Source organism: Pipistrellus hanaki (assembly GCF_964339955.1).
Source record: "Pipistrellus hanaki genome assembly, chromosome: 2".
Lineage (NCBI taxonomy): Eukaryota > Metazoa > Chordata > Mammalia > Chiroptera > Vespertilionidae > Pipistrellus > Pipistrellus hanaki.
The window spans coordinates 35,287,493-35,431,671 of NC_140504.1; the positions used below are offsets into that span (position 1 = coordinate 35,287,493).

General features: G+C 39.8%; 3 protein-coding genes, 1 long non-coding RNA gene and 1 pseudogene across 14 annotated transcripts; 2 read left to right on the plus strand and 3 right to left on the minus strand.

Moving 5' to 3' along the window:
• The first annotated feature begins 440 nt into the window (after positions 1 to 440).
• On the plus strand, positions 441 to 12,339 carry ZNF639 (zinc finger protein 639). 7 transcript variants are annotated; one of them, XM_084874332.1, is made up of 7 exons: positions 442 to 667; positions 1,613 to 1,765; positions 4,583 to 4,653; positions 5,307 to 5,375; positions 6,634 to 6,744; positions 8,907 to 9,041; positions 9,180 to 12,339. In XM_084874332.1, exons 4-7 carry the CDS (start codon positions 5,318 to 5,320, stop codon positions 10,331 to 10,333), a joined length of 1,458 nt encoding a protein of 485 aa, XP_084730458.1. In that variant the 5' UTR covers positions 442 to 667; positions 1,613 to 1,765; positions 4,583 to 4,653; positions 5,307 to 5,317; the 3' UTR covers positions 10,334 to 12,339. The 7 variants fall into 7 exon arrangements, with proteins under 7 accessions (XP_084730462.1, XP_084730464.1, XP_084730458.1 ...); XM_084874333.1 differs by lacking the exon at positions 1,613 to 1,765 and adding an exon at positions 2,059 to 2,176; XM_084874336.1 differs by lacking the exon at positions 5,307 to 5,375 and having other exon boundaries at positions 441 to 667.
• Positions 12,340 to 14,349: 2,010 nt separating this feature from the next.
• On the plus strand, positions 14,350 to 49,491 carry MFN1 (mitofusin 1). Of its 3 annotated transcripts, none has more exons than XM_084875548.1 (18): positions 14,350 to 14,416; positions 15,474 to 15,595; positions 18,514 to 18,649; positions 20,569 to 20,731; positions 22,146 to 22,270; positions 23,892 to 24,000; positions 25,366 to 25,473; positions 28,590 to 28,743; positions 28,856 to 28,923; positions 35,992 to 36,113; positions 38,092 to 38,218; positions 38,404 to 38,508; positions 38,797 to 38,899; positions 39,028 to 39,257; positions 40,793 to 40,936; positions 41,742 to 41,938; positions 43,882 to 44,016; positions 45,822 to 49,491. In XM_084875548.1, the coding sequence occupies exons 2-18, from the start codon at positions 15,481 to 15,483 to the stop codon at positions 45,901 to 45,903; spliced, it is 2,223 nt and encodes a 740-aa protein (XP_084731674.1). In that variant the 5' UTR covers positions 14,350 to 14,416; positions 15,474 to 15,480; the 3' UTR covers positions 45,904 to 49,491. The 3 variants fall into 3 exon arrangements, with proteins under 3 accessions (XP_084731674.1, XP_084731675.1, XP_084731676.1); XM_084875549.1 differs by having other exon boundaries at positions 14,351 to 14,416; positions 15,477 to 15,595; XM_084875550.1 differs by lacking the exon at positions 14,350 to 14,416 and adding an exon at positions 14,499 to 14,718 and having other exon boundaries at positions 15,477 to 15,595.
• Positions 48,587 to 90,383, minus strand: GNB4 (G protein subunit beta 4). The gene is made up of 10 exons (XM_084875566.1): positions 90,112 to 90,383; positions 72,582 to 72,679; positions 64,200 to 64,238; positions 59,963 to 60,069; positions 58,834 to 58,897; positions 57,043 to 57,205; positions 56,235 to 56,301; positions 55,929 to 56,130; positions 54,766 to 54,982; positions 48,587 to 53,789 (listed from the first exon to the last, which is right to left on the minus strand). Exons 2-10 carry the CDS (start codon positions 72,636 to 72,638, stop codon positions 53,683 to 53,685), a joined length of 1,023 nt encoding a protein of 340 aa, XP_084731692.1. The 5' UTR covers positions 72,639 to 72,679; positions 90,112 to 90,383; the 3' UTR covers positions 48,587 to 53,682.
• LOC311618213 lies at positions 49,860 to 81,523 on the minus strand. Of its 2 annotated transcripts, none has more exons than XR_014794275.1 (2): positions 81,503 to 81,523; positions 49,860 to 50,014 (listed from the first exon to the last, which is right to left on the minus strand). It is a non-coding gene; the product is annotated as an uncharacterized lncRNA (long non-coding RNA). The 2 variants fall into 2 exon arrangements; XR_014794276.1 differs by lacking the exon at positions 81,503 to 81,523 and adding an exon at positions 76,875 to 76,893.
• Positions 90,384 to 129,034: 38,651 nt separating the features above from the next.
• Positions 129,035 to 129,935, minus strand: LOC311617354 (small ribosomal subunit protein uS5-like; annotated as a pseudogene). The gene has a single exon. The product of its transcript is annotated as a small ribosomal subunit protein uS5-like (transcript).
• Positions 129,936 to 144,179: the final 14,244 nt, after the last annotated feature.

Sequence of the window (144,179 nt, forward strand, 5' to 3'; positions counted from 1 at the left end):
AACTCACGGAAAAGGAATCAAATAGTCTGATCCAATCCCTATCATTTCATTATTTATTCCCACCAAGATTTCGGAAGGAGCCAAGGGATCCGGCTGCAGCCTATGAATAATAAAAACTCACGGATCTTCCAAGAGTTTCCCCCAGGGCCCCGGGACAGCACTGCAGCCCCGTGAGGCTCCTGGACCAACGTCAGTAAAACCATGACGCGGGGGGTGCCCTTTCCGTTGTGCCCTGCAGGCAGCTGCCACTCGCAGGGGGTTGCCAGGCCACGTGCCCAGCTAACCCGTGCAAGAGCCTTCCCGCGCGTCCCCTGGAGGAGGCGGTGGGAAAAGGCTGCTGCCAGCGCCAGGCGCTTCTTCCACTTTTTCCGGGGCGGGAGGGCGGGCTGGGGGCAGGTGGGGGCAACCCCCCCCCTCCCCCCATCGCCCCGCCAGGAGCCTTCCTGGGGATGGATCGCTCGCCCCGATAGGGAAGGGGCGGTCCCCCGCGCCCAAGGGGCCTGCGGCGGTGCAGAGGCGCCGGCAGGGGGCGCGGTGGCCCGGCCACCCCCGGGGCTGGAGGCCGGTGGTCCCTCCCAGGCCGGTGCGCGAAGCCGCGCGGCCCGCTCCCTTGTCCCCACCGTCCCCCCGTCCCCTCCCGGCCTCCGGCGCAGGCGCGGAGCGGGCGGTGAGTGCGGCCGCGGAGCCGGCCCGGGGCCTGGCGGGCGGGCGTGGGCGCGCGGGAGGGAGCGGGGCCGGCCCGGCGGAGCGGAGCGCCGGGGCCTGAGCGGCGCGGCCCGCAGCCTCCCTGTGCCCGCGGGCGGGCTGCGCGGCCCCTCCGGCCATCCCCTCCGGCCACCCCGCCGCCGGCCGGGAGCCACGGCGCGGCTGACCCGCGGGCCCGGGCCGGGTGAGTGCGGGAGGGGCTGCTGCGGGCACCGCGTGCGGGCGCGGCTCCAGCCCGAGGAGGCGGGGAAGGCCGGGTGGCGGCCGGGAAGCCTAGCGGCTGCCTTCGTTCCCCGGCGGGATGGCGGCCCCCTCCCCCATCGCGGAGCGGTTCCACCCCCGGTGACGCCGCCACCCGGCGCCCCGGGCCCCTAGTGGCGGCGCTTAGGAGTCCCCGCTCTCCGGCGGGGCCGCGCGGGTCCTGGCTTCGGGCCGGCGCCGGGGGTGCCACGCTGGCCGCGGGCCCCGCAGGGCGGCGGGCGCCCCTCCCTCCCTCCGGCCGCGCAGCCCCGAGCTCCCCGCCTGGAGCTATCTGCAGCCGGTGGAATAAGCCACTCCCGAAACGAAATCGGGACTTTTTAAAAAACGCCTTGGGACACGGGGAAAAATTGTTGGAAATCGGAACTGTCCCGCCCAAAGCGGGACGATCTGGTACACCTTTCTGGATTTTGGGGTGTGTGTGTGTGTGTGTGTGTGTGTGTGTGTGTTTCAGTGCAAGGATGCGAGTCATTTGAAGCAGTTTCTCTCTTTGCAGAGGCAAAGACGGACACACAGGTTGGACATAGACGTGGGTTCTGATTCAAGCTCTCCTGCAACGTTTTTTTTTTGTGTGTTTAAATTCATTTAAAAACCTGGAAAACATCTACTTGTTTTTAAGATGTTCTCATTGATGTTTTTTTTTTTTTAGAAAGAATGAGAGGAAGGGAGAGGGATCTAGAGAGAATCCTCGTGGAGGGAAAACATCCTGACCAGCTGCCTCCTGCACTCCTCCTGCTGGGGACCAAACCCTCAATCCGGACTCGTGCCCCGACCCAGAATCCTAGGACCTCCTGGTTCCTAGGTAGGCGCTCAAACACTGAGCCATTCGGGCTGGGCCATTTAATTATTTTTAAATGAATGCGGAAAAGAACGGTGGTTTTAAAACTTTAGTATAAAAATGTAGCATGTTTTGTACATGCTTGTTTTATTTTTATACTAATTAGGAACAGGATATTTACATTGCCTGAAAGGCCTTTAAAAAAGGTGGTGCCTATTTAGATGTGTAGCCTGTTTTGTGGGTAAATATTCTTATTGTTGAAAAAGTGAGAGTGGAGGGAAGGGGAGAGCAAGACATTGATTGGTTGCATCCCGCAGGTACCAGACCTGCAACCCAGGTACATGCCACTGACTGGGAATCGAACCCAAGACCCTTCGTCTGCTAGCCGAGAGTCTGAACACTGAGCAAAGCTGGCCACGGCCTGACATGTGTTTTGTAAGTTGCTTTTTAAAATCGTTTGTTGTGACATCTCATTTTTGTACGTGTAAATTAATGTATGCCTTAGAAAAGAAAAATGTCTAGAAGTCTATACGCCAAAATGTTAATATTGTTTTTCCTGGGTGTATATATTCTAGGTCAGTGTTTTTCAACCTTTTTTGGGCAAAGGCACACTTGTTTCATGAAAAAAATCACGAGGCACACCACCATTAGAAAATGTTAAAAAATTTAACTCTGTGCCTATATTGACTATATATATATAAAGTAATTCTCTTGAATAGGAATCGAATAAACACAAAGAAAGTATTTTATAATTACTTTATTATGAAATATTAAGTAAACAAAATAGTGAAAAATTATAAAATTCTTGTCTTGTCTGCACCTACGGCACACCAGGCAACATCTGGTTGAAAAACGCTGTTCTAGGTGACTTGATTAACTTAAAAATGTTTTTCTAATTTTCCTGCAGTGACATGTATCTATAGTTTGATTCAGAATCTTCCCCATGAGGTGAGGACTACGTACCTAAGTAAAAGCTAAGCTTCATCTGGGCAGTTGTGCATACAAAAAGCACATGAAAACTTTTGCTGAAATAAAAGATGGTTAAAAATGTTTGGTCTTGCCGAAACCGGTTTGGCTCAGTGGATAGAGAGTCAGCCTGTAGACTGAAAGGTCCCAGGTTTGATTCCGGTCAAGGGCATGTACATTGGTTGTGGGCACATCCCTGGTGTAGGGTGTGCAGAAGGCAGCTGATCGATGTCTCTCTCATCGGTGTTTCTAGCTTTCTATCTTTCTCCTCTCCATACCTCTCTGTGAAAAATCAATAAAATATATATATTTTTTAAAATGTTTGATCTTGAGTGGGCATTTTACCACCTCCCTGAAAGGAGGTCTGATAAGCGTTTAGATACTCTTCAGCATTAAGTAGGAATCAAATCTTTTTCTGATCAAGGTGATCCTATTTCACCTAATAGTCAGAATCCAGACCAGCTTGCAACATTAATTTTAATGCCATCCTCGGTTTCCTTTTCTTTTTTATTCTTCATTCAAAAGAATTTGAAGTGTATTGTGAAGTAAAAAGAGGCTACTTGAACATGTTTGGCTGCCAATTTTCAGTGTTTTCTCAGCTACCTGTAGAGCATTTAGAACATGAAGTGTAAAGCTTTTAGCTTTTTAAATTTTGGAAGTGTAAAAAAGACATAGTAAGTCTTGAAATGTTGGTTTATTACATAAAAATGAAAACAGTGTTTCTTTTACTTTTGAATGCACTTGATTGGGATGGGCTCAAGAAATGCTATTTGTGCCGAAACTGGTTTGGCGCAGTGGATAGAGCATTGGCCTTTGGACTGAAGGGTCCCAGGTTTGATTCCTGTTGAGGGCATGTACCTTGGTTGCAGGCACACCCCCATTGGGGCTTGTGCAGGAGGCAGCTGACCAGTGTTTCTAACTCTCTATCCCTCTCTCTTCCTCTGAAAAAAATCAATAAAATATATTTTTTTAAAAATGCTATTTGTTAGGTGAGGCATTATATATATTGATATCATTTCTATATATCCCATGATTGTCAGTTTTTTTGGGTGGTTCCCTTCCCCCTTCTCTGAATTGGTGGCTAAGAACTGGAAGCAAGATGTAACTTGCTGGTAGCAGAGATTGACAGTGAAGATTTACTCACACAGTTAGCTGTTCAAAACCCATGTTTGTGGTGTGTTTTTTTAAATCTCTGGTTCTGCCACTTAGTTGACCTTTACTGAGTCTGTTTGATCATCAGTAATATTGAGTTGGTTTAGTAGTAGCTTCTCTGTGTACCTCACAGCATTGTTGTGAAGATTAAATAAAATAAGTGTTAGGAAAATTCTCAATAAACTAAAAGGCACTACTTATTACTATATGATAACATCCCTTGTGGTGCTTATATACCCAGGACTTGGTGAAAGCAGCAAAAATAATGTGTGCCTCTATTACCACTAATGATTTTGAGGTAGTGTAGTAGATTTTGCATATCACAGGATTAAATAAGATAAGGCATAGCCTGGTACATAATTGGTGCTCAATAAGTGATCATTATTCTTTTATTGGTAAGTAAACTATAAGGACTTAAATAGTAAAAGTCTCTGATTTGGTATTTGCTTTTTTATTATGGCTGAATAAATTTGTGCAAAATTGCATTCCTATTTTGGTGTTAAGATTTAGCTTTAGAAGGTAAATTCATTCAAAGAAATAGGACACATTTACACATACATATTTAGTAGTATATACAGTTTTGAGTACTTAATACAGCATATTCAAAAGAATATTATTCTTGAATTAATTCTGTATAAGTTTCCAATTGATTAAAGATCTTGGTATCATTGTATTCTTGAGTCTCAGAAATGAACTACATTGTTACTTATATTTTTCCTACAGGTACTTTTTACCATCTGTGAAAACTTGGCTGTAAATCAGTTTTCTTCACTTCCTTATTAAGAACTATATCAGTAAGTAGAATGTGGCAAAACGAATGAGTCAATTTTATAACAGTCCATGAGAATTTAATTATACATTAGATTATTGCCATATATGTCTTGTTCTCAGTAGATTGTTAAAGGTGCCTCATTAAGTAAGAAAATGTTTTTTTTTTGTTAAAAATTACATTTTGAGCTTCAATGTGATGGATATTTTTCCTGGGAGCCAGGGAATCAATACGGATTTGTGAAAATATATTTTTTTAAGCAACCATATTCACCTTTTGCTTAAAAACTATAAAATTTTTCCCAGCTTTAAAAAATGCACCTGTTTTGTTCTTAATATGGTATCATAGGCACAGTTTATTTTTTATTAAAAAAAAAAGTAATTTAAGCATAAGGCTTGTTGTAATTATCTAATTCTCACAATTACATCAAGACTTGAAAAAGAGATCTCAAACTCAAGAAGAGGAAAAAACACAGAAATTTGAGTCTTTCCTTTAAACTTGATTAGGAAAATAAATTTAAAATATAAACAGAAGCATTTTTTAACCTTTCTCTTATGAAGAGTAGATTTTCAGGTGGCACACATTTCTTATTGCTGATCATTCTTTGGTTAGAAGGAATTTTTATAATAGTAACAGATAGTTACTTGTGACATATTTGTTAAATTTTTTCATTTTTAGATTGAAAAGATATGAATGACTACCCTAAAAAAAGAAAAAGGAAGACTTTACACCCTTCTCGTTATTCAGGTTAGTGAATTATTTTATAGTTGAGCCATGGATTAATTTCCATGAATTGTATTCCAATCTATTTTCTCATAAATGATCTGATAAAAGTTATATATCTGAATCAATTTTTAAATAAGAGAAAATTTTAAATAATTCTGAGTATAAATTCTTCTTTGTCTAGCACGTGTTAGGTACACATCAGAACTCATAGACATTTAATCCTCACAACTTCAGGGTTTATAGATATTTAAAGTTAAATATCAAAGTTTGGATACTTATACAGCATAATTGAAATTTGTCTGTGTGCTTCCCAACCTTGTGCTTAAGCACAACAATAACCTTGTTAGAAGATATTTTGTGCATTGCAAAAAAAATTTTTATTCTATATGTTACTTTCAGAAATGTGAACTTTTATTTTGATTTTGTAATGTTAGATCCTTTGTTGATGTTAATTCTGTTATCTTGGCAGTATTTAAAAGAAGTCTTGCCTGGCCAGCATGGCTCAGTGGTTGAGCATCGACCTATGAACCAGGAGGTCATGGTTCGATTCCCTATCAAGGCCCATGCCTGGGTAGTGGGCTTGATCCCCAGTGTAGGGCATGTAAAAGGCAGTCGATCAATGTTTCTCTCTCATCATTGATGTTTTTATCTCTTTCCCTTTCTCTTCCTCTCTGAAATCAATAAAAGTATTTTTATTTTTTTTTAAAGGAAAAGAGATCTTTGTGATCATCTGTAATATACCTCACATGTATAGTACTTGGAACAATCTCAGGCATACATGTTAGCCCACCCAATCTACACATTCTTCATATCTAAAGAAATTAAATCTGGTAATTTACTACTTACTGACCACTCCCAGACAAAACTTGAAATGGCTATAGTCAGAAGCCCTAACTGGTCCTCCCACTATTTTTCCTATTCATGAATGCTTTTTTTGTACTTCAGAGAATGTCTTCTTGGAATTATTTTATGTTTAGGTGTATTGCTTTATTTTTTGCAATTAACACATTAATTACATATTTTTATTTTTTGGATTTAGACAGTAAAGTATCTTTATACCTATGCTTCAAAGTATTATATTTTTATATTATATAATTTGTGGTTCTTTCAAAACTCAATGTTAATATCAGGTCTGAAATATAAAAGCTATCAGAATTAAGGGAACTGTTACTGTATTACAAATACTATAAAAATTTATGTATGTTGGATAAAGGGGTGGCTGTCATAAATGTATATGTTTACTGTGCTTGAAATTTTTAAAATTTTGTTTTATGTTCAGATTCCTCTGGAATAAGCAGAATTGCAGATGGATTCAGTGGAATCTTTTCTGATCATTGTTACAGTGTCTGTTCTATGAGGCAACCAGACTTAAAATATTTTGACAACAAAGGTATGTCTAATATTTTCCAAAATATTTTTCTTTAAATTACTTTTATAATTATTTCTTACTTACTTGAAAATAAATGTGGGTGAGTTATGATTTCAAAATGGGTGTTTAAATTTGTTTAAATGCAAGAAAACTATCTTTTTGTAATAAAGCAAGTAAGTGAATTTTAATTTTTAACATTATTTCAGATATATTAAAAAAAATACATTTTTCCTAAATTTATTTTAGCTGGCTAGGAATTGGTGGCAAAGCAGGAGTGATGCAGAGTTGAGAGTATTATGGTTAAAAGTTAAGAATAGTGTTATAGATGGTTCTTTCACTCAACTATACCTTCCAGTCTGAAGGGCTAATGGAAGGAAAGAACAGAGTAAAGGTTTGGTCGTCTTAAATCTTTCATCTTCTGTTGGCTACTCTTTTCTAGAGCATTTGTTTCTCTCTCCTCTGTAACCATCAAAATTCTCAGTCTTCTTGAGTTCCTGTTACAGACACAGAAACATAAATTATTAAAGATAATATGGAATCAGAGACATCAGTATGAACTCATGTTTGGCTTGATATAGACACAGATGTAACATACAGAAATATTTATAGGTATACAAATGTGGTGGTATACACAAACATATATTTTTGTTTCATTGTCTGAGAGGGCAAAAAAGAAATGACACCCAATAGCAGTGAGCACATCTAGTGTTGGGATCTTGGTGTCTAGTATCATTCTCCAATGAAAGGAACTAGGGCTTCTTGGAGAAATGCCTACTGCTTACTGACCCCTTCCAGACAAGACTTGGGAAGAAACAAATTTCTTGTACAGAAAAATTCCAAATTATTTATGTAGATACTGCTCTCTCAAGGAGGTGGAATATAAATCCTTATTTCTGAAATGTGGACCGTCCAATGTCCCCCTTCCAAAGCACAGAGTAAATGAAAGTAAAAGAATGACTTCACAGAGGAGAAATCTGATAAACACTACCTCAACCAGGTGGTCAAAGTCAACATCGGCAATATTAAATCATGTTAATCAAATGTACCTTTGATAAGTTGTGATAAAATGGCAGTTTGCCTCTGTGGTCTGCTCTCAGTAACCCATAATCACAGTTGAATCATGCAAACACAACAGATGCATTTTAATAGTGGGGCATCCTACAAAATACCTGATCTGTTCTTGATATTGTCATGGTCATCAAAACCAAGGAAAGTCTGAGAAGCTGCCACAGCTAACAGTAGCCTAGAGAAACTTGACAGCTAAATGCCATATGGGATCCTGGAACAGAAAAAGGACATTAGCTAAACACTAAGGAAATCTGGAGGAAGTATGGATTTATTGGCAATGGCCATGAATTGTAACAAATGTACATTATAATATGTTAATAGTGGAGAAACTGCAGGATATATGGGAATTCTCTGTACTCAAAATTTTTCAATAAATCTTAAACATCAAAAAATAAAGTATATTAAAATAGGCTCCATGACTAGTATGGGATGTGCAGGAGGCATTTGATCAAATGTTTCTCTCTCATTGATGTTTCTATCTCATTCTCCCTCTCCCTTCCTCTCTGAAAAATCAGTAACATTAAAAAATAACAATGATGTCAAGGTTGAAGCCCAGTGTTCTCTACTGACCTGTATTTCAGTTTATCCATGCTAACTTTATTTTTTTTTTAATATATTTTATTGATTTTGTACTGAGAGGAAGGGAGAGAGATAGAGAGTTAGAAACATCGATGAGAGAGAGCCATTGATCAGCCGCCTCTTGCACACCCCCTACTGGGGATATGCTCTCAACCAAGGTACATGCCCCTGACCGGAATCGAACCCGGGATCCTTCAGTTCCCAAGCTGACGCTCTATCCATTGAGCCAAAGCGATCTCGGCTATCCATGCTAACTTTAAAACATTGGGGCTGGGCTGAGGGGATAAAGGCTTATTCAAATTTAGTAACATTAAAAAGTGTGTTCTAGTCCAGATGGGGCATGGAAGCAAAAGCATTTACTTGTTTGGACAGATTTTTTGTGTGTGTCTGTGATATGCATAACATCTTCAAATCAAAGTTGTTATTCCTGTTGGAATTCAAAATTATATTTAAAATATTTGGTGCTTTTAACATTTAATTTTTAACATTTAATACTGTGATATAAACAATAAGTGTTTCCAAATTTCTCTTTACAGATGATGATTCTGATACAGAGACATCGAATGATTTGCCAAAATTTACAGACGGAATCAAGGCCAGAAACAGAAATCAGAACTATCTGGTTCCCAGTCCCGTACTTAGAATTATAGACCACACTGCCTTTTCTACAGGTTAGGGAAACTAACTAATAGCATTTGCATATTCTTATACATCATTGAAGAGATAATACATAAAATAAATTTTTGCCAGTTATTTATTTAGTAGGTTTTATTTAGTAATAGTAATAATAGACTTGTTTTATTTTTCAGAAAAATCTGTCGATGTTGAAATTTGTGATGAGGAGTGTGACTCACCAGAATCACTCACCCAACAAACTCAAGAGGAGAGTCCTATAGAAGTTCACACTGCTGAAGACGTTCCAATTGCTGCAGAAGTGCATGCAATTTCCGAAGATTATGACTTAGAGGCAGAAAACAATTCCTCTGAGAGTCTTCAAGACCAAACTGATGAAGAGCCACCAGCTAAAATTTGCAAAGTTCTTGATAAGAGCCAAGCTCTCAATGTGACCGCCCAGCAGAAATGGCCTTTGCTGAGAGCTAATAGCAGCGGCCTCTATAAATGTGAACTTTGCGAGTTCAACAGCAAGTATTTTTCTGATTTAAAGCAGCATATGATCCTGAAGCATAAGCGTACTGATTCAAATGTGTGTCGAGTGTGCAAGGAAAGTTTCTCTACCAACATGCTTCTGATCGAACATGCCAAACTTCATGAAGAGGATCCCTACATTTGTAAATACTGTGATTATAAGACAGTGATTTTTGAGAACCTCAGCCAGCACATTGCCGACACCCATTTTAGTGATCACCTTTATTGGTGTGAGCAGTGCGATGTACAGTTCTCCTCAAGCAGTGAGCTCTACCTGCATTTCCAGGAGCACAGCTGTGATGAGCAGTACTTGTGTCAGTTCTGTGAACATGAAACAAATGATCCAGAAGACTTGCATAGCCATGTGGTAAATGAACATGCATGTAAATTAATAGAGTTAAGTGACAAATATAACACTGGAGAGCATGGACAGTACAGCCTCCTGAGCAAAATTACTTTTGACAAATGTAAAAACTTCTTTGTATGTCAAGTTTGTGGTTTTCGGAGTAGACTTCATACAAATGTTAACAGGCATGTTGCTATTGAACATACTAAAATTTTTCCTCATGTTTGTGATGACTGTGGCAAAGGCTTTTCAAGTATGCTAGAATATTGCAAACATTTAAATTCACATTTATCCGAAGGGATTTATTTATGTCAATACTGTGAATATTCAACAGGACAAATTGAAGATCTTAAAATTCACCTAGACTTCAAGCATTCGTCTGACTTACCTCATAAATGTAGTGACTGCTTGATGAGGTTTGGAAATGAAAGGGAATTATTAAGTCACATTCCAGTCCATGAGACAACTTGATTATTCTCTTTAACTTCCATAATGTTAATGTAAAATAATAAATATAACATTTTTGGAGATGCTAAGGATGATTTTAAACAATTAACAAGCAAGATTTTTAATAGTTCAATACTTTTGGCATGGCTACATTTTTCAGTATATGAATGTATCCAAAATATATTTTCAGTGCATGGTAGCTCATAGTTTTAACCACTCCTGGGGTTTATTATCCTGTACATGTGCTCTGATTTCATGAATGGATAAGAACCAGATGTACTAAAAATACTAGACTTGTTTTCCTTCCATAACCATTGGTGCTGTTAACTTTTTAAAACTCAAGACAAGCTTAGTTTTTCATGAATGAAGACAGTAAAATACTGCAGTACCAAAACTAAAATGTAACATAATATACAATTAAGTCTACCAGTACTCCCATTAATAAGTTCCAGATCCTCCTTTTGCATTGCCCATCAGTAATTATCCTCAGGGCTCTCCACCTGAGTGGTTCTTTTAATATGACTAGAAGGCCAGTGTTTTTGGCAGTCTTCCCCCCCCCCCCATTTTATTTTAGTTTTTATATACATTAAATGGTGTATATATGTTCAAGAATTTAAGGTGGGGATGGGGAGGAACTGGTAAGGGATTAGACAATGAAAAAGTAACATTTCATAATGCTTAACCTGTTCACATTTCACTTTCAGTTATACAACTGCAAAGTCCAAATTTTTGATTTCCACTTATTTGTTAACTACGAAATTCCACAGAAGTATTAACAGGAAGATCTAGGCAATAATAATGTACACATTACTTTTGATAAAGGTAAAATAATGTTAGCTCTATATTAGTTTCCTGTGGCTGCCATAACAAATTATCACAAACTGTGTGGCTTAAACAGTAATGCATTGTCTGTTTTAGAGCTTAGAATTTGAAAATTGAAATGTTGGCATAGTTTGTTCCTTCTGAGACTGGTGAGGGAAGGATCTGTTTTGAGCCCCTCTCCTTGGCTTGTAGATGGACATTCTCGTTCACATGGTGTACTCCCTATATGCAAGTCTGTCTCCAAATGTCCCCTTTTTACAAAGACATCAGTTCTGTTGGATATGGTAAAGACCAATATCCCCAAATTTTGAGGTACTGGGTCCTACAACTTCAACATATGAATTCTGAGGAAGGAGGGAGACACAATCACAATTCAAAAGCAGCTTCTTAAATACTATAAAGAAGATAAAATTTTGCATATCATTGGCTTCAAATTTAATAAAAACTGCAGCTAACAATATTGTTCAGGAATATAGATACAGTTGAAGAAACCAATTTATGACCTATGATTTTTCCACTTCAGAAACAATGGGCATTTAATCTATTTTGAAAATGTTGGAAGCAAAAAGTACTTTTAGAACCAATCATTTGTTTCTCTACTGTTTTGTCATATATGTGTATCTGTATTCTTACAAACTGCCATCCCATCTGATTTTAACTTTCCAGGCAGGGCTGTCTCATACAAATGTTTAAATAGTTTGAATTAGAAACCATCTCTAAACCCTCTGGTTTTCTAAGTTTCTTGTATAAATAGAAACTTAGGTTGTTGTTGGGTCAAGGACACAAAACCATTAGAGCCGACAGGATGGAATCCAAGTTATTTGGCTTCTGGTGTAATGTTTCCATTACACTATGTTACATAAAAATGTAAACTTTGTCCTTGGGGTATTTTTCATGGCTACTTAATCTAGCCATTCAGCTGCCTTCTTGGTAATTCTGTTTTTACATTTTTTTTTGGTATACATCAAGCTCCAGGAATTTAATTTTCAGGAAACAAATCTTAAGTAATGCCTTATTGGTTTTGTAAAATTCTGTAATCTATTGCTTTATTTTGATCAGGTATTAGTAATCAAATTTAAAAAGACTGTTATGAAACTAAACATATTAAATTCAAGTTTTAAAAACAAACATTTTGTATTTTTGATGAATCTGCAGCTTGAAGTGACATCCACCTGACTGCTTGTCCCAATAAAAACTTTTGGCTTTGATTCAGCTTTCAAATAAGTCTGTGACTGACTATAAATTGCTGAGGTAGCTGGTTTATATTTTTACTTCAAGGACTGCTTTGGAAAATCATATCTAAAAAGAAAATTTTCTAACTACTTTTGAGTTTTTTCCTCCCCAAATGTTATTTCCACTGTACTCTGACTTGAACCACAATTAAAGTATGAATGTTTTTTATTAGTACTACAATAGAATTCAGTGATTAGTAATGATAGGTCTTTTTTTTTTTTTTTTTTTTTTTTTTCTTGCTCTTTTTATCTCCACCTTGCAATGAGTTACTATTGAAATCCTAAAGCATTTCTCTTGTACTCCAAAATTTTGAGGTCATTGTGCACTACTCAAGACTCCCTATTGTAAATTTGCCAGTTTTACTATTTTAAATCACCTTTCTTAGGTTTCTTTAAATGTATGTCATCACATAATAGTTCCTCAAGTTCCACTGGGCCTGTAGCAGGTTATTAGGAATTTGCTGAATTGTTGGCAGGAGTAGTACATACAGGCTTTTCTTTTTCAACAGATTAATACTATCCTAATTTTTAAATCTGATTTACAAAGAATTGAATTATTCCTTAACATTTAAAATTAATGAAGGGATGTAAGAAAGATTGGAGAATGCAAAGGGGGGATAAGTGTGTTAACTTAGATACACAAGAAAGGCACAAGCAGGGCTGGTTTAAAACCTTTCACTAAAGAGTATAGGTCTGGGGCATGACTACCCACATGATCTGCCCAGTTAGGACTCTATGATCAGACCTGGGATGCTGCTTTCCACAGGACCCCCCTCTTTTTTTGTCCACAAGAAGGAAAATATGTATTTATCCAGCTCTTACTATACGCCCAACACTGTTCTAAGCACTTTACATGGTAGGTGTCATTAGTACTCCAATTTTATTGATAAAGAACCTCAGGTTCAGGAAGATGAAGCGGCTTCACTTCAAAACGCCTATCAGCATAACCAATGGACACAGACAATAGGAAGGTGGAAGGCCTGTGCTGGTGGGTGGGGGTGGGCCGGGAGAAGTCAATGGGGGTTGGGAGGGAAGAAGACATATGTAATACTTTCAACCATAAAGAATTAAAAAACAAAACTGCACCTTACTTGCCAGCTCTAAAGAAAGACCCTCAAGAACTGTGTTGAGCCCTACAGACCACCATCAGCCTCTCCCTAAGGATGTTAACCCAATGACTCAGAATCTGCAATTTAACAAAATCCCCAGCTCTGATCGGTTTGGCTCAATGAATAGAGCATGGGCCTGGCCTGCGGACTGGAAGGTCATGGGTTCGATACCGATCAAGGGCATGTACCTTGGTTGTGGGCACATCCCCAGTGGGGGGTGTGCAAGAAGCAGCTGATCGATGTTTCTCTCTCATTGATGTTTCTAACTCTGTCCCTCTCTCTTCCTCTCTATATAAAAAATCAATATATATTTTTAAAAACAAGATCCCAAGGTGATTCCTAATTACAAAATCTGAGAAGCAATAGACAAGGATGCATCCATTTCCTATTTCTCAAAGTAATTCAACACACACACACACACACACACACACACACACACACAGCTGTGCTCCAAGCCCAGAAACCCCGTTCAGGGCAGAGGGCAGTGAAATGGCCAAAAGGCTTTCCTTCCTTTATTTCAGCAGGCGGGAATCCCTCGTGTCTGGTTGCTCCAACCCCACCTCACCCAACCTCCTCTTAGCTCTCCCTCCCTCAACTGGCCGCTGGCAGTTAGCTAAGACGGGGCTGTGCGTGGCAACTCGAAAGGGAGAATCCGGAGGAGGCTGGAGCGGGAGGAGAGGGAAGGGAGTTTCAACGTCAAGTCATTCCTCTGGGAGCATGCTTCACCCACCACAAACCTTGCCTTCTGCCCGTAACAAAGATGGCGTCCTACGTGGGGGCACTTCCGGCCAGGCGGCAGCCAATCACATTCCTTCAGAGCGAGAGGCCGGAAGTTACCGCCCCCTTGGCACTCCTCCGGCCTCCCGGCCTGCCAGACCGGGATGAGGTGGAGTGGGGGCTGCTGCCTGGAGTGCCGGGGCCGGTGACGAGTGGGAGCCAGGACGGTGTGAGTGTCATCTGCCTTGGCCGCCGGCCGGTTCCTTCGCCCGGGGTGACCTTCGTGCGGCCGGGGACGGGGCGGGGAGTCGTGCGCGGGGTGCTCTGTGACGAGTCGCCGCCGCCGCGGTCCTGCGGGACGGGAGCGAGCGAGTGAAGCGGCGGGCGGGTCTGGCCCGAGGAGCCCGCGAGGCCGAAGCCCTGGGAGCGGGAGCCGGTCCGGACGGCGCGCGGGGCGGGGTGGGCCTGCCGCCAGCCCTGCCGGCGGGGCCCGCGGCCGCGGTGCCCGGCGTGGAAGGCCTTCCCCAAGGTAGGCGCTGCCCCGGGAGGAAGCGGGCGCTGCCGTCGCCCTGCCGGCCCCACGCGGCTCCTCCGCCCGGTCCACTCCCGATCCTCAGCTTCCCTTAGGCCCACTCTGCCCCATCACACACACACACGATGGGTGTTTCTTCTTGGCGTGTGTGTGTGTGTGTGTGTGTGTGTGTGTGTGTGTGTGTTTAGTGTCTTTTTCATGAGAGGCTGTCAGGGGAAATTTTGTTCCCTTTAAACTTCTGTTCCTTGAAGTTCGTGGACCCTGGGCTGGAAATGTCACTGCTCAAGCCTTGCCCTTCTTACTCGTTGTGAGAACTCCTCCTCTCTAAACCTCAGGACGGAAGAATGGCCTTGGCATTTTATGTCTTCACTCTGCATAGCCGCCTCCACCCACCTAGAGCTCCGGGCTGAGGCATCACTTACTGTAGGTGAACTTGGCTTCTCGCTAACCCTGTTCCTGATGCACTTTTAAGAGCCCCAGGTAGTCGCAGTTTAGCCACAGTTAAGTAAAGTAGAAATTGCAGCCAAAATGTTGGCACTTATTTTGGGGGCAAGACTCCTCCTCAAAAGCATCTCCTGTTGTCTGACCAAAACCCTTCTCTCCGGCGATTATGAAAACAGTGTCTGCGGTTGGTTTTATTTCCTGGGGTAAGTTCACCGGTGTCGCCGGGGACGTGCCGTTGACCTGCAGGTGTTTGCGATCCAGTTTAATTTGTGCTATTTTATTCTTCTAACTCTTTTATTTTCTCCCAGTAGCACAATGGCGGAGGATACTGCTTCCCCCCTGAAACGCTTTGTGCTGGCTAAGAAGGCAATTACTGCAATTTTTGACCAGTTACTGGAATTTGTTACTCAAGGTTCACATTTTATTGAAGGTTAGTTTCTCTTATAAGTTTTTCAAATAAAGGCTGTTGAGAATATACAGAGGGTGCATTCTTCTTTCAGCCTTAGTTCCTGAACACAAATATAGGGGCATTGTGGTATAGGCCATAACAAATAAAACCCATCTTTGCCCTCCAGAGGAGGAAGATTAAATGGAATTAATAACAACTAAGAAATAAGTGCTTGTAGGTGAGGTAATATCCTAGCACTTTATTATATTTAACAACACATTAAAAACTTTAATGACTCATTTTATATTTATTATATAAAATAAATTTTAACTATAATTATTAACTCAAATCAGTAACTAATAGCTTATTTAGTCCTCATATCAACATTGAGGCACAATTTTAATCACACTCGTTTTACAGATAAAAAAAAAAAAAAGCCCAAGACCCCCTGGCCACGTGGGTCAGTTGGTTAGAGTGTCCTCCTATACACCAGCAGGTTGCGGGGTTGATTCCCAGTCAGGGCACATGCCTAGATTTTGGGTTCAATCCCTAGTCGGGGCACATACAGGAGGCAGCCTGTCAATGGTTTTCTCTCACATCAATGTTTGTCTCTTTCTTCCTCTTTCCACAAAGCTAGTAAATGCCCAGACTAAAAATTAGGCAACCCACAGTTAGCCATTATACTTATCTTTCTCTTCTCCCCCCAACTCAGTAGTTAAGCCAACATCTCAGGCCTATTTTATTCTCTCAAATGAGGCTGGGAGTCAGTGGGAAAGGACAAAAAAAAGTCTTTCTAAAATGAATATAACTATTCCAACAAAGGTGGATAGGAGTGGCTTGCTAGGGATTACTTGCCTTGAAGATAACTGGTGAAAGCTTTTCTGGTTCTAAGAGTACACGACCTTCAAGGGTACATTGATAAGGGAGGAATTCCAGAAATCTCTCGGTGACAATTGGGACACATTCAATAGATTAGTAGAATCAAACTTTGCTTTTTCCTCCTTACCCTCCCTCACCAGATTTTGAACTCCTTGAGGGTAGAGATTCTGCCTTATTGTGTATCTATCACCAAACCATAACACAATTCCAGTTTTTTTGGAGTGAGAAAAAAAGTACTGGTGTAGAACATTTATATTTACAGTTTGGGAAAAATTTGAACTGGGACAGTGACTTTGAATTGTATTTTATTCTAAAACAGTTGATAGGAAGTGAAGATAAAAATTAAATATATTTTGTGTTATGAGCTAGTTATAGATTGAGCGTCCTGCTAGGAGCTAGTGAATAGCAGCTTTAAAATCTATTTTACTGGTTTTAGAACCTCAGGGGGAAAAAGTTATGAAAAGAGACAAAGCAAATAAACCAGGAAGAATATACAAGAACAAGAATAAAATGAAAACAAAGGTGAATGTAATTGTATTTATTCATTTACTTAACTTTATTCACCAGACCTCATGTATTTTATTATTGTGCTTAAAAAGTATGAAGATATAGATGAGTACTGGGTAAACTATATCATTGTTTTGTAACCAGAGAACCAATGAGGCCAGGCTGCCTGTCACTACTTGAGCCAATTAAGCAGAGACAAGATTGAATTACATATGAGTGTTTATGCCGGCCGTTTTGGAGAGCCACAGGTCATCCACAAAAATCTGCTCTGCAGCCCCCATAAGACAGCTGCTTATATTGGGTAGGACAAAGATTACATGGGGAAGCAGGAATCATAGACATGGGGAAGTAGGCAAGGTAGGCTGGGGGGTGCTGAGAGAGGGCGGGGAGTGGAACTCCATTTGTTTGGACAACAAGGTTGTAATCTTTCCTAGATGTTAATCAGTTCTTGAGTAAGGATGGGACCACATTCCAAGGTTGACTCCTAGGTGCCAGAGGTGTACAGCTCCCAGTCAGGTTAAAATGTGCTTTCTTTAATCAGATAAAACAATCAGGGTTAAGAGAGCAGGATTAATATATTTTTTTTATTTCTCAGCTAGTCCCCAGTATTCTGTTTCTACCCCTTAACAGTTTGTCTCCAGTTTGCCAAATGAATCTCCATGTTTTTGCCTGCAAAATAACTGTAAACATTTATAATCTTAAATAAAAACAAAACTGAAAGGCTTTTCTACTTTTCAAACCCAGGCTTATCCTTGGGAAAGAGGAGGTAGAGCTGGGGTGGGATTCAATCTATAGTTCTCTTTCTTGTGAAATGAGTTGTTTTGGTCATCCCTGTGGGTAGCAGATAAGAAGTGATAAGGTGGCAAAGTCTTACCTAGCTTGGAGATCTTAAACCATGTCTTTATTTCTTGGGGGGTGTCCATTCAGATTTTACTCTTATTATAACATGGGTATCCCTCTTCTCAGCTCAAGATTTGAAGATTCGGTCAGGATGGGACAATGATAGGTGCATATTCTAGTTTCTTTGCTCAGAAATACATTTGTGTCTTAGTTGGCTGTTTTGTATTTTTGAAACCCAGATAAATAACAGATTTGCCCTTTTGACTGGGCCCCTGTATGTCTTAATAATTTTGACATTCTTTTGGGGAGGATTCTTTTTTTTTTTTTTTTAAATATATTTTATTGATTTTGTACAGAGAGAAAGGGAGAGAGATAGAGAGTTAGAAACATCGATGAGAGAGAGTCATCGATCAGCTGCCTCTTGCACACCCCCTACTGGGGATCTGCCCACAACCAAGGTACATGCCCTTGACGGGAATCTAACCCGGGACCCTTCAGTCCCCAAGTCGACACTCTATCCATTGAGCCAAACCTGTCCCGGCTGGGGAGGATTCTTATGACCCATTGCAAGAAGGCATTCATCTTTTACCAAATATTCAGATATGGGCATTTTTACTTTTCAAATGGCATGTTAATATAGAACAGAGCCAAAATACATTCATATCTTAGATTTTACATTATGTAATTCTTAATATTCCTTTATCAATCTTTCTAATACCTTTGCAATTTTGCAGCAACGTACAGGAATTCAGAACTTGATCGAATAGCTACTGAGGATGATCTAGTAGAAATACGGAGGTATAAAAACAAACTTTCCATCATTGGTGAGGTGCTGTCTCGGAGACAAATGAAAGTGGCCTTTTTTGGCAGGTAATCCTTCATTATTTCTTCTCAAAGGTAGTTTCCAGAAATCAGCTTTTTCTCATAGCCTCAGCTTTATTTCTGATATTCCAGCAAGTGATATTTCTCCCCCTTCTCTCACTATAGTTTCTGGCTGTGTTATGGTAAATCTGTTAGCATATAAGATAATTTATTTTAGTTCCTGATATAAAAAGAAGCTATGGAAGTCAATCATATTTTTATTTATTTTAAAGGATGCTCATATCTAAGAATTGGCCAGTTATAGGAATAGAAATACAGCACATCTGCTGTGGCTCAGTGGTTGAACATCAAACCATACACCAAGAGGTCTCTGGTTGGATTTCTGGTCAGGGCACATGCCTCGGTTTCAGGTTCAATCCCCAGCAGGGGGTATGCAGGAGGCAGCCAATCTTGTTGGTGTTTCTCTAGCATTGAAGTTTATACCTCTTCCTCTCCCCTCCTCTAAATTCAATAAAAACATTTTTTTAAAAGAATAGAAAAGCAGATAATAATATACATAATTGTTACTTACTCTTTTAAGCTTCTGTTGATTATCAGGTATGTCTTCTGAAAGGATCCTCAGCTCCATGATTCTCAGAGAGTAGGAAGTACCAGGTTTTTTCCTTTTGTTGTTGTTTTTTTGTTTAAGAATAATTTTAATACAAGGTATTATGCAGAGAATTAATGAAGCTTTTTTGTTGTTGTTAATCCTCACTTGAGTATATTTTTCCATTGATTTTTAGGGAGAGTAGAAGAGAGAGGGAAAGACAGAGAGAAACATAGACTGGTTGCCTCCTGCACCAGCCCCAACCAAGGCATGGGCTGGGGATGAGCCTGCAACCACTGTACATGCCTTTCACCGGAATCGAACCCAGGACCCTTTGGTCCACAGGCAACACTATCCACTGAGCCCAACAGGCTAGGGTGAAAGTGTCAGTACTTAATGTAACACGTTGGAGTGATAAAGGGATCTTTGCTGCAGTTTCTGCATTCATTCAAGGATCATTTGTTAACTACCTAAGTACCATGCATTCTGTTGGGCACCAGGGATGCAAAGATAAATGACTAGCTCATACCTGGTGATCAAATATGTGCAATGTACCAATAGAGCCATTTATGTACTCCCTATACCTCCTATGCCTTCTAAGCTGTTTTCCATCTTAGGGCGTTAGCACTTGCAATTTCCTATTCATAGAATTCTCTTTATGTTGTTCTTTTTCTTCAGATCTCATCCTTAGTGTTACTACCTTAGAAACCTTTCCTCTTCACTGTTAAATATTCCTTCTTGGTTATTCTCTACTAAATCACCCTATTTATGTCCTTTAAAACAGTGTTGATAGCACTTTGTTACTTTTGTTTTATGTTTTTATTGTCTGCTTCTCCCACTTAATCATATATTCTCAAGGCCTTTGAGAGTCTAGGATGAGGTAGGTCTATATGAGAGGCCCTACCTCAGGCTAAGGTGGAGTAAGAGTGGGAAGGAAAAGGCCTCCTAGAGTCGCCAACCTTTCGGACCTCACGGACCATCGGTTGGTGACCACTATCCTAGAGGGTGATGCCTCAGTTGTCCTACTTGAGAAGGAGAAATAGGTGTTCGCTGTGGATTTAAGGACATGGGACATTAGACCACATTTTGGGCTGGGTATGTCACAGAATTTGGGGCTATGATTTCAAATTGCCCCAAAAAGCAAGAAATAGAAGGCAAGGATAGCTTTATGGGAAAGGTAGGATTTGTTTTCCTCTACTTTGTCTTTCTGAAATGTACATTGCTAATATTTGAATAAATTATCAACTCTTTCATGAAAAATGCCATCTGATGAAATTTAACAAAATTTCAATTCTAAAAAAGTCAGTCTTAGACCCAGTAAAAGAACAAAGTTTTTACTGTTATGTTTTGTTTTTCATAATTTTGCATATTCATTCTTCAGGACAAGCAGTGGGAAGAGCTCTGTTATCAATGCAATGTTGTGGGATAAGGTCCTCCCCAGTGGGATTGGCCATACAACCAATTGCTTACTGAGTGTTGAAGGAACCGATGGAGATAGAGCCTATCTTATGACAGAAGGATCAGATGAAAAAAAGAGTGTGAAGGTATTACATTTGACCTTAGCAACATAATGTATCTTAAACCATGCCCTAGTTCTTTAAAAAGAATTATCAGATGCCTGCATTGCTGGAGATGGAAGAAGCCTTACTTAATGTCTGTGTCATCAGTAATATTTTAAATTCTTTTGCTTCAGAGTTAAATTACTGGGATAAGAAACCCTATCCTTAACTTAAAATGTAAGTTAATAAAAGATAAAAGCTTATTAAGTTTTTCCCTGACTGAAGTGGCTTAGTTGGTTGAGTGGCCTCCTGTGCACTCAAAGGTTGCTGGTTCGATCCCTCTAGGCATATACTGACCTACAGTAGGCAATCAATTGATTTTTCTGTCTTTCTCCCATTCCCCCTGTCTCCCTTCCTTTCTCTAAGCATGTCCTTAGGTGAGGATTTGTTTGTTTATTTGTTTGTTTGTTTGTTTAAAAGCTAACTAAGTTTTAAAAATAATGTCCCAATGAAAAGTTGAAGTCTTTTTTAAAGAAAATTTTCTTTCATAAATTTCTTTTTTTTTTTTTTTTTTTTTTTTTTTTTTTTTTAAATATATATATTTTATTGATTTTATACAGAGAGGAAGGGAGAGAGATAGAGAGTTAGAAACATCGATGAGAGAGAGTCATCGATCAGCTGCCTCCTGCACACCCCCTACCGGGGACATGCCCGCAACCAAGGTACATGCCCTTGACCGGAATCGAACCCGGGACCCTTCAGTCCCCAAGCCGACGCTCTATCCATTGAGCCAAACCGGTCCTGGCCATAAATTTCTTAATGGATTCAGTACCACTAGATCCCTTCAGCTAAAAACAATAATATAAAAAATTGGATATAAGAGTTGGCTGGAATGAGAACTATTGGTTTAAAGGCATTGTTTCTCACTTCGGTCACTTTTTCTTAAGTTTTTTTTTTATTAATGTATTTTTATTGATTTCACAGAGGAAGGGAGAGGGGCAGAGTGATAGAAACAGAGAGAGAGAATCATTGATCAGCTGCCTCCTGCATGCCCCACACTGGCTATCAAGCCTGCAACCCGCCTGAGAATCAAACCATGACCTCCTGGTTTACAGGCTGATACTCAACCACTTTGCCACTCCTGTTGGGCTAAGTCTCAATTTCTATCCCACAAATGCAGAAGTTCAATGTTTGAACATCCATACCATTTTAGTTTTTGGTAAATTGTAGGTGAATTCATGGGTCTGGTGTTTGCTATTTATCAGATAACTTTTTTTTTTCTTATTTGGTAATTCTAAAACTCGGGTTTTTCAAGATTCTCAAATGGTTTTATTTCAAATTATTTAAAGTTCTGATTTTTATGCATATTTACAAAAGTAAATGTTATACCAAATTATACTATTTTTATTACAATTTATTACAAGTGAATGTTTTGTTTTTTCTTTTCCTCCCACTTTAGACAGTTAATCAGCTGGCCCATGCCCTGCATATGGACAAAGACTTAAAAGCTGGCTCTCTTGTGCATGTGTTTTGGCCAAAGGCAAAATGTGCCCTCTTGAGAGATGACCTGGTTTTAGTAGACAGGTAAAATTACATGTGAATTGCATTTTCTTTTTATAAAGGTGTATTTATAAAATAATGCTGCTTGCTTTAGCATGTAGTACATAAAAATTTAAAATGTTCAGTTGCTGCTTTGTTCTTATTTTCTAGACTATTAAAGAACAAATAAGGTGTTTGTTTTTGTATCTTAATTATATCATAAAAGTGCCAATTTATCAGTCTATTTCTATTATAAGAAATTTCAAGAATAGTTACTTTTGTCTTATTTCTTTGTTCCTCCAGATTGACTCCATAGTTTGTGTAAATGGCTGGGCCTTAGAGATTGTTTAATTCTAGGTACCTAGGTAGAGAATTATAAATGGTTAATTTTTAAAACTGGTAATGAATTTATTCTTGAGACCAAATTTCCCAAAATAACTTTGCTGGACAATTCTTGTAGCTTTTTATTGGTTAAGAATTAATCAAGTACTTTTGGAATTTTTTTCCAACTCTTCTCATTAATTTGCATTTATATGTGTTTTTAAATTACCTTACTACACCAGTGCTTAATAAATGATAATTCATGTCTGTTAAGCAATATCATTTACAAAAAAAGGTGCTTAAATTATTTTTTATGTGTTCTTTTTGTTTTCTTCAGTTAAAATTTCAGTGTTCTGTGGAACCCATTTCGTTTTTTGAGGATAGGCATTCCTTTTAATTGAAAAAGTTTTTCAATTAATAGAAATAGCTCAGATGAGAGCAAGGATGCTTGTGAAATAAAAATATTGGTTTAAATAGAGTAATATTAGCTAATTAATTTTGCTTTTATTTCATGATCAGAATGTATCCTTGACACTTTCCTGTCAACTCACCAACTTGTTTCAGGACACATCAAGCCAACTTGATAGATAGCTGCACTATAAATTTTACAGTATAGATTGTATACTATATTTACATCTAGTAGAGGTTGTTTTATTTTTCATTATTTATGCTTATAAGCACCTAGTCTTTTCTGAGCTGTACTGAATGTAGCTGCTATAACCTTATTTTTAAATTCCTTCTTTTCTTTTTTTAAATATTTTTATTGATTTCACAGAGGAAGTGAGAGGGAAAAATAGAAACATCAATGATGAGAGAGAATCATTGATCAGCTGCCTCATGAATGCTCCTTTCTGAGGATCGAGCCTGCAACTTGGGCATGTTCCCTTGACTGGATTCAAACCCTGGACCCATTGGTCTGAAGGTTAATGCTCTATCCACTGAGCCAAACTGGCTAGAGCAGCACCTTTATTTTTTATTATACATTAGCCTTGTTTGTTTTTAGTACTTATTTTTTAGTCTTTCAAAGCATAAACATTTAAGAGATTAAACTATTGCCCTGGCTGGGGGCTCTTTTTTTTCTTTCTATTTATTTATATATTTTTTAAACATTTGTTCTCAATTGGATAGGCTCTTGAAGTTCCTTGTCAGCAGAATAAATATGGAGAATTATTTAAAGCACAGGCTCTCACCTTGCCACAAGTACTTTCTTATAGGTGAGAAAATAATGTAAATCTCTGGGGTTTCATACTGATGACTGAGAAATTCTGTCCTTTAGACTTTAAACTATAAAATTTTTAAAAATTGTTTTTAAGAAATGTATAATTTTTTATTTTATTTCCATTAGTCCAGGTACAGATGTCACTACAGAGCTGGATAGCTGGATTGATAAGTTTTGCTTAGATGCTGATGTCTTCGTTTTGGTTGCCAACTCTGAATCAACATTAATGAACACGGTAGGATTTAATCATATAAAATTAGTGGAAGGAAGTGAAATGGTGTCTGTTTTAATTCTGAAAAGTGAGGGAAATCCAAATCTTGGATTAGAAGGAACTTCTAAATCAAGGATGAACGAAGGGGTTTGTGTCTCCATGGGACTGAAAGGGTTCATTCTGATCTTGAGTGTTCCCAGGGTTTGATGGCACTAGCTTCTACTGAATCTTTGTGTGTTGTTGACCTTCACTGTGGTTATTTGCCAGTTTTAGAAGGAATGGGCACCAGCATTGTTAGGATACTGACTCAAGTCTCTTGAATCAAGTATAATACCACCACCACACACACACACACACACACACACACACACACACACACACACACACACCCTATCTGGTGGGCAAGGCTTTTCTATTTTGAGGTTTTGTCAACCCTTTCCTAGCTTAACTTGTGTATATATACTAAACTGTCAAACTTAGAAGATTATTTATGCCTAGTTTCTAGAGCCAAATTAATCCCAAATAAACTTTCCAGATTTTTAGATAGTATAATACTGTATCTAAAAGTATACTACAATTTTTAAAAGTTGTTATTCATCAAAAGCATTTAAATGCCCAAACACTATTATAACCTAGGTATAGCCAGCAAGATCTTTGTTTTGTCACAGTATTATTAGTGTTTGAGTGGCCAATAGCCAAATCTATGTCACATAAACCAGGCTGTTGTGACAACACTGACAGTCGTTCATAACCTGATGGTATAAAAAATAGATAAATCTTTAAAATCTGTTAGAATAATTCTATTATTGGGTAGTTGGATAAACAAACTTTGATAAGCATCCTGACTTTGATGTCTTTGTTTATACTGTTCTTTGCCCATATTCTTCCCCCTTCCAACTTCATTTCAGAAAGCCCTATCACCAGTACTTTCAAGCCCATCTTATCACCTCTTCCTTCTTTATAGAGCTTTTCATAATTTCAGCTAGACAGGGTGTCTCCTTCCTTTGAAAAGTACCAGCATTTATTTATAATATTTTTGGCATATACCTCTGTTGCTTATTATGATGTGTTGTAAACGGGTCTTAATCTTTAAAAAGATTTACTGTAGCTTTTTGAAAATTTGGACTGTCATATCAAGCAATACCTTTTATGTATTTATTTAATTGTATTTCAAAAGATTAATGGCCGGATCAGGAAAATCTTCACTTTTCCCTTTCTAATATTTTAGTTTTTCCTCATCTTTTAAAAGTTTAATGCTTATAGTGCTTTGGAATCCTTTACCGATGGCTGTTGATCACTGTTGTCTTAAGTTTTAGATTAAAAGAAAGTAAATTATAAATAAAAAGTTTTTAAAAGTGAATATATTGTTGGCCATTTGATGTTTTTTAGGAAAAACAGTTTTTTCACAAGGTAAATGAGCGACTTTCCAAACCTAACGTTTTCATTCTGAATAATCGTTGGGACGCCTCTGCATCAGAGCCAGAATATATGGAAGATGTAAGTTTTTCCCCCCTTAATACTTGAAATATACTTATGTACATTTTTATGGGAGGGAACTGTATACCTATAGTAGAGCACATCATAAGCAGCTATTCCCTCACTTAAAAGAATACAATTACAGGAAATCTGAAGTCAGTGTTTAAAACAGATGTTATTAAGCTACTTGGAAGGAAAATTGTGTTATAAAAATACTATGTAATCATTTCAGATCTTGAAACTTTTTTCCTTTTAATTTTTTACTGAGTTATAACATAATAGAGAAATGTACAAATATTCCAGCTCAGTTAAATTTTACAAATTTAGCACAACTTTGTCAGGATCCAGATCAAGAAACAGAACATTCCTAGCATCCCAGTATTCTCTCCCTTTCACCCTCTGTTCTCCCTCCAAAGGATAATTACCTTGGACTTTTAACACCCTAGACCCGTAGTCAGCAAACTGCGGCTCGAGAGCCACATGCAGCTCTTTGGCCCCTTGAGTGTGGCTCTTCCACACAAAATACCACGGCCTGGGCGAGTCTCTTTTGAAGAAGTGGTGTTCGAAGCAGTTTAAGTTTAAAAAATTTGGCTCTCAAAAGAAGTTTCAATCGTTGTACTGTTGATAGTTGGATCTGTTGACTAATGAGTTTGCCGACCACTGTGCCTACGTAGACTAATTTTTCCAGGTGTTCAAATTTATGTAATAGTCATGTCATTTCTACTTTTGTGTGTCAGGTATTTTTTGTTCAACATTGTGATGTGCAGTCACAAAGTTGTGCATAGTTGTGGAATATTTCATTGCTGTATAATATTTCAACCTGTGATTAACTACACTTGATTTATTCATTCTGTTAGTGATAGGTATATGGGTAAATTACCTGTATTTAGTTACTATGGATAATGGTACTGTGCATATTCTTTTATGTTTATATTTCTTTTGGATATATATCAGTGATTATCAATGTGAGAGGTTGGGCAGTTTTGACCCCTGGGAATATTTGTCTATGTCTGAAGATATTTTTGTCACAATTGGGTAAATGTGCTACTGGGAAACATAGTCCAAGAGTTTTTCTAAAGTGCTTATACCAGTTTATGCTCCCACCAGGTAACTGAGGGTTTTAGGTGATTTATATCCCCATCAACACTTGGTATTTTAGTCATGTTGGTGATTTTAGAAACTTCTTTCTAGAAAGAAGTGGCCAGTATGGCTCAGTTGGTTGGAGAATTGTCTTGTACACTGAAAGGTTGTGGGTTCAGTTCCCAGTCAAGGCACATACTTAGATGTGGGTTCAGTCCCCAGTCAGGGCATATATAAGAATCAAACAATGAATGCATAAATAAGTAAAACAACAAATTGATGTTTCTCTCTTTCCTATTCCCCTCCCCTCTCTCCCCCTCTCTTATTCCCTCCCTCCCTTCCTTCTTCCCTTCTTCTCTCTCTCAAAATCAATAAACATGTCCTTGGTGAGGATTAAAAAAATAAAAAGAATAGACTATCTGGCATTTTGTCTGAAAATAATGTTTATTTAATTTGCTTGACACAATTTCTGAAAATATATAAAATGCATAAAAAATTAAAATTTACACTATTCCATTACAGTTCACATGTTAAAATTATTTGCTTTTATTGTTCTTCCCACACAACAAATTAGAATTTTACTCAATATGAAGTTTTATATCCTGGTATTAAATTTTTTGTTGTTGTTAATCTTCACCCGAGGATATTTTTTCCATTGGTTATCGGAGAGAGTGGAAGGGAGGGGAAGAGACAGAGAAACATCAATGTTAGACACATCAACTGGTTCCCTCCCGCACGTGGTGATCAAGCCCACAACCAAGGTACATGCCCTTCACTGGAATCGAATCTTCAACCCTTCATCCCAAGGGCTGATGCTCAACCACTGAGCCAAACTGGCCAGGGCATTAATTCTTGTTTTATAATCACACACTTTCAAATTGAGGTCTCATTTAATCATCAGAGAATTAGGAAGTATCATCCACAGGTGGTTTTTCTCTATTCTTATATAGCTTAAATTTTTTGCCTTTTTTTTTTTTTAATTGAATGGTTTATTTATTTATTTTTTACTTAAATTTATTGGGTTGACATTGGTCAACATGAACATAAAGATTTCAAGTATGGGTTTCTATGAGCTTAGTTTTATTAAGTATTAAAATAGATTTTTTTTTTTTAAAAATCATAGTCATAATGCTAAAGGCTGGTACCAAGCCCTAATTATAACCCTTAGTCCTAACTTTAATACCCAGTTGCTAATCTTAAACCTAATTTGCACTCTAATTCTAAAGCTAATACATTCTCCCCAATTTTGTTTGCCAGTGTTTTTAAAAAGAGGAATATATTGTATATGTTCTGACTTCAAAATAAAAATAGATTCATTGTAGCAAATTTATTGTACCTCTTATTTCCTGGTTTCAAAGATATTACTAGCATCATTGTGGAAAATAAAAGTATAAGGAAGAAGTAAAAATGGCCGAAACCAGTTTAGCTCAGCCTGTGGACTGAAAGGTCCAGGGTTCAATTCCGTTCAAGGGCACGTACCTTCGTTGCGAGCACATCCCCAGTAAGGGGTGTGCAAGAGGCAGCTGGTCGATGATTCTCTCTCATTGATGTTTCTAACTCTTTATCCCTCTCTCTTCCTCTCTGTAAAAAATCAATAAAATATATATTTTTTTTAAAGAAAAAGAAAAATGCCACTCACTTTTGTAGGTGTTGGCCTGCATGTCACTTATTAATTTATATAAATATATATGTGTACACTTCATTTTGTTGTTGTATAATCATGTATATATTTAATACAGAATTAGGAATGTCTTTCTATTCCATTAAGTACTAATATTGGTCTACAGTATATTTTATAATGACTATGTAGTATTGGATGATCCATCAGAATTTTAAATGAAATACTCCATAGAAGAATCATTACTTTAAGTTAAGAGACAGAAATTTCCTGTCAGCAAGTATCCAACTTTAATTATTACAAGTATAATTAGGATTTGTTAAGTATATGGGAACTGTAACTATGATATCACTATAGATGAAGTTTAAGTCTAGAGCTACCCATTGTAATTATATTTGTTTAGTTATTAGAATTCTTTTAATACCATGTTTTGCTCTAGGTACGCAGACAGCACACAGAAAGATGCCTACATTTTTTGGTGGAAGAACTCAAAGTTGTGGATCCTTCAGAAGCAAGGAATCATATTTTCTTTGTTTCTGCAAAGGAAGTTCTTAGTGCTAGAATGCACAAAGCGCAGGGGATGCCAGAAGGAGGTATGTACTCATTATAGACTTACTTTTGAAATACAAGTATTTGTTATAAAAATGGCATGCCAGAAATCCTACCTTACTATATGGTTTTAAAATCTTCACCTAACTGTTATAGGTGGGGCACTTGCTGAAGGATTTCAGGCAAGATTACAAGAGTTTCAGAATTTTGAACGAATCTTTGAGGTAGGAATTTTGTGAATGTACTGGCTAATATAAAACCCTATCGTTGAATGGAGAGTGATTATATTTTCACTGTTTATCTTTGTTGCTAATTTTACTGTTATTTAGTAGAGTTACACAGCAAGTGAAACAAGGAAAATTTGAAGAATGCAAGTCCCTGCAAAATGGATGATTTGTAAGAATTGAGAATGAAAGATTCTTATTTCTTTTACATTCTTAAGTATTTACATTTAAATGAGAAAATGTTTTCTAATATTTCTTTTGTGAATTGAGGGAAGTTCTTTATATTGAATTTAGTTTCTAATTTGGGTTAAGACTAAACAAATGCAGTTGCTGTTGGGATGGATAATAGAGCAAGGTGAAGATCATCTTTTTTTCTTTTGTACCTCTGTATTTATAGAGATAGAACATAGTTGATGCCATGTGATGAAAATGTGTTATATTTCTAAACTGTCTTGTCACCTGTTAATTCTCCACATTTTATGCCAAATGCCTTAAACACGTGAATAAATACCAAAATAATTATGATCTGTACTTTAGAAATCTGTTAGGAATCGCTAAAGCTCTAAGATAGCTGGCTGGTGTGTATGTAACATTGAGGAGGGAGAATACTTCTTTATGTCTTGGTGTAGATGTTTTATTCAGAGACATTAAAACTTATCCTGCATTTGGCTGAATAGTCTAGATATTAAAAGACATAGAAGTTAAAAGAAATCTAATTTCTGCTGAAACCGGTTTGGCTCAATGGATAGAGCGTCAGCCTGCCGACTGAAAGGTCCCGAGTTCAATTCCTGTCTAGGGCTTGTACCTTGGTCGCAGGCACATCCCCAGTAGGGAGTGTGCAAGAGGCAGCTGATCGATGATTCTCTCTCATCGATGTTTCTAACTCTCTGTCTCTCTTCCTCTGTAAAAAATCAATAAAACATATATATTTTTTAAATTTATTTAAAGACATAGATGTTAAAAGACATCTATACTCCTATTTAGCCCTATTTAATCTGTCTTTGCCTAAATTGCATATTGTCACCCATGAATGATCTGCTGTAATTATTCTTCCTTATAAGCAGTAGCTGCCTTAATGGTAAGGACATGAATGTTGAAAGTACTAGGCAGAATTAAATATTTGCTCACTCTCCCGTTTTTAATTTGGTGAGAAGGAGAAAGATGATTAGGTAGATGAAGAAAAAGTTTTAAAGAAAGAACACCCAATACCAGCTTTCTTGGTAAGATCTCTAATTGTTCAGAGACCCCTGGGATATCAGCACATGTTTTCTCAAACAGGCCATAGGATGTATGAAATCTCAGTTACTGAAAGACCATTGCTATCTATTTTCTTTCCCTTTGCTTTCATAAGAGATTTAATGCTCTTCTCACTCTTTTATCCATAGGGAAAATATTGGGGAGAGGATCTATTGTTGTTTCCCTTGTCTTTCCTTATTTATTAACTTTTTCCTTCTTTTATCCCTTTCCGTTCCCTGTTTGTCATTGATTTCTTCTACCAAATAATTTACATTTATACCTCTTTTTTTTTTTTTTTTTTTAAATATATTTTTTATTGATTTTGTACAGAGAGGAAGGGAAAGAGAGATAGAGAGCCAGAAACATCGATGAGAGAGAGTCATCGATCAGCTGCCTCTTGCACACCCCCTACTGGGGATATGCCCGCAACCAAGGTACATGCCCTTGACCGGAATCGAACCCGGGACCCTTCAGTCCCCAAGCCGACGCTCTATCCATTGAGCCAAACCGGTCCCGGCACATTTATACCTCTTTTATACTGGTTTCTGGTACAGAAGAGGTGGAGATGAAAAGAGTAACAGATGTACTATAGAGCATTGGTTCCCAAACATGGCTGATCTTGAGAATAACATGAGGTGCTTTAGAGATCTGCAGATTCCTGACCTATTCCAGGGACTGACCCAGTGGAGCTAAGATGGACCTAGGAATCTGTATGTATCCAGAGCTTTCCAGCTGATTGCAATAATCAGGCAGACTTGGGAACTGTTCTTTTTAATATTTGTAGGAGGAAATTGGCACTTTATTTTTTGTTTGAAAATCTAAAAATTTTATGCAGAAAATGCATATGAACAAGAGCTTTTAAATAAACTTGTGGAAATGTCAGGATTTAGAATTTGAAACTTTTGTTTAGTTAAAACTATTATAGATCTAAAATGAGAATCCAATAGAAATTGTTTGAATTTATCTACAGAAATAACCCGATGGGCCAAAAATTTTGTTTGGGTGTCCAAAGCATTTTAAGTGGCATTGTTTTTTGCTTTTTGTTCTTCTTTTGAAAAAGGAAACCATATTTACTGCAAACAGCTCAATGTAAATACAGCATGGTTGTGAAGTCAGCACTGCTGTGGAACCGAGGGTTGTGAGGCTGCCCAGGGCAGGTCCCGGAGGCCAGGACCGTCTTCTGCTAGGCAGCTCCACCAGAGTCTGAACCAGCCTGCGCTGGTCTCCCCCGCTGTTCTGCTCCCAGAGATGTCTTTTGGTGTTTCAGCTCCAGTTGGGGAAAGTGTGTTCTGCTTTTTGCTCATTAAGAAAGAATTCAGGACTATGAATTTCTCTGTGAGTGTAACTTTGGACGTATTCCATGGGTTTTAGCATCTAGTTTATTCTTCATTATTTATTTGTAATTAATAGTTTTTGGAATATCCTATTTAATACAAGAGTTAAAATCCAGATTTTTAAATTCTTTTTATCCAACTTTTGTTTATTAATTTATTGGTTTCTTTGCATTTTTAAAATTTCCCTTTTGTAGTTTTATGATTTTTGTGAAAAGAAAAACAGTGCAAAATTCATCATTTTTATCAAAGTCCAATCTTATCAAAGTCCAATCTTTGTCATGGACTTCTTTGAGATTAATTTGATTCAAACGAGCTAAATATTAATGAACATAGAGTACCAAGTTAAAGCTTAGAAATTAAATCAAGAAAATAAATATTAATTCTAATATAATATGTTTTGTTTTTAAAAAATTATATTATTGACTTCAGAGAGGAAAAGAGAGGGAGAGATAGAAATATCAATGATGAGAGAGAATCATTGATGGATGCCTCCTGCATGCCCCCTACTTGAGATCGAGCCCACAACCCAGGCTTGTGCCTTTGACCAGAATTTAACCTAGGACCCTTCAGTCTGCAGGCCAACATTTTATCCATTGAGCCAGATCGGCTAGGGCTTTCTTGCTGTTTTCAACCTGTATTTGGACAGTTGTATATTCTAAGCCTTTGATAAATCTAAATATCTTTGTTCAGTTATTTGGCCATTAACTTTTTAATAATTTTGGTTGTATGGTAGAAAAATATATATAAAATAACTTCAGCAAAATGTCAGTGAATTTGGTGTAAAGAACATTCCTAGGATAACTGGTAAAATTTGAAAATGGACTCTGTGTTAGGTTAGTAGTATTGTCCCAGTGATAAATGTTCTGAATACAATAATTGTTTTCATGGATCTGTAGGAGATACATGTTCATATATTTAATAGTAAGGTGATGGCTGCAGTGAACTGTCAAATTATTCAGGAATATGTGTGTCTGTGTGAGTGTGAGTGTGCGCGCGCGCGTAAGTATATGTATATCTCTATATAGAGGCATAACTATATATCTGTATGAAGAGTCAGAGAAGGAAGCCTAAAAAAATGAGGTTGAATGTTAATAGTTTGTACATTTACTTAAAAGGTATATTATATTGATGTTCATTCTTACACTTTCTTGTCATTTAAAAATATTTCAAAATAATCATTTGAGAGTGGTAAATAGGACTATATGTTATTGAGTGTTTGGGATCTGTTATCAAGGAGGTATTGAGTTTGTTTTATGGTTTTAATTGCACATAAATATTAATATTGTGTAGTTGTAAATGATTACTTACAGCAGGCTTCTTTAGATGTTTTTCAAAAATCAGAAAACTATCTTGAGATGCTTATTGTTTTAGTTCTAAATATTTAATAAGTTGTAAAACAGCTTAATGATACCTTGACTAGATGGTACTTAAGTTGGTTTGATATAGTACTTTAAACTTTTTGGAAAATTAGAGTTCCTGATAAATATATTTCTCATGAAATTAAAAAACATTAGTCTATTAAGAGTTCTGCGAAATAATTAAGTAAAATAGAGTATTTCTTTTGTAGATTGACTCTTGATATTTTTCTGATCAGTGAGAATACCATTGTGTGATATTTTTTATTTCAAGAAGATTTCCTATGTTTTTCTTTATATTGTACTTATTCATCATTATATATTTTTAAAATCAAGAAGTAATTTTTATATTGTCTAATAACTTTTGGAGATCTTTTCTTTCCTGTCTAGACTAGCTCTAATACTGTGCTGTTAACTACAAATTGAAATCTTCATTGCTGATATCTAGATCTGCTTCATCGAGGAACATAGAGTTTCTTTTAACCATTTTTCCTTTTTAAAATATTTTAATGTTTTTATTATCATTTTTGTGGAGTTTAATTTGGCAATTTATGAGACAGTAATTTAAAGTAAAACATGAGTTTTGGTTGTTAAAAATAAACAGTTTACACTTTAAATGTTTAATATTGTATAGTTCTTGGTGGTTTTTGCTTTGGCACTTACTGAACAGGAATGCTGAAACTTTCTACCACCAATATCCTCTGGATTAGTGATCTGGAGTGAGCTTAACCACCAGCAAAAGTGAGGTTTGCAATGGAAGAGAGTAACATTTCTGAGTTAAAGCTGTATGAACTGTTACCTAAATTAATTACCCTTGTGGGCTTACAGCTAACGAAATGTTTTTTTTCACACACACTGTAGACCAATGACAATAGGAAGATTAAAATATTACTTATTGTTAGAGTATTTTTCAGATTGTGCAAGTTTTCATCTGTTCCTTACCTCAAAAAAATACTGAAGAGGGCAACTAAAGTGGCAAAAGAGATTTTACGTCTTTTCTACATTAAGTGAACAGAAACCATTTTAGAGATCTGAAGGCTAAGCATAGGTTATAAATAGTACATTAAATAAATATGTTAACAAACTGATTTCAAGTTAATAATCTACAGGGTGGGGCAAAATAGGTATACAGTTGTTTGTATGAAAAATAATATAATAATTAATAAATAATACAAGAATAAATTCTGTGTTTTGTGTGCTCACGGCTATATACCTACTTTTGCCCCAGATAGTATATAGAACTCTAGAGTTTTAAGTGGATACCCTTTAAATCCTGAAAGCTTTTTTTTTTTGTTTTTAATTCATTTTAGAGATTGGCTGCCTCCTGCACACCCCATACTGGGGATCAAGCCTACAACTCAGGCGTGTGCCCTAACCAGGAAATAAACTAGCAATCTTTGGTGCATGGGACAATACTCAGCCAACTGAGCCACACCTGCCAGGGCTAAATCCTGAAAGCTAATTATTTTAACAAAGGATAGTAATAACTTTATGAAGTAATGACCACAATTTTGTACTAGTTATATATATACAAAAAGGTTCAAAAGATGAATTCAAAGAAATATAGGAGTTGGGGGGGTGGGGTGGGGAAGAAATATTGAAGTTGGGTATATGCCTAATTTTTAAAAATTCATCATATAGCCGAAACCGGTTTGGCTCAGTGGTAGAGCGTCGGTCTGCGGACTGAAAGGTCCCAGGTTCGATTCCCGTCAAGGGCATGTACAGTAGTTGCGGGCACATCCCCAATAGGGGTTGTGCAAGAGGCAGCTGGTCGATGTTTCTCTATCATCGACGTTTCTAGCTCTCTTTCTCTCTCTCCCTTCCTCCTCTCTGTAAAATATCAATAAAATATATTTTTAAAAAAATTCATCATATAAAATAAATATGGCCTCCTCCAAAACATCTATTGTGGTTATTAATGTTGTGACCCAGATTTTTTTTTTTTTTTTTTTAATACTTACAGAAGGATGTGTTAATTGACCTTAGAGAGGAAGGGAAAGAGAGAAACATCAATTGGCTGTCTCCTATACATGCCCTGACGAGATCAAACTCACAACCTAATTGTATGCTCTGACCTGGAGTCGAACCTGCCGTCTTTTGGTGTATGGGATGATGCTCCAACCAAGCCACCCAGTCAGGGCAGATGGACATCTCTTGATTGTTCAAAGCCCATATACTATTCTGTAAATACTTGAAGTTGTTTTCAAGTGTTATGTTCTGTGAAATAAACATGAAAGGCTGATTTTAATTTAATGATTTTGCAAACATTTGATGAAGAATCACTATAAATATTTTAAATAATAAGTAGTATGCACATATATTAAAATTGAAATGAAAACTTCACAGACATCCATTACTATATGTGATACATTCTGATATATATTCTCCTATTTAAATAAACACTGGTAATGAAACTCTGATTTGTACAACTATTAACAGGTTGTGAGCTGTATTTAGCTTGAAAGTAAAACAAATGAGAGGGCAGTGGTCTCACAAACCACAGTTTGCCGTTCTGATGACTAATGAGTTTGCTATCCACTGAGATAGGACATTATTGGGACCTGTATGCACACACTGTAGACCAATGACAATAGGAAGATTAAAATATTACTTGTTGTTAAAGAGTATTTTTCAGATTGTGCAAGTTTTCATCTGCAAAAGTCCTTTATAAGGACTTTATGTGAATCAGCATTCAACTAATTTTTTTTTTAATACAGTAGAATTCTTATTTATAACTCAATAACTTTATTAGGACATCTATTGCAAGTATGAGAAAAATCTAGAAGTAGATTAAAGGCAATACAAATAAAATCAGTAATTATAAAAGAAAATATTTTTTAACACTGAAAATTTTTATTTTGACCATGTTATTTATTTTGAAAAATAATATAGTAACAACCATTGCACATTACTGTGTAAAGTTAACACAAAGATTTGAACTTGCTGTTTCAAAACACTTTTTACTTTTGCATCTTTGTAATTTTTTTTAATCTTTGTAATTTTAAGTTGTGTTTATCATGTATTTATTTTCTATCCTAATTTCTGTTTTGGTTAAAGATATAAACAGCAAGTTTTTGTGTTTCAATTCCTAAAAATGTTGGGATGGAATTACAGTAATGTGTTATGGCTTGGGCCCCTCGCAGGAGTGTATCTCGCAGTCAGCAGTGAAAACAAAGTTTGAACAGCACACTATCAGAGCTAAACAGATATTAGATACTGTGCAAGACATAATGGATTCAATAAACGTGGCAGCAGCAGAGAAAAGGTATGAATGCATTTATTGCAAAATGTGTGTTTTTGTATCGAGATGAATTCCTTAAACTAGGATTTGAAATTGTTACATTATAAATTTCCTACTAAAATCAACCTTGTGAGTTTAACTAGTGTCCACTTGCATGTTTTTAAATGAATATTAAATGTAAATATTATGTTTATTTGTTGTACACATCATTTGCATTCCCTGGATCTCAGCATTGTGTAGGGCTTGTATTTTTAAAATGTTTAGTGGCTTTAAAATATCTGTAAAGCAGTGGAAGAAGCATTTCTTCAACCTAAATTCTTAAAACAAGTGCAAAGCATGTAACCTTCTTTTTTATCTTCAACCCATGATCCATCTTTTGTATATTCATACATTGATTCCTTGAAATCACTTCTTTTGTGCCAGTGGTTGTCTTTTTATCAGCTGGCAAACAAACAAGGTAATATTATCTGACAAGCAGAAAGTCAGTTTGGTAAACACTACTCTCTATGTCACACTGTACTGCACGATTTTATTCCATTTATTACTTTATAAAAATGAAAATGAATGCATGAAAATGGCAGAAATATAAAAGAAAAAGGTAGTTGTCACAACCTTGGTACACTTGAAACAATGATCAGGATGTTATTAGATGTGACAAATATAACGATGGTAAGTCTCAATTGAACCTTTAGTGAGTTTAAGCCAATCAAAAGGAAGATATAAAGCATTAAAGGTTAAGTCCAAGATGACATATAATTGGGAATTTTAAATGTATTTGATGTTGCTAGGAACAATTCCTCTCATGTCTAAATCTATTGTGTAATTTTGACAGGTTTGCAGGAATGTATTATCTAAAAAATTAGAGAATTTCCAACATATAAAACAAAGGGGTGAGACCCCAGAATCTGATCTCAGGCTCTGGGCACTTTTCTGTATAATGATATTATATTCCCATTTATGTTCCTTTCAGCTCAGTAGCTTTTATTGTAATTGCCAAAGTAGTCAATCCGCTCGATTGACCTTACTAATTTTTTAACAATATAGGACATTGAACTAAACATGACACAAAGAATATGTGATTTGAGGATGGTTTGTATAATCATAATGTCTTAAAAACTTATTAAAGATTATCTTAAAAGGATCTCGGGTCTTTTTTCCCTACATCATCTACAGGTTAACAAATTTTGTATAAAGGCCAGAGAGAAAATATTCTAGGCTTTGTGGGCTATTCCATCTCTTACAACTACTCAGTTCTGCAGTTTTAGAGCAAAAGCAGGCATTTAGGTAATAGGTACAGACAGTCCTTGGGTTACTTCGGACTTGAGGTACATCGTTTCATGGTTACATCTCCATTATTTAAAAAAAAAAAAAAAAAAAAAAGTTCTGTCATTTCTACGTATGTACATATTGTGCTTTATGTTTTTTATTATTTATTTGCCACAAGTAAAGATCAGGAATTACCTTTTAAAATTTCTTTACTGTTTTGCTTCATTACTGCTGTGTATGTACTCCATGTGATGCTTATGTGGGTTCTGACTTACAGCGAAAATTGGGTTACCTCATGCTGTAGGAACAGATCTCTGATGTAACCCGAGGACCTACTGTACATGAATGAGCATAACTATATTCCAGGAAAACTTTAAAGAACTAAGCAGCTGCTGGATTTGGCTTACAGGATGCCGTTAGATAGCCCTTATTTGTTATATAAAGATAGTATTGAGTTCTGTTCATATATATGAAGTGTTTGCAGGCTTAGAATTCTTACTAATCCTTTGGTGGGACTTAGGTGACACATGGGCAGAGAGACAAAGTAAAATTATATCCAGTCATTTATAAAATATTTTATAAGTGAAATATAGTTTGAATCCTTTTCAATGTTAGAATATGAGATTTTTTCTTTTATCATGCTAACAGATGATTCATTACATAACTGAGTGCCCTTGCTGAATTGCTTTGAGACTTTAATATTCCCTGATTATTAATTACTCTTCATACCATATAGAGTTTATTCGATGGAAGAGAGGGAAGACCACATTGATAGACTGGACTTTATCCGAAATCAGATGAACCTCTTAACACTGGATGTTAAGAAGAAAATCAGGGAGGTTACAGAGGAGGTGGCAAACAAGGTGGGTAACAGTAATTTTATGACTGAAATATTTTTGATGATGCTAAAAATGTTATCCCTGTTGCCTTAAAGGAATATTTTGTGTTGCGTTTTTTTGTTTGTTTGTTTTTTCAGTTTGGGTTTTTGAATGGTTGATGATCTTGTTCAATTTTTTTACTCTGATTTTTTTTTTCTCCATATTTTCAGGTTTCATGTGCAATGACAGATGAAATTTGTCGACTTTCTGTTTTGGTTGATGAATTTTGTTCTGAGTTTCATCCTACTCCAAGTGTATTGAAAGTATATAAAAATGTAAGTTAAATTGTAGTTAATACATATAGTTCCCTCACTGTATTCTACACTCTTATGTAGTGGTTTGTCTATATTGGTGTCTTTATGGCAGTCAGTACTCAACTAACCTGTTAACATCTACTGTTAACTCTTGTAACAAATGTAAACTACCTTGTATATAAAGTATACAGAAAAGTTATTCTCTTAGAATAAGATTTTTTTAGTGCTAAGTAATAAATTTCTTATGTTTTTATAAAACTGCTTATATTCTAGAGAAAAGATAATGTGGACATTTACTGTTTTTAACAGGAGTTAAATAAGCACATAGAAGATGGGATGGGAAGAAATTTGGCTGATAGGTGCACCAGTGAAGTCAACGCTTCAATGCTTCAATCCCAGCAAGAAATTATTGGTAATATTTGTCAACAAGTTCTTTATTTTGTTGGTAAAGGATTTATTTTCCTTTAGATATTTTACAAAATGTAAAACATTATTTACTGTTGTTTTTTAAAGTAAATGTCCTACTTTTGTTCTTTCTAGAAAATTTGAAACCGTTACTTCCTTCTGATATACAGAATAAACTACATACACTGGTTCCTTGCAAGAAATTTGATCTCAGCTATGATCTAAATTGCCACATGTTGTGTTCAGACTTTCAAGAGGATATTGTATTTCGTTTTTCCTTGGGCTGGTCTTCCCTTGTCCATCGTTTCTTGGGTCCTACGAATGCACAGAGGGTGCTTCTAGGATTATCCGAGCCTGTCTTTCAGGTACAGAATTTTGCTTTGTTTTTATTGTTTGAAGTAGTCTTTTTATCAGGTGTTTATTGCTGTACTGCTACACAGATATGTGGCTTTGATTCTACTAGTTGAGATTCACCTTTTTTGTGTGTTTCGTTTTTGTGGAGGTTTTTATTTTAGTTAATCCCTGAGGATATTTCTTCCATTGATTTTTAGAGAGAGTGGAAAGGAGTTAGGGAAGGATGGGGGGAGAGAGATCTATTGGTTGCCTCCCATACTTGCCCAACCCAGACCAGGGATCAAACCTGCAACCAGATACTTGTCCTGGACTAGGAATCCAACCCTCGACCCTTGAGTGAGCAGGCTGATGCTCTAATCCCACTGGCCAGTGCACTCTTGTTCTTTCTATACGTAGACATCTGTTTTCACTTCTCGAATATATATCTGGTGGTGAAATTGCTATACCAAAGGCAAATATGTTTAACTTTCTGAAGAACTGCCAGAATGGCTGGATTTTATATTCCCATCAACAACATGTTAAGGTTCTGTTTCTCAACATTCTCACCCAGATTTGTTATTATCTGTCTTTTTTATTCCTAGAGTATGTGAAGTGGTATCTCATTGTAGTTTTGATTATATTGATTTTGAACATCTTTTCATGTGCTTTTTTTCCCATGTGTTTTTAGCCATTCACGTATCTTGCTTTATAAAATGTCTATTCAAATCACTTACCTAATTTTTAATTAGGTTATTGGCTTCTAATTGACTTGTAGGAGATCTTTATTTATTCTAGATACAGGTCCTTTATCAGATATACAGTTTCTAAATATACTCTTCCAATTTGTGGCTTATCTTTGAACTTTCTTATAATGTATTTTTGTTTATTTTCTTAATCCTCACCTGACATATATTTATTTTAGAGAGAGAAAGGGAGTGAGGGTGGGGAGAGAGAGAACATCAATGTGATTAGTTGTCTCCTGTAAGCACCCAGACCAGGAATCAAACCCTTAATTTTTTGGTGTATAGGACAATACTCCAACCAACTGAGCCACTTGTGATTATTTTATTTATTTTTTAGTTTTGTTAACCTCACCGAGGATATTCCATTGATTTTTAGAGACGGTGGGAGCAGGAGACAGAGAGATAGAAGCATTGATGTGAGAGAGAGAGACATCAATTGGCTGCCTCCTATATGTACCCCAATTGGAATCAAACCCTGCATCAGAGGTTTGTGCTTTGACCGGAATTGAACCTGGGACCCTTCAGTCTGCAGGCCAACACTCTAACCACTTTGGCAAACTGGGCAGGGTTTAATTTGAAGGACTATTGTTACAGATAAACTCATTGTATATTATGAAAATTCATTATTCTTTACAATATCTAAGTCATAGAAAATTATGTCATCAAAATAAGTTTCAGATCACTTATTTTCTTCGTGTATTTATGGTAAACTCATTCTTTTCATTGATTTACTACTATAATTTTAAAAGAAATACAGTATAATATAGTAAACTTTATTCCATTTAGAGTTGTTTAATTATAATCCTTTTACCCAATGTTATTAGCTCCCTAGGTCTTTAGCTTCTACTCCCAGCAATCCAGCAACACCAGATAATGCATCACAGGAAGAAATCATGGTTACCTTAATAACAACATTAGCTTCCCTTACTTCCAGAACATCTATGGGCATTATTGTCGTCGGCGGAGTGGTAAGAAACAGTACTTTTTATTATAATGAAAATTGAAAATTTACAAAGCTTTCTGCTCTATCGCAAAGAGAGAGGTATATTCTGTTTTCAGGACCTATAAAATGACATCAAAAGGTGTAGTTAAAGTTAGTGAATTAAGAAGAGTTTCATAAGCCTCTTCTTACATTTTTAAATTGAAATATATTGACACTAGCATTGTGTTAGTGTTGGGTGTATAACAATGATTTGACATACATGTATAGTGAAATTATTAACACTATATACATTTTTTTTTAATGCATCTTTAGGAAAGAAATACCACCAACTAGTTTGTCCTTCAACATTGCTTTCCAACTATTTTTCCACCACAGCACACAAAGAAATGGTTTATATATGAAGTAACAAGAATGATCCAGTTCCCATATCTAATCTTATCTAAATACCAAAAGGATATGCCTTAAAGTAGTAACATTTACTTCTTAGTAAGTTCTTACATGTTAAAAAATAAAATTCATATCATTAACAGTATCAGTTTACAAGTTTTGGTTTTTGAAACCTAACCTATAAGAAATGACCTCCTTTTTCAAGATGTATTAAATCATTTCACCAAATATCTAGCAGGTTATCAAACTTCTTGCCTGATATTTACATGCTACTCCTTTTTCAGCTTGTTTGGTTTTTGATAACTTTAGGTTCTCTTAGAGAATGAATATAAATTTCTTAAACATGGATCTGACTCATAAAATCTATAGCTCAATCTCCTTTGAGTACAATCTCCCCAGCGGTGTTTTTCTTTGTCAAAGTGAGCTGTAAATTTATCTTTCAGATTTGGAAAACTGTAGGCTGGAAACTCATATCTCTTTCATTAAGTATGTATGGAGCTTTATATCTTTATGAAAGGCTGGCCTGGACCACCCGAGCCAAAGAGAGAGCTTTTAAGCAGCAGTTTGTGAACTATGCAACTGAGAAACTGCAGATGATTGTTAGCTTCACAAGTGCAAACTGCAGCCATCAAGTACAACAGTAAGTTGAGAAATTCATCTCCATGAGAAAAAAGAAAAATTCATCTTCAGCTTTATTAAAATATGCCATGCATGCAGAAATAACAGTATAGTGCAAAGATTACAATGTGAACCCATTTGTTGTTAACATAAATAATGTGGGTCCATTGAATATCTTCTTTTATGAATCATAAATATTTCATTGATTTAGTAAAAATATGTAGAATTCCAGTTAAGTCAGTGCATAATAATCTGTATTTAGATACTACTGAGAGATGAATTAAAAAGTTCATGATTACAACTTAATGGAAGACATAATTTACATCATTATGATAACAGTAAAAAGTGATAATTTAAGAGCTTTTTAATATGAGGCACTAGAATCTGAAATCATGAAAGTGGATCAGTATAGATTTCCTAGAGGATGGGTAGAATGTACAAAATGGGGAGATACAGGCAGAGAAAACAGCCCAAACCAAAGGCAGGAGGGTAGAGGAAAAGGAATGTTTTCAGAAACAGAGTTTCAGTGAGAAATGTATATATGGGGGTGGGGAGTACATTCAAGAATGAACCTAACAGTAGGATAGGAGCCTGGGTACTTAGGAATCCTGGAAGTGATATCATTAATATTTAGCCCTAGGACAGGACAGATAGCTTTGCAGTGGTGTGGTGTATATAGAATGGTTTAGATTAAGGAGATAAGAATTTGCAGGGAGATTGTATTGTTTCAGACACAAGATGAAAACCTAATAGAGCTATAGAGAATGAAGACTATGAGGACATAGATTTGAGACCACTAAATTAGTTCATTCATTTACCAAATAGTTATTGAACTCCTGTTTTATATAATAGGTTTTTTTTAATTTGTTCTTTGTTTTTGTTTTTTTATTCCTCACCTGAGGATATTTTTTTCCTTTGATTTTTAGACAGAGTGGAAGGGAGGAGGAGAGAGAAACATTGATGTGAGAGAGACACATCCATTGGTTGCCTCCCGAATAGGAGGGGATCTAGACTGCAACCACTGAGCAAAACCAACAAGGGCATATATAATAGTTCTAATTTTATATTAAGGAAGATCTTTCTCCTATTGAATATAGGTGGACCTCCGAACAGAAATCAGCTGGGGTTCACATAAAAACAAAGTTAATAAAGCTTTCCATACAACTGATGATCAAACATTTATTTTCTACCATGTGACAATAACTGCTAGATGTTATAGGAAATAAAAAGTTAAAGATAACTTGATCCTTATCCTAGATGATATCATACTCTAATGGAGATAACTTTAACTAATTACTCAGTCAAAGTAATACTAGCTGTATATTAATTTAATAAAACATTAAAATAATGAAAGATGCTTCATTTGTTCAGTATTGGTAATTAAAGATCATGGAATGGGAAAGATGTACAGGAGAATAATTGGCAGAGAAAAATGAGTGCCGTAAGCCACTTAATGATATTATAGAAATATATACCTGCTAGGCATGTTCCCAGTTACAAAATATAACATGAACTAGCACGCCAAAGAAGTAATGCCCTTTGATTCTATAATAGAAACATGATTAAATGTTAAGATTTAAAGTATTTTTTTGTATAAGTTAATAGGATTAATGAAATTTTCTTTTCTGTTCTCAGTAATTTATGGCAGGAGGTGAGTAAGGTTTACTGTGCTTCTGAAGAAATATACCCATCTTTTGCCTTTTTATAGCTTGTTCATGTTTACAACCATATGGCAGTGGAAATAGTGCCTATTGAACATTGATCTTGAAGCCAGATGGAATTAGGCCCACAGTCATATTAAACTTACAAGTTCCATGCCTCCCTCATCCCATTCTTAGCACTTTGTTCTTTAAAACCTTATGTTTTTAAGAGTATTTTAAACTTGTGATCTTTTATATAATCTTTTGAAAGCCCATGCATTTTAAGACATTTGTGAGAGCTGATAAAATTGTTTTTTATTTTAAGGGAAATGGCAACCACTTTTGCTCGCCTTTGCCAACAAGTTGATATTACACAAAAACACCTGGAAGAAGAAATTGCTAGATTTTCCAAAGAGATAGATCAATTGGAGGACATACAAAACAATTCAAAGCTTTTAAGGTACTTAAAGCATTTTTTTCTCCATAATATGAACATTTATTGGTCTCATTACCAAAATATAATTATGTAAATCACAAATGATTATATTAAAACTATCTTTCTGATGGCTTAAATTATAATATTCCATATTTAATTCCATAGTTTTGAAATTTCAATGAATGCTAATTTCAACAAGAAACATCTGATGTAAATGGATGCTTTTAGATGTCAACTTCGAACTCTCTGTTAAACTATATTAGTCCCTTTTGAGAGCATAAGTTCTGTAATTAAAAGTATCACTTTTTAGACCTGTATTTCCAAGACCCATAACTTCCATTTTCATGTGGAATATTCAAGGCTATAAAAAACAAGTAGTATAATGTGGAATTCTGGTTTAATGTGGTTTATCATGGATTCTCGGGGGTCTAAATTCTGTTTTAGGAAACAAGTTTCACCATGTGGTCTCTACTTCTTGGCAATTAACAACTTTCTACTTCATTACCCATTTGCTGGTTTACTTATGACTGAGGAAGTCATTAAGGATCAGTTAGTCCCTGCTGCTACTTACCAGGATAACTACTACATAAAGTTGCCCACATAAGAGCAGTTTGAAATGTCTGCAAATTGGAGAGGCTGTCCTTGTGTCCTGAATTTTGAGATTTAAAGCACGTGTGGTCATGTCTGTCCATGGTGTCCCAATCTGACAGCAGGCACACTCTCAGTGCACCTCAGCCTCAGACTCTATCAAGTGAGATCTTCCCAGAGACAACCTTTCAAAGTTGATAAAAATATATGCAGTAGAAGTTTTTTTGTTTTTTTCACTTAGGGAGGTTTTTAAATAGTGTTCCATCTTGTCATAGCAAAACATAAATGATAAAACAGATAATTGGCACTTATGTACTTTAATGATTTTGGCTGGACTGACTTGAATAAGTATGAATATTTTTTATCTCCTAATTCATCCTTTTTCTAAGAGGAAAATAAAATATATATATCACTAGAGGCCTGATGCACAAAATTCATGCAAGAGTAGGCCTTCCCTCTGCTACCAGCACTGGCTTCCCTCTGGCACCCAGGACCTGGGCTTCCCTCACAGTCCCATCTTCTTCAGAAGGACATCGTCTAATTAGCATATTACGCTTTTATTATAGATAATTGGAATCTCCATTGTTACTGGATCAGGCTCAGCCATTGAGATAGAACTTATCTATTATTTCAGAAGAGTGGTTCGAAGAAATATACAATCGAATTCATATGTACATTTAACTTATATGACCTCAAGTATGTGCACTCAGCAAAACAAGACCAAGATAAAAAGAAAGGGAGAAGCTCATTCAAGTATGTGTGTGTGCCCTGGCACAGCATAAGAATGAGAGACCAAATCTGTGTTCCTTAATCAGTTTTAGGTCCAGTTTTCCTCCTCGTATGGATAGTTGGCAATCAAATACAATTCTAATATTTAAAAAAAATTTTTTTTTTGTATACCATAGTCCATATATAAAACCACTTATTCTGTACTTGATGCTTAAAGAGAATTCAAAGACAGTTATAACATGACTTAGGCTTTGACTCCCATGAAAGGCAATAGGACTCCCATTTCCTGTGCTTTAAGTAATTCTTTTAAGTCCTGAGCATTGAACTCTGTTTATTGCAGAGCTGTAGTAGCACATAAAGTACTCTTAAAAGGGTATTTATAGTGTAGTCTGAGTTCAGATGAATGTAGCAGCAGTTGGCTAGTGTGTGTTTTTCTTTACTTTTTGAGATTCGATGGAATGCGTTTTTAAATTGACCTTAATGATTTTGGTGTTTTCATTTTTTTAAATTAGAAATAAAGCTGTTCGACTTAAAAACGAGCTGGAGAATTTTACTAAGCAGTTTCTACATTCAAGCAATGAAGAAGAATCTTAACAATAGAAATCGCTTTGGTGATCATCATAGAAGAAAAATGCAACATGGATGATTTGGGACAGTTATTTTTATGAAATGATTTTAAATATGAATTGTACTCACTATACCTAAGTAGCAAATTCTTGTGTAGATTCTGGTAATGATCTATCTCAGGGTGTTTGCATTTCTGAAGAGTGTTATTGTATCTCTTAATTTAATTCTGGGTAAAGAACAGGCTAAGTTGTTTGATGTGTTGAAGTGATGAATTAAGAACAGCAGAACCAATTATGTGACCCCTGAGGGGTGGGGCCTTACTCTTAATTAGGGCTCTCTTTGTTTTTGCTTCTGAAACACTCTTCTTCCTGGCATCCAGGAGTTAGAGAATGCTCTTTCTCAAAACTAATTTTTGATGTCACTTTAATGGGAATAGTCACTTTTGTTTTATACCTACTATGTTGTTTTAACCACCAAAAAGGAGTATGTAATGTTCTTGAGTGTATTATCTTGCAAGTTACAGTCATTTTTGCCTTTCTGGCAGGTATGTAAACCACTAATAAATAAGCTGTTGTTTACTCCTTATATTCCCATTAAAGCTAATGTAAAGCAGTATAAAGTTTGTTATTCTAAAAGTATCTGGGTCGAAATAGCTTCCTGATGTTTCTAGAGAAACATTTTCAGCTTCAACTATGAGTACAGTAAGGAAAGCTAAGTTTTAGAAGTTTGAAGTGATAAAAACAGCCAGAGATGGGAGGTCTGAAATTTGAGTGGTTATAGTCATGTACAAATTCTGTTCTTCAGAAGGTATTTGTTGAGGATACTGATGAATTGTCCCCCGGTGGTGGTTTTCCTTTTATTGTATGAATTTGCCAGGGCATGGTTAAAAATTATCACTGTATTTTTTAGTTTAATGAAATGTTTATGGTTTCAAGTACTGTGTGTGTGTGTTAAAAACTAATTGAAACTTACATGGAAACATTTTAAAAATGACATTCTAGGGCTTTGTTATGCAGAAGGGAGCCCGGAGGAACACTAGATCAGCATCAATCCCCTAGGTGCTTGTGAGAAAGCAAGGAGGACACTGTTTCTTCTCCATGGGAGGAATGACGTTCAGGCTCCTTTCTTCTCGTAATACTCAGTGCTTCCTTTTCTGTGCCTTTGAGGCTCCTGGATGCCATTCTCTCTTTTCACAGCTGGTGGTGCAACAACACTGTTTTTCAGAATATTTTAAGGAGAATATTATTTAGGTCATAAGCCTTTCAAAAATATATTTTTATGCAGGTCAGACACTAGAATGCCAAATGTGCAATAAATATTAATTTGTAGCTTTTGTTTTTGCTTTATAACCAAAATTGGTACAGGCCACCAACAAGTGTGGATCAGGTAACACCTGCAGCATGAAAACTTGATGTCTAAAGTTACAAGCTCTAGTTCTTAAATTTATACAAAGTACTTGAAATTTTGAAGCAGCATATTGGTTTGGTATAAACTCATTAGTATACTACTGTGGTTCTCAAAGTTTGGTCCTTGGATCAACAGTATCACTTGTCAGCTTGTAAGAGTTATACATTCTTGAGCCGTAGACCCAAGAATCAAACACTAGCTCTGGGGGTCAGCATTCTGTTAAAAGATGACATACAGGTCATCCTGATGCATGCTAACATTTGGGAAGTGCAGGAATTATGATTCTGGTATATAAGTTTGTAGTAAGTTCGAACGCATTCCAACTGGTCAAGTTTGAAAATATGTGAATGTTGGAAATGGACACTAAAATAATAAACCCAACCTTTATGCCTAGAGGTAAGTGCACCTGTGACTCAGCCCATGAATTCTATGAAATCATGTAAGTTACACCTGATGTAATTCAGAGTTCTTGTTCACTATGTGTTTGCATATTAATTTATAAACTTTGTATAACCTCAAACTTTTTACAAAATTACATGCAAACTTGCAAGGTGAGAATAAAACTTTTGTCTGACAGTTGATAAATGTAGCATTTATACTGGCATTTAATGAGTCTTGCTCTTAATTTTATGGTAGATATATAAACTATCTTGGGCAGACTGTCTCATCTAATTCTAGCCCTGACAGGTTTGGCTCAGTGGATGGCACTTCACTATGGGTACAGTTCCAGTCAAGGACACGTCCGGTTTGCCCGCTTGATCCACAGTAGGGGGCATGCTGAAGGCAGCCGATCAATGATTCTCTTTTATCATTGATATTTCTGTCTTTCCCATTCCCTTTCTCTCTGAAATCAATAAAAATATATTTTTTAAAAACAAAAACTTACCCTATAGGCAATGGAATTATTTATCCTAAGGGAGTTTCAGGGAAAGAAGGACTTAATTTTGCTTTTTAATAAAAATTTGCTGTCCTTTTAAGGGTAAGCTAATATAGTACTAATGTAGCACCACGATCTCTTGCTCTGGAAGCTCATTACAAATCTACTAGAGGCCTGGGGCATGAAATTCATGCCCGGGAGGAGGGGGAGGAGGTGTCCCTCAGCCTGACCCGCACCCTCTCCAACCCGGGACCCCACAGGGAATGTCTGACTGCATCTTGCAATCCAGGACCACTGGCTCCTAACCACTCACCTGCCTGATTGCCCCTAACTGCTCCCCTTCTTGCCTTTATGACATTGGCTTGGAGTTTAGTTCTGGAACTTAATATTAAAATCTAAATTTGACTTAAAATATGCCACATGAAATCTGGTTAAAGTACTTTATTGATTACAATATCAATTCACAGCCGACATTTCACAGAGCTACTGTACAAATAAAGGAATGAATCACTGTAAGAAAGACCCAAGAATACTGCTAAATCATGGAACAAATCCATCTTTTGTTTGGTTTAAAGCTCTTACAAGAACTTTAATCTAGTATGTTCACCTCTTCCATAGTTGTACTATTGACATTCCAAGTCAGTTGGCTACAAGTATGTAAAAACCGTTCTAAGTGAAAAAATTTTAATCAAACTTTAAAAACCCACTTAGATGTGAATGCTTTTGGTAAGAATGTGCAAATGCAGTGTTCAGATGCTTCTTTGTAAAGGAAAAAAAAAAAACAGGATAGAGCACCATTGTGTGACACATCAAAGGCTGGCAATACCAAGTATATACCTCCAAGGTTCTTTAAGAAATATTGTATGATTTTTCTTTTTTTCTTTTTTTTTTTTTTTTTTGGTCAGGCACATTGAACACAACCAGTTTTTTTCATAGTGCTGCATTATCTTATAGGGTAATTGGATTAAGAAAAAAATGACGAAATTTTATCAACATGCCAACAAATTTGCTAAATATAAGTTGTACCTTTACTCTAAAACGGTGCTAATACATTCAAATACAAACCATTTTCATGAGTACCTATGGTAACGAATATTTTTTTAAACCCTAAAATTAGGACAACTCAAAATGAACGAGGGTAAAACAGGTATAAAGTACTTTACATTCAACTTAATCAAATTTAGAATGCCATTTTTATCATTGTGCTACCTTTCCTCACAAGACAGACAGTTGAGCTTGTGGGTCTTAAAAATTCTAACAGGATGAGAGAAAGTTTAAAATTTTGCTTTCCACATGGCAAAAGGGGAACTAGAAGTTGAATATAGTAATTTTTTTAAAGAATTGTTTAGGCCTACACCCTAAAGACTAGAAAAATTGTAGAAAGGAAATTATTAAAATAAGCTTTTGGGAGGTTAATCAGTTTTCATATGTTTATATATAACAAATAAACCACGATTATTTTGTTAGGTTTTTTTGTTTTTTGTTTTAAATATATTTTATTGATTTTTCACAGAGAGGAAGAGAGAGGGATAGAGAGTTAGAAACATCGAGAGAGAATCATTGATCAGCTGCCTCTTGCACACCCCCCCACTGGGGATGTGCCCACAACCAAGGTTCATGCCCTTGACCAGAATCGAACCCGGGACCTCTCAGTCCGCAGGCCCATGCTCTATCCACTGAGCCAAACCGGTTTTGGCTATTTTGTTATTTTTTTTTTAAATGTATTTTATTGATTTCAGAGAGGGAGAAACATCAATGATGAGAGAAAAATAGATCCTGCCTCTTGCATGTCCCCTACTGAGTGTTGAGCCCACAACCCAGGCATATGCCTCTGACCAGGAATTGAACTGTGACCTCCTGGTTTAGGTCAATGTTCAATCACTGAACCTTGCTGGCGGGGCTTATGTGAGACATTCACAGTGTTCAAAGCATAAGCTTCCCTGAAGGTTTTCACTTTTAAAATTGTCAGTTGGTATTATTAAATCTAAGACCTCAAAAATGCTGGGTAAGGTCAATTATATAATATTTCACAGTATTTTTTAACAGTAATTGCATTTTCTCACCTGGAGAAGTCAACATCTGTTAGGTTAACTCTTAAATTGTTTACCCCATACTCCAGCTCTTACATCAATTATGTCTAACAGACTACACTTTTGTCATAAATCTACCTGAATCTAAATTAAAAGAACTACTTGTTAGTCTCTTATTGTTGAAATATTAATCCCAAATCTTTGCCTCTATGAACATGGATCTCAATATGGTGTGTGTAACCTTGGAGTCACAAGTATAGAGGGACTAGCTCATGGTTGCAAGAAGTCCTTTCTTGAGCAGGTTTTTGGATGATTTAGTTAACCACATGGCAGGCCACTATTTGTTTTAGAAAAGAATATATGTCTTTAAAATATTTTAAGAAAATTCTTGTCAGATCTCTAAAAACTTTGAGGTGATTAGAGAGTCTACAAATAAAACTTGTTTCTCATAAGGTTAAAAAAAAAAAAAGGGTTCAGTTAACTCCAATGTATTTTTTTTAATTCTCACCTGATTATGTTTTTCCCATTAATTTTTTAGAAAGAGGGGTATGGGAGAGAGACAAATAACGTGAGAGAGACACATTGATTGGTTGCCTCTTGCACATTCCCCAACAGGGGCCAAGACCCAACTGCAATCAACTTATGTGCCTTAGTCCAGGAATCAAACCTGTGACCCTTTGGTTGGCGGCTGATGCTCCAACCCCTAAGCCAAACCAGCCATATTTTTTTCTCTTTTTTAATATATTTTACTGATTTTTTAAGAGGGAGAGGGATAGAAACATCGATGAGAAACAATCAGCTGCCTCCTGCACACTACCTACTGGGTATGTGCCCGCAACTATTGTACATGCTTTTTTTTTTTAATTTCTTTATTAAGGTATCACATATTTGTCCTCAACCCCCCATTCCAATCCCCCACTTCTCCCCACTTATGCCCTCACCCCCCTGTTGTCCTTGACCATTGGTTAGGCTCATATGTATGCACACAAGTCCTTTGGTTGATTTCTCCCCTTTATTCCCACCCTCCCTTTGAGGTCCAACAATCTGACCCATAACTCCTTATCTCCGGGTCTGTTCTTGTCATCAGTCTAGGTACATGCTCTTGACCGGAATCAAACCTGGGATCCTTGAATCCGCAGGCTGATCCTCGATCCACTGAGCCAAACCAGCCAGGGCCATATTCTTGATGATACAAGTTCTCTAAAACTACATTTGGCCATATTTTTTAAGTCTTCAAAAACTAAAATTCAAGCTACAGTGTTTCTACCAATTATACATTGTTCTTTGGACATCAGGAAGTCTCATGAACAACAGAATTAATCAGCTGAACTTAAATTGCAAGTAAATATATTTACCAACTGGAACCCTTATTACTGGAAAGCAAAAATTTAATAAATGTGATAAGGAGGTTACCATCTGGTCATGTGTAATTAGCCATAATCTTAGTAGGTTTCAGTTACCTGGTACATATTTAATTATGGGAATTGCTTTTCAGCTATCCACATACACTAATCACAGTAAAAGAAATCATTTTGATCAACATCTTTAAGACCATAGAACTATAGTTTGTGTGCCTCTCACTAAAGTTCCTAGAATAACTTTACAGAGGGGATCGCTCTCTACACAAGGCTATTTTCACATGGCAGAAGTGCTTAAGATTTTGGAATGAATAGCTGAATTACATGGCATACCCTCACCCCCTTTTGTATTTTGCTTTACAATACTCTTGTCTATTCTCAAAGAGCTGCTCTTTATGAAGTGATATAGCCCACAAATATTATAGCAAAAAGTTCATAGAAATCTGTGTATAAATGAATATATGTTCATGCCTGCCACCTACAAGTATGTTTTTTGGACCCATATCTTAATCTTCCTTTATTCATTTTATTCTCTTTTCAATATCAACTGATGTTAAAACTGACTTCATTATAGTTGGTGCACTTACTAGCACATTCACGATATAAAAATGAGAATTGACATAAAAAATGGGAGTATTTAGGGTTCCAGGTGATCAAAAGTTAACAGAGACCTAACTCAACAGTGACAGTTTATTGATTTAACAGTACACTTCTATAATGTATCAGGATAACCCATCACTTCACCATCAAGCAGACTAACAATCTTCCCATGGCAATCATTCAGATAGATTTGTAGGAGAAAATCCAAGGGGGAGAGTATCTTTGTTTAAATCCATGATGGCTCTGTCTAGTAATAGACAACATTTTATTCCATTGACAAGCAGCAGGATGACTTGCTTCGTATTTTCTTCTGACCCCTTTAGTACTTACTCTTGGAATTTTCCTTTTGGCCTTAAAATGGAGCCACTTGGATCTAGCCATTCTTCAAAGCAGAGCCACACCACTTAGAAACCAGTATTTTGTGTGAAGGAAAGAAATTCAAAGAGCAGAGCTTAAATGTTTCCCTTTTAAAATGTGACAGTTTACATCAATTCAGATTTCATGTGTGTGAACATGAATTCATAAAGCCACCCCATCACAACTATAACTACTCAGATCTAGTGATTGGTTAGATTTTACACTTTTCAAAACAACGCTATCCTATTTCCTTAGGTTTAGATGCGTACTGACAGAACACTGGGGGAAGTTCTTCAAGTGCAAGGACAATCCAAGTGTTCATCCATGTCCTGGAATAATGAGTATACTCTACAAACTCAGTTCTGGAATATGAAACCAATAGGAAAGCTCAGCTATGTAGAGGATTACCCAGAGTGTTATTTGATCATAATCTGCTTTTTAAAATGCCAAGAATCATTTATATGAGATTATTGCTGTCCACCTATTAATAAAGTTCCTTACATATGTCTGAAGTTTCAGAGTGAAATCTCCATCCCCGACCCTTCAGATTATCTTCCCCTCAAAGGACTGAAATGAGCACTTATGTAAACTGATAAGATGGCAAAGGATGCACCAAGAAACTAATGAAACTCAAAAGGGCTCTCCTCAGGCACCTACCTGTCAGCATTCTTAACACAGAAAGCAACCAGGATCTTTTGAATTAAAAAGGGATGTCAGAATTCAAGGAGACTCTTCAAACCTGAGGACAGACACATGGTATTACCTCCACCTATTACTGTACCTGGTGTCCCCATTACAGAAAAAAAAAAGTGTATACAAAGTTTAAAATGAATTTCATCAATGAAAGCAAACATGACAGGTTGCTATAATGTGTACATTTTGTTCTACACAAATAAAACAATAAACAGTGAAAGCAAAACTTCAAGGTTAAATGAGCTCAATGCACTGGTCCTTTTGATCTTAGCAAGCACCTTTGCCTTTTTTTTTCTTTTTCTTTTTTCATCCTTTTCTGTTTTGTAGTTTACTGGAAGCTTCCTTTTGTATGTAGTAATCTCAATAGAAAAATTTTCAACCGCAAATATAAGACAGAATTTTTTTTTTTTTTTTTATCACAGCTATAGGCTGTAGCACTGATTTCTCCAGATAACAATAGAGAACAGCAAAATTGTATGCACGGTTAATTCCAGATTCTAAGAAAACTGTCCCAGGAGCCTGTTGCCACAGCCATGCCATCGTCAGTTACACCCAGACAGCTGACCCGGTTGTCATGACCAGCAAGAACACCTGAAAAACAAAGCCAGTAAATAGCGATGGCACGTTTTAAACTAAAGCATATGTTTAAAAATATAGGAAACAAACACATTTTTGTTTTGTTATGGGGGCTAATTTGATTCAACCCGGGCAAAACACCTAATACTTCCAAAAAGTAATTGGCTTTGGGCAACAGAAAGCACCAAAATGCAAACTGTGAACTTCTCTATAATGTCTTAAGAAAATTACTCCTGGGAATGTTCATGTACTTTTACTCCCTCAAAAACCTCAAGAACTGCTTAGGAATTTTAAAGGGTAAGGACAGAATCCCACAAAGACAATGAGGGCATGAAAGCAGGCAATGGCTACAAAGCTGGATGGTGGGGACTGTGTTAGTGCACCCTAAAATGCTCAGCTCACAGCAAATAGCCTGGTAAGCCCAGAAACAAAATTACGCTGAAGAACCTCCCCAAGGGGCAGGTCCTAGTGAGCCCGGGCATCTATCTGTGGAACCAGGTGGCGGCAGAGCTGGGGCAAACGCAGATGCTAGAAAGTGTTCAGGAATCAGCCTTCCCCAATGTCCTGCACTGCAGAGCCAGGTGACTCCAGCGTGCACCAAGACATGGGGCTGCAGAGACTTATTTGCTGGAGAGTAAAGAAGAATCTCTTAACCCAAAAAAAAAAAAAAAAAAAAAAAAAAAAAAAAAAAACCAGGCCCAGTTGAGATTGGTGGAACTGTGCTGAAAATGGGGCATAAAGAAAGCTGACTTGCTAATTGTTTTACCATCCAGCTTTCCTCCTGAAATCAGCCCTAAACTTGGCAGCCAGTGTATCCATTCCAGGGAGGAAAGTGGAAAATCCATCTCAGAGAACATGGGAACAACGACCATGTGTAAGAACAGCTGGGCTGCCAGTCCCTAGATCCAGGGTACCCAGAGCCTCCAACGACGGTCGGAACCTTTTATGTTCCCTGACAAAACCCACACGTAATGTGGACGTAGGTACTCGCCTGCACGATCTCCTTTTAGTGTGTCCCACACGTTACAATTAAAGTCGTCATAACCAGCTAACAGGAGGCGCCCGCTTTTTGAGAAGGCTACGGAGGTGATCCCACAGATAATGTTGTCATGAGAATACAATAGTAACTCTTGGTCTGCACGAAGGTCAAAGAGACGGCAAGTGGCATCATCGGAGCCGGTGGCAAAGGCATAGCCATTTGGAAAAAACTAGAAAGAAAAGCAATAAACATGTATTCCATGGACATGTACAGAAACCACATGAGACAGTGTAATAACAGGCTCTGGGGTAAAACAGACCTAGATTCAAATTCCAACCTGGCTTCTTACCAGTGAGTGCTGTTGGGCACTAAAGATTCTTCAACACTTTGGGCCTTAGTTTCAGTTTTAGAGTGTGGGTTAAGATTGAATGAAATAATATATGCTGAGTACACAGCCTGTTGTTTAACACATAGCAACTAATTCAGTAAATATTAGCTCTGGTCCTCCATATGTCTTATTAAAATATTTAAGTGTAAATATTACTATTTAAAGAACCTACATAAGTGTACTCTTTTATTTTTTAATATATTTTATTGATTTTTTTACTGAGAGGAAGGGAGAGGGAGAGATAGTTAGAAATATCAACCAACTGCCTCCTGCACACCCTACACTGGGGACGTGCCTGCAACCAATGTACATGCCCTGACCGTAACCGAATCTGGGACCCCTGAGTCCGCAGGCGGATGCTCTATCCACTGAGCCAAACCAGTTAGGGTGCTTTTTTATTTTTTTAATAAAATCACTTGAGGATGTGTTTTCACTGATTTTGAGAGAAAGGAAAAGGACAGGGAGCAAAATATCGATCAGCTGCCTCCTGCATGCTTCCTACCTAGCATCCAGCCCACAACCTGGGTTTATGCCTTGACTAGGAATCGAAGCCACAACCTCTTGGTACACAAGATGCACCCAACCAATTGAGCCATACTGGCCAGAGCTGGTTTTTTCTTTTTTTAAATCAAACCCTTACTATCTGGGAATTCAATGTCATAAGAGCAGATTATAAGAATTTATACATTGTAAGAATCCTTGAAGGCAATGAGTTAAAAAAAATCATGCTACAGAGTTCGTACTTTAAACGCACAATAAATGTCCCTTAGAAATGCTATTCACTTACACTGACAGCATTAATATCTGACACATGTCCAGAGAAAGACTGTCTACACATCCCATCTCGAATATCCCATAACTTGGCAGAGGCATCACAAGCACCAGACACGAAAGTCCTCATGTCGGGGCTCAGAGACAGACTCATCACATCTCCAGAATGCCCGGTGAACGTGGTGGTCTGCTGGGCAGTTTCAATATCCCATAGGGCACTGCAATGAAAAATGAATAAAAATAATGTCCGTTATGTCTTCTTACAGTAGTTCCTACTGTCAACCTCAACACCCAAATCAGTGTTCTTCTGAAATACACTTACCAATTTGTATCTCCTGAACTTGTAACGATTTGGCTGTCATCTAAAAAACGGCAGCAGGACAAGTAGCCTATAGCATAGAGAGTAACATTGTTTTCAGTTATAATTGATTAAATAACCCAATTAGCATATGAAATACTAATATACATATATAGTGAGAAAGAGGGGAACATCAATTTGTTGTTCCACTTATTTATGCATTCTTTGGTTGCTCCCTGCAAGTGCCTTGGTGTATCAGGACAATACTCTAACCAACTGAGCAGTTGGCCATTCAACCACTAGGGGGCAGACAGTTGAACAGTCGCTATGACATGCACTGACCACAAGGGGGCAGACGCTCTGACCAGGTTAGCTTACTGCTGAGGTCCAGCTGATCAGGACTGAACCAGATGGGTTGAACACACCCTGGAGCCCTCTGGCAGTCCCTCCCCAGCTGGCCAACCTCCCACATTTCTTCCAACTCTGTTCATGCCTCAGTGGGGTTCCTTGGCCTGGCCTGAGCCCTCTTGTAATCCGGGCCCCTTGGGGGATGTTGGAGAGCCGGTTTCAGCCCAATCCTGCAGGCCAGGCCAAGGGACCCCAGTGGTGCACAAATCCATGCACTGGGTCTCTAATCTTTATACTTTGTTACATAATCGAGTATATATGCCAAAATTCTATGGATTTATATCCTGCAGAGAATACAGAAAATAACATTTGCTTTCTTTTTATATTTTCATTACTGTGTAATTTTTTTTTTTCAATAAATTTATCATCTTCACAAAAATACCACCTTTTTAAGAAAAACAGAACAACATTCAGTGAAGCTCACCTATGTGGCCCGGTAACTCTCGGCTCACTCTCACATTCCCCTCTCTGGTCTTTAAGTTATAGATAGAGCAGATGTTGTCCAGTCCTCCACAAGCCACGTAATTACCAGAGGGGGCGTAAGCACAGGTCATCACCCAGGAAGACCTGAGAGGAATGGCATGCATCTGCAGAACAAATGGAATGCACAAAATCCATCACTAAGGAACGACAGTCATTCATCTTCCTGCCTATTTACAAAGAAGCAAATATTACGAAAAATTAAATGCATCTAAAAATTAAGGTAAAATAAAGAATGCAATGGATTGAGAAAGAGAACACTGAAAAATAAAATAGTAATACACACTGAAATACCTATTATTTTTTTCTGTATTACAAATAATTCAATTTAACTGCTCCTTTCAGAAATTATTCTTTTAACAGAACCAAGAACAAAGCTATTTTAAAATATATATATATTTTATTGATTTTTTTTACAGAGAGGAAGAGAGAGGGATAGAGTTAGAAACATTGATGAGAGAGAATCATCGATCAGCTGCCTCTTGCACACCACCCACTGGGGATGTGCCTGCAACCAAGGTACATGCCCTTGACCGGAATCAAACCTGGGACCCTTCAGTCTGCAGGCCGACGCTCTATCCACTGAGCCAAATCGGTTTCGGCAAGAACAAAGATATTTCAATGCAATATAACAACTTAAAATATTAAATGAAAATGTTAAAGATAAAAAATGTAATAAAATTCTTAAAATTTTTGCAATCCTGTGCAAAAGAGGAATTTCCTCCAACATAACATTGAGTAATATAAGTATCAGAGTTTATTAAAATGGTTCTTCGATGAAGAGATGGTTCCTCTAATCATAGGGCTCAAATTTAAACAATAGGAAGAGTTTCCACGACCTAGTCATACCACTGTCTGGTGCCTTCTCACCCAACACCAATCATCAGCATGCCAGGCAGTAAAATTTACGTGTATGGGACTTGAAAGGCTAAGTGGTCCGTACAGAGAATCAACACATTGTGTGTAATTGCTACTGTGCTCTCACTTAACTTAAAATATTTTCAATACACTTTTTTTGTTTGTTTGTTTTAGGAAAATATAATTGAAAGACTCATGTTTAATGTGACTTAATATAGAACTGTTATAATGCAAATCTGTCTTGGCTACTTTTAAGTTCTCAACAGGCTGAAGATACTGTTTACTTCACAAAGTAATACTTTTTAAACTTTAATAAAAGAGTACACAGAACCTAAAGGAATTTGACCTGTGAACGTTTCCTGAAGCTTTTCCACTCCCACTGAGCACCTGTGTGTCAGGCATTCCTCCCAGGGGACACACCAGGGGGACCTGCTGGCTTGCCCAGAGGAGCTCTAAGCAAGTTGTCCACTGTCTCCTCCAAGCCCCCAAACACACACCGATGCCTAGAGTGGACCAACGAAAAGCTTCCTCACCCACAGCTAGGAATAAGAATCTCAGGGTCATGTCACATGGGGGAATGGGAGTTTGTTTAGGAAATTATTTCTATGTAAAACTGACACACATTCTATTTTAATATTCAAATATGGAATATGAAAGTCTAGTAAAACACATTGAAAAATATCCCTGCAGTTGTTCTTGGGCATGAAAATAGGGCCAAATATTAAAATAAAGCCTAAGCTTCAAGAGAGGATCTAGATTAAATAGAATTAATTTATCTTAGAGAAAATTACAGTTGGAAGCAACAGAATAAAGGAAAGAACTGATGAACATCAAATCAAGTAATAGGTTATTTAAGAGAATAATTAAGAAATTCTACCTTATTTGTTGTATAGCTATCCCAAATAATTAATTTTCCATCTTGGGAAGCACTGACTAGTAGCCTAGAGGAACAAACAAAAATAATTGGACACTTAGAGGAAAAAAGTAGGTTAGATTAATTATAAATGGCATTAATGCAGAACAGTTCAGAAAAATATATATAATTTCTTGAATTAAAAACTTGATATCAGAAAACAGCCTTCCAAATTTAACAGAAATGTATTCGGCATGCCAAAATTTTCATTATAACATAAAAATTTAGCAAAATTTACACATTTTACTAAAAATGTCTGGTTATGATTCAAGTTTTTCATGGTGATAGCATTCTGGATTCTTATTCAAGATTCTGGTAGATGTCAGCTGACTGGTTTGTGTTTAGTGATATAAATTTAATGACAATAGAGTACATGTAAGCCTAAAAACCATATTTCATTCAACCGAAAAGTATCAATTGAAATGTGAAGGTAGTGTTATGGGTACACACGGAAAATACTTCCTACCTTTGAGGCCTCCACTACCTGGTAGATAAGATATTTACACATATAAGAAATCAAGTCAGTGAAAACTGTCAGAAGAGTAGCATAAAATAAAAGCCAAACCAAAGTAAAAGATGGAAACATAACTGCTATTTGAATGAACCAAGCAGTCTCACAAAAGAGAATGCATCTTGAAAAATGCAATTTGTAGAGCTAACGATACATATGTATGTCTATCCTTTGTGAATTTAGGCAATAATTACAGCAATATCCAGGAACTTGTACATAGCAATATTCAACAATATTTGCTTATTAACTGAAATTGCAAGGTCAATATACAATAGAACTGCTTTTGGCATAGTAAACAACAGTATGAAAACCCCACTGCAAAGAAAAGAAACCCTACACATTTTACCTGGATAATTTAATAATGGATATTTTTTGAGATATAAATTTATTTCCATAGTAAAGGTTTCTAAACTTTTGAAGTGTCACTGGTTATTTTTCATGAAAGCAAAGTCTCATATTGGATGCATTTTCATAAATATAGTTTGTTTGCCAACTGTAAAATTATTTATTTTAAAGGAAATGCAAATGGAGATTCTTAACGAATGTAATTCTGGGGATAGTCTGGAGATAGCATGTACAAACCTTGAGTCATAGCCCCAATGCATGGCATAGATTTTAGCGAGGTGCCCCCTCAGCGTACGTCTTGTTCGCATTTGTATCCGACCCACGGAATCCATGTTTGATGTGATCTTTAGAAAGTGATATGAATGTTATTCTTTACCTTAGACATAGCTCAGAAAATAAAGTAAAAACAATTATTAGGCAAGAAGTCAGGCATAAGAAGGGATAAACAATGGCGGCAGAATAGGAGGGTACTGCACGGACACGCTCCCAGGAACAAGCTAAAATTACAACTGAAATACAGAAAGGCTTCCTGAATAATCAACGGAAAATCACAGGAGAGAACCCTGATACCCAAGGACCGAAGGTGGAGACCACACAGAGACTGGTACGAGGGGCAGAGGCATGAAAGGGCTGGCCGGCCACTCACAGACAGCAAAGCCCAGAGAAATATCTCAGCTGTGAGGGGGGTGGAGGGGGGTGCCACTGAGAACTCTGGGATCTAATCTCCAAGCTGGGCTTCTCAGCACAGAGCACCAAACTGAAGAGGGTACCCACATAACTTCTAGCTATGAAAAGCAGTGGGGTGCTGTCTGCCAGGGAGGGGCAGCTAAAAGTTCGGTACCCCCTTAAAGGGACAATACACTAAGTTCCCTCTGGAGCAACCCATCTTGTGCTCCAGCAGAGGGAGAGTGAAGCAGACTGGAGCTGTGAGAGCAGAACCCAGGACTGGGGACTTGGGGGATAGAGCTCAGAAGGCAGACACCCCAAGTTTCCTGGGCTGAGTCATTCCCTCACACAGTGGAAGACATCTTTCCCACATAGACATCTGCCTCGCCTGGAGGGAAGACGGTCAATTGGAAAACATCTCGCCTTGAGGCCACGTAAGAGATGAAAAGTAATAATTAACCTCCAGGCAGAAGCAACTGCCCCACCCTGTTGAAAAAACTCTCACCACACCTGAGGATGAATGCCTGGGGGCAATTCAAGTTGGAATCCTATTAGTCTGTAAACAGAGATGGTCTCTGGAGGCTTTGAGTCTTTGCCTGATCCAATTAGCAAGAAACAGCCTTTAACACTGTCCTGCACTAGAGATTGAGAGTTGTAGAGGATCTATCTAAAACAAAACAGACAACCAACATGAGAAAACAAAGAAACAACCCCCAAATGAAAGAACTGGTGAATTCTTCAGAAGAGATAAATGAAGCAGAGAAAAGAAATTTATCTGAAAGAGTTCAGAGTAATGATGTTAAAAATGCTCAACAGTATGAAAAAAGATATAGTAACTATGAAAAAATAAAAGTTTGAGATCAAGAATGATATAACACAAGTAAAGAACACATTAGAAGGAATACACAGCAGATTAGGAGAAGATGAGGATCAAATCAGTGAATTTGAAGAAAGAAGTGAAAATATCACTCAATTAGAGAATCAAAAAGAAAAAAAAAAAACAATTAAAAAACAGGAGGACAGCCGAAACCGGTTTGGCTCAGTGGATAGAGCGTCCAGGTTTGATTCCGGTCAAGGGCATGTACCTTGGTTGTGGGCACATCCCCAGTGGGGGGTGAGCAAGAGGCAGCTGACTGATGATTCTCTCTCATCGATGTTTCTAACTTTCTATCCCTCTCTCTTCCTCTCTGTCAAAAAATCAATAAAATAGATTTAAAAAAACAAACAAAAAATAAACAAACAGGAGGACAGCTTAAGGGAGCTGTGGGACAATGAGAAACATAATAATATTAGAATAGAAGGTGTGCCAGAAGAGGCAGGAAAGGAGAAAGGAATAGAGAAAGTATTTGAAAATATAATGGTAGAAAACTTCCCTAACCTGATAAAGGAAAATGTCACACAAATTCACGAGGCACAGAGAACCCCAAACATGAAGAACCCAAACAGACGCATGCTCAAATACATCATAATTAAAATACCAAAAATTAAAGAAAAAGAGAGAAACTTAAGTTCACCAAGAAAAATGAAAACTGTTACCTACAAAGGAGTTCCCATAAGGCTGACATCTGATTTCTCATCAGAAATTCTGCAGGCCAGAAGGGAATGGCATGAAGTACTCAAGGTAATTGGAAAGCAAGTATCTAAGACCAAAATTACTATATCCAGCAGGGCTGTCATTCAAAATAGACGGTCAAATAAAGAGCTTCCCAGACAAAAAAAAAAAAAAAAAAAAAGGTTAAAGGAGTTTATCACCACCAAAGCCAGCATTACAAGAAATGCTAAAGGGATTGCTGAGAAGAAGAGAGAGAGAGAAACCTAGCCATACAGAATTAAAATGGCTATAAATAAGTACCTCTCAATAATAACCCTAAATGTAAATGAATTAATTGCTCCAATCAAAAGGTATAGGGAGCTGAATGGATACAAAAACATGACACAACTATATGCTGACTACAAGAGACCCACCTCAAAACAAAAGACACACTCAGGATAAAAGTGAAGGGGTGGCAAGAAACTAGAAACACCAATCAGAAAGGATATATGCACCCCTATGTTCATAGCAGCACAATCTACAATAGCCAGAATTTGGAAACAGCCTAGGTGCCTGTCAGCAGATGATTGGATCCAAAAACTATGGTACATCTACACAATGGAATACTATGCTGCCATAAAAAAGAAGGAATTCTCATCATTTGCAGCAACCTGGATGGAATTGGAGAACATCATGCTGAGTGAAATAAGACAATCAATGAAAGAGAAACACCACATGACCTCACTCATTTATGGATAATAAAGAACATTATAAACTGATGAACCAAAAGATATAGAGACAGTAAAGCAACAAGCAGACTGTCAAATTACAGCAGGTAGGGTAGGGAGATCTGGGGGAGATAATAGATCAACAGAAGGACTTGTATACATGCATATAAGTACAACAAATGGACACAAAACTCTGGGGAGGGAGAGGATGTATGGAAGGAGGGGGCAATGTTAAAATATGTACACAGATAATAATTTAATTTAATAAATAAATAAATAAATAAATAAATAAATAAATAAAAAGTGAAGGGGTGGGAAAAAAATTTTTTTCATGCAAATGGAAAAAAAAACAACGCTGGAAATAGCAATACTCATATCCAACAAAATAGACTTTAAAAACATCATGCTAAGCAAAATAACCCAGTTGGAGAAAGATAAATATCATATGATCTCACTCTCATTTGTGGAATATAATGAATAACACATAAACTGATGAACAAAGATAGAGCCAGAGGGGGAAACATATACTAGAATAGAAGTAACCTTGTTATTTGCAGATTTTTAATATTTCCTACAACTTTTGTGATATCGTACTATGTTAGTAGAGTTTTGGTAATATTATTATATTTAAAATCCTTTTATTCTTGAAATATTAATGTTTATTATATGTAATATTATATATAAGATAATTTTCTTGAATAATTTGTGTTTATTGCATGTAACATTATTATATTTAAAAGTTTTTCTTGAAATTAAAAAAAAAAACTAAAAAAAAGGAAATCAGGCATAAAATAAACGTAGAGGGATTGAAGGTAATTCAATATAAATAATTCCACTGAGTAATTACAGGATCAATATGTAGTTCAAGAAAAAGTATAACTGATTTAAAATTATGCTACATGCATGCCTTCTACCCTGTTTCCCCAAAAATAAGACAGTGTCTTATATTAATTTTTTCTCCCAAAGTTGCGCTAGGTCTTATTATCAGGAGATGTTTTATCTTTCCATGCGCTGGGTCTTATTTTTGGAGGATGTCTTATTTTCGGGGAAACACGGTAGTAAGAGTATCTTCTGTAGACTATTAACTGAAAAGAACAGACATACCTCCCAACTTTACGGAAAAAACAGCCCAAATAAAAATCTGATGGTAGATGATCGAAGAGTAAAACATTTATAATTTTAATTGCCTATAAGAAAGCCAGTTTTATGTTTGTAAAGCACATAAAACATTTCTTAATGAAAATTTCTAATGTTAATTAACCTAATAAAAAGCTTAATCAGAGTATATCTAAAAGAATCAAGAAGCTCCCTAAAAAGAAACAAAAGAATCTACATATTTTGTAGTATTTATTTTCCACAGCTTTCTATTTTAACAAATGTGCTTTTAAAAGCATTTGTACAGCATCTGACAAATAATGAAGTGTTTTTAGAGATCTCATTTTTTCAATTAAATACTAATAGGAAAGAATCTGAATGTCATTTGCGTTGGTGCAAAGCTGGCTCATGGAAATTAGGGGACTGGGAGCTGGGGTGGGGACGAAGACCTTACCTGAACAAGTGTTGCATCATTGCATGCTTTCCTGGCATCCTGAAGAAAAGAAAGGATGATAAAACGTTTAGACATGGAAATCACTAGGCACAACTTAACATTTTCATTGCAAATGTGTTCTTACTGTACCACATAATCTTTATTCAAAACAACTTTCATTGGGATAAGATTCACATAACACAAAGTTAACCATTTCAGTCATCTTGAAGGTGTATAATCGAGTGATCAGTATATTCACCATGACCCACTACCTAATTCCAGAACATTTTCACCACTTCAAACAGAGAAACCCTCTTCCCTCATTCCTTGGTAATCACTAATTTACTTTTCTACTTCTATGGATTTTCCCATTCTGGATATTTTATAAAAATGGAATTGTACAGCCCAAACTGGTTTGGCTCAGTGGATAGAGCATCAGCCTGCAGACTGAAAGGTGCCTGGTTTGATGCCGGTCAAAGGCATGTACCTTGGTTGCAGGCACATCCCCAATAGGGGGTGTGCAGGAGGTATCTGATCAATGTTTCTCTCTCATTGATGTTTCTAACGCTCTATCCCTCTCCCTTTCTCTCTGTAAAAAATCAATATAAGAGAAAAAAATAATGGAATCATAAAGTAGATGACCTTTTGTGTCTGGCTTCTTTCACTTAATATAATGTTTTCAAGGTTCCATAGGGTGGCACATATCAGTACTTCATTTCTTTTTATGCCCAAGTAATAGTCCATTATATGGAAACTAGAGGCCTGTTGCAAGAGATTCCTGCAAGAATAGGTCTTCCTGTGGCCTCGCTCTCTCCCGTCTCCACTGCCTTACCCCCTCCCATCTCCGCTGCCTCACTCCCTTCTGCAGCGCTTGGCTTCCTTCTGCGCTGTCTTCAGTCTTCAGTCCATGCCTGCTTATGCAAATTAACTGCCACATTTGTTTGGGTTAATTTGCACATTCACTCCTGATTGGCTGGTGGGCATAGCAGAGGAGCAGTCGATTTGCATGTTTTTCTTTTATTAGTGTAGATATGACATTTGTTCATCCATTAATTAATTGGTGGACATTTAAGTTATTTCAATTTTTTGGCTTTTATGCATAATAATGAACATTCACGTACAAGTTTTTGTTAACTTGAGAAACTGTCAAATTTGTTCATCATAGCAGCTGCACCATTATATAGTCCCAACAGGGAGGCTCCAATGTCCTCACATCCTCACCAACACTGTTGCTGTTTTCTTTTTTTAATTTGTATTGTTACAGCCATCTTAGTGGAGGTGAAGTTGTATCTAGAGGTTTTGATTTCACCCATGATTAGAGATATTGAGCATCTTTTCATGTGGAGAATTTTTACATGTGAATACCTGCCATTTGTGTATCTTATTTGGATAACTGTTTATTCAAATCCTTTGTCCATTTTTAATACAGGGGGGGTTGTTTATTGTTGAGTTGTAGGAGTTGTAGTATTCTGAATACTAGGCCCTTATCAGGTGTATGATTTACAAACTTTCTCACGTTCTGTAGGCTGACTTTCCATTTGCTTGATAGTGTCCTCTGACATACAAGTTTTTAACTTTTCATGAAGTCTATTTTTTTCTTTAGTTGCTTGTGCTTTTAGTGGCATATTAAACTGTTACCTAAGCTAAGGTCACAAAGATTAACAGCTATTTAACTTCTAAGAATTTTACACTTTTAGCTGTGATATTTGGGTACCATTTGAGTTCATTTTTTTACACGATGTGATGTAGGAGTCCAAATTCACTCTTGTGTGTGTGGATAACCTGTTGTACTAGCATCATTTTTAAAAGGGATTATTCTTTCCCTATTGAATGGTCTTGTTACCCTTCTTGAAAAACCATGTATCTTTGGCTAATTGACTTACTTATGGACTCCCTACTGTATTTCATTGTGCAAATGTATACTGAGTTTATGACTAAGAGATTTTTAATTGTATTCCCTGAGTAACAATGAACTAGGTTGATTTAATAAGGTCACAGTATACACAGTTATATTTGTTACTAAGCTGCAGCAAAAGCATGAGATCTGAGTTGCCCTCTGTTTATTCTGGCATCTAGAAGTTGAGGTGATAGGAATGATATTTATAGTATAACCCAGGTCATTTCAGAAATGTTTTTAAAACTACATAGCACTTCTATGGAAATGCTTTCCAATACACTGGATACAGATGCTATTAGAAATAAAATATTTTAGATTCAATATGAGAAAAAAGACATGGCATTTCAGGAAAAACAATGTTTATATAATCACCAAAGTTTACATTAAGTTGCACAACTATATATTTATATTAATAGCATTAATTAATAGCATTAATTAATGCTTATGCCTAAGCATTATAGGGTAGACTTTCAGAGATCTTAAACTTTTACACAAACTGAAGGGAATTATCAAAAGGAAGATAACGAAACAGAAATCAATATAACAAAATAAGGAAAGAACATATATAAGCAAAAAAATGTTTTAAATCAAGCATAATAATAAATTTAGAGACTTCATATACATGGGAAAATCAGAAGTGCAATTAATTCTTCCTACTAGACTTGAAACTATTCCCCCCCTCAAGTGTTAGGGTAGTGTCCTTTTCAACTCTGTTTTTCCCTACTGTGCTTAGCGTGCTCGTGTGAAGAGGAAGCACACAGTATTTGTTGAATAAATGTGCCAGGTGGACGTGTTCCACAGCCGAGGGGGAAAAGGCCTGCCTCCACTTGCAGCAAAGACTAGATGGAATGCATAATCTTTCTGGCTGCCCTTCCAACCTATTTATAAACCCTTAGAATATTTCCATGTCAGGGTGTTATAAGTAGTTATACAAACATACGATTTGATTCTCTCATTCTTAGTCAAATTGTGGGTTAAGAAAACCTCATTTGGCAAGGAATGACTTAGCCCACTTTCCTGCAATGAAAAGAATTTCCAGAAATGACAGTGATGGCCTGAACCATGTTCCAAAAATGGTGGACTTGCAGACTAAATTCTAAAAAAAGAGCTCCCTGATTTTAAGCTTTATGAAATGAACTATGTCATTTAGGTCATCTTCTTAATCCAGTCATTCAATTAAGAAATCAGTTGCCACCCTGGCAGGTTTGCTCAGTGGTTAGAGTGTCGGTCCACAAACCAAAAGGTTATGGGTTCATTCCCAGTCAAGGGCACAAAACTGGGTTGCAGGTTTGATCCCTAGCCCTAGTATTCCAGACAAGAATGGCATAAGAAAATTACAAGTCAATATCCATGGATGAACATAGATGCAAAAAATCTCAACAAAATATCAGCAAATGGAATTCAATAATACATTAAAAGGATCATACAGCATGATCAAGTGGGATTTATTCCAGAGATGCAAGTATGGTTCAATATCTACAAATCAATGTGATACACCACATTAACAAAATGAAAAATAAAAATCATATAATCATCTCAATAGACTCAGAAAAAGCATTTGACAAAACCCAACATCCATATATAGTAAAAAAAAAAAACCCTCTCAACAAAGTAGGCACAGAGGGAACATACCTCATAATATATATGACAAGCCCGCAGTTAACATCATACTCACTGATGAAAAGCTGAAAGCTTTTCCTCTACAATCAGAAACTAAACAAGAATGTTCATTCTCTCACCACTTTTATTCAACACAGTACTATAAGTCCTTGCAAAAGCAATGAGGCAAAAAAAAAAAGAGGGGTGGGGGGGTGGAGAAGGAGAAGAAGGAGGAGTAAAAGGCCTGGCCAGCATGGCTCATTGGTTGAGCGTCAACCTATGAACCAGGAGGTCACAATTTGATTCCCCATCAGGCCACATGCCTGGGTTGCAGGCTTGATCCCCAGTTGGAAGCCTGCAGGAGGCAACCGATTAATTATTCTCTTTCATCATTGATGTCTCTATCTCTCCCTCCCTCTCCCTTTCTATCTAAAATAAATGTGGGGCGGGGGAAGGGAGGAAGCAAAAAAGTCACTATTTGTAGATGACACAGTATGATATATAGAAAGTCCTAAAGACTCACACATAACACACAAAAAAAACAAAAAAAAAAACAACAACAACAAAAACTGTTAGAATAAATGGATTCAATAAAGTTACAGAATTCAAAATCAATATACAGAAATTTGTTGTATATCTATATACTAATAAAGAACTATCAAAAATAGAAATTAAGAAAACAATCCCATTTACAATTGCATCAAAAAATTAAAAAGCTAGGAATAAATTTAAACAAGGAGGTAAAAGATAAAACACTAAAAAATATAAAATATTGATAAGTGAAGATGCAATTAAATGAAAAGATATTTTATGCTCATGGGTTAGAAGACCTAATATTATTTAAATGTCCATATTACCCAAAGCAATCTACAGATTCAATGCAATCACCATAAAAGCCTATGGCATTTTTCAACAAAATGTATCTTTCAATTGTGTTCAAGATGGAGCTTGTATTTGTTTCTTATGCTCTTTAGGTTTTGAGTTGATTTCTAAGAGTAAAAGATGACACGTATTTATTATGCCACTAATAATTTAAAAATATATATTTTATTGATTTTTCACAGAGAGGAAGGGAGAGGGAGAGTTAGAAACATCAATGAGAGAGAAACATCGATCAGCTGCCTCCTGCACACCCCCAACTGGGGATATGCCCACAAACAAGGTACATGCCCTTGTCTGGAATCGAACCCAGACCATTGAGTCCACAGGCCAACGCTCTATCCACTGAGCCAAACCAGCTAGGGCCCATTAATAATTTTTAATGTTTTCTGCAATGTAATGTTTTACAGATGGATCATTTTTAGTATATTACAAGGTGATAATCTGCCTCATCATATTGCACCAAAAAAAAAAAAAAAAAAAAAAAAAAAAAAAAAAAATCAAACTATGACTCCAGGTTTGTGACTAAGAAGAGAATTGTGCTTGTCTTTCAGGAAGGATTACATATATTCACTTCTTTGGGACACAGAGGCCATTAGTCCAACATATGTATTTGTTAGGAATGATTTTTGGAGAGTTCTTTAGAGATATGATAAAAACAAACTGGCCGAAACCAGTTTTGCTCAGTGGATAGAGCATCGGCCTGCGGACTGAAAGGTCCCAGGTTCGATTCCGGTCAAGGGCATGTACCTTGGTTGCGGGCACGTCCCCAGTAGGGGGTGTGCAAGAGGCAACTGGTCAATGTTTCTCTCACATCGATGTTTCTGGCTTTCTATCCTTGTCTCTTCCTCTCTGTAAAAAACTCAATAAAATATATATTTTTTAAAAATTGACCATTTCGATTTTATTGAGAGGACTCAACAAGATGGCGGCATAGGGCAGATACCCGAATGCAGCCCACCACAACAAGTTTGAATTTAGAACTGAAAAACGGGGTAAACATCACCCTGAAGCGCCGGATGGCTGGCTGAAGGGAGGCTCTACCATCTGGGAAGGAGAGAGAAGGCACGCTGAACCTCAGGAACTGTGAAGGTACAGAAAACTGTGCGCGCGAAAAGGCGGCCGCAGTGGCTGCCAGGCTGGGAGTGGCCAGGCCTGGAGAAGCGGCTGCCAGGCTGGGAGCGGCCAGGCCCGGAGCAGCCGGGTCTGGTGCGGCCAGGCCAGGAGCAGCGGCGGCCAGGCTGGGAGCGGCCAGGCCCGGAGCAGCGGCTGACAGGCTGGGAGCGGCCAGGCCCGGAGCAGCCGGGACCGGAGCAACTGGTCCCAGAGCAGCCGGGTCGGGTGCGGCCAGGCCTGTAGCAGCAACAGCCAAGTCCAGAGCAACTAGGTCGGGAGCGGCAGTTGTGGAACGAACCAGAGCAGCAGACCCGGAGCAGCTGGTTGTGGAACGAACCAGAGCAACAGAGGCCAGGCCCGGAGCAGCCAGGCCCGAAACAGCTTGCTCCTCGCCTGTACCTGCCCACGGCTGCCTCTCAGACATGGCTGGAAACTTTTGCGGGAACTTGAGGGTCTGCTGAATCAAGTGATGAAGGCTTAGATCTGGATGTGTTGAGTTAGTATAGCGCTGGGGTGTTGATCTGTGAGTGCCTTGGGTGGGGCCTGGATGAGGCTGGTTGACCTATTTGAAAATGTCTTTTGTGTGAAGTGTATCATTGGGCATGTGGAGGTATTATTGATATGAGAAAATGCTAAGTAACAGATTTACTATCTGAAAAGGGATTTACTATCGGGGAAAGGGAGGGAGGAAGAGACTGAACATAAACTGTGCACCTATGGATGAGGACAATGGGGGATAGGGAGGGGGCAGAGGGTGGGGTGGGAACCTGGTGGAGGGAGGAAGAAATGAGGAACCTTTGTAATAATATGAACAATAAAGATTGATTTAAAAAAAAAAAAAAAAAAAGAAAAGAAAAGGCGGCCGCAGAGTTCGCTGCCGGCTGGCTAGCGGACAGGGCGGGCCGAGTTCGCTACCGGCTTACCCCCAGCGCGCGGAGAGGGCAGACAGCTAATGCGCAGCTGGCTTTCTTGTTCAGGAGGAAAACAGAACCACCCTATTGCGCTGATAGACGGCCCCAGATAGGGAGAGGCCAGACTGTTGGGCAGTGGGCGGAGATCTCTCGGAGGTGTGTGAAGCCAGCGGCCATTACTGCGGGACTCAGAAACCAGGCCCTCGTAGGGAGGGGCTGAATAAAGCTTGTCTGCACCACCCGAGACTACGCCCCATCCAAGCAGAGCATAGAGGCCCTTCCAGTGGCTAGCTTCCTCTGCCAATAGGACTCTCCTAGGGAGGGGCAGACTCCGCCTATCCAAGCAGAATATAGGAACCCTCCTAGCTGAGGCACCTCTGATCCTCATAGCCAATTGGCTTGGAGATCAACGCTTCCCAGCGATACCAACAACAAGCAAGGCTTAACAACAAGACTGCACACACAGCCCACAAAGGGCTACACCAAGACTGTCCACCTCAGGTAACTGGGAGGCTGACTCACTGAAACATATAGGACACCTTAGCACACAAAACCACCCTACCAACTCAGGGAAGCTGTGAAAATGCCAAGACAAGGAAATAGAGCACAAACAAAAGAAATGGAGGAAAAGAAGAGACTGGATATAGAGTTCAAAACCACGCTTATAAGGTTTTTCAAGAATTTCCTAGAAAAGGTCGACAAGACCAATGAGGAGATGAAAAGGGATCAACAAGAACTAATAAGGGATCAACAAGAACTAATAAGGAATCAACAAGAAATAAAGAATATATTGTCTGAAATAAAAAATATTATACAGAGTCCTAAAAACAGAATGGAAGATCGCAAGAATCAAGTCAAAGATTTGGAACATAAAGAGCCAGAAGACACTCCTCCGCAGAAGCAAGAAGGCAAGAGAATCCAGGAAGTTGAAGATAATGTAAGAAACCTCTGGGACAACTTCAAGCGAACCAACATCAGAATTATGGGGGTCCCAGAAGATGAGAGAGAGCAAGATATTGAAAACATACTGAAAGAAATAGTGACAGAAAACTTCCCCCACCTGGTGAAGGAATTAGTCTTACAAGTCCAGGAAGCACACAGAACTCCAAACAAAAGGAATCCAAAGAAGACCACACCAAGACACATCATAATTAAAATTCCAAGAGCAAAAGACAAAGAGAGAATATTAAAAGCAGCAAGAGCAAAGCAGGTAGCTACTTATAAAGGAGCACCCATACGATTGTCAGCTGATTCTCAACAGAAACCATGCAGGCCAGACGGGAATGGCAAGAAATATTCAAGGTGATGAATAGCAAGAACCTACAGCCAAAAATACTCTACCCAGCAAAGCTATCACTCAGAATCGAAGGCCAGATAAAGAGCTTCACTAATAAAAAAAAGCTAAAGGAGTTCATCACCACCAAACCAGAATTATATGAATTGCTGAAGGGGGTTCTTTCAGAAGAGAAAGTAAATAAAGATAAAAACTATGAACAACAAATACGTAACTATCAACAAGTGAATCTAAAAACCAAGGGAATTAAAAAAAAATCTGATGAACAATATTAACTGGTGAATATAATAGAATCAGAGGTATGGTAGGGGAGTGGACTGACGACGATTCTCAGGGGAAAAGGGGATAGGGGGGCGTGGGAAGAGACTAAACATAAACTGTGCACCTATGGATGAGGACAATAGGGGTGGGGAAAGGGCAGAGGGTGGGGTGGGAACCTTGTGGAGGAGAGCAATGGAGGGTGGGAAGGGGGGGAATGAGGAACATCTGTAATAATATGAACAATAAAGATTCATTTAAAGAAAAAAGAAAAAAATAAAATAAAATAAAATAAAAATAATGATTAGAAAAAAAAATTGACCATTTCTAGTCTCATAAATTATTTAACATCTCTAGACTGATGACCTAATGAACAAATCTGGTTCATTTCTGGTATGAGATAAAAATGTTAAAAATGTTTTTGAGAAAATGAAAACGATTGCTCTTACCTGGATCTGATTCCGTAGTTGTTCAGCTTCCTGCCTCAACTGTTCCAGTTCACTCATTTTTTGAAATTTTTTACTTCAAAATTAACAACACAAAGCAACTATAAAAAAATAGAGAGAGACGAATTCAGTTCTCCATTTACATGTTAATGTACTTCAAAAACATTGACATTTGGCTTCTTTTTATTCCTTCTGAAACACCAACGAGATAGTCAATTATTACCAGAGTGTAAAACTGCTTTAGTAAATATAGATCGAGATTATTTATAAAGGGTATTATGGTGGAACGTGATTAGAGGATGGAAGCGAAATCTTGAGTTGTAGTTTTCAAGGCTAAATTATAGAGAATTAGTACTAGAACGGAGTCTCGTGAGAAACACTTCACAATAGGGCACAAACTGACATACCCACTTAGATGTCTCACAGACACCTCAAACTTACTACTTCAAAACTAACCCACCCTACCCCCAAGTCTCCCCTATCTCAGTAGGTGGTAATCCCATCCTTCCAATTGTTCAAGCCAAAGACCTGGGAGTCATCCTTAACATCTGTTCCCTCACACCCTACACGTAAACCATCAGCAAAGCATGCCAGTCGGTCCTTCAAAAAAGTATCCAGGATTTGACGAACCCTGGTTATGTCCACTTGGAGCACCTTGGTCCACGCCATCATCCTCTCTCACCTGGTCTCCTTTCTACTGCTTTCAACCACTCTCCAACCGATTCTACATTTAGCAACTAGTGATCCTTCCAAAGCACAAGTCATCTTCTGCTTTAAATCCTGCCACAGTTTTCCACTCCACTCAGAAGAGAGACTTACTCATTATTTTGAATTAGAGTCCTACTCAACTCTTACACACCCCCCTCTGACCTCATCCATCACTTTCTCTCGCTCTGATCCAGCCACTCAAAAGCTTTCTTGATGCTCCTTGAACACGCTAAGCAGCTCTGGCCTCGGTGTCCTGACACTGGCTCTTCCCTCTGCCTGAAATGCTCTGACACTCCCCCTCCCCCCATCCCAGGTCCTTTACTTCCGCTTCCATATTTCCTCTGGGGTGGGGGGGGAGGGAGAGTGGGGGCATTTCCTGTTAGCACTTATGCACCCACCTAGCCCCCTCACTCTCTCTCAATCAGGTCACCAAAGACTCAACACCATTAGCATGTATCTGCTTATTTGTTGTCTGCTTCCTTCTAGCAGGATATAAGCTCCTTAATGCAGAGACTTCGTTTGCTTTGTTCTCGGCTGTATCACTACCACGTATGACACTTTCTTCTTCAGGAAATAAGCTAACCTGAAATCGCTTAAGAAATAAAGGGAACTTTGCCCTAAAGATTTAGGATGAATCACAGAATCAAAACGCGTGACTCTTGCCACCTCAGGAAGAGATGAGAGGCTAAAAAACTAGTAGTATTCATTTTCTAACTGTCCTGCCTTTCTCTTCAGATCTTTGTTTTTTCCTCTTTCTACAGAATAACTTCCTCTGCTTCTCTGAGCACAAGACTCAGACTCTATCTGCTCAGGGCATGATTAGCACCCAAATTCCCGTAAGAATTTTTTCCCCAGTATCCATCCTTCATTCACTTCAACTCTGAAGTGGTATTGAAATTGCTGAGTTAAACAATTTTAAACTAATAATGTAACAGAAACTAGTAACTGCTAGTTTAAAATGCTCTTTCAATTACCGTAACTTCTTGACTAAGTTCTTTTTTGACATAAATGTTTGATTCCTTTAACACAGTTTAGGTAACTATCGTATAGTGAGAGCATGTAAGTGGAGCAGAAAGCGGCATATTGGTTATATTTTAAAAGCCAGCTGTGCCAGTTACAAATATCAAAAACACCAATGAGCCACTGTGTCCAAGCCAATTTATTAAACAAAATGGGAAATACAGTTGCATAATTCAAACTGCCTTCTCCCTCCACTTCTTCAAATGTCCACAGAATTTTTAATAAAGCAAGGCATTATGTAGCTTGTACAATTATACTGCTGTGTTAGTGAACAGCTATTTTAATCATACAAGACAGAGAAATACAAGTAGCTTACCTACTAATAATTTTCATTCTGATCATGAAAGCATATAAAATGAAAATATAATTTCTACACTACCTAAAATTCAAAAAACCCTAACCCCATAATGAATTAGGTAAGATATTTGAAAAGCTTTTAAATTCCTATCAAGAAATTTAAATCCACTCTTGCCTACTCATCCCAAGTATTCTATATACCGATATTCCCATGTGGCTTTCTCTCTCAAGAAGTCAGCAAAAACTTACAGCGGCATGGGTGAATGGATGAGAGAGAAAAATATAAGTTAAAGATGCTTAACCTGTTAACCAAGCGGGACCTATAAATACGTCAAACGTAAACAATATCGGGAATGGGTATGACGTATGAATACGTCCTTGAAATATATGTTGCGCCCCGAGAGGGATGGTATATATTTTTTGTAATTTTTAAAAATATTTTATTGATTTTTTACAGAGAGGAAGGAAAGGGGAGGGATAGAGAGTTAGAAATATCGATGAGATGAGAGAGAAACATCAATCAGCTGCCTCCTGCACACCCCCCACTGGGGATGTGCCCGCAACCAAAGTACATGCTCTTGACCGGAATTGAACCTGGGACCTTTCAGTCCGCAGACCAACGCTCTACCACTGAGCCAAACCGGTTTCGGCTATTTTTTGTAATCTTTATCATTGTTTGTAAAATTTATAATTTTTTAATTCGATGTGTCCATTTTTTTTGTCGGTATTCTTATCTAATTTTTTTGTAATTTTTTATTTTCCTTTGTGCTTTATATATATAAATAAACGAATATATATATATATATATATATATACACATATATATTTCATTTATTTTCATTAAGTATAAATAAAAAATAACAATATGAAATTACGTCCTCAGGGCGTGACGTACTGACACGTCCTAGTGAAAGCGTACGTGCCCGTTACAGGTTGCGTCATTAAAAAGGGAACTCCCCGGTTAATAGGTTAAACTATAGCATAGGCATTAAGTTTTGGTTGTTTATTTTGCTACTGAATTTCTCATTACATTGAATTTTTTTTCTTGGGTAGGGTGTGGGATCTTTTTTTTTAATCCCCATCCAAGGGTATTTTTCCATTGATTTTTAGAGAGAGAGAAACAGAGACAGAAATATCGATGTGAAAGAAATGCCCCAACCAGGGTCTGGGCTGGGGAGGTGCCTGCAACCGAGGTATGTGTTCTTGACCAGAATCAAATCCGGGACCCTTTGGCCTGCAAGTCCAATGCTCTATCCACTGAGCCAAACCGGCTTCGGCTACTCCGAGTATTTTTAAGTGACCCAGAAATAAACCAATTCAGCGTCTTGTAAACCGAAGGCAACTTGTGCTGTCCGTGTTTCAGGAAACAAGGGCTGCTCTCAGGGTCAGGCTTGTTTCCCTTCACCTGACTGGTATTTTCTGGCAGAGTTCGTTCTTTCACCAAATGATGCCTGAATTTCTTTCTTTCTTTTTTTTTTTTTTTAATATATTTTATTGATTTTTCACAGAGAGGAAGAGAGAGGGATAGAGAGTTAGAAACATCGATGAGAGAGAATCACCGATCAGCTGCCTCTTGCACACTCCCTACTGGAGATGTGCTCGCAACCAAGGTACACGCCCTTGCCCGGAATCAAACCCGGGACCTTTCAGTCCGCAGGCCAACGTTCTATCCACTGAGCCAAACCGGTCCCGGCTGATGACTGAATTTCTATCATGCGCCAAGAATCGGGGCTACACGTGAATAAGACACAGTCCCCGCTCTCCAGCACTTGGCCGTCTAAGAGGAAAGGCAGATGTGTGAGCACACACTCTCACAGGTTCACAACCCATTCCCCTATGCCCTGGGGCCAGATGCATTTCAGAATTTGGAAGTTTCTAGATTTTTTTTAAAAAAGTGCATTCATTATATATCACATTTTACCCCAAAGAGACCTGGGGAAGGGTGTCACATAATCAGGAAGGAGTGCTCCTGCAGCAAAATGTGAGTACATTCATAATTGGGGGGGGGGGGGGGGGGGAGGAGATCAACTAGCAATTGTCCTATGAGATCAGGTCAGGCTGTGGCACCAAATAAATTCAAATCACATAAGCTTTTTTAAAAAATAGGTTTTTATTGATTATATTTTTAGAGAGAGAAGCAGGGAAAGGGATAGAGCAACAGGAACATCAATGATTTTAGAGAGTCCCTGACTGGCTGCCTCCTACACGCCCCCTACTGGAGATGTGCCCACAAACCAGGCATGTGCCCTGACCGGGAATTGAAACTGTGACCTCCTGGTTCATAGGTCAACACTCAACCACTGAGCCACAGCAGCTGGGCTACATGGAAGCTTTAAATGAATAGATCTAGCTTTTATCTAGGGTTTTTCCTGCGTTATTCCTGTTATTTTTATCTATAGGCCTAAAATGAGCACTATCCTGACCTACCGTCAGTCCAGGCCATCATGTGACCCACTCTTCCATCAACAAACATGTATTTAACACCTTCCCACCACAGGCACAGGAAGAGACCCGCTCCACTCAGAAAAGCAGCTGAGTAATAATCATTACATCAAGATGCAAGTGCTACAATGAGCACATGTTAAAGGCTTATGTCGCCAAAAACCAAATGTTTCATGAGAACGTAGCTGAACTCAATATACTGAATCAGGTTTCCCTAAAACTTCATGCAATACATTTTGAAACCACTGTCAGTGTATCTGCTGAAACCATTTTAGTATGCTTATATTTTTAGCTGTACTAGCTCAAAGTAACAAGTTCTATCAATTCACTCTCAGCTATGTCAAACAGCATAGTTGACAGTGAATTTATTTACCTTTTATTTTGCCATAAAACTACCTTCTCTAAGTCAAGACACCTCTAGTTTTAGGATTTCTAAGACTTTGTGAACTACACATTAGGAAAATAAATCATGATTATGTAAATTACAAGCCATAACCTTGACAGTCTATCTTTTCTCATATGACTACTCAAGTATTATCACCTTTTGGATTTTTTTTTTTGATAGGACCACATAAGGTTCATCTTGTATCACTAAGTCACACAGTCTTGTATTGCTTTAAAGTCACATAATTTGTTTTTGTTTAACCAGAAAAAAATCCTTAAATTTATCAGACTTGGTTACATATTACTCTGTTATATAATTTTTTTTAAATGAATCTCACTGCTAAAGAATGAAAATATGACAACCATGGGTGAGAATTCCATCTAGCAAATGTCTATGAGAGCCTAACAGGCATCATGGTCTAGTTTACTTGGTGACTTGGCCTCACTGGACAAAATGTGACTTGTGCAATTAATATATTCATGGAAAAGAAGCTACAATTCCATGTGTTCACAGCTTTAACGAAAGTAAAATATTTAAAGTTACCAATAACAGCCCTGGCCTATGTGGCTCAGTTGGTTGGAGCATCATCCATACACTGAAAGGTTTCAAGTTCCATTCCTGGTCAGGGCACATTCCCCTAGGTTGCAGGGGATCCCTGGTGGGGGCACCTGCAGAAGGCAACTGGTTAATGGTCAATCACACACTGATGTTTCTTCTCTTTTTCTCCCTCCTCTCTCTTTTCTTCTTCTTCTCCTCCTCTTCCTCCTCCTTCTTTCTCAATACCTCTCTCTCTCTCTCTCTCTCTCTCTCTCTCTCTCTCTCTCTCTCCCCCCTCCTCCTCCTCTTCCTCCTCCTCCTCCTCCTCCTCCTCCTCCTCCTCCTCCTCCTCCTCCTCCTCCTCCTTTCTCAATACCTCTCTCTCTCTCTCTCTCTCTCTCTCTCTCTCTCTCTCTCTCTCTCTGTCTCTCCCTCTCTCCCTTCCTCCCTCCCTCTCTCCTTTCCTCCCTCTTTCCTTCCCTTCCTCCCTCCCTCCTTCCTTTCCTCCCTCTCTCTCTCCCCCCCTTATTACCAATAAGTTGCTGATAATTAGCACTCTAGTGTTAATTAGTGTCTTTCTCCCAGTACAGATTTCATTCTCTCTAACAGAAAGCCATAATACCTAGGGACAAGATAAGACCTTGGAGGTTTTATTAATTAAAAAAAGCAAGAGTGCGACACTGGTCTGAGATGAACAGACATCCGCCAATGCTACTTCAGCATCACACTTTATTTGCCCAAATACCATACAGTTGCTGTCAGGGGTTTAGACCAACGGCTAATGAGTACCTCAGGCAAGCTATCTGGGATTCCACTCCATCCCCAACTCCCTACCCCTCACCACCAATGCTCTCAAAACCCATCAGTCAAAGGGGCCTTGAACAGTGAATTCAGTTAGTCACATTTAGTTTTAGTCTACTGCTCTGAGTCTCCTGATGTTTGCATCATGCCACACTTTAGCATCACATATGCCAGCAGCCTCAAAAAGGGAACACAGGTCACTCCTTATGCCTCCTACTCTCATTATCACCTCTAACTACTTCACAAAGACATTCCCTCACGGGGAGATTAGTTAGCACATACCCACGGGTGAGATTTACACACCACGTTTCTCCTCATCTTTATATCTTAAGACATGGAGGAGGCTCTGTGTGTGTTTTAAAGTTTGTTTTTCTCCCTCAAAAGTCTCTGTAATGGCACATTAACAATTAGTAAACAAAATAAAATCCCTTGCTAATAAATTTTAATCCCCGTTGATAAAGGTTAATACATAACCATGAAGTCTAACATCTGGGTTTAAAAGTCATCAAGTGCCAACTGCTTTTGCTTTTTTCACTGCAGGACAGGAGACTACATTTCCCGGAGCTGACACTTGCCCTCCCCACGGCCAACAGCTTCCCTGGAGGCCGTTTGTTTCATAAGGGATGCACCTCCTGACGAGCTCTTGACAAATTTCAGTTTCCCTAAGTAATCAGCTGTCTACCGTTTCCCATTTAAATAGATCATTTAATTTACAGAAGTCTAGAAAGTAAAAAGAAATAATTTTTAACTATTTCCTCTTAACAGCTGGTCACTACAAACCTTATTAACTATCATGGATAAAATGTACCAGGATATGTCACACGCTAATTAGACAGCAACGCCTCATTCAGCCTAAGCTGCATTCCTGGGCCTTAATTCCGCATGGCCACACAGTTAAAACCCAGTTTTTGTACTTAAAACAATTCCTGGGTAAAGGAGCTTAGGTGGGGAACTCATACAAATTGAAAGGTGGGGGGGGAAAGGGGACCGGAAATGGAGTCAAGCCATTGCTAAATGTTACCACAACATCCCTCTGGAAGAGCCCAGAGATGATGAGGTCTCTGGGCACCGGGACCACTGCTCTCACCTTTGTCTCTCCCAAGCTAGTGTTCTCACTTGATGGTTCAGAGCCCATCTAGTTCTCTAAGGCTAAAATTTATTACAAGTAAGATGATGAAGAAATAGCGAGGCTTTTAAAACAAGGTATTTTTGAATATATAAGAATGAATGCTTAAGGATAGATATTGCCAAATGCTTATATAACAAACAAACAAATCCTACATAATAAAAGGCTAACATACAAATTGACCAAATGGAGTAACGATAGGTTGCTATGATGCCCACTGACCACCTGGGGGCAGACGCTCAATGCAGGAGCTGCCCCCTGGTGGTCAGTGCGCTCCCACACGGGGAGCACCGCTCACCCAGAAGCCCTGAGCCAGGCTCCCAGCTGGCGAGCGCAGCCTCCAAGGCAGAGCTAAGGATGTCCAACTGCCACCTTCAACCATCAGGCGGACACTCCCTGAGGGCGCAGGCCGGGCTGAGGGACCCCCATGATCTTGTGTACCAGGCCTCTGGTTACAAATATAAATCAACAGAAGAGCTGATAGGAAATATTATGTGGCTATTAAAAAGAGAATGTTGCCGAAACCAGTTTGGTTCAATGGATAGAGCGTCGGCTTGGGGACTGAAGGGACCCGGGTTCGATTCTGGTCAGGGGCATGTACCTTGGTTGCGGGCATATCCCCAGTAGGGGGTGTACAAGAGGCAGCTGATCGATGACTCTCTCTCATCGATGTTTCTAGCTCTATCTCTCTCCCTTCCTCTCTGTACAAAATCAATAAAATATATTTTTTAAAAAAATAAAATAAAATAAAAAGAGAATGTTGCCCTAACTGTTTTTGGCTCATGGATAGAGCGTTGGCCTGCGGACTGGGGGGTCCCGGGTTTGATTCCGGTCAAGGGCATGTACCTTGGTTGCGGGCACATCCCGGGGGGGAGGTGTGCAGGAGGCAGCTGATCGATGTTTCTCTCTCATTGATGTTTCTAACTCACTATCCCTCTCTGTAAAAAAATCAATAAAAAATATATATTAAAAAAAAGAGAGAGAGAATGTTAGAGCTTTAAGTACTTGCAAAGATGCCAACACTAATAATGCCCTCTGAACAAATGCTCCCTTTTGGGGCTCCAACTGTAAGCAGATAAGCCTCCTGGTGGGAGGGGTTTGCCCTTACCCAGCAAAGTATATTCTGAGTTTCCTTGGTAATAACTGCTACACCAACATTGGGGAGGGGGGGATTTAAGCTGTATACTCCTGTTGGGGTCCTAATATACAGCGACAAAAGATATGACTTTGGGTAGTGGGCACATGGTGCAATAGAGACCCACACCTTTCCTTGTATCATGGAAACCCACACCTGAAACCTATATGATCATGTTGACCAATGTCACCCCAATAAATTTAATAAGTAAATAAATAAATAAATAAATAATGGGATATTAAGAGAAATTTTTAAATTATTTTAGGTCACTAGCACATTAGTATTGAAATCATGTCATACTTTTAAAAAAAAAAACATATTTTTGTTGATTTCAGAGAGGGAGGGAGAGGGAGAGAGAAATAGAAACATCAATGATGAGAGAGAATCATTGATTGGCTGCTTTCTGCATATCCCCCACTGGGGATCAAGCCCCCAACGCAGGCATGTGCCCTGACCAGGAATCAAACCATGACCTCCTGGTTCATAGGTCAATGCTCAACCACTGAGCCACATCAGCCAGTAGGGCTATGATAGCACAAAAGGGAGGCATGGAGGAGGCAGCCAATCTATTTTTCTCTTATCATTGCTATTTCTATCTCCTTCTCTCTCTCTGCAAGCAATGAAAATATATAAAACATAAATAAAATGAAGAGCAGAGTCTGAATTAGGAAAAAAAAAAAAGTGTTTCCCCTAGTACCCCAGGTTTGAACGCTGGCTTCTCCACTGGTGTATGTTAACTGACATGTAGAAAGGTCAACAAAGGTTAACCGAAATTCTTACTACAGTTGAGAAAAAGGTGCCTTTGAATTACATATGGAAAAATATTTAAAGTATTTTAATGGAAAGAATTCTTTTTAAGCAGACATCATAATAATAACAATTACTACTACTATTATTATTGAGAGAGAGAGAGAGAGAGTGAGAGAGAGAGAGGGAGGGAGGGAGAAATATCGATGTGAGACCAGAGATCAAACCTGCAGCCCAGGTATGTGCCCTTGACTGGGAACTGAACCTGAGACCCTTTGGTGCTCGGGCCTACACTCTAACTGCTGAGCCACACCCAACAGGGCAAGGTTCTCCCATTTTTGTTTCTCCCTACCAACCTAGTCTATTCATCCAGAGGGCAGACAAAAGAAAGTTGAAGCCATAGAAAACAAAGTTGGTAACTTGCTAGCTTCCAGAGAAGCTGTAGCAGTGTCACCAGAAAACTTTAAACAGCACTAACCTTATAAGATTCTCTGAGACAGTGTCACTTGAAAAATAGGATTAGGTAAAACACAGCAAAAATAAAATAAAATTTAAAAAAATCAGCGAGCATTAATTTATATATCTATTCATTTATTTAAATATCTGAGTTCCAAACACAGGCCGGGCCCATTCCAGGCTCTAGGGATTCAAAAGTCATCAAAACAAGCAAAAGTTCCCATTGTCATGGAGCCTTATCCTACGAGTATATCGGTCTAGGAGACAGATAATAAAGCACAGAAATAAGTAACAATTTCAAGTATAGATAAATACTACACGGGGGGAAACACTGCAAGGAATTAGAGGGTGACAAGAAAGGCTATTTTTAAATAAATTAATCCAAGTAAAGACCTGAATGAAATGACTGAATGAGTGATGCCCTGAATGGGGTAGACAGCCGTGCCAGAAGAAACGGTAAATGGAAAGGCCGAGCGGCAGAAACCAGGCTGGCGTGCTGCTCAGTCAACAGCAGAGAGGATAGAGAGGCTGGAGGGAAGTGAGCAGAGCAGAAGAGATTAGGGAGACCAGCGGAGGAACCCAACCATGTGATGGAGGAGGCCTCCTGACCATAGAGAAAACTTCAGATTTTATCTAACCAGAATGGGTTCAGATGACTGAGAGACATCTGACTCGTCTGACATTTTTTTAAAGTTCATGCTGGCTGCTGGGGGACGGAGCTTGGAAGTGGAAAGACCAGTTAGCTGCCGCAACAGTTCAGGCCCAGAAGGAGGGTGTCTTGACACAAAAGTAGTGGCATTAGAGATGACGGAATAATTTTTAAGTTAGAGCCCATAATACTTGCAATGGAAGAATAGATATCCCATGAGTGAAACAGGGGAATTGAGGGGAATTCTAACCACTGAGCAAAAACAGCCAAACCAGCCAGGGCTACTGCGTATCTTCTAAGAATAAGAATATTCTCTTACATCCCAGTACAATATAATCCCAGTACAATCAAATTCAGGATGCTTAACATTGATATACCACCATAATTTAATATGCAGTACATATTCAGATTTTATAATGATCTTGAGCAACTTCCTTCCTCCCTCCCTTCCCCTCCCCTCCTCTCCTCTCCCCTTCCCTTCCCTTTCCTTCCAACCTACCTACCTACAATTGAATTTTCAATCCAAGATTCAGCCCAGGATTATGCACTGCATTTCACTGCCAGGTATCATGAACTTCCTTTAATCTGCAATAGTTCCTTTTGCCTTTCTTTGTCTCTCAGGACATTAACATACTGGAAGACTACAACCAGTTACTTTGTAGAACAATCTTCAATTAAGGTTCCTCAGTTGTTTCCTCATGATTAGATTTTGGTTATGCATTTTAGAAACACTACAGAAGAGTAATGGTGTCCCTAGTTTAAACACATCAAGAAGAATATGTTTATCCCACTACCAGTGATATTAACTTTGACCACTTGGTTGAAGTGGTGTCTGCCAGACTTCTTCACTGTGAAGTTCTTTTTCCCTTGGTTGTTAACTTCTAGAGAGATCACTGGAAATTTTATTAATATCATTTTCCTTACCAAACTTTCTCCATTAGTAGCACTTGCCTGAATTACTATTACCATGATAATTGCAAACTGTTGACTTCTATCGTTTCTTCTACCCTTTTAAAAAATGTTTTTATTGATTTCAGAGAGGAAGAGAGAGAGAGAGAAACATCAATGATGAGAGAGAATCACTGATTGGCTGCCTCCTGCATACTCCCTACTGAAAATCAAGCCTGCAACTTGGGTATGTGCCCTGACTGGGGAGTCAAACCGTGACCTCCTAGTTTATAGAGTGATGATAAACCACTGAGCTACACTGACCAGGCTCTTATACATGTCTTATTGGCAATCTATCTAGAAGATCTTTCCCCCTTTTCCTTATTTTATTTATTTACTAGAAGCCTCGTGCATGAATTTGTGCACCTGTGGGGGACCCTCAGCCTGGCCTGTGGGATCGGGCTGAAACCGGCTCTCTGACCTGAAGGGTCCCGGATTGCAAGAGCGTGCAGGCTAGGCCGAGGGACCCCACCAATGCACCATCAGGGCTAGAGAAGGACTCAGGAGGTTGGTCAGCCTGGGAGAGACCTCAGGAGGGCTCCAGAGCGTGTCTGGCCTGAATGGATGACTGGATGACTGGACACTTAGCATCTTAGGCTTTTATTATATAAGATTATAGATTTGTGAACTCTTATTTTAGTCAATAGTTTATAATCCATTATTATCGTTGATTCATTTTTTAAAAATATATTTTATTGATTTTTTACAAAGAGGAAAAGGGTTAGAAACATTGATGAGAGAGAAACATTGATCAGCTGCCTCCTGCACACTTCCTACTGGGAATGTGCCCACAACCAAGCTTTATGCCATTGATCAGAATTGAACCTGGGATTCTATTTGCTGAGTCAAATCAGTCAAGGCTCCTTAATTCATTTTGATGCTCAAATTTTCCCAGAGTTGATCATTCAAGCTAGTTCCTACATTCTTTTCCCATGCCCCATCAGTTTTTTTTAACACTTCTTTACTGTGTGTTCTAGGCTCATCCTATCCTTCCCCTGCCCCAGCTCTGGAACCAGCTATCTAGATCTGGGCACTGGTTGTGCTCACTGCTGTAAGGATGTCATTGATTCTAGGCCCTTTTGTTAGACAGGAGGAGGAAATATATTTGTATAAACATATGGATCTATGTATATTTTAATCACAAGTTCATATTGATAAGTCTAATTCCAATCCAACACCAAGGAGTTCTTCATTGCCTTCTTCCGTTTCACTTTTTATTTCCTTTCTCCCATAGTTAAAACCCCAGATCCCCAAATATCAATAAATTTACTCAGGTGCCCAATCCTACTACAATATATACACAAATCTATTTCAGGACGGCTAATGTCTCATCTCTATCACTATAAATAATAGCCTACTATACAGGATTCAAGATGTTTCTGGCAGTTCTTTTTACCTTTATATTAAAGGTATATAGTCAAAATCCTATGTTCAAAACATAGTTGGGAGCCAAATATATGCTGATGGAAGAGTTGATGTTATTCATTGAAATACAATTGGTTCAGTTATTGCTGTTTGTATTCAATTTTGGAGGTTTTCCACCCAACCTCGTTAATTTTATTTTTGGACATATAAAACATTAACAAGCCGAAACCAGTTTGGCTCAGTGATAGAGCAGTCAGTCTGCGGACTGAAAGGTCCCGGGTTCGATTCCGGTCAAGGGCATGTACCTTGGTTGCGGGCACATCCCCTGTAGGGGGTGTGCAGGAGGCAGCTGGTCGATGTTTCTCTCTCATCTACTTTTCTAGCTCTCTATCTCTCTCCCTTCCTCTCTGTAAAAAATCAATAAAATATATTAAAAAAAAAAAAAACATTAACAAGTTTCCTAAACTCAAAAATATACAAAAAGGTATAATCAGAGCATTCCCTCCATTATCCCCTTTACTCAGTTCTTACTCACCACCCACCTCCTGTAGGTAACTAATTAACTTCTGGTTATCTCTCCAAATATTTGTTTTTGTTCTACCAAAAAATTATGCTTTCTACATTAGGAGCAGAGATGGGGCAGAATACTGGATTGAGAATTTTATTTAATACTACAGGCCCGGTGCACGACATTCGTGCACTCCCGGGGGGGGGGGGGGGGCAGAGTCCCTCAGCCCAACCTGTGCCCTCTCTCAGACCAGGGCCCCTCGGAGGATGCCTGCCTGCCAGCTTAGACCTGCTCCCTGCGGGCAGTCTAGGTGTCCTTAGCGCTGCCTAGGAGGTAAGAGAAGCTCCCACCACTGCTGCTGAGCTTGCCAGCATTAAGCATCTGCCCCCTGGTGGTCAGTGCTTGCCATAGGAACCAGTCATTCCGCCGTTCAGTCAATTTGCATATTAGGGTTTTATTATATAGGATGGCACACATAACAGAATGTTTGTATAATAATTAAATGTTCCACAGAAACTGAAATTGAAGCTGTAGGAGGGACAGGATAATTACAGGGGGGAATAGGTATCAAAAATGTCCTCTGGGTTCAATTCCCTGTCAAGGCACATACAGGAGGCAACCAATCTCTCTTCCTCTCTTTCTCTCTCTCTCCTACCTTCCTGTCTCTCTACAAATCAAGAAAAACTTATTCTTGGATGAGAATTGAAAATTATATATATATATATATATATCTTATTTGGGGGGAAACAGGGTGTGTGTGTGTGTGTGTGTGTGTGTATATATATATATATATATATATATATATATATATCTTCTAGTTTAATTCGAGGGATGTCAAAAGATTACCATATTTCAAAATAGGTTACCATCCTGTTTGTAACCTTCCAAATTAGTTAATATCTATGGCTTTAGAGAACCCACATTAAAAATGGGGTTATTATTTTGGAAGGACAACTAAGCTGTCACTACTTATTATTGTCAATAGGAGATATTCTGCCAAAGCAAGTGGTAGGTTTTGAACTCTGAGCTAGACATTTGATCAGGAATAGACAGGGGAGAAGAGAATGGCTCATGTGAGGAACTGTGTAATAACACAAACGAACAATAACAATCATACTGGAAAAACAGACCACGTCTCTAACATATTTTGGGAAAGTTACAAATATGCTAATAATGTATGCTAGTAATTGAGGATCATTCCTCATGCCCTGGCTCTAAGCCAACGTGGCACAGAGAATATGGACTTTAGAGACAAAGAGGTGTGACCTTGAATCCCAGCTGAGTTACTCAACTACATGATCACTCACACATCTCAGAGGCGGTCTCCTTAACTGTAGAGCTGGATAATGCCTCCTTTGCCAAGCTAATGTGAGATATAAATAGAATAATGTATAACACCGCCCCTGACCCAGAGCAGATGTTCAATAAACAGATGTCCCCATAATAAATGCAGATTAAACTAGCCAGCAAGGTAAAGAAACTAACCACACAGTGTACCTCAACAACATGCCTGAGAGAAATCAGAGAAATCACACCATCTCTGGCAGTATCTGGTAAGGGCAGAAAAATGTACAACACTTACTTGCAATTCTCAATCTTCAAAATGTCCCAGACTCTATTTTTAAAGTGTAAAAATATGTGCTGACATACTAAAGTGCCAATGATTTAAAAGAAACCATTCTGGAGAGATGTCAATCAAATGGTACAAACTTCTAGTTATAAGATGAGTAAGTCCTGGGATGCTTATGTACAGCATGGTGACTATGGATAACAATATTCCATTGCACACTTTAAAGTTGCTAAGAGAAATCTTAAATGCCCTCATACACCCCCACACACACACACACACACAAAAGTAATTATGTGAGGTAATCGGTGTGTTTCATTAACCTTATTGCACAATCATGTTGCAATATATGTATATCAAATCATCACATTGTACATCTGAACAATGTTATATGTCAATTTTATCTCAACAAAGCTGGAGAGACACTGAAAGAAGCAATTCTGTAAGTTATTCTGAGAAATGACTCAGAATAACCTAAATAATGCTCATGGCTCACAAACAGATAAACCTAAATATATCACAAGCCATACTAAACAACTTTATAATTTTATACATGTGTACACACAAGAGAATTAGCCATGCTCAGAAAACAACATTTTGGCCCTAGCTGGTTCGGCTCAGTGGATAGAACACCGGCCTGCGGACTGACGGGTCCTGGGTTCGATTCCCATCAAGGGCACATGCCCAGGTTGCAGGCTCAATCCCCATTAGGGGCATAGAGGAGGCAGCTGATCAATGATTCTCTCCCATCATTGATGTTTCTATCTCTCGCTATCTCACTTCCTCTCTCTGGAATCAATAAAAGTATTTTTAAAAGGCACAATTAAAAAAACATTTTATAAAAGTTTATATTTCAGTTTCAAATTTGTCTACAAACCAAAATGCAACAAGGAAAATCTTAAAGTGGACTTTAAGCAAATACTGAAATATGTGATAAACTTTCGGGGAGGGCGGGGGCACTGTAATAAATCTATCCAAAAGTAACCTCATGGAGTGATCTGGTCAGAAATCCCTAACTGGGCAGGTTACAGTGGGTAGTTACACCTCAGGCCTACAACTGCCCTAGTAAAAGGTTATCTTTATCTTACGTAAACCCCGTCCATTGTTTTCTGTGCATCTAGGTTAACACACACCTTTGAAATGTCCCTTTTTGAGACCCCCCGGAGAGAGCTTATAACCTTGTTACCTATCCTGCAATCCAGGCATTTTCAACCGGTGTGCTGAGCCAGGCCCACGGGTGTGTGCCACACGCATTTTTTAAAATGTGCAGTAGCTGACCTCTTCCTCTTAGATTGTCAAATTAAAAGGGACAACAGCCAACATAACAATAGCTGTCCATTGTGAATGAATGAATGGATCAAAATTATATTTTTAGATCAGATTGGCCAAAATTATATATATTTGGTGTGCTACAGATTTTTAGTAATTATGTGTGCCATGAGATGAAAAGGTGTTGTTTTTTTTTTTAAGTTTTTAATCGACCAGTGATTCCCTGCCTTGCCTTTTCCTATGAGTTCATACAATGTTCCTTATGTTTCTTCCTTAATTGCAGATGTGTTAAAAAAAAAAAAATCCAAAAAAAACCCCTGCAAAACTGTACTTCTCCAGGAGCATTTGACGTCTTGCATCCCCAAATGTAGTCAGTTTGGGCTCCAATAAACTCTTCTAACAATTCTCGACAGCTTTGGGAGGTTCTTATAACCCGAAAGCCCCACGCTTCAAGAGTCTTGAACTATGCCATGACAGACCCTCCGCGCATGCCATCTTGTGTCCACAGACCTTTGTTTTCCTCCTGAGCGGGAACGACTTCTCTTTCATCTTAAATAAGCAGTGTGCGCTCTATCTCTACTCCGCCAGAGGCACTTAGAGCTCCCCATCCCAGCTTACAAGGCTAAAATGGGCTGATGGCACAGCGATCTAATCAACAATTAGATGCCTGAGGAAAACTTCCCAGCAGGGCGCCCATCCACCAGCGGAGCTGTTTTGCCCGTGGCTGGCAGATGCATCCGAAGCCTTCACTAGGAGAGACATCGAAGGAGTGGAGGAAAAAGGGGAAGAGAGAGGATGCAAACTAACAACGCGCTGCTTCTAGACACAAATGAAAGTCTGTTTTCAAAGCTCTTGGAAAGTCCATCATCTTCCCTGAGCGAAGAGCAATAAGTATCAAAACACACGCGTCTAATCGGTTGCGTTTCGCACAGAAAAAAAAAAAAAAAAAGGATGTGGAGAGAGTAAAGGGAAACATGTCACCGTGTTTTCGAACACTGAACTCACAAAGTGAGCGACATCCATTAATTTCCCCCAACCCTGCCTCCAAAATGCGGGGCATCGTATCATCTCCGAAGTGAATTTAACACGAATCCGTTGGGCTCGGGGTTTTTTTTTTTAGCTTCTCGGGAGAAAACTTTCCTGATCTTCCCCAGCGCCCTCCACCCAGTCACCCTTCTGGGCATTTCCCCAAAACCGCTATTTTCAAGGTAAACACGAGCTCCCGCTCTGCCCCGGGCGGGCTCGGGGCGCGGAGAGGAACCGGGGGTCCCACAGACCGGGGACCCGGACAAGTCCTCCCGCTTCGCTTCCCAGGAAGCGCCCACGGCGGCGGCCGGGCGGCAGGTCTCCCCGCGCGGGAGCAGAGCGCGACCGAGACGCGCCCGCCCCGTCCCCGTCCCCATCCCGCGGGGTCCGCCGCCCGGCGTCCCCGGTCCCCGCGTCCGGAGGCACCACCCAGCCGGCCGGCCCGGCGCCGCCGACCCGGCCGGGTTCCGTCGGAGCGGCCCCTCGGCGCCTCGCGCCCCCTGCGGGAAGCCCCGGATCCCCCCGCGGGGCGCCCCGACGAGCCTACCTGGAGGAGCTCGGTCGGGCCCGCGTCCGCCGGGCGCCGCCTGGGTTGTCCGCGGGGTTCTCGGCAGCCCCACGCGCGGCGAGCCGGCCAGCAGAGCGCAGAGCACCGCCGAGCACCGCCGAGAGCCGTCGGCCACACCCAGGCCCGCGCCTCCCGTCGCCGCCGCCAACTCCCGCGACGCCGCGCCGGGCCGGGGCGTGGACGTGGCCGCAGGCGCGAGGCGCGAGGCGCGAGGCACGAGGCGCGCGGAGCCGGCGGGGGCGCGCCGCGGGCGGGCGGGCGCGCGCGCAGAACCTGGCTGGAGGGAGCGCGAGCGCGCGCGGCCCGGGGCGGGGGTGGGGGTGGGGGTGCCGCAGGGAGCGGGCAGCTTCTGCTTCCTATTTTCTGTCTCGTTTCCTGCCCGAAGAAGAAAAACATTCATTCCCGGGCAGTTTCGTTTTCTGGTCGGCGTGGCGCCTGGACGCCCGCCGGCCGGCGCGTCCTCCTGAGGAGCGCCCGGGTGCTGGGGCCCGTTTCCTTCCTGGCACCGCAGGAAGCCTCTCCGTGCGCTAGTTCGTGGGCAGGAGAGCGGGGGCCGGCTCGGGAGACCCCCAAGGCCCCGTTTAGGTGGAACATGATAATATGCTAAAGTTAGAAGTCAGCTGGAGCCAAAATTGCATCGCAATCCCAGCGCTACCATCGACTGTGCCGTCTCAGGGCCTTGTTTTTCCGTCTTTGGAAAATAGGGAGGAGGATACCTGCCCCAGAAAGGTGCTAACATGGGAAGTGAGATAATGTTCGCACAGAGCCTGCCTCTAAATAAATGATCAATACTTGGGAAGGTATCTTTACGACTGTCGCTAATGAAGGCCTTTCCAGATAACCCTGTAGGTCAAGTCGCTCTTCTCTGCAGGAGTTAAAGATCATTAGGCATCGCAAGCGACATTTTTTTTTCCTTTCATTCCTCTGGGTGTTTGATGTTGAAAATGTCATAAAGCGAATGCAACTACCCAATTTAGTTGCTCTGAAGTCAGTTACCCGCCCGGGAGCAGTTTTCCTCCCCCCGCCCCCCCAGCCCCCCCATCTTTCTTCTGAGTTAATTTCAGTTTGACAGACTGTTGCTATAGCATTCCTCCTCTGACGTCAAACAATTTAAAGAAATAGCCCTGGGTAAGGAAAACTGCAGAGGAGTGCCCTGTGGAGTGTCTGTGCCGGAGAAAGATTTCAACAGTATCATCGTGATCCTCACCTCCGCAGCCTGCCCTTCCTTCCTTCTTCTTCAGCAGCTTCCCATGATCATCTGGGGGGGAAAAAAATCTGTCGGTACCTTAGAAGCGGCGATGCCATGATAAGCACACCCTGATAGTGCCTGTGAGGAAGATGTGACCGTTTTGTGTAAAAGCCAGACCATGACAAAAGTGGAAAGATTCGCGGGGCGAAGGATGATGACATTAGAGGTGGTTTTAGCTCCAATTTTCATTTCCCCTAAGGTGGGGGTGCCCTTTCCCACTAAGGAGAAAGGGGAGAAATGCCAAACCCTCCACATATCAAAGTGTCAGGAAAGTTGATTCCGACCTGTGTGGTTTGCAACTGTAACTTTTTAAGTGTTTTCATGATTAAATCCTGAGCCTTGTTATCCTTTTCAGAAGGAAGTAAAGGAAAATTGTTATTTAAGGAGAGCCTATGAAGTACCAGGCTCTCTGCTTTTTCAAATCATACTTAATTCTCATAATGATCTTAACAATGTGTGTCTTATCCCCACTTCACAGATATGGAAACTGAGGCTCAGTGAGATTAAGTAATTTATCTGGAGTCTCACAGGGAGTGGCAGAGCTTTATGTGGACCCTAAGTTGGACTGACTCCAAAGTCCAACACCATTCTTTCTGTCTTATTCCTGGGTACTGACATTTAACAGGTTTTATAGGGTTTGGAGAGGTGATTAGGTTAAGATTATCAGTTGAAAAACATGTTGCTGGAATTTAGGGAAGTACTGAGATATTTTATTCCAGAAAAGATTAGGGGAAATACAAAAACAATAGCTTCTAAGCACAGAAACCTGAAAAGATTTTACTGATCTTTGAAGATTTTAGAACAAATTACACAAAATGATGAATTTAACCTTCTTGAAAATTTTACATGGGCAGAAAAATTACTAGAAGAATAAAGTCCAAGTACAAAAAAGGAAAGTTTAATTATTATCCAAATGAGACCACTTCCAAGAATATTCCATTTCTGTTTTGCCACATCTGCTGAATATTTTTTTCTGAAAAGAACACTTACTTGTTAAAGGACAAGCCTGTACTACAAATCTGAAAGTGGAGCTAATGAAAAGAATTTCATTACCACGAATAATTTCCTAAGAGCACAGTGATGCATCTAAGTGACCCAGCAATTAGTTATTTTTCAGATGATAATGTAATCAATTTAAGAAAAAAAGGGAGAGAGAGAAAGAAGGACATGCTATTAATATTTTCAAAGACTGCAAATTTGTGTAGACAATTGTGGTGATACATCCTGCTTCTAACGCTGAAACCCAAGGGTCTCGTGTTTGGGTGCCATTGGATGATATCTAGATTTCTTTTTTTTCTTTTTTTAATATTTTGTTGATTTTTTACAGAGAGGAAGGGAGAGGGATAGAGAATTAGAAACATTGATGAGAGAGAAACATCAATCAGCTGCCTCCTGCACACCCCCAACTGAGATGTGCCCTCTCAACCAAGGTACATGCCCTTGACAGAAATCGAACCTGGGACCCCTCAGTCTGCAGGCCGACCGACACTCTATCTACTGAGCCAAACCAGTCAGGGCGATATTTAGATTTCTAAGTCCTTAGGCCCATGTTCTCAAATCCTACTTTATTTTTTTTTAATTCATTTTTTTTAGAGAAAGGAAGAGGGTGAGAGAGAGGGAGAGAGAAAATTGCTGTGAGGGAAACATCAATGTGAGAGAGAAACATGGATTAATTGCCTCCTGCTGGGAATGGAACCCATAACCTGGGTATGTGCCCTGACAGGGAATCAAGCCTGTTATCTTTTGGCTTATGGGATGATGCTCCAACCAACTGAGCCATACTGGCCAGGACTCAAATCTTATTCTTTTTTTTCTTTTTTTTTTTTCTTTTTCTTTTTTTAAATATATTTTATTGATTTTTTTACAGAGAGGAACAAAGAGGGATAGAGAGTTAGAAACATCGATGAGAGAGAAACATCGACCAGCCGCCTCCTGCACATCCCCCACCAGGGATGTGCCCACAACCAAGGTACATGCCCTTGACCGGAATCGAACCTGGGACCTTTCAGTCCACAGGCCCACGCTCTACCACTGAGCCAAACCGGTTTCGGCTCAAATCTTATTCAATTAAGAGAGGATGGTGGCATTCCTGCTAGAGAACCCATGAAGACAAATCCCCTGCCTGTTATATCTTTGTATTTCCAGTAGGGAATTTTTTTGTTTTTTGTTTTTAAACAGGGACGTTCCAGAGCCTATAAGACAAACTTCACATTTTTATTTTATTTTATTTTATTTTATTGATTTTTTACAGAGAGGAGGGAGAGGGAGAGAGAGTTAGAAACGTCGATGAGAGCGAAACATCAACCAGCCGCCTCTTGCACACCCCCTACTAGGGATGTGCCCGCAGCCAATGTACATGCCCTTGACAGGAATCGAACCTGGGACCTTTCAGTCCGCAGACCGACGCTCTACCGCTGAGCCAAACCGGCTTTGGCTCCCAGTAGTTTTTAACAGAATACTTTGCACATACTAGCTACTCAGTGAATGAACAGATGAATGAATGGATGAATGAATGAATGAATGAATGAATGAATGAATGAATGAATGAATGTGGCTACTTATTTTACTCAAAGAGCCTTCAATACCTAACCCCCAAACCCTACTCAGAATCCTAGAAAGAGGAGAATAATCATTATTTAGTTACAGTTGCTACTGCAGAGTGTTTTGCTCTCCTATGAGTTCAGAGAAGTTCTGCTCTTGGTCCTGTATTAGATGAGTCACCCTAAAGTCCACGATTCCAAAGGTCTGTAAACTGTGCTTTTAAATCGTATTCCAGAAATGGTCTAATTTATTAGCCTACTTTGCTCTCAGACAACATCAAGTGCATTATAAAGACAGAACCATCAAAGTGTACAATTTTCCAGTGCTGTCCTATTGTATATATTGTATGCATTCCAATCCTATTGTATTTGGGATGAGGCCAGATTATATACATACAACATTAGAACTAAAGTTAAGGTTTTCTTCCACTACAAACACACACCCCCCCACACACACACACACACACACTTTAAAATATTAAACGGAACTTGTCTAATAGGATCTATGGCAGAGTTCCTCAAGGATATGGGAATGGATTCCTAAGTAGATTCTTGTAAGAAATAAGTTAATGAGGTTTTTTTCCAGACAACTTGATCCTGAGCAGCCATGTGTAAAGCCTCCCGTCTTGCTCAGGCACAATGCATTTTTATATTAAATCATTTTACAGCTTATATTTTGAGCTGTCCACCTTTGCTGTGTGCCTCTGACACTCCCGATGGCAAATCAGTGATAGCATCTTTCTTGCATTTCCCTATCAGGGTCTCTAATTGTAATTGGGACCTATGGTCTGTCTACAATCAGTGACCTTAGGAGAGTGCTGTATTTAACTAATGATGTATGTCACAGGCAACGGGGGTGGGGTGAGGAGTAGAAACACCCAGGTATATACTTGCTCTTCTAGGTCCTGTGATTCAGGTCTCTGGAATCTGTTATTGGGAAGGACAAGCAAAGTGAAAAGAATACTAAACTGCATGTCAGAAGGTCTGATTTAGAGCATTAGCTTTGGTTCCAAATATTTGCACGATCTTGAGCAGGTCACAACTCCCCTGAATTCTGTCTTAACAGTTAAAAGGAAAGTTCTGGGTTTTAACAGGATTGGCAAATATCACTCATCCCACCAGTCAGTCCTATGCCCAATGTGCAACTTCGCGTATCTTTCCCTCTAAGACTCATCCCGTCCCAGGAATTCTTCCGACCAGCACACACCAGGAAGGCACTCTGATTTGAACGTTGATAAGTGAATAAAAGCACCACGTGAGCTGTCCATCGCTGAGTGACACACCACCCCAAGTCTAATAGTAGATTAGAACAACAGCATCCATTTCCTTATTCATTTCCTTCGCTCCTAATAGCCGGCTTCGGCGGGGCTTGGCAGACACACTCTTTTCTGCTCCAGACAGTGTGGGCTAGTTGGACTCTAATTTCAAGATGGCTCGCTGAGATGGCAGCGAGGGGAACTGGATGTCGGTGGGAAGACCAGCCAGGGCTGTGGACAGAGACCTCCATGCCTCTTCACGCAGGCCTCTCCGTGGCTGTCTTGGAATGGCTCATACTTCAGTAGCTGGCTTCCAAAGCAAGCGTTCTAAGAGAACAAGGAGGAAGTGCATTGTGTTTTCATGATTTAGCCTCAGGAAGCTCATATTGTAGCTTGCACCATACTCTCTCCGTCAGTCACACATTCAAATAATAGGGACACTGACCTCTTGACGGAAGAATAATAGCAAGGTTCTAGAAGAGCATGGCCTGGCTGGTGTGGCTATGATCTAACAGGGGTCTTCAAACTTTTTAAAGTGGGGGCCAGATCACGGTCCCTCAGAGAGCTGGAGGGCTGGACTATATGAACTACTAATTCCTACTGTAACACCTCGGCTGCGCTCACTGCCCAAAAAACCTGGCGGGCCGGATCAGACTCCTCTGCGGGCCGCATGTGGCCCGAGGGCCGTAGTTTGAAGACCCCTGATAGGAGGTCACAGTTCCATTCCCAGTCAGGGCATATACCTGGGTTTTGGGCTTGATCCCCAGTATGGGGTGTGCCAGAGGTAGACGATCAATGATTCTCTCACATCATTGATGCTTCTATCTCTCTCTCCTTCCTCTCTGAAATCAATAAAACTATATTTTTTGGGGGGAAAGAGAGAATATTATGTAAATGGAATTATTCTGCATGAAGTCTTTTGAGACTGGACACCTTCTCATGAAGAAGGAATATGCCTGTTCTTTCTTATTGCTGAGTAATGCTCTATGGGTAATGCTTTATCCACTCACTCAAAAATTTTTGGGATGTTTTCCACTTGGGGATAATTATGAATAGAGTTCTATAAACACTCATGCATAGGTTTTTATGTTAACATATATTTTCCTTTCTCTGGGGTAGATAACTATCACTGGGATTTTTGGCATTCTATGGTCTGTGTATGTTTAACCTTATGAGAAACTGCCAAATAGTTTTCCAGAGTAGCTGGTGCATTTTTATTTTATTTTTTACAGAGAGAGTGGAATGGAGGGAGGGATGAGGGAAGAGAGACAGAGAGAGAGAAGAAGGGAGAGAGACACATCTATGGTTGCCTCTTGCAGGGTGACTCTAACCACCAAACCGGCCAACAACATATGGGAGTTTCAGTTGCTCTGAGTCCTCACCAGCACTTGATATTATCAGTATATATTTTCTAATTTTAGCCATTCAAATAGGTATGTAGTGGTGCTTAATTTTAAGTCTTTAGCATCACACATGCATGCTACCTCTTACCCTTCCCTTCCCTGAAACAGTCCATGCATTCCTGTTAAATGGATTTTCCTAAACTTATGAGATCCCTTTTGGCTTAAAAACCTGCATTGGTTTCCAATTTTTCACTGAATTGAGTACACCTGCCTCGCCCTGACATGCAAGACCTTACATAATCTGGCTCCAAACTACCTTTCCAGGTTCATCTTTTACTATTTTACTGTATTTTTCGCTCCACCTAGTTCTTGTGCTTCTCTGAGAGTAGGTTCTTTGCCTTCTCTGTCGGTGCTGTTCCAAAAACTGGCTCCTCTGTCCTTCCTTCTGTATCAAAAGCCAACAACTTGAGGGGACTGTCCTTGACCTTCTGTGCCTGGAATACCACCATGAAGTACTTACTGTGCAGCCTTTCCCAGACACTTCCCAGGCTCGGAGAGCACCTTGGACACATCAGCAAATCCAGGACCCGGCTGGCATCCATCTGGGGAGTGAGTCTCCTTTGCTTATAGAGACCAAGAACCTTCCAAGTGATTCTACGTCTGACCCCCTCCCTCCCCCCCCCCCCCCACACACACTTGGAAAAGAGATAGGAACTAAGATAAGGGATTAGCTTCTCTTCAGGGACACTGCACTCCCCCAGGGAACATTTCCTTCCCCAAGCCCCTTTCTCCTTTAACCAGCGTCTGGATGTTAAAAGGCAGAGTGCATATATAGCAGTAATATTATCTTACGTCTGTCTTAGAAGTTCTCTCAGAGGTTTTTGAAACATTTTTTTTTTTTTTTGACATTTGAGTTTAATGATATGGTAATTTTTCAAATGAGTTTCCAATAAAGCATGGAGAGGAGCTCTGATAGCTGTCAACAGTAAGTCACTTCCCTCAGCAGTGAAGGCTGAGAGAGAATGTTTGAATAACATTAGTAACTTCCTGATGGAAACTTTTGCTTTGATCTGATACCAAGCCAGTTAGCCTGGTCTTCAGACTCTACTTAGAAGGTTAAAGGGGGGAGGGGAGGGAGATATGGTAAACAACTATTATCCTAAACATTTTTACTTGGTGGTAGAAACACCATTCTCAGTATCATTAACAACAAACTTGTTCTTTAGTACAAACCTCTAAGAATAAGGGAATAATTGTTGTTGTTGTTAATCTTCACCCGAGGATATTTTTTCCATTGATTTTGGGAGAGAGTGGAAGGGAAGAGGAAAGACAAAGAGAAATATCAATGTGAGAGAGACACATTGATTGGTTGCCTCCCACATGCGCCCAAACCAGGACTGGAGATTGAGCCTGCAACTGAGGTATGTGCCCTTGACCAGAAATCAAACCTGGGACCCTTCAGTCTAGGGGGCCACTGAGCCAATCTGGGTAGGGCTAAGGGAATGATTTTAAATACCCATGTTTGCTCAAAGAAGTATTTAAGGGGGGGAAATGAGCTGAGCTCAGCCTTCCTTAGCCCCCTTCTCTAAGTGGGCCAGGATATTTTAGTCATGTTTCCAAAAGCCCATATAAATTCTAAGAAAGTCAAGTGACATTGTTAATAATAGCAAATTCAATTCCGGTCAAGTGTGTGATGTATTCAAGTTACATTCCAGATAGCTTTCTTCTTGTATAATTATGACCATAATAACAGTGTTTAAAACATATTATTTTGTGTAATCTAGAGGTTTACCATTGCATGACTATTTTATGCCAAAATCTCACTCCTCGTGGACTTAAATCTTATCACTTAATACCCACAGTCTCAGTGCAGAACCTATACATAATTGAGATCTATTAGTGTTTGTTTAATAAATGAATGAATGAATATAGAACTCTCAAGAAAGGTCACTAGTCACTCCATTTATTCAGTCATTCATTTCTATTTAATGAGTTCTCAGACAGAAAGGTATCTTTTCTAATTAATTTTTTTGTTTGTTTGTTTTCAAATGACAGCTGGCATAGCTTTTGTCAGATGGCTCAGTTGGTTGAAGCATTGCCCCATACACCAGGAGGTGGTGGGTTTGATTCCCAGGCTGGGCACACATGGGAGGCAACTGATCAATGTTTCTCTCTCTCTCTCTCTCTCTCTCTCTCTTTCTCTCTCTCTCTCTCATCAATGGGGGGGAACAGCTGGTATACAATTGTATATTAGTTTTAGTTGTACAACCCAGTGATTAGACTTTTATATAATTTATGAAGTGATCACCTCAATAAATTTAGTGCCCACCTGACACCATATTAAAATATTATTGACTATATTTCCTATTCTGTACTTTACTTCCCCGTGACTATTCTGTAATTACCCATTTGTACTTCTAAATCCCTTCACCTTTTCTATCTACACCCCAACCCCGCTGCCATCTTGAAACTGTCAAAATGTACTCTGTAACTATGAGTCTGCTTTGTGTTTGTTGAGATCCCACATGTAAGTGAAATCATCTGACATTTGTCTTTCTCTGTGACTTATTTCACTTAGCACAAAACCCTCCAGGTCTATGTTGTTGCAGATGGAAAGATTTCATTCCTTTTTATGGCTGAGTCATATTCCATTGTGTATGACTCCTATTCCATTGTGTATATATGCACCACTTCTTTATCTAAATTCATCTGTTGATGAACAACCAGACTGTTTCCATATCTTAGCCATTGTAAATATTGCCACAATAAACCTATAGATATATGTCTTTTCTATTTGGTGTTTTGGGCTTTTGTTTTGTTTTGTTTTTTAAATATATTTTATTGATTTTTTACAGAGAGGAAGGGAGAGAGATAGAGAGCTAGAAATGTCGATGAGAGAGAAACATCGACCAGTTGCCTCTTGCACACCCCCTACCAGGGATGTACCCGCAACCAAGGTACATGCCCTTGCCGGAATCGAACCTGGGACCTTTCAGTCCGCAGACCGACGCTCTACCACTGAGCCAAACCGGTTTCGGCTTCTTTTTTTGGGGGATAAATACCCATCAATAGAATTGCTAGGTCCTTCTTTGTCTCTTGCTATAGCTTTGGTTTAAAGTATATTTTATGTGGTATAAGTATTGCTTCCCCAGCCTTTTGTTTGTTTGTTTTGGTTCCATTTTCATGAAATACTTTTTCCATCCCTTTACTTTTAGTCTGTGTGTGTCTTTCAATCTGAAGTGAGTCTCTTGTAGACAGGATATGTAAGGATATTGTTTTGTTATTGATTCAATCACTGTATGTCTTTTGATTGGAATATTTTATCCATTTGCATTTAAAGTAATTGATGATAGATATGCATTTATTGCCATTTTATTACTGACATTTTTAATCTTTTTTTCCCCTTCTTCTTAAAGAAGATTCATATATATAGTCTGTGGACTTAATACCAGAAGGACCAAAGACCGGCATAGGTGGGTGTGGCTGCACAATTTCGCACGCTGGGCTTCTAATTTCTTATAATACTGGTTTGATGTTGATGAGCTCTAGTTTTTTTATTTTTGTCTAGGAAGCTCTTTATATGCCCTTTGATTCTAAATGATAGCTTTGCTGGGGAAGAGTAATTTTGGTTTTAGGTCCTTACTTTTCATCATTTTGATTATTTTTGGTGTCAATTCCTTCTATTCTACAAAGTTTCTGTTGAGAAATCAGTTGACAGTCTTTATGGGGGCTCCCTTGTAACTGTCTGTTGCTGCTTTTAAGAGTCTTTTTTGTCTTTAACATTTTACATTTTAACTATAATGTGTCTTGGTGTGGGCATTTTTGGGTTCATCTTGTTTGGTACTCTCTGCTCTTCCTGTAGTTGTATGTCTATTTTCTTCACCAAGTTAGGGAAGTTTTTTGTCATTATTTTTTCAGATAGGTTTTTAATTTCTTGCTCTCTCTTCTCTTTCTAGTATACCTATGATGTGAATGTTGGTATTCTTAATTTTGTCCCAGAGGCTCCTTACTTTATCCTCATTTTTTAAAATTCTTTTTTTCTTTTTGCTGTTCTGATAGGTGTTTTCTGCTTCCTTATTTTCCAAAACATTGATTTGATCCTCTACTTTGTCTAGTTTACTGTTGATTCCCTGTAATGTATTCTTTATTTTAATTAGTATATTCTTTATTTCTGACTGATTCTTTTTAAGGTTTTCATTTTTGTTTTTATGCTGTTGAAGTTCTCACTATGTTCCTTGAGCATCCTTATAACCAGTGTTTTGAACTCTGTATCTGGTAGTTTGCCTCCATTTCATTCAGTTTTTTTTCTGGAGATTTCTCTTGTTCTTTCATTTGTGACCTGTTCCTTTGTCTCCTCATTTTGGCTGCCAGCCTATGTTTGTTTCTATGTATTAGGTAGAGCTGCTATGTTCCCCTGTCTTGGGAAAGGGTCCTTATGTCATAGGTATCCTATGGGTTCCAATGGCACAGCCTCCCCACTCATCTGAGGTGGGCACTCCAGGTATGCCTACTGTATGGGTTGTGTGCACCCTCTTGTTGCAGCTAAGCCTTGATTGCTGTGAGTACATCACTGGGAGGGATTGACCCCCAGGCTGATTGGCTTTGAGAATGAGCTGTAAGTACAGCAGAGGAGCTGCTGTGCAGGAGCACACCCCTTGAAGCAGGACTTCAGAGGGGATTTGGTGCCTGCCAAAACTGCCCCTTGAGGATGTTGCTCATGGAGGCAATTGGTTGTAATCCAGCATGGTCTGAAGCTGTCCATCAGGTGCATTGTCTCTGGGGCCTCCCATAAAGTGCAGTCCAAGGTCAGCCCCTGTCTGTGCCCTGCCTGGGGCTACCACCTGACATGAGCTACAGAGCATTTGCAGACGGCTACTACTTGTACTGGGCTTGGAGGTGCCTAGGAAAGGACAAGCTGCAAACTAAGGCTGGATGCCACTTGTGCCAGGCCTGGGGCCACTTGGCAAAAGGTAGAGGATACACAGAGGCCTGGTGTTGCTTGTTTGAGAGATTTTAGGAAGGTCTAGATCTTTAGCTAAGAGAGGCCACTTGTATAAAAGCCATTGGAAATGGCTCAGATGGGCACAAAAGTTGGGTGGGCTGGAAGCTCAGGGCAGGGCAAACAGTGTAAGCCTGATTGATGGGGACACAGACATGGTACCTGCCTGCCTACTCTGTAGGGGAGGGCTTAGCGAAGGAACAATGTCCTTTGCCAGCACCTCTGTCTGAGAGAAAGTTCCCTCTCCAGTTCTGGTCCTGAAGCCAGAAACATCAGTTCCTCCCCAAATATCCCTGGTGCCTTTCAAGCTGCTGCCCAGCACTGGAACTCAGAAGGAGTGAGTCTGAGTAAGTCCTTGTGTGAGACTCCAGCGGCCCCTGTCTCAGCCACAATCTCCACTGGTATTTACAGCCGGAAGTTAGGGGGCCTTCTCTTTCCAGCACTGGAACCTAGGCTGGGTATTTTGGTGTGGAGCTGGGACCCCTGGATATTCTGGGGGGTCCTCCAGAGCCCAGATATCACTCCCAATTTTTAATTGTCCCCCATGTGGGACCAGCCTGTTTTGTGTTCCTGCCCCTCCTACCAGCTTCATGAGGCTTTTTCTTTGTATCTTTAGTTATAGGACTTCTGTTCAGTTTGATTTCAGGCAGTTCTGAATGATGGTTGTTCTGTGGTTTAGTTGTAATTCTGATGAGGTGGGAGATTCTAAGTTTCATGTTTATCTATCTGCCACTTTGACCAGAAGCATACTAAGATATCTTCATAGTTATTTAGAATTAATATATAGAATCAGACTGGCAAAATGCTTGATTTAACATTAATACCTGGGTCTAGGGCCTGAGTCTTCTGGCAGGGGAGATGGTGAAGCTGGAGTGGAAGGAAGGCACCAGTTTTAAAGCATTTTACACCTTTCCTTTATTCTGAGGTAACGTATGAGCATTGAGCTACCTCAGCAGCTTACATTCCCTTTGGTTGTCACTGTAGTTCTGAATGTGGTGTGAGCAGTACAGGAGGACTGCTCTAATATTTTGCCATCTGTAGGATAGCAGCTAATAAGGACTTCTAGAGCAATTCACCGCCTCGGGGACCAAGGATGGAAGAAAACTACTGAGCAGAACCAAGCCTCTGTTCTCCGCATGTGTGCTGGGTACACTAATGGGTGTGATATCATCACCTGATTTTAAGTGCTCTGTGGGAAAGCCCAGCCTTTTGCATTTGAGCTAGAATATAAGCAGGGTAATAATTATTTAAATATGAACTGCTTTGCTCTTCTTTAAAGTACCTGGAGGAGAAAAAAAAAATCAGCAATTAGGACTAAGTATACCTAAAATGCTGTAGGAACAAGGCAGAGTTAAGACTTGCCCTAATAGAAAGGAAAAGAAAAGAAAAGACAAAGACAAAGACTTTTCCTAATACAAATTATCTCCCTTGGAATGGATATCCTAATTTATTATAGTATTTCCCCTTCAATATCATCTAGGTTTATACATGTTTATTAAGTATTTAGGAGCCAGCACTTTATGCCATTTACCTCATTTTTTTTTTATATCTTCAATAGATTTATTAGGGTATCTTATTATTCCTATTGTTCAAAGGGAGATTTAGGCTCAGAGAGAGCAGAATCTTGCTCAGGCTCCTGAGGCAGTGCCAGTGGCTGAGCATGGTGGGTTCTGGCCCTCATTGTTCTTACCCATCAACCCTCATCTCCAACAGCCCTCCAAGCTACCCCAGTAACTACACAACCTACAGCAAAAGCCTAGCTCCTGAGACTCTCCTATATCAAACCAAACACCTAATAAATGGTGGAGCTGACATATGAAGCCAGAACTTTCTGACCGCGTGCTTAGGTGTGTTCCTGTCCCTGATCTTAGGAGGGTACCCTCCCAGCGGTAACACAACTGCTTTCTCTTAGGTTTCATTTTGACTATTGTATTTCCTTCTAAATAAATCAGGGCGAAACCTCCAGTTAATGAATGCCTCAAAAGTTTTCTCTTTAGTTGTACTACATAACAGAAATCAGGCAGGTGGGGAATTGAACCACTCCACCATCACCCAATTTGCCCTTACCCTTACCAAATCCCAGAGGCTTCACAAATTCTTTCAATCTGGGAAAATTAACTTCTTTGCTGCTCCTTTTTTGGCTGTCTCTCATCAGGATTAAATACTTACTGCTCTTTCTGTTTTCATTTGACTGATGTGAACTTGAACTCCTTTCCCTTCTGACAGATGGATTTCCTAGCTTAGCTCTGAATCAGAATTACTCTATCTGACTTTTTGAGAATTTGTGGACTTCGTCATTGCAAATGAGTCAGTGTTTTGGAATTTGCATCTTCTTAAGTAACATGTTGCCTCATTTAAAAAATTACATATTGTAAGGAATGTGCTTTATAAATATGTTTTTTATTCATTTTAGAGGGGAATGGAGAGGGATAAAGAGATAGAAACATCCATGGGCTCCTCTGGCAACCCTCCCACTTGGGATCAAGCCCAAAATCCAGGCTTGTGCCCTGACGGGGAACTGAACTGATGACCCCCTAGTTCATAGGCCAACATTTAACCACTGACCCACACCAGCTGGGCATTTTTAAAATCAGAATTTTTCAAAGAGAATTCTAGTCCAATTTTTCATTTTATTTAAAAAATCTGATTTATTTACAATCAAACCCAAAATTCAATTAATTAGCATTTACATTACCAGCATTTTCAAAAGATTAGTATGTGTTCTGTAGAGATTGACCTCAGGGCAGCTGCACAGTTCTCTGTAAGAAGGTTCCTCTTTTTTTGGAGGCAATGAGTCAGGTTTGTATTAACTCAGAAATGAATTTAAGGAGAAATAAAAACAACTTTGTCATCTAATGAGTAATTGTTTCATCTTGATTTAATTGATAAAGCAGCAACTCTAAAAATAAAACTTACTGTAGATTTTTATTTTTTATTTTAAAAACCATACTCTTGCCCAGCCAGTATGGCTCAGTGGTTGAGCACTGATCCGTGCACCAGGAAGTCACCAGTTGAATTCCCAGCCAGGGAACATACCCAGGTTGTGGGCTTGATCCCCAGTAGAGAGCATGCAGGAGCCAGCAGATCGATGTGTCTATCTTTCTCTTCCTTCCTCTCTCTGAAATCAATAAAATATATATATTAAAAAAAACACCACATAATCTTAACTTTGCCTTTTTGCATATCTAAATAATATATAATTTTAAAAAATGACTTCAAGTATTAGTATTTGAAGGGATTGCTTGGTTTGTGGGTGGTATGCTAATTTTTTGGGTCCACATATAAGCTGAAATATAAATTTCAAGAAAGTTTAAATATCTCTAATTCAATTCTTTTCCATAAAATCAGGCCTAGTTCTTTATTTCCCCACCACACACATTGATGATGATTGCCTAATAAATCTATCGTACACCAACTAAAAATGAACAACTTTACAGATCTTTTCTTCCTCAACCTACAATTAGCATGGCATTTTGTACATTTTAATGACATTTATTAAATATTGCCTTTTGTTGAAGTTATTCTCCTAAAGTTTAGCTATTCTTAAGTGACTTCTGGGTAAGAATCTACAACAGTTTCTAGTTGTTCACTGAATTATAGGCTCCTGCCTCGGCTGGCATGCAAAACCATCTATGATCTGGCCCTAGCCTGCCCTTTCCAGCTTTATCTTTATGGTTTTTTCCACTGAAACTTGGCCCTTCCTCCTTCTGAGAAGAGGTCCTGGGGTTTCCCATTTTTTGAGCATGTTAGTCTCACAAACTAAGTGCCTCATAGAGAGATCCATTCCAAAGCTGTGTGTGATCTTCCCAACTGAGCACGTCTCTACTTGTTTCTTATCTTTGCAGCATGTGGTTTATACTACACTGTGTACTTATGTCACTACTGCCCACTTTGACCTAAATCAATGATTTTCAACATTTTTCATCTCGTGGCACATGTAAACTAATTATAAAATTCGATGGCACACCAAAAATATATATATTTGCCGATCGAACAACAGCAAAAAAAGGTATGATTTTGATTCATTCACACCTCACAGTGAATGGCTATTGTTTTGTTGGCTGTTGTCATTTTTTAATTTGACAATCTAAGGGAAAAGAGGTTATTGTACATAAAAATAATATTCTTTCTACCTAACTTGACACTATTTGTAAATAGAGAGAGAGAGAGAGAGAGAGAGAGAGAGAGAGAGAGAGAGAGAGAAGGAGAGGAAACAGAGGACAATGAAGGAAAAACAGATAGAAAGCTTGTATTGAAAGTCTAAAGAAAAATAATGAACTAAAGGTATTTAGCTAAGAAAAGAAAGAGCAGAAGAGTAGATTTTTTTATTTCCAACTTCTTGAAGGAGTTTCATTAGCGGTCTGATTTATTTACTGAATCAGGGAGCAATATCTGCAGTCACTCAAAGTAATAAAGACCCTGTAGAGCAAAAATAAAATCAAACTCACTTCTCTCTGAATTCATCCCTCTTCTACTATGCCTTTCGGAAATAAGATATTGAAATGCCATCTAGCCTATGTTGGGAGAATGGCTATTTTGTCTTCCAAAAGAAAGAAACATCAATGAGAAGAGAGAATCATTGATCATCTGCCTCATGCACACCTCCTACTGGGGATCAAGCCTGCAACCTAGGCATGTGCCCTTACAGGGAATTGAATTTATTTATTTATTTATTTATTATTTCTATTTTTTAAATATATTTTATTGATTTTGTACAGAGAGGAAAGGAGAGAGACAGAGAGTTAGAAACATCGATGAGAGAGAGTCATCGATCAGCTGCCTCCTGCACACCCCCCACCGGGGATTTGCCCGCAACCAAGGTACATGCCCTTGATTGGAATCGAACCCGGGACCCTTCAGTCCCCAAGCCGATGCTCTATCCATAGAGCCAAACCGGTGTCGGCAATATTCTTTTTTTTAATAAATATATTTTTATTGATTTCAGAGAGGAAGGGAGGGGGAGAAATAGAAACATCAATGAGAGAGAATCATTGATTGGCTGCCTTCTGCACACCCCCTACTGGGGATCGAGCCCACAACCCAGGCATGTGTCCTGACTGGAATCGAATAGTGACTACCTGGTTCATATATAAAGGAATAACAAGTGCCCCAATGAAAGTGACTTGCTTAAAGGTATTGGATACATTTAGTAGCTAAACTCAGGTATCCTGACCCTGTGTAATAACAGCAATAAAAATTCTCAGGTGCTTAACTCTAAACACCTATCTCTCTTTAATGCTCACTGTTAGTGTTTTTCCTTCTCTCCACCATAAACCAGCGGCTGTCATTCCCAAGGTCCTGACTTGTTCTAGGAGGAGCCTGGGAAAGCATTTGTCTTCTGCACAGCCTTATCTCATAGCACACACATTCCCACCCACTACTCGGTTCTGTCATCATGTGCAGAGGGATTTGTGTTTACTACCCAAGCTCACTCAGATAAGATATTGTGTAAGAATCAAAATATGTTATTACATCTATAGATGAAAAGGGGCTTCTATGCATGTAACTTCACAGGGTGATCTGATCATAAACTGACTGGGCAGGTCACGGTGAGTAGTCACACCCCAGGAATAGAACTTCTTTAGTAAAAGGTTATCTTTGCCTAAAGCAAGCCCTGTCCATTGTCTCTGTACATCTAGATGAACATGCCTTTGTAATAAGCCAAACCATGCTCAAAAGAGCACATAATCTTGTTGACTATCCTGTAATTTAATCCCCTCTTTGCTTTCATGTAATCTTCCTTATGATCCCCCAACTCCAAGTACATAAAAGAAGCTGCAAACAGCTGTTACAGTCAATATTTACCCCCGTCTGTTGAGGTCTTGCTTCCAGGTATATCCTCTGTTTGCCTCAAATAGATTTTTATAAAAAATTCTCTGCAGGTTTGGACATTCTCACGTCGACACCTGAAAATATTCACTAATGAAATGACTGCTCAAACCCCCACATATATTTTTAAAATATATTTTATTGATTTTTTACAGAAAGAAAGGGAGAGGAATAGAAAGCTAGAAACATCGATGAGAGAGTAACATCGACCAGCTGCCTCCTGCACACTCCCTGCCCGGGTTGTGTCTGCAACCAATGTACATGCCCTTGACCGGAATCGAACCTGGGACCTTTCAGTTTGCAGACCAATGCTCTATCCACTGAGCCAAACCGGTTTCGGCAACCCCCACATATTTAACACTGGTCTTCTCCCCACCCCCTCCCCTGCCCCCCCCCCCCAATAGCATCTACAACCTGTTCAGTCATCTCTACCTGATTTTTAGATTATGTAAACACTTGCTAAAATAATGTGAGTACGATTGTGAACAAAAAGGGGTTCTGTGGTAAATCTGACAACGCTCAGTGGCCGACAGTAACCTCATAGGGTGATCTGACCACAAATTCCTAACTGGGCTGGTCAGGGAGGGTAGTCATGCCTCAGGCCTATAATTTAGAAACTTTTTCTTTGCCTTAAGCAAGCTCTGTCCATTGTTCTTGTGCATCTAAATGAACACCCCTTTAAAAAGCCAGAGTAATCTTCTTTTTCAGATGTTTGGGAGGTAACCACTGTCAAAAAGCTCATAATTTGTTAACTATCCTGTAATTCAATCATCCAGATTCCCCCACCTGGCTTTCTCCCACTTTCATGTAATCTCTTTATTACATTCCCTCCAAATGTATAAAAGGAACTGCAAAACTCATTCCTTAGAGCATTTTACATCTTGTTTCCTGGCAATTGTCTTCAGTTTTTGCTCAAATAAACCATGATACCCACAAATATAAGCTGTAGACATAGTTCTGCCTGCAGGAAGGCAACAGTGTATGGAACAATGCTCTCTCTTTCTACACACACACACACACACAATATATATATACATATTAAAGGCCTGACACATGAAATTTGTGCAAGGGGCTCAGCCCTTGCAACCCTGACTGCCTTGTGGCCCTGCCCACTGCTTGTTCCGGAAAGTAGTTCCGGAAAGTCATTCCACCGTCTGGTCTAATTAGCATATTAGCTCTTTATTATATAGGATATATATTTCAGATAGGAAGGGAGAGGGAGAGAGAGGTGGAAACATCAGTGATGAGAGAGAATCATTGATCGGCTGCCTCCTGCTTCCTACTGGAGATCAAGCCTGAAACCCAGGTATATGCCCTGACCGGGAATCAAACTGTGACCTCCTGGTTCATAGATTGATGCTCAACCACTGAGCCACACCAGCTGGGCAGAAACAATGCTGTTAACCAAATGAGCTACCTTCCTTATCTCCTGAACTAGTTACTACCTGGCTTAGTTACCTCCCATGACTGTTTTAGAGGCCAACTAGCAGTGGATAAGGCAAACCAGGTCTAACCTATTCCCAGGGGTCAGGAAATAATATTTAAGATGAAGTTGGAAGAAAATAAAGGGAAAGAACGAATAGTTTGTAAGAAGGTCCATCTGGAAGACAATGTTGTGTCAGCTTGTAAACCTCCAACCCCTGTGAGACTGGAGGGTCAAGAGGGACGATGGTAAGGTTGGATTGGAATGTGGGTTCTGTGATTACCTTCTTTCCACTGATTGTGAACATTCTTCAAGCCATTCTTCTGTTAAACAAGTTAAAAAATCAAGTGTTTATTTACTTAATAAGTCCCTTATTAACCTTGAGCACTTCCCTGTATAATCTGCTGGGCTCTTCCTCTTAAAATCATGATGTTAACTTAAGGAGCTCTTCGTCAAGCTTTCCCAAATCCCAGCTACAGGCATTCATATTTGCCTGAAGTCGAAGAGTATGTGTATACCTTTCAGCCTCACAAGAGTAGGAAAATACAGAGGAAACAGGAATGTCCCTCATACTCCTGCAGGGAGTCCATGAGCCACTGCAGGATTCCAAAGGAATTTCGAGAGGAATTCCTGGTGACGTAGGACAGGTTTTTTTTATCCTATTTCATTTGATGTGGTGAATTATAAGCACATGTAAGCCCCAAGGAGATCTGAGCAGACTGAAACTGGCCCGACCAGTTTTCAAAGGCTAAGTTTTACCTCCACTTCAGTAAGCTGGGGCATAAGCATATGGAGGCACTGCCATCAACGGAACTAATGGGGAAAATCGAAGTCTTCGGAAACAACTCGCAGTCAATAATGAGGAAGTTGGGTTGCCCTGTGGAAAGTGAGCTTGTGCCTGCAGCTTCAAAGCAAAACAAAACTGTTCAAACATCTGGCCTCAGACATAATCATACAAGTCTTTTAGAGCCATATTGGCCTACATCCAGCTGGAGAAATTGGGCCTGTAATTAGAAAACGCTTCCATTTAATAATGGCCCCTTCTAAGGAAATGCTGAAGGAAAAAAGAGAAAGCTTTCATCAGAAGCATGAGACGCTTCATTATTTCAAAATCTAACCAAACCTATTTTCAGTCAGAGTTGTTTACTGCAACATGTGCTTACTATGAATGTCTTTGGACTGCAAACTAATCCCTACCGTGTTTAACAAAGAAAGGCTACTGTTAACTCTGAGGACTATGCTAACAGCATTTGAAGGAAGGAAGACCGTATAACTACATTTTATCTGATCTTCTTATTTTATTAGGAAAATATTCTCCACGTGTTATCAGCACCTTATATAAAAATGTTTTTACATGGTCATATACAGGAGCAAGAAGAGTTTTGAGATCTAACATGCTAAATATAAATTTTAAGAATAAGATGTAACTATTCTATGACCAAATTTTCATGACTCTGAAATAACTATCTCTTAATTCTAAGTGATTTATTTTATGAGGAAATAACTGCAAACTTTCCATTAAGGAACATAAAACATTTAGCAATACCATATGAATTAAAAGGCACAGGATACACTAGCTTTTTTATGGCTATGTTCTATCTACATCCCAAAAGCTTGAAATATTTTACCATAAAAGTCACATTATACAATTTGGCTATTGTAATAAAAAATGGAAAATAAAATGCCATTTTATCCCACAGAGTCAAATATACCATACACAAATGAATATACTGATTCTTATTATACTTAGCTCTGAGTCTCCTGTCTATAAGCATAAAGAAATATACACACGGCTCTGGCCAAGTAGCTTCGTTGGTTAGACCATCATCCCAGTATACCAAGGTTGCAGGTTCAATCCTCAGTCAGAGCATGTACAAGAATCAAGCAATGAATGCATAAATAAGTGGAACAACAAATCAATGTCTCTCTCTCTCTCTCAATAAATTAAAATTAAAAGAAAGAAATGTACACATTATGTAATTCTTACCACATGATCAAAAGAAGCATACTATTTCTTTAAGTGATTTTTCCCTAAAACTAAATTATAAAAGGAAGTGGAATAAACATTAATCTTCTATTTTATGTATGCTGGGAAATTTACATGCATGATACGACTTAATCTTTTTGGTGAGTTTTATATTAGTTCACTCTCCAATGTAGATTAAAATCCAGGACTACTTAGTTCCTAGGTTTATGCTTTTCCCATATTCCCAGCAGCTTAGCAATACCATATGAGAACTTTAAATCCTATACTGCATCAAGCTAGATCTGTTAAAGAACAAAATTCAACAGAGTGAATGTGAAGATCTAATTGGCCTTATTCAGTGATTTAGGACCTGGCAGCATCCCATCTAGCAACTAGAAGGTACCCTGATGAATACTACAAAATGGAAGGTATCCCTGGGCAGAAAGAGAGTGAGAATAAGAAGCTAAAAGAGTGGATTCTTTTAGGGAAGGACATCTTCTCTTAGCGAGAAAGAGGGGGGTCTCTCAGGCTGATTACCTCACCAGGAATGATTGGTTTAAAATTCCACTCTGGAACTTCAGTGTGGTTAGTTACCAAGTTTTGGTTTGGTGACAGTGGCTTACCAAAAGTGACTCCATTGTTGACATAAGAACATCAAACCTGTAGAATTTTTCTTAAAATACATTATTTATTTATTTCAGAGAGGAAGGGAGAAGGGGAGAGAGATAGAAACATCAATAATGAGAAAGAATCATTGATTGGCTGCCTCCTGCATGCCCCACACTGGGGATTGAGCCCACAACTTGGGCATGTGCCCTGACAGGGAATCTAACTGTGACCTCCTGATTCATAGGTTGACGCTCAATTACTGAGACATACCGCTGGGCTGTAGACATTTTTTTGTGAGTTTATTCGAGTTTGAGCAAAACAGGAGACATGCCTAGAAGCAAGAAGATCTTAACAGACTGAGAAAAATGCTTCCCAGAATGACAGTTTGTAGTTTCTTTTATGCATTTGGAATTAAGGAGGGAGCATAGAAAGATTACATGAGAGAAAGCAAGGCAGAGAAATTTCTAGGATTTGATTATAAGATAGTTAACAAGATTTTGTGCTCTCTTGTGGGTGGTTATGCTTCTGAGAAATCTGAAAAAGGAGTATTTCGAAGGCATAGTCATCTAGGTGCACAGCAACAGTGGACAGGGCTTGCTTAAGGCAGAGATAATATTTTACTAGGGAAGTTATAGGTCTGAGATGTGACCACCCACCATGATTTGCCCAGTTATGAATTTCTGATCAGATCACCCTGTGAGGTTACTTTATTCATTGATTTATTACACAGCCCATTTGACCATTTCTTTCTTTCTTTGACCCTTCCTTCCTTCCTTCCTTCCTTCCTTCCTTCCTTCCTTCCTTCCTTCCTTCCTTCCTTCCCTTCTTCCTCTTCTCCTTCTTCTTCTTCCTCTTCTTCTTCTTCCTCTTCTCCTTCTTCTTCTTCTTCTTCTCCTTCTTCTTCTTCTTCTTCTTCTTCTTCTTCTTCTTCTTCTTCTTCTTCTTCTTCTTCTTCTTCTTCTTCTTCTCCCACATCATAAGAACTTGACCAGAACCTCAGAGCCATTCTTTGTATAGTCATTTCTTCTATCTAACCTCTATAGACATTGAGGACATACATATGAAAATGGTTTAGTTAGTTTCTGTTCTGGGTAAGATACAGTAATCACGATTCATCTGTTTCACCCACTAAACACAACTATAAAATCTAGACGGGATGCATGAAATAGCTATATTAGGACTCTGAAAAGTAAATAGTAGCAGATGGATTGGAGAAGATCAGAACTTTAAGTATCACTAAGTTGGTGGTGACTTTCCAATTTTGAATCTTCCAATATCTTCAAGCCTAAACTGAAGGTAGCCCCAAACCCAAAAGAATGGTCAAAATGTATAGCCTGAACTCAACCGGTTCAATGACCTGCTGAAATAAAAATATCAACATCTTCAATGATACCCAGAGCCCTATAATATTTTAGTTCTCAGGAACACAATAAAAAATTACTTAGCATTGAAAGAACCAGGAAGAAGACAAGAGCAGATATTGAGATCTCTGATACAGTAGGCTTCATGGAGAACCCCTTTGAATTTCTCTTGGCTTCTAAGCCACAACCTTTCCTCGTTATTCTCCTGCTCCAAAACCCCCTCTTTACCTCCTGGGTGGTCTCTTCTTATTTTTATGTTATAGGTTTAATTGTGTGGAGGCAGATGCTGAGACAGAGTTTAGTGTTCAAGATGTGTCTTAGGGGTTGGTACCCATAAAGAGAAGGAGAAGAAAGCAGGAATGGGCAGAGAAGTTGAACTGCAGTGCAGGGCCCACAGCGCTATGATCTACCCAATGGAGTGCCTGGAACAAATGGTACCGTTCCGAGTTGTCCTGCAACTGGACAACTTTTGTACCCCAGACTTGCTCAGGCACTGGGTTTGGGCTGCCTGGGAAAGGCGGGGCCCTGGGTGAGGGGACTCTTTCAGCTGAGGAAGCTCCCGACAAGCCAGTAACTGGAGCCTGCAAGTTGACTGGCCTCCCTGCAGCGAGGCCTCCAGTCTTTCCTCAAAGAGGAATCTGAGAAACATCTTTGTTTGTCTACCAAGCTCTGGATCTCAGACCTCTTCACCTCTTCCTTACTTCCTCCTATGCCCTAGGTGACCTTATCTTGTGCTAATAACTCTAGCCTGGGCCTGCATTTCTTCACTCTCCTGAACTCTACATCCTAATATCCAATAGCCTACTTCGCATTTGGTCCTGAATGGGTAATGTGCATCTAAAAACCAACACTGAAAACTTAAAATGAAACTCTCTCTCTCTCTCTCTCTCTCTCTCTCTCTCTCTCTCTCTCTCTCTCTCTATATATATATATATATATATATATATATATATATATATATATATATATTTGTTTGTTTTTAATTTCAGAGAGGAAGTGTGAGTGTCTGTGTGTGTGTATGTGTGTGTGTGTGTGTGTGTGTGTGTGAGAGAGAGAGAGAGAGAGAGAGAGAGAGAGAGAGAGAAAACATCTATGATGAGAAAGAATCATTGCCTCCTACATGGCCCCCACTAGGGATCGAGCCTACAACCTGGGCATGTGCCCTGACCAGTAATCCAACTGTGACCTCCTAGTTCATAGTTCAACACTGAGCCACACCAACCAGTGGGGCTAATGTTGAACTCTTAATTTCCTTCTTTTTCCTTGTATTCTATTCCCATCTTCTACATTCAGTAAATAACTTGGGTAAAACACTTGAGTTCTTTCTTTCTCTCATCCTGTATATCTGGTTCATCATCAAACTCTGTTTCCTCTTCCTTTAAAATGTTCAGAATCTGAACACTCACCACTTCCATTATTGCTTCTTTATTCCCAGCACCATCATCTTCTGCCAGAATTATTGCACATGTATTTATGTCATAGGGTTAGGCCACCCTTTATTCCTCTACTTTAGACTTTTCTATCATAAAATTTTTTAAATATATATTTTATTGGTTTTTAAAGAGAGGAAGGGAGAGGGATAAAGAGTTAGAAACATCGATGAGAGAGAAACATCGATCAGCTACCTCCTGTACATCCCCCACTGGGGACATGCCCGTAATCAAGGTACATGCCCTTGATCGGAATCAAACCCGGGACCCTTCAGTCCACAGGCCTTTACACTAAGGCTTTATACACTGAGCCAAACCGGTCAGGGCTATCATAAATTTTTTAATCATTTCATTATATTATAGAGATACAGTCTCATTGGCATTTCTCTTTCAATGTTCTTGAGCCTGTAAAAAAAGTTGGGAGAACTGACAGGTGTTAGAATGTTTAATCTTTCTGCTAAAAAATATGCTATTTTTTCCCCCCCATATTCTTAAAACCTTTTATGTTTCAGTAGATTTACTGTTTCCTTTATTTATGGTACATATTTCTTTTGTAAACTCATCCTGAGGTATTTTTGTATTTTGGATGCCATTGTAAAACAGCATCATTCTTATCGTATTTTCCAGTCTGCTGTTGCTGGTATATTTGTTAAACGAGTGGAAGCAATAATGAGTGGGTGTAAACTACAGGGATAGCCTGTAGTTTATCCCTCTGGTGATCTTGGAAACTCAAACTTATGAACACACTGCTGAACTTCAGTAAAATCTTCTGAATATGCAACCCTGGAAGTAAAATATAGTTATTATTTTTTTAATATATTTTATTGATTTTTTACAAAGAGGAAGGGAGAGAGATAGAGAGCCAGAAACGTTATGAGAGAGAAACATCGACCAGCCGCCTCCTGCACATCCCCCACGGGGGGATGTGCCCGCAGCCAACGTACATGCCCCCGACCGGAATCGAACCTGGGACCTTTCAGTCCGCAGACTGACGCTCTACCACTGAGCCAAACCGGTTTGGGCAAAATATAGTTATTTTAATTGCAGATTCAAAGTCAAGGTTCCAGGTTTGTTAAAACTTGACAAAGGGCACATTTAAGATTTGTGCATTTTTCACCGCATGTAATTTTACCACACCATCCCCCCAAAAAACAACAACATAAACAGACACTGAACTCTAGTTTAATAATAGGCATGTTGAAGTGTTTAGAGGTGAAGTGTACTGATGTCTACAACTTATACTGAAATGCATTAAAAATAAGATGTATTAATGGATAGATGTATGAGTAGATAGGTAAAGTTCTATCTAATAAAACAAATATAGCAAAATGTTAATTATAGACTATAGGTGATAAATACAGGAGAAGCTACTACCATTTTATCAATTTTAGTATATTTGAAAAATTTGATAAAATGTTGGAGTTGGGGGGGAGGATTCTGTTAACTACATAGTCCGTTAAAGTATCCTGGGCTTCAATAGCTCATCAATATCTCAGTGGATTTTTAAAATATATATGTTATTGATTTTTTACAGAGAGGAAGGGAGAGAGATGGAGAGTTAGAAACATCGATGAGAGAGAATCATCTATCAGATTCCTCCTGCACGCCCCCTACAGGGGATGTGCCCACAACTGGAATCAAACCTGGGACCTTTCAGTCCTCAGGCTGACGCTCTACCCACTGAGCCAAACCAGTTTCGGCTATCTCAGTGGATTTTTACCCCCAACAAAGAGAGGCTCTGCCATTGGTGGCCTGCTGTTGGCTCACATGTGGTGAACTAAGAACCTCTTTGATTTTCTGCTCTGTGTTTCTATTCTAAAACCCTTATAATTAACATTGTTGGGAGCATAATGTCATAGTACCCAATGTAATCTAGTGCCACCAAACAGCCCCAGACACAGCCTTCAGCCTTCAGGGTGGGTTGGCTCATTATCCAAGTACAAGGATGAAAGCCTACCCTCGTTTCATTCACAGGATTAAATTAAAGGACAGTGGCTTTAAATTGTAGAATGACTCACAAGCCGAATTTGTTCAATCTGTTTTTCATTTGCTTGCCACCCAGATTTGAAATATTACTCCTGGTTTCTCTGCATTGCTTTTTATATTAACAACATATAAAGATACGTTGAACTAAACTGGGGGATGGCTCCTGGTTCTGAACTCTCTGATCTTTCTAAGTGTAGCTTTTTCCTGGTGGATCACAGTTCCCAGGAATTGAGGGTACAGGTAAGTTCTCACAACTGCTTTCCTTGGGTATTATAATCCTTTTCATTCATGGTAACCATAGTTCTGAACATCCTATTCTTGTTTGCTGTTTCACAAGTCTGTGCTTCTTAAAAATAATAGTGAAATTAGTTTATGCATCTTCATTCCAGAGATATGTGTGTCTAACAAGATAGCCCTGAGAGAAACTGTAATGCCGGGAGCAAGAGCTATGGGAACAGCTGTGGGGTCAGCTGGAAGATGCTTGACCACATCAGAAAGCAGCCCAGAGATAAGGAGCAATGGGTCAGACTGTTGGACCTCAAAGGGAGGGTGGGGATAAAAGGGAAAGATCAACCAAAGGACTTATGTGCACACATGTGAGCCTAATCAGTGGTCAATGACAATAAGGGAGTGGGGACATGAGTGGGGGTGGGAGTGGGAGATTGGAATGGGGGGTTGAAGACAAATATGAGATACCTTAATCAATGAAGAAATTAAATAAATAAATAAATAAATAAATAAATAGAAAGCAGTGCAGTGGATACCTTTAGCTAAAAGTCTTTGAACAACTCACCAGTCATCCCTTGAGAGAAAGAACCAGCAACTCGGCATCGGTGAGACCGAGGACCTACCCCACTGTGGCACCAGCCAAGCCCAGTGATTAGGGCTAAGACAACAGAGAAAGGCAGACACTCTCACACTAGTGTCCAAGCCTCGGTCTGATGAATAGTTGTGGAAGAGAAGGTGCTTTAAACTAAATGAGGGATTAAAGTTTTTATTTTGAACAAATTAAACCCTTTAAGTCATGAAGAGAAGACTGTGATACTGCCTCACAATTTTAAGAAAATCTTTCAGATCTGCCCCCAGAAAAAATCTCATACTTGTGGAAGGGGATGCCATTCATTTGAAAGACAATAAGAAAAATAAAGCTACTTAATTATTATTTTTTTAAAATATATTTTATTGATTTTTTACAGAGAGGAAGAGAGAGGGATAGAGAGTTAGAAACATCAATGAGAGAGAGACATCGATCAGCTGCCTCTTGCACACCCCCTACTGGGGATATGCCCGCAACCAAGGTACATGCCCTTGACTTGAATCGAACCTGGGACCTTTCAGTCCTCAGGCTGATGCTCTATCCACTAAGCCAAACCTGTTTCGGCTACTTAATTATTTCACCTAACAAAACCCAGCTAGTTCATAAAGATGATATATAAAGAACAAACAAAATACTGTACATGTATCCCTAGGAATTTAGAGCTGAAGTGGATTTTACTGCTGTTTCCAATGATTCTCTGTCTCTCTAAAGTGAGAGGATTAGACTTCCCTGTCCACTAACATCAGGCTTAACAATGTTTCTTGTTTCGGCCAGTAAAATGTGAATGGGAGTGATGCACAATTTTAAGCAGAGGCTTTAAGAGTCTCCACCATCATTCTTTGCCCGCTGCCTCAAGAACAGCTGGCCCCAGATGGAGGCTGCTCTGACCCCAGACTCCAAAGTGAAGAGCACAGGAAGCTGATCCACAGCTAACCTGTAGCCAACATGAAATATGATGAGTGAGAAATAAACATTTTTCTTGTTGTAAGCCACTGAGATTTGGGGGTTGTTTGTTACTGCAGCATAATTAATCTAAGCTGACTAATACTCACAATATTTGCTAAAACCAAAATACAAGCTTATAAAAAGTTTAAAAAAAAAAAAACAACGTAAAAATATCATTAAATTGCTTGTGGTAGGTAAAATAAGTGACACTGACAATAAATGGTATGAATTTAGAGAAGGAAAAGATAGCATAATGATGAAATTATCAGAGTTGTTCTTAATACCAAAAATTGAAAACAACTTAATAGAATACAATATAATGCTATAAGGGCATTAAAAATTATATTATAGAGGAATCTTTAAGAACAGAGAAAGAGGCCCATATTGTACTGTTTAATGTTTTAAAGCATCTTAAAAATCAAAGTATACAATATGATCCTTTTTTAAAAATTTAAAAAGTGTATGTTTTCTGCCCCCTCCCCCCCTTCATTAGGCAAAAAAGAAAAATCACCCTAAAATATTAACACTATTTATCTTCAAGCATTAGGAGTGTGACATGTTTAAAATTTCTTTTCTTTTTTTCTTTCTTATATGATGTAAAGAAGGAAACATACTTTTAAAAATTCAAACAAAGCAGGAGGGATATTCAAATGAAAGGAATAGGAAATGTCTAATCTCTGGTAATAGTGATGGAAATGAAAAGGGATATACAAGAAGCTATGTAGAAGAAGAATTAATAGAACTTACATCCCCAGCTTTGAAACTCTCGGCGGCTGCAGCATTCATTCATACTGGAGCAATTTTAGGTCCACATCCTGTTTGGATATTTAGATCAGTTACTTTCTCATGCTTCCCAAAGGCAACCTCCATTCTCTTGTCCCCATTAATGCTCATCTTACTGTTCTTTTCCCTCTCATTTTTCCTAAGTCACCCTTTCTAATTCTCCCTCTATTGTAAAAAAACTCCTGCACACCCTTGACCTTATCTTAACATCTGTTGCTCACTCCCTAGAAAGCATTGTGTCTTTTACATAGTAGATGCTCAATAGATGAATGAATATTGTTGAATGAATAATGTTCTCACAGTGGTGTTCACTGGAATATCCTCTTTATTGCTCCTCATCCTCCAACCTGTTGCTTCTCCTCTTGTGCTCCTATTTTAAGTGCCACCACCCACTTGGTTGGCCAAACCAGAAGTCTGAGTGTCCTAGAGTCACCAACCACTCACCAAGTCTCATCAGTTCTGTTTCATTCATGTCTCTCATGTCAGTTTTCTTACCATCGCCTTTTCTGCCACTGTCCTTAGTTCAGGCACTCATCATTTCTTCCTGTATTGTTGCATTAGTCCTGCCTACAATTCCTCTTTCATTCCATTCTCATTCTCTGGCCAACCTCCAGGGTGATCTTTTTAAAATACAATTCTGATTACATCACTACACAATTTTAAATCCTTTGAGGGCTTCCCAGAGAATTCAGGTTAAAAACAAAACAAAAAAACAAAACAAAATTTTTCTTGGTGAGTAGACAAAAATTTTCACCATCAGGTCTGTACCTTCCTCCTTCTGCCAAACTATGACACACCACACATATTGAAACTATCTGCAGTTCTTGGAACACATCCTGCTCTTTCTTACTTCTGAGCTCCCTCTGCCTGGAATGCTCTTTCTCCCAATTTTATTCTCTTTTTCTCCTGATTAAATTCTACTCCCACTTTTTAAATTAAAAGGTGTATGTTTTCTCTCCCCCTTCATGAGGCAAAAAACAAACAAACAGAAAACCCCCAAAATGTTAACAATGTTTATCTTTAGCATCAGGAGTGCTTCCCCCAAAATTAAGCTCGGGCATTACCTCCTCTGTGAGATCCTTCTTATTAGAATTTTCTGTACTTCCTTTGTTCTCCCCAAACACCTCCAGCCTGCTTTGATTACAGTTCTTTACTATACTAGGGTCATTTAATTATTTCATGTCTTCCTTTCTGCAATATAAGCTCCTTGAAGTCACCAATCATGTCTTATTTGTTCCAAGGTTGGCTTATGGTTGATGCTCAAAAAGTATTAACATTAAATCTCATGGTGAGCTGAAACTGGATTGGCCCAGTGGATAGAGTGTCAGCCTGCGCACTGAAAGATCCTGGGTTCGATTCCGGTCAAGGGCATGTACCTTGGTTGCGGGCACATCCCCAGTAGGGGGTGTGCAAGAGGCAGCTGATTGATGATTCTTTCTCATCGATATTTCTAACTCTATTCCTCTCTTCCTCTCTGTAAAAAATCAATAAAATGTTTTTTTTAAAGAAAATGTATTTAAAAAAAATAAATGTCATGGTGATTAATAAAGTGTGAAGACTACACACAACAGAGGGGTCTAAGTTGACCAAAGTTTATATATATATATTATTGATTTCAGAGAGGAAGGGAAAGGGAGAGAAAGAGGAGAAAGAGATAGAAACATCAATGATGAGAGAGAATCATTGATCAGCTACCTCCTGCATGGCCCCTTCTGGGAATTGAGTCTGTAACCTGGGCATATGCCCTTGACCACAGTAGAACCTTCAGTCTGCAGGCTGACACTCTTCCCGTGTTTCCCCCAAAATAAAACATCCTCCAAAAATAAGACCTAGCCCATGGAAAGATAAGACACCCCCTGAAAATAAGACCTAGAGCAACTTTGGGAGAAAAAATTAATATAAGACACTGTCTTATTTTCGGGGAAACAGGATATCCATTAAGCCAAACCAGCTAGGGCCAAGTTGACCAAAGTTTTGATCTAGGGTGGTTAGGAAAACTGAAGCTCTGAGAACAGATACAGGAAAGTTCGGAGGCAGAGTTAGTTCAAGGAGAAGGTTGATGCTTTTGCTTCATCCATGATGAATTTGAACTGACTATATCCAAAGGGGAAAGCTATAACTACACAGACCTATGGCAAACACAACTCTTGGGAGACATGGGGCATAGCTGGCCCCTCACTGGCGTGGCAGCATCCTGGGCAGTGTGAGGCTCCCAAGGTCCTCCTCCTCTTAGTGTTGTATAAAAAAGGAATAGGGTTAAAATACGTACCTATCTATTTATATTTTCAAAAAGAAACACTGCAAAGCTAAACCAGAACTATTAAAAATGCAGTTGGAAGTAATTCCTCCCAGAGTATACGTTTTTAATACAGTTTTAGATTTGGTATTTTACTATCAATTTGCATATTCAAAATATAAATAAAAAATAAAAAAGTAACCCCTAAAATTAATTTAAAAAATTGAGCTTTGGCCATGTAGCTCAGTTGGTTAGAGCATAGTCCCAATATACCAAAGTTGCAGGTTCTATCTCTGGTCAGGACACACACAACAATCAACCAATGTATGCATAATTAAGTGGAACAACAAATCAATGTTTCTCTTTATCTCTCTCTCTCTCTCTCTCTCTCTCATATCAATAAAAATTTAAATGAATATTTTATAGTTTTTAACTCTACTTCAAGTTGGAGATATAACTATCCAGAGAAAATAATTGCTGCAAGTTTAATCATAAACCATGCATTAAATAGTTTCGTTGTTAACAGTAATATTAGTATTATTTTGAAACTATTTTTAATATGTTTTTTATTGATTTCAAAGAGAAAGAGAGAAGGATAGACAGACTGAGCCCACAGACTGGGCATGTGCCCTGACTGGGAATCAAACCATGACCTCCTGGTTCATAGGTTGACACTCAACCACTGAGCCATGCTGACTGGGCTGAAACTATTTTTATATTGCAGAATAAAGCAAATAACTTCTTTGTTAGGAATCAAGATTTTCCACAGTAGTACATATACCCTATAATGTTGAAACTGGAGATATGAGTATGAGCCTGTGATTTATTTTTTTAATTTCCAGAAATACATACTTTCTCGCTCTGACCACTGAAAAAGGCCTCGTTGTAATAACAGCACAGACTGTGGCCTTTAAATGCCATTTCCCACTCCAGAAGCCAAGGCTCCTGGGAGGAATGAGTGATTCCAGACATAAGACCTGATTATCACATAGAAGTTTAATTTTCAGGCATGTCTTAGGCCAGGAGGTCCTGGGGGACACACTTAGTTTAACCAGAATTGTACCATTACTATTTTGGGAAGTGAAGTAAAACTACCCGATAAAGTGGATGTTCATATTTGCATGCTCTTTCTGCGGACAGATCTTGGGAAACCAAACTATAAGCAGAGGTAGCATGGTGAGCACCAAACCCGTGTGGACAGCATTAGCTGGTTAATCCCTGTGGTTGATGTTATCAAACGATGGTTAGCCGAGGCCAACTCCATACATGAGACTCAACATGCACCTCCTACGTGGAGTGATTTCTTTAGCCCTTCTCACCCAGGATTGCAGAATCAGAGGCCCTTCGCCTCTGTTCACTCTTGTTCGCCTTCCCTTCCTTATGCTTTTCTTCAGGCCACTCCCCTCCCTATAGGCAGCTTCTTTCTTTAGATATGACGATCAAATCTAAGCGGCAAAAGACATCTGTCCCTTCAGACATCTTGTGCCACTTAACTATCAACATCAATTGCCTACACTTCACGCAAAGATTCAGATTTCTGACTTCCCTTTAGAAAAAAAGAAAAAAGAAAAAAAAAATAGGAAAAAGGACTTATTAGCTGGACTGATGGCAGCAGTTCACAGTCCTCAGTTGATCATGGTCTCTGCCCAGCCTGGGTCCCTCGGTTCTATTGCTAAAGGTACTGTGTTTGCAAGCCCAGTTTTAAGGTACCTCTAAAGCACCAATCCCTGTTCCCAGCCAGTGGTTAACCCTCAGAAGGCAATCCTTCTTCCTAGTATCCAGGTTCAAGACCAGCGTAGAATATTTCCCTGTTGGCCTTCTGTCTGCATTTGTACCATCTACAGATGAGCTGGTTAAAGCCAGGAGCTGGAATGCATTTGCTGAAGCAAAAGACACTGAAGTCTGAACCTTGGGGAAAACCTACAGCCAGAAAATGAGAGGAGGAGTAGAAGCCCCTTCAAAATGGATTCCTATTTGCTCTTTTCGTTCTTTTAATTTTTTCCCCCCCTTAACAAAATTTCTCACCCACAGAGTTGAGAATCAGTGCTCTTTCTGGAGCAAAGTCTCTGCATTCTGAAGCCCTGAAGCAAATCATCTTCTAACCTGAAGTTTCCTGCCTCGATTCTCCAGCTGAAATTTTGCACACACTTGACTAGTCACACCCTGACATTACATAGGCATGTGCTCAATGATCCCCCCTGTGTGTACGCTGTGCACGGGCTAAGACCCAAATTATTTTTGGTCCCCATTACAGATGTTAGCCTACGTTCCATTTTTAACTCTGACGTAGGCACAGGCACTGGTTGCCCAGGAGACATGAATCCTGACAAACCAAGGAGAAGAGTGCCCTGAGGGAGGGCAAATTTTTGTTTCTCTGTGGCCCTGCTCACCCACAGCCTCCAGCCTGAGACCCATGAACACACCCCACCACAGAGACCCACGGTACACACACCACCACAGAGACCCACAAACACACCCCATCACAGAGACCCATGGTACACACCCCACCACAGAGACCCACGGAACACACCCCACCACAGAGACCCACAAACACACCCCACCACAGAGACCCACGGTACACACACCACCACAGAGACCCACAGAACACACCCCACCACAGAGACCCACGGTACACACACACCACCACAGAGACCCACGGAACACACCCCACCACAGAGACCCACGGAACACACACCCCACCACAGAGACCCACGGAACACACACCACCACAGAGACCCACAAACACACCCCACCACAGAGACCCACGGTACACACACCACCACAGAGACCCACAGAACACACCCCACCACAGAGACCCACGGTACACACACCACCACAGAGACCCACAGAACACACCCCACCACAGAGACCCACGGTACACACACCACCACAGAGACCCACAGAACACACCCCACCACAGAGACCCACGGTACACACACCACCACAGAGACCCACGGTACACACACCACCACAGAGACCCACGGAACACACACCAACACAGAGACCCACGGAACACACCCCACCACAGAGACCCACGGTACACACACCACCACAGAGACCCACGGAACACACCCCACCACAGAGACCCACGGAACACACACCACCACAGAGACCCACGGAACACACCCCACCACAGAGACCCACGGTACACACACCACCACAGAGACCCACGGTACACACACCACCACAGAGACCCACGGTACACACCCTACCACAGAGACCCACAGAACACACCCCACCACAGAGACCCACGGTACACACACCACCACAGAGACCCACGGAACACACCCCACCACAGAGACCCACGGTACACACACCACCACAGAGACCCACAAACACACCCCACCACAGAGACCCATGGTACACACCCCACCACAGAGACCCACGGAACACACCCCACCACAGAGACCCACGGAACACACACCCCACCACAGAGACCCACGGTACACACACCACCACAGAGACCCATGGTACACACACCCCACCACAGAGACCCACGGTACACACACCACCACAGAGACGCACGGTACACACCCTACCACAGAGACCCACGGAACACACCCCACCACAGAGACCCACAAACACACCCCACCACAGAGACCCATGGTACACACCCCACCACAGAGACCCACGGAACACACCCCACCACAGAGACCCACGGAACACACACCCCACCACAGAGACCCACGGTACACACACCACCACAGAGACCCATGGTACACACACACCACCACAGAGACCCACGGTACACACACCACCACAGAGACCCACGGTACACACCCTACCACAGAGACCCACGGAACACACCCCACCACAGAGACCCACAAACACACCCCATCACAGAGACCCACGGAACACACACACCACCACAGAGACCCACGGTACACACCCCACCACAGAGACCCACGGAACACACACCACCACAGAGACCCACGAACACACCCCACCACAGAGACCCACGGAACACACCCCACCACAGAGACCCACAAACACACCCCATCACAGAGACCCACGAACACACCCCACCACAGAGACCCACGGAACACACCCCACCACAGAGACCCACAAACACACCCCATCACAGAGACCCACGGAACACACCCCACCACAGAGACCCACAAACACACCCCACCACAGAGACCCACAAACACACCCCATCACAGAGACCCACAAACACACCCCACCACAGAGACCCACGGTACACACACCACCACAGAGACCCACAGAACACACCCCACCACAGAGACCCACAGAACACACCCCACCACAGAGACCCACGGAACACACACCCCACCACAGAGACCCACAAACACACCCCATCACAGAGACCCACGGAACACACACCCCACCACAGAGACCCACAAACACACCCCATCACAGAGACCCATGGTACACACCCCACCACAGAGACCCACAAACACACCCCATCACAGAGACCCACGGAACACACCCCACCACAGAGACCCACAAACACACCCCATCACAGAGACCCACGAACACACCCCACCACAGAGACCCACAAACACACCCCACCACAGAGACCCACAAACACACCCCATCACAGAGACCCACAAACACACCCCACCACAGAGACCCACGGTACACACACCACCACAGAGACCCACAGAACACACCCCACCACAGAGACCCACGGAACACACACCACCACAGAGACCCACAGAACACACACCACCACAGAGACCCACAGAACACACCCCACCACAGAGACCCACGGAACACACACCCCACCACAGAGACCCACAAACACACCCCATCACAGAGACCCATGGTACACACCCCACCACAGAGACCCATGGTACACACACCACCACAGAGACCCACAAACACACCCCATCACAGAGACCCACGGAACACACCCCACCACAGAGACCCATGGAACACACACCCCACCACAGAGACCCACGGAACACACACCACCACAGAGACCCACAGAACACACCCCACCACAGAGACCCACGGAACACACCCCACCACAGAGACCCACAGAACACACCCCACCACAGAGACCCACAAACACACCCCACCACAGAGACCCACAAACACACCCCACCACAGAGACCCACAAACACACACCACCACAGAGACCCACGGAACACACACCACCACAGAGACCCACGGAACACACACCACCACAGAGACCCACGGTACACACACCACCACAGAGACCCACGGAACACACACCACCACAGAGACCCACGGAACACACCCCACCACAGAGACCCACGGAACACACCCCACCACAGAGACCCACGGAACACACACCACCACAGAGACCCACGGAACACACACCACCACAGAGACCCACGGAACACACACCCCACCACAGAGACCCACGGTACACACACCACCACAGAGACCCACGGAACACACACCCCACCACAGAGACCCACGGAACACACACCACCACAGAGACCCACAGAACACACCCCACCACAGAGACCCACGGAACACACCCCACCACAGAGACCCACAGAACACACCCCACCACAGAGACCCACAAACACACCCCACCACAGAGACCCACAAACACACCCCACCACAGAGACCCACAAACACACACCACCACAGAGACCCACGGAACACACACCACCACAGAGACCCACGGAACACACACCACCACAGAGACCCACGGTACACACACCACCACAGAGACCCACGGAACACACACCACCACAGAGACCCACGGAACACACCCCACCACAGAGACCCACGGAACACACCCCACCACAGAGACCCACGGAACACACACCACCACAGAGACCCACGGAACACACACCACCACAGAGACCCACGGAACACACACCCCACCACAGAGACCCACGGTACACACACCACCACAGAGACCCACGGAACACACACCCCACCACAGAGACCCACGGAACACACACCACCACAGAGACCCACAGAACACACCCCACCACAGAGACCCACAAACACACCCCACCACAGAGACCCACAAACACACCCCACCACAGAGACCCACAGAACACACCCCACCACAGAGACCCACAAACACACCCCACCACAGAGACCCACAAACACACCCCACCACAGAGACCCACAGAACACACCCCACCACAGAGACCCACAAACACACCCCACCACAGAGACCCACAAACACACCCCACCACAGAGACCCACAGAACACACCCCACCACAGAGACCCACAAACACACCCCACCACAGAGACCCACAAACGCACACCACCACAGAGACCCACGGAACACACACCACCACAGAGACCCACGGAACACACACCACCACAGAGACCCACGGAACACACACCCCACCACAGAGACCCACGGTACACACACCACCACAGAGACCCACGGAACACACACCACCACAGAGACCCACGGTACACACACCCCACCACAGAGACCCACGGTACACACACCACCACAGAGACCCACGGAACACACACCACCACAGAGACCCACGGTACACACACCACCACAGAGACCCACGGTACACACACCCCACCACAGAGACCCACGGAACACACACCACCACAGAGGCCCACGGAACACACCCCACCACAGAGACCCACGGTACACACACCCCACCACAGAGACCCATGGTACACACCCCACCACAGAGACCCACGGTACACACACCACCACAGAGACCCACAAACACACCCCATCACAGAGACCCACGGTACACACACCCCACCACAGAGACCCACGGAACACACACCACCACAGGGGCATGTGGGCACAGCTGACCCGCACTGAGTGGCAGCAGCCAGGACCGTGGAGGTCTCCTGATCTCCCCTCCTCTTGGCTGCCCTGCTCCAGCTCTCTGTTCTGCCTGCTCAAAAGAGCCATGTCTGGCTTCTCTGACTGCTCAAATCTCACTAAACACTCTCAGCACCAAAAGCCAACATGGCTTCCCATTGCACTTGTCCATGTAGTTTACTTATGTGTTTGATTCATGTCTGCTTCTCTTACTATGAGGACAAGGGCCCATGTCGGCTTTGTTTGTTTGCAGCATCTAATATACTCCCTACCCAGAGCGGGCACTCAACAACAGCTGTGTAAGTGAATATATCCTAGACCATGGGCAGGGAAAGGACCTTAAATAGCATTTGGTCAACTTTCCTGATTTCATGAGTGATGTGAAGTTATTCTTCAAAATCACACAAATCTTCATAAGGGCCAAATTAAGTGTGGGTTAAGACCATAGGCTCTGAAGTCAGAATGCCTGGGTTCATATCCGGGCTCTGTCACTTACTGAATGGCTCTGCACCTCAGTTTCCTCATCTGGAAAATGGGGGTATTTATATCAGCCCAGCCGAAACCAGTTTGGCTTAGTGGATAGAGCATCGGCCTGCAGACTGAAAGGTCCCAGGTTCGATTCCAGTCAAGGGCATGTACCTTGGTTGCAGGCACATCCCAGTAGGGGATGTGCAAGAGGCAGCTGATCGATGACTCTCTCTCATCGTTGTTTCTAACTCTCTATCCTTCTCTCTTTCTCTCTGTAAAAAATCAATAAAATATATTTTAAAAATAATTATATCAGCCCATAGAGTTATTATAGCACTTGGTAAATAATGAGCTATATATTTGTAAAATAAAAAAAAATAGAATTTTCTGTTATGATGGAAAGATTCTACACTATCCAATATATTATAGCAGCCCACTAGACACATGTGGCTGCAGAGCATTTGAAATGTGGCTACTGTGACTGAGGACATTAATTTTTATTTTATTAGAATTTGAATTTAGATCACTCTGATGGGCAGTCAAGAGCAGGGGTCCTGCCCAGCTGGTGTGGTTAAGTGGTTGAGCATTAACCTATGAACTAAGAGGTTCCTGGTTCAATTCTTGGTCAGGGAATATGCCCAGATCTCCAGAAGGGGATGTGCAGGAGGCAGCCAATCGACATATCTCTCATTGATGTTTCTATCTCTCTATCCCTCTTCCTTCCTCTCTCTCCAAAAAAATCAATTTAAAAAAATACCACACGTATATATAAAAAAGAGCAGGGGTCCTTGCAGCAGATACGTCATCACGGCTGATAGAATCAGCTACGCTTTAAGCCCAGGGAGAGCCTGTGGAGCATGAGTAGCACAGTCTCCAGAAAGCCAAGAAACTCCCCACATCCTTTTTTTTTTTTTAGGCTTAAATCATCACTTTATTTTTCTTGTATAAAATTATGTGGTGGCCACAGCTAGAGCCTGGGTCCTCTGCACAGAAACTCTGGTGTGGGTCTTTACAAGATGGTCATTGAATTCCTGGCAGGGAGACTTGGTGAACGCAGTCTCTTTCCAGAGATCCGGGGTGAGATAGCTGTAGGTCTCAGAGATGGCATCAAAGGTGGTCTTGGCAAAGTTGCCCAGGGTGGCAATGCAGCCCCTGGCTGAGGTGTAGCAGTCATCAATACCGGCAATCATCAGCAACTTCTTAGGCACAGGGGCCGAGACAATGCCCGTACCACTGTGGGCAGGGATGAGGCGCTCCAGGACAAAGCCACAGTGGCCAGTCACCGTGCAAGGAACCGTGTGGGGCTTGCCGATCATGGGCACAATAGAGAGCTTGGCCAGGATGATGGCTCCACGGGTGGCAGTGGCTACTTCCTTTGAGCCTTTAGCACCCAGACCAACATGTCCATTGTGGTCCCCAATGGCGACAAATGCCTTGAACCGGGTCCTCTGGCCAGCACGGGTCTGCTTTTGCACAGGTGTGATCTTTAACACCTCATCCTTGAGGGATGCCCCCAAGAAAAAGTCAATGATCTCAGATTCCTTGATGGGCAGGGAGAACAGGTAGATTTCCTCTAGGGATTTGATCTTCATGTCCTTGACCAGGCGGCCCAGCTTGGTGACGGTGACAGGGATCCACTCCTTGTCCTCAGCCTTGCCTCCACGAGCTCCAAGGCCTCAGCCCCTGCCCCGACCCCGGCCCCAGATGCCCCTGCCAAATCCTCCATGGAAGCCGCCATGACATCCTATTCCAGGGCCCCCGGGGCCTCTGGGCCCTCCGGCAGCACCAGCGTCATCCGTGTTTCATTGGAAAAGAACCCCTCATCCTTCTTTGGCTCTGGCCTCCCAGGCCTGGCACCTGACATCAAGGTAGCAAGCATTGCTATTCCATCAGGTAGCAGATGGGCAGGTTGACATATCCCATTAGAACTGTGGTTGAATAAACCAATTAAGAGCATCTTTTTCTTTTCTTTTTTTTTTTTTTCTTTTTCTTTTTCTTTTAAGGCCATACCCAGAGACTCTAAAAACAACCATCTACAGATTGAAAAAAAAAAAAACAAAAAAAAAAAACTTTCAAAGCTCTAACATGAATACTTTTTCTATGAGTTTTAAAACACATATTCTTCAAGAACATTTAAAAATGCTACTTTTGAAGAACTCTTTCTCCATATGTGGAGCTATCTATAATAACTGCCATTAAAAAAAAAAAATCAATCCAAGAAAAAGGCAAGACCTTAACTGGTTGGATTCCAAATTAAGCTACAGCTTGAGCTAAAAATAGCTTGCCAGCGTTAAGAATCTGTTCTCTGAATTTCAATGGCTTGTCTCTCTCCCAGAGGACAACATTCGCTGTGTTCTATGGCAGGAGAGGACTCTGGGAAAGCACACTTCATGTTTTGTCTGGACTCATTTCTACTTTGTGCTCAGAGTAAAAGTAACCAACCATAGCTTTAGGTTCTACACATATGCGTTGTTAAGCGGAATGAGCATAAATATCTATAGCTTTTCTTAGCACAAGGTGTGTGTGTGTGTGTGTGTGTGTGTGTGTGTGATTCAGCTTTGTGTAGATAATCCTAAAGGTATGCATAAGGGCCAGAAGGTATGTTCTGAAATAGATTTTACCTTATTTTGTTTTTCAACCCTGTTAACATTTACTCTATTTTCTCCTAATTGTCACTAAATGATTCTTCTATGCCGTTTTTGTTTTTTTTTAATTTCAAAAGCAATTTCTATTTTTTTTAAACTCTGGAATAGCTTTCCATGTGGTAGTAAAGACCAGAAGAAGAGCCCAGCTGGTGAGGCTCAGTGGCTGAGCGTCTACCCAGGAACCAGGAGATCAGTGGCTCAATTCTGATCAGGGCACATGCCCAGACTGCGGGCTCCATCCCCAGGGTAGGGTGTGCAGGGGGCAGCAGTGATTCTCTCTCATCATTAATGTTTATTTTTTAATTTTTTTTATTAAGGTATTATATGTGTACATATCTTACCATTGTCATCATTGATGTTTCTATCTCTCTCTCTCTCCCTCTTCCATCCTCTCTGGAAATCAATAAAATATATGTTTTAAAAAAAAGATCAGAAGCAGAAAATAAGTTGCAGGCTCATTATGTGGTAAAAAATGGTATTTCAAGATGGATTGCATTTAATATACTTAAAACTTGTTTAATACCACAGAAAGTAGGAGTATATGCACAGCAGGTGAGGACGTAGCAAGAAGGTGGCTATCTGCAAGCCAGGGAGAGTGGCCGCACCATAAACCAACCCTGCCAGCACCTTGATCTTGGACTCCCACCCTCCAGAACTGTGAAAAATGCCTTTTCTGTTGTTCATGGCATCCAGTCCGTGGCATTCTGTTGAGGCAGGCCTAGCAAAATGATACACAGAGTTTAGCATTTGATTTAGATCATGTCTTGGTTCTTAGTAAAGAAGAGACTTTCAAATGGTCACATTTTTAAATGATGAAACTGTTCCTACCCCTTCAGGTTTTGCTTTTCTACTTAAAGAAGTGAGGTTGATTCCATTGCTGGGTTTTTATTACTATTTAGTACAACCACCTGGTATTGAATACCCATTCATATTTACAATGTGTTAACTTCTATACAAATATTCAAAAGTCATTCTTATAGCACACAGTGAGTTCAGGTAAAATGGCTTACTAATAGCAATAAAATTAACACAGCTGTTAACGCTGAGTGCTTACACGATAGCAGACACTATTCTAAATGCTCTTATATTTAATCCTCACAACAATCCCGTCAGGTAGTTGCTATCATTGTCCCCACTTCACAGATGAGGAAACCAAGGACAAGCAGGTTGAGCAGCTTGCCCCAGGTTTTAAAGCTAGAAAATTTAGAATTGAGAGTGATAAAAATGGAATTGGCCTAGTTCCCCTAGACATCTGCCCTTATTATTAACATAATAAGGAAGTGTTGCTATTTGACAATGTGTTAAGGACAATTTGCTCACTTCAGATGCAACTCAAAGTTTAAATAGAATATAAGCTCTGTAATGAAACGTAGTGCTCCATGTGGTGTTGTGAGTCAACAGCAAAATATGAGTATTAGGCTTCAAACTGATATTCAAGATTTCTTTGCCTCTCTCCACCCCAGTATCACTGAAGAGAAAACATTTTACATTCTTTTTTTTTAAAATATATTTTATTGATTTTTTTTTACAGAAAGGAAGGGAGAGAGATAAACAGTTAGAAATATCGATGAGAGAGAAACATCGATCAGCTGCTTCTTGCACACCCTCCACCGGGGATGTGCCCGCAACCAAGGTACATGCCCTCGACCAAAATCGAACCTGGGACCTGTCAGTTAGCAGGCCGACGCTCTATCCACTGAGCCAAACTGGTTAGGGCAGCATGTTACATTCTAATTTGCAAATATCAGACCAAAACATCCCTCACAAAATTCTAATGTTTAAACCAAAAATGGAAGTTTCTGGGCCCATAAAGCTAAGGACTACTCTTATGACCCCTGAGAGCCACACTATAAAGCTATTTGAATGGTCTATTGATCTCTCTCTGGCACATCTCTATTTTATTCTCTCTCTAACTCATCACTGTCTTTATTATCTTTATTATCTTTATTGCAAAGGTGTGAATGGTACTTCTGTGCCAAGACCCTGTCAAGTTACATTCTAGATTGAATTTTCTAAGTCTAGTGAACAAACTTGGAAAACCAAAGAACAAAATCCTCCTCTCTCTTCCTTGTTGATTAGTTTCTTAGGTGGTAAATAAATTATAATGTGGCACACATAGAAGATTCTCAATAAACAGTCCTGAGCTGTAGAAAAAATATTCTTGGCACCATTCCCAGAATTAACAACAAAAATTAATTTTATATTAGAATGGTACAGATGGATGTCGTAGAATAGGGAACATAAGGAGGCTTAAGGGAAATGGAGGAAAATTCTGTGAACAATTATTTTTTAAATGCTTTTATTGATTTCTGAGAAAGTGAGAGGGAGAGAGAGATAGAAACACCAATGATGACAGAGATTCATCACTCAGGGTCATGCACTGACGGGGAAATGAACTGTGACTTCTTGGTTCATGGGTCCATGCTAAGCCACACCGGCCAGGCCTGTGAACAATTCTTTACACTCAGAGGATAACAATGTCGTATGTGCATTAATAATAGCAATAAAATTAATAACAATGTTGCACGTGCCTGAGTGCGTGCACTGTTCTGGGAAAAGGGTCTTCAGCATTTAAATAGTTAAACGTGGAATGGATGCAGGCAGCAGCTGGAGGGAATGTTTACAGTGCAAGGCAGGAAGTATGGAGTCAATGACTTTTGCTAGCTGGAAAGAGTGGAGGAGAAGGGGGAGGGAGAGGAGAGAGGGTGCCTGCGGGGGAAGGTTTCTAGTTGTTCTGGGCCTGGAAGACTTTCTCTTACAAACTGAAGCCAGATATTGGCCAGAGATCCTCTCGCATTGTTGCAGAAAGGATGAAAACGTGCTGAGTAGTGAAGCCAAAGCGGGAGATACAGGCATCGTGCACAGAATACATTTGGAACGTCCAGCATTTGTATGGAGGAACACAAAAATAGGAACTAAGAGGCTTAGACATCTATAAATGCAATTGATAAAGCCTTCTTAAATAATAATCACAATACCTAACGTTTATTTAGCAATTTTTACAAGCCAAGAGCTGTGTTAAATATTTTATAATTGTTATCTCACTCAATTCTCAAGAACCCTATGAGGAAAGTCTTTGTTTTAGAAATTGTTCATTTTATAAGTGAGCCTACTGAAGCTTTGCAGATTAAATTGTTTGCCCAAAATATAAATTTAAATAGTTTATCCCTGTCAAAGTACAAATCTTTAAAAGTTAGAAACATGATCTTTATACAAATATATTTGTCCAAGATTTACTTGCCTCATTTATGAAGAAACAAGCTGGTTCAAAGGGGGAAGATAGGAGATTGTGTGTGTTTGCGTGCGTGCGTACTTGAGTGCGTGCCTGCGTGCATGCCAGTGTGCATGTGTGTATGGCTTAGCAAAGGAAGAAAAGAATGCTGAGTAGATTGCAAAGTAAGATAAAGAATAGGAAACTTGCTGAAACCGGTTTGGCTCAGTGTATACAGCGTCAGCCTGTGGACTGAAGGATCCCAGGTTTGATTCCGGTCAAGGGCATGTACCTTGGTTGCGGGCACATCCCCAGTAGGGGGTGTGCAGGAGGCAGCTGATGGATGTTTCTAACTCTCTATCCCTCTCCCTTCCTCTCTGTAAAAAAATCAATAAAATAAATATTTTTTAAAAGACTAGGAAACTGACTAATGTTCCATAGCACAATAAAACCAAAAGATTTATATTGGACATGAATAATTTGTATCTCTATTAGATAAAAATAATTTGCATTTTAATCATCTAGAAATATATATATTAATTATTGATTTCAGAAAAGAAGGGAGGAAAGAGAGATAGAAACATCAATGATGAGAGATAATCATTGATTGGCTGCCTCTTGCACATCCCACACTGGGAATTGGGCCTGCAACCCAGGCATATTCCCTGACTAGGAATCAAACAGTGGTTCATAGGTCGATGCTCAACCACTGAGCCAAATCAACTAGGGTGAAGTTAACACCTACTTTTAAAGACATGGAGTCCTAAACAATAAAACATAGAACAAATAAAATTGCATCCTCCAGATGATCAGTGATCTCAGGTGGATTTATTAGACAATGTTGTCTACAACGCTATCTAAAAGAACTTCCCATAATGATGGAGATGTTTTATAGCTGCACTGTCCACTAAGGCAGCCACTGTCCACTAAGGCAGCCACAGGCCGGCTGCACTGCACACTTAATTAAGCCCTTAAAATGTGACTAGTGTGACTGAGGGCCTGAATTTTAATTAATTTAAATGTAAGTAGTCACACATGGCTAATGTGACTACAGTACTGGAATTGTATTAGATGACACAATGCTATGACTTTGAAAGAGCATCTTCTACAGGTTGCTCATATGAGTAGTAAATTTTGAGAAGCACTGTCATATGTGATACTAATAAAAGTTGTTTGTTGGCCAAATTTTAAAAAGCAGTGCTCCAATCCATGTTCTTCTAGCATCAACTCTTAAAAAAAATATATATATATATATATATATATATATATATATATATATATATACACACACACACACACACACACACACACACACACTGATTTTGGAGAGGGAGAGAAAGATAAAAACAGCAATGAAGCAATGATGAGAGCTAGTCATTTATTGGCTGTTTCCTGCCCAGCCCCACATTGGGGACTGATTGAACCACAACCTGGGCATGTACCTCAACTGGGAATCAAACCATGACCCTCTGGTTCACAGGTCTATGCTCAACCACTGAGCCACATGGGTTAGGCTAGAATCTAGTAACTGAGGGTCAAGTGTTGAAGGCAGCACATTTAGTCAGTGGTAAAAGTTGGGTTTGGACCCAAGTGTGTCTGCGTGAAAGATTGAAATCTCAAATGCCCACAGAGGCCTGGTAGGTCAAACGGGTCAAGTGGTTTGATCATAAAACAAACTAAAAAAGAAAAGCAGCAAGTCTAGATTCGGTTGCTTATAGTCTTGTATTGCCAGATCTCATAATTCTTTCAGAAAAATCCATATTTCTGAACTCTTATGTAAGTTATTCTTGGTTTTTGAAACCCTCTACTATCGACCAAACAAAACAAGCATGCAGTTCTAATACGGCCCATAGGCCACCAATTCTCAATCATGGCTAGCTCAGTAGTGTAAAAGCTTTCCTCTTTGCTCTTCTGCTTCTATAGGGCACTGGGAGCAGGGGTTTGGCCATCCCAGGCAGAGCAAGAGCTTCTCACGTTTCAATATTTGTCACATAACACTAAATAATTATTTATGTTTGTCTTCTCAACTAGATTGCACGTGTCTGGAGGAAAGGACCATTTACTCAGCTATCTATCGCCACCATAACACCTGGCAAACAGAAAGCATTTCATGCATGCTAGTTGTACGAGCATGCATAAAAGTAAGAAGCGTAAATAAATAGAGTGGCTATGTGTCAAACTAATTTATTTCCTGTTGTTGTTTTGTTGTTTTCAAACCAAGGCTCAGACTTCCACAACAAATATTACAAAGAATAATTCAGAAGTAATCTCAAAATAATAATGGCTTCCATCTTTTTCAAAGCCTGCTATGTGTAAGGATCTTCCTTATTTCATCCCTCTAATAATCCAGGGACGTGAACATTATCTTCCCTCCTTTGCTGAAGAGAAAACGCATTCAGAGTTGTTAAGTAATGAGCCCATGGCTACACAGCTCTCAACTCTGTTGCCTGCTGTATTCATTCTCTGTGAGCTCCTCGCAGTAGCTCCCTCTGTACTTTTGAGGTTTAGCTGGAGAAAGTCTACTCCTTTTCCTTGGTGAGAAGACAGAGAGCGGAGGAGGACGGTGCCAGGGCAGGATGTGCGGGCACATACCCTGACAGAAGTAAGCAAACCAGGCAGGTGAGAGGCCAGCTGTGGAGGTGCAGAACTGGTGCTGGTGAAGCCAGACAGGAGATCTGAGCTGGTCACACTACAGGAAGGAAAGCCAGAAAAAAAGAACCCGAAGCCAGAGAATCTGTGAGAAATGGGAGCTTAGGGAGGGGCGGGTTGTGCCTGCGTCAGAGGGGCGTACTGGTTTTCTTCACTTGTCTCTGAAGCTTGATTCGTGGGAAAGTCACAAGAAGGCGCAGACACTGGTTCAGTGCGGAGCCAGGCACCAGGGCAGGGGCTCGGTCAGTACTCAGCGACAGATTCACTTTCATAAAGTTGCCCATCGGGATTCATGAAGAGATGCCTCTTACCCTTAAAATTCAAACAAAACAGAAAATCGGAGAAAGCTAACACAACCCAGCGGGTGTTTCAAATAGCAATTTCCCCCTCCTTTGCCCTTTTCCCACACCAGCAATTTCTCCATCCTATGAAGATTTACCATTGGACATGTACTAGTCCATTCATTTGAGAATCAAACTATAATCTGTTGATTACTCTAAAGGAGGACATTATGAAGCTGGAGAAGTTCCAAAGTAGAAATTAAAAAATAATAATAATCGCAGAAACTGGTTTGGCTCAGTTTAGCGTCGGCCTGCAGACTGAAAGGTGCCAGGTTCACCGAAACTGGTTTGGGTCAGTGGATAGAGCGTCGGTCTGCGGACTGAAGGGTCTCAGGTTCGATTCCGGTCAGAGGCATGTACCTTGGTTGCAGGCACATCCCCTGTGGGGGGTGTGCAATAGGCAGCTGGTCGATGTTTCTCTCTCATCGATGTTTCTAACTCTCTATCCCTCTCCCTTCCTCTCTGTAAAAACTCAATAAAATATATTAAAATAATAATAATAACTAGGGCCGAGACCGGTTTGGCTCAATGGATAGAGCGTCGGCTTGGGGACTGAAGGGACCCGGGTTCGATTCCGGTCAAGGGCATGTACCTTAGTTGCGGGTATATCCCCAGTAGGGGATGTGCAAGAGGCAGCTGATCGATGACTCTCTCTCATCGATGTTTCTAACTCTCTATCTCTCTCACTTCCTCTCTGTACAAAATCAATAAAATATATTTAATAATAATAATAATAATAATAATAACTAGGAAAGAGAAAGGCCTCCAGGGCTTGAACTCTGAGTGGGAGGTCTGTGGTGAAGAATCAGGAGAGGGCCCAATCTACTCCTGGAAGTCAGGAGAAGGGTGAACTGTGGGATCAGATACATAATTTTTCATTAGGTTCCATACCAAACGTGCACATGATTTGAAGTTTGAGTCTTCATTTAAGATATATAAAAAAGCCTTATGCTACAATCTTATACCCCTGGTACTAAATTTATCGAATCTTTTTACCCAAGAAGTGGTTAAGGCTGAATATAGAAATTGTCACAAACAAAAAAAAGGTTTATATTCAGTCATGAAATCTACAATGGGTTATTAAGAAAATCTAAGGGATATAAAAGTTGGAATCAGTGTAATATGACAGATCTGCTCCGTTGGAAACATATCAACTAACCATGTTGATTGATAACTCCCAAATTATTCCTTACTAACTTAGTAACTAATTTACTAAGATCACTTACTTTTCAAGGAATATAAAATATTCCTTTTTGAACAAGATCCCGTTTCCCCCCCACCCGCCTACAATTGAGGTAAACTAGGTCTTTCTACTGACTTTACCAAAATGATTTTATGAAATGATTTTACGTCCTCATGCTTTTTTCCCCAGATAAAAACTGTAGCATATTTAAAAGTCTACATACAGTTTAAAAAACAAAAAAAACAAAAAACACAGTAATTAGAAGCAGAGCTGCAAAAAAAGGGAGAGTGGGGTGGGAAGAGTTCTTGACTGTGAACTTTTGTTTTTCTGTGAAGTAGAATTTTATCAAACTGAATGTGTTATGAATTTTAAGCATATTTGATGCTGAAAGGGGAAAAAATAAGTATGCTGTCCTTTCTTGCAGGCTTGTCTTTAGATGTGTCTGGTCATTACCTTGGCAACCCCTACAAATGCCAAGTGACGTCAAGAAAAGAGGAAAAACACTGCTGAGAGCATACACTCCATGCATTATAGATCATCCCGGGGACTAGCCTTCTTAGGCACATGCAAGCACTGGATGGATTTAAGATGAGCACAAGAAATCTTCCACTTTACAAACATTCTTCATACACTTTTTAAAGTCTTACAAATCTGAAAAGAGCATCTTTGAGTTTTTAGTTTAAGCAAAACACAATTCAGCTATTGGCTTCGTTGTTCTGTCTCAGTAACTGCCAAGTCCACTAAAATGTTGGCACTGTAAATCTCATAAACAAATGGAAACTGCCTTTTTATTTTGAAAGTATATTTTCCCAACAGTTTTTTTTTATTTAAAAAAGTTGAAAGAATTTTATAATGATCACCTATATATCCATCACCCAAAGTTTTCCATTAGTATTTCACTCTACTAGACTTATCACATTATCTATCTATCTATCTATTTATCTATCCATCCATCCTTTGTCTATACCTTCATCCATCTCAGTTTTGACGCATTTCAAGCAACAAAATTGCAGGCATGAATATACTTTACCCTAAATATCATTAACTAGAGTTCAATAGGTTTGCTCTTGATATAACATTTACAAACAATGAAATGCACAATTTCAAATGTATTTTTTTAAAAAAGCATAAAACTCCAATCAAGATATAAAACATTACTGTCACCCCAGAGAGTTCCCATATGCTTCTTCCCACTTAATCCCCACCCCACTTACTCTGCATAGGCAACCACTCTTGTGATTTATGAAATTATTTTGAAGAGCCTTGGATAAGACTGATTACTCCTAAGCATCTCCTCCCTTGAACTGTCCCAAAGACTTCATCATCCTTTAGATTACAAGTGCGCATGCCCAGTGCATGTAGTATCAGAGTACCCAGCATTTACTTTACCTGTTACAGCTTTTCCCTAACTTCAACCATGTGTTCACCACACACCACTTTCAGGGATTAAAGGCAAAATCAGAACAGGCTACATACTTTTTGAGGCTCCGTGATAAATGAAGATGCAAGACCTTTGTTCAAAATTTATTAAGAATTTCAAGATGGCCGAAACCGGTTTGGCTCAGTGGTAGAGCATCAGCCTGCGGATTGGAAGGTCCCAGGTTCGATTCTGGTCAAGGGCATGTACATTGGTTGTGGGCACATCCCCGGTAGGGTGTGTGCAAGAGGCAGCTGGTTGATGTTTCTCTCTCATCGATGTTTCTAGCTCTCTATCTCTCTCCTTTCCTCTCTGTAAAAAAATCAATAAAATATAAATAAATAAAAAGAATGAAAATTAAAAAAAAAAAAGATGAGTGGGAAACCATCCCAATAAACACATTAAAAAAAAAAAAAAAGAATTTCAAGATGGTGACAGCCCTGCATTAAACTAAGTGCAGGACCCTCTGAGCACAGAGCCTCTCCCATTGGAGGGTTTACACACTCATGAAGCTGGCCCCGTCAAAACAGTTTCTCTTCTGGAAACTGAAGTATTTAGCACAGCCTTATAAAGAAAAGAAACAAAGGCAAATGACTTAGAACTAGAAATTCTCAAGTATCTCAGGATCCACCAATTTCAATGCCTGAATAAGACAAGCTGAAGTGGGTAGCAAAGTTGTCTCTTAAGTTTCCTTTCCTTCTTTAGTAGTTGAATCAGTGGGTATCTTTTAAAAATATATATTTTATTAATTTTTTACAGAGAGGAAGGGAGAGGGAGAGAGATAGAGAGCTAGAAACATCGATCAGCTGCCTCCTGTACACCCTCTACTGGGATGTGCCCACAACCAAGGTACATGCCCTTGACTGGAATCGAACCTGGGACCTTTCAGTCCACAGGCCAACACTCTATCCACTGAGCCAAACTGGTTAGGGCATCATTGGGTATCTTTATAAACAAAGCTATGTTGAGTCAGAAAAGATGAACGGTTTCCCAGGACTACGTATCACGAAACTAGTTACCTCCAGACCAGTCATCTCTGTCCTGGTTGTAATTATACAAAGAAGTCACCATATTTACATTTTATTTTATTTTTTTTTTAATATATTTTATTGATTTTTCACAGAGAGGAAGAGAGAGGGATAGAGAATTAGAAACATCGATGAGAGAGAATCATCGATCAGCTGCCTCTTGCACACCTCCCACTGGAGATGTGCCCGCAACCAAGGTACATGCCCTTGACCGGAATCGAACCCGGGACCTTTCAGTCCCCAGGCCGACGCTCTATCCACTGAGCCAAACCGGTCCCGGCCATATTTACATTTTAATTCACTAGCATCTTAGGGAACATATTTAACTAAAAATAAAAAGCAGTTTTCTATTCAAAGAGTTAAGAAACATCTAGAAGAAAATACAAACAACTTGTAATCATGAAGCAGTGTTATAAGACAGTGGTTGCCTTTCTGTCTTAAAATAATGAAACATTTTTAAATGATGACCAAACAGTTGTCAAATATACTCTTAAACGACACCTAACAGAGCAAGTTTCCCTTGATTAGGCAGAGCTTCTGGGTTGGTGAACACGTGGAGGAGCTGGAAGAGTGGCCGCCAGGAGAGGGCATGGGAGCTCCACCCTCTTTTCCTGTACCTTGTCCTGTGCATGGCTCCTACCTGGCTGTTTCTGCATTCAGCTGTGGACCCACGAACATACAAATCTGCCTCTCTCCTTCCTTGAAAGTTACTCCCTTGATCATTAAGATCTTGGGGCAATTAGGTTTTGGTCAGCTTCAGATAGTCTCAGAAACAAAGCCTTGGGTCTTAACAATGTGACCATTTTTCTTTTTTGTATATATATATATATATTTTTTTGCAACTTCCCCAAATTTCCAGAAAGATCAGATTTGCTTATTTCTTTTTCAACGATTCTAAATCTGACATCATGTAGATAAAATCACAGCATTTTTCTTAATTCAGGAGAAGCCAGTTGTGGGTTTAGAAGTTGCCTGCATCTTTCAAATGATTGCAATGCTCTCTGGTTAACAATGAATCAATAAAATGTTTAGCCATTCTATCCTTCACACAGTTGAAATCCCTTATTAATGGCAATGTAACAGGCAAGTGAAGAAATTCATAGGGCAAGGTTTTAAACAAAAAGCTTTAATTGTCTTGGAGCTTGGGGCTCCAGCGTGTCGGTAAGTAAAAGCATTCTGAATCCTTCAACCCGGAAGCTCCCCAGTCAAAATATTTAACAATTATTTTGGTGTGGCCCAATTGATCAAATTGTAAGTCAGCCATAGTAGCCACGCTGAGTTGTGGGGTTGATCTTTTAATAGCTGGATAGAAAGGGGAGGTCCAGGGGATATGGTGAAGGGCCAACATAGTGGGCAGCAGAAAGGTACTTGGTGGATTTCAATAGAGGTTATATAACAACTAGAGGCCTGATGCACAAAATTCATGTAAGTGTGGGTCTTTGCAGCCCAGTGGTTGCCTCCATCCCGCAGCTGCAGTCCCAGCTTCAACCAGAAGGACATCTGGTCTAATTAGCATATTATGTTTTTATTATTATAGATATATATAGGTGTATCAGGATTTCAGCCTTGGGGATGTCCCTGTTGGTCCACTGGCTTACTTGGCAGGTGAATCTCAGTAGCCCATTCCCCTGATTAACTCAGGAAGTAGGCTTATAAACCAGGTTAGATTAATCAGAGATCTTCCCTATGATTTTTCTATTTTTGAGCTACAGGAGCAGCACCTCCTCACCTTCTTCCTCATGCTCCCTGCTATCTATGGCATTCTTGTAAGACTACCAAACCAGGATTTTTCAGGGTTCTGATTACTTTCAGAGTGTAGAGGGACAGTTTTTCGAGATTTATGGTCCTTTTTCCCCAGGGTCTCCCCACATCCTTTTTTTTCTTTCTTTTTTTCTTTTTTTTTAATAGTCTTTCAAGAGTTTTAGGTTCTAAAGTATAGAGATTTCCCTTATACCCCCTGCCTCCACATATGCATAATCTCCCCCTAAATACCAACATCATGAACTAGAGTGATAAATTGTTATAATCAATGACTACATTATCACCTGAAATCCATGGTTTACATTATGGTTCACTCTTGGTATTTTATATTCTATGGGTGTTGACAAATGTATAATTGCATGTATGTACCATTATTGTATATTACAATATAGTTTCATTGCCCTAAAAATCCTCTGTTTTTTTTGTTTTGTTTTGTTTTGTTTTTTACCTATTCATCTCTCCCTCTCCCCTATTCCCTGGTAACCACTGATCCTTTCTAGAATGTCATGTAATTGGAATCATATAATATGATGTCTTTACAGAGTGGCTTTTTTTATTTAGTAATATGCAGTTAAGATTCCTCCATGTCTTTTCATGGCTTGATAGCTCATTTCTTTCTAGTGCTAAATAAACATTCCATTGACTGAGTGTACTACATTTTATCCATTTATCTAGTAAAGGGTATCTTGGTTATTTTTCAAGAGGTAAATATCTGTGTGCAGGCTTTTGTGTGGATGTAAATTTCAACTCATTTGGGTAAATACCAAGGAATGTGATTGCTGTATTATATAGAAAGAGTATGTGTAGCTTTATAAGAAACCACCAAACTGTCTCCTAAAGTGGCTATACCAATTTGCATTCCCACCAGCATGACAATTCCTATTGCTCCACATCCATGTTGGCACTTAATGTTGCCAATGTTTTGGATGTTGGCCATTCTAATGGATATGTAGTAGCATCTCGTCATTTTAATTTGCAATTCCCTATTGCATATGTTTATTTGTCGTATGCTTTTTGTCATCTGTATATCTTCCTTGTTTAGTCATCCTTTTCATATGTGTATTTGTCATCTATATATCTTCTTTGGTTAGTCATCCTTTCAGATCTTTTGCCAATTTTTCATATGCTTATTTATCATCTGTATACCTTCTCTGGTTAGTTATCCTTTCAGGTCTTTTGTCTATTTTTTATTCAAGTTTTTTTGTTCTTTTATGGTTGAATTTTAAAAGTACTTTGTATATTTTAGAAAACAGTTTTTTATCAGATATATCTTTCACACATATTTTCTTCCAGTCTGAGGTTTGTCTTCTCGTTCTCTTAACAGTGACTTTGCAAAGGTATTATTCGTTGTTTTTTTTTTTAAATCAATAAATAGTCTATTCAACTGAGGAGATAACTCATTAGATAAGAAGATTCCCACCTTCATGGGGTTTAAATTTTAATGCAGAAAATGACAATAAGCAAATAAATGAATAAACATATAGACATTTAAGTGGAGATAGTTGCTGGGGGGGAAATTTAAACAAGGTAAAGGGTTAGAGAGTGACTGGGTAAAGCTCAATCAGACTAGTGTGTAGATGTATTGGAGCCAAAGTAGAATAGACCATAGTGGCAATCAGAGGAGTAGTGGGGAGACCTGTTAGGAGTCTACTGCAGTCATATGAGCAAGAGATGATGTGGGTATGGACTAGGGTGGAGGCGGTAGAGGTGTTCAGATGTATCCAGATTCTAAACGCTTGTTAAAAGTGGAGCTGACATGACTTGCCCATAGACAGGGTATAAGGGGAATAAAGAATTCAGAGATGACAGCT

Excerpts from the sequence above, each read along its gene's own strand:
- MFN1 (XM_084875548.1), top strand. The coding sequence starts at position 15,481 with ATGGCGGAGGATACTGCTTCCCCCCTGAAACGCTTTGTGCTGGCTAAG. Across the intron at positions 25,474-28,589 it reads AGCCAGAATATATGGAAGAT|GTACGCAGACAGCACACAGA; the intron begins GTAAGTTTTTCC and ends GTTTTGCTCTAG. Across the intron at positions 39,258-40,792 it reads TATCCGAGCCTGTCTTTCAG|CTCCCTAGGTCTTTAGCTTC; the intron begins GTACAGAATTTT and ends CAATGTTATTAG.
- GNB4 (XM_084875566.1), bottom strand. The coding sequence starts at position 72,638 with ATGAGTGAACTGGAACAGTTGAGGCAGGAAGCTGAACAACTACGGAAT. Across the intron at positions 56,302-57,042 it reads AGAGTTACCGGGCCACATAG|GCTACTTGTCCTGCTGCCGT; the intron begins GTGAGCTTCACT and ends TCTATGCTATAG. Across the intron at positions 54,983-55,928 it reads CAGATATTAATGCTGTCAGT|TTTTTTCCAAATGGCTATGC; the intron begins GTAAGTGAATAG and ends TTTTCTTTCTAG.
- ZNF639 (XM_084874332.1), top strand. The coding sequence starts at position 5,318 with ATGAATGACTACCCTAAAAAAAGAAAAAGGAAGACTTTACACCCTTCT. Across the intron at positions 5,376-6,633 it reads ACACCCTTCTCGTTATTCAG|ATTCCTCTGGAATAAGCAGA; the intron begins GTTAGTGAATTA and ends TTTTATGTTCAG. Across the intron at positions 9,042-9,179 it reads CCACACTGCCTTTTCTACAG|AAAAATCTGTCGATGTTGAA; the intron begins GTTAGGGAAACT and ends TTTATTTTTCAG.